This window comes from Hyperolius riggenbachi, chromosome 6, assembly GCF_040937935.1.
Source record: "Hyperolius riggenbachi isolate aHypRig1 chromosome 6, aHypRig1.pri, whole genome shotgun sequence".
Taxonomy (NCBI): Eukaryota; Metazoa; Chordata; class Amphibia; order Anura; family Hyperoliidae; genus Hyperolius; species Hyperolius riggenbachi.
The window spans coordinates 316,260,807-316,404,985 of record NC_090651.1 but is presented as its reverse complement, the minus strand read 5'-3'; the positions used below and the strand labels follow the sequence as shown (position 1 = coordinate 316,404,985).

The following is a 144,179-nucleotide window of genomic DNA, read 5'->3' as shown; positions in this document are numbered from 1 at the left end:
TATAATTGCCCATGTATAGGTAATATAATTGCCCCCCGTATAGGTAGTATAATTGCCCCCATATAGGTAGCTAGTATAGTTGCTCCAGTACAGGTAGTATAGTTGCCCTAGTATAGGTAGTATAATTGCCCCCGTATAGGTAATATAATTGCCCCCCGTATAGGTAGTATAATTGACCCCGTATAGGTAGCTAGTATAGTTGCTCCAGTACAGGTAGTATAGTTGCCCTGTATAGGTAGTATAATTGCACCCGTATAGGTAGTATAATTGCCCCCCAGATAGGTAGTGTAATTACCCCAGTATAGGTAACCGGGAGGGGGGAGCAGCCAGGAAGGGGCATCATCAAGTTGGGGGGGGGTCAGACCCCCTTCCTTACCTCTTTGGTATCGGGTCCCATAACATCAGCCAGTCGCAGCCAGTCTGCACAAGTGCACCCTCTACGTTTCTCTCCAGCGGCTGCTAGAGAGATACGCAAAGAGCGCACTTGTCTTACGTCAGACTGGCCGCGACTGGCTGAAGTTACCGGACCTGATACCCGGGATACAGAAGGCTGAGAACGGCGGCGTGGGAGCGATCCGTGCGCATTGGGCTGGAGGAAGCCCCATGTATATATGAAACTTTTAATTTCATTCAGCTCTGGTACACTTTAAGTTACCTAAAATAATTCACATTGTACGTATTTGTGAAGCTATTTAACAGCAGCCATTGCCAGTCGGTATTACTAGGTGAATTTGACATTCCTCCCCTTTAATCTCTCCAGAGCCTTAATACGGATGCAGCCCTCAGACTCTGCTTCCAGGTTCTGTTGTCTCTCTTGGCAGACGTGCAGAAGCTGACTCTGGAATTTACCCACACTTCTGCTCTTCCAAGATCAATTTCATTCTGACTTGCAAGCATTTAATACTGGGAAGCTGTCAAAATGAAAGCTTTCCAAATTTACCATCAATCCAGCAATGTTGTAAAAAGTCCCCAGCAGCACATATATTGGAAGTATGTGGGTGTGCAAACTTGTGAGGATGTGCACCCCTGCACCCCCCCCCCCCTTTCCTCCCCATTTGGCGCACAGCACTCAACAATTTGCAACTCTCATAAGAGCCGTGCTGAAAAAAAAAAACGCCCTCAGTATAGGTAGGTAGATAGGCAGGTATGGGTGCCCCCAGTATAGGTAGTCAGATATAGGTTTCCCCAGTATAGGTAGACAGGTACTTGTGCCCCCAGTATAGGTTAACCAGGTACAGGTGCCCACAGTATAGAAAGTCAGGTATAGGTGCTCCCAGTGTAGGAAGCCATACACAGCCCCAGTACAGGAAGCCATGTACAGGTGCCCCCAGTATAGGAAGCCAGGTACAGATGTCCCCAGTATAGGTAGCCAGGTACAGGTGCCCCCAGTATAGGTAGCCAGGTACAGATGTCCCCAGTATAGGTAGACAAGCATAGGTGCCCCCAGTATCGGTAGCCAGATATAGGTGCTCCCAGTGTATTGATAGCCAGGTATATGTTTCCCCAGTATAGGTAGCCAGATATAGTTGCCCCAGTATAGCTAGCCAGATATAGGTGCCCCCAGTTTAGGTAGGCAGGTATAGGTGCCCCCAGTATAAGTACTTTTAGACGTTTTAGATGCACCCATTGCCTGTGAGAGACTGACATTTTTGTAATGTGTGTACTATTAGTGACTTTCCCATTTGCAGCTATTTATCCAGCGGTAAGTGACATTTTCGTGATAGAGGAAATGCCAAGAAAACACAGGTCTGAAAGTCCTGGCCACAATGATTACCAGGGAAAGGTCGGGGGGAGGGCGAGATAGATACTGGGCTGCAGTTCTTACTTGGCGGGGGAACAATAATTGCTGCACTTGGGGACCTGGAGGTGTTACTGGCTGCACTTAATCCTACATCGTGCACCTCCGGCCAGGAGCGCTTTGAGTATGACGTCACGATTACATCATGCGCATGTGCAGAGTGCTTCCGGACACGGTAACGTGCTGTAGGATGCACGCAGCCGCCAGCCGGGCCAGCGCCTGCGCACTGATGCCTGACTCCGGCGACCCTGAAGAGGCTTCGGGGGGCTTTAGGTAAGAAGGGAGGGGCAGAGGACAATGGGGCAGCGGTGGCCATCAGGACAGCTCCCCATACATGCCTGCTCTCCCCGTTTCTCCTAATGTTTTCAGCTCTGGTATCCTTTAAGGGACAGGAGGGGTTAATGGCTGCAATACTTTATGCAATGCGATCATTAACCCCTCCTGATCTCCAAGTGCAGCCATTAACTATGCTGGGTAGACTTACACTTGAGCCAATAAAAAATTCCCACTTAACCACTTGACGACCAGTGGCTTTTCCTATGATCTGTGCTGCGTGGGCTCTCCAGCCCGCAGCACAGATCGGGATAGAGCCAGGGCGATCAGACTTACCCCCTTTTTTCCCCACTAGGGTGATGTCCTCCTGGGGGGTCTGATCGCCGCCGGCTTGCTGTGCTTTGTGGGGGGGGCTCTTCAAAGCCGCGTTCTCAGCGCTCCGTCCCTCTCCCTCCTTCTCCCTTCCCCTCTGAGCTGCGCAGGACGGATATCCGTCCTGCGCATTGTAGGATAGGCTTCAGCCTATCATATGCCGGCGATCCCCGGCCAATCAGAGGCCGGGGATCGCCGATCTGCCTTACGGCGCTGCTGCGCAGCAGCACCGTATGATGTAAACAGCGGGGATTTCTTCCCCGTGTGTTTACATTTTGCCGGCGAGCCGCGATCGGCGGCTCTCCGGCTGTTCACGGAGACACCCTCTGTGAACTGACATGGAAAGACCGCTCGATCGAGCGGCCGTTTCCATGGTAACCCGCAGACGACCAGTTTACGCCAATCGGCGTTAGCTGGTCGTCAAGACGTTAAAGAGACACTGAAGCGAAAAAAAAATGACGATATTATGATTTGTATGTGTAGCACAGCTAAGAAATAAAACATTAAGATCAGATACATCAGTGTAATTGTTTCCAGTACAGGAAGAGTTGAGAAACTCCAGTTGTTATCTCTATGCAAACAAGCCATTAAGCTCTCCGACTAATGCTGGGAATACCCGGTTCGTTTTTGCCTTCGTTTAAACCTTCGATTCGTTCGGTAAACGAATCGAGTGTTGAAAACGTATGTGAAAATAGTCATAATCTCATTATAGTTTCGATTAATAGACCCCAAAAACGAACGACTAGTGATCGAACATGTTTGATATTATCTCTCTTTATCCATCTAATCGAGCCATTGGTAGGCTTGATGGCTGTTCAGATCGATTATATATTCGTTTATGCTAGTCTGTCCCTGTAAAAAGGGATTTTCGTTTCGTTTCTTTGCAGCCTTCGATCATTGGAAAAACGAAACCATCAGAATCGAAAAAAAAAACGAAACCGTGGGTGGTGATATTAACCGTATGACCGATTATTTCGGGATCGAAAAGGACAAAAGGCACAATCGAAACGAAGGTTTAAACGAAGGCAAAAACGAACCGTGTATTCCCAGTATTGAAATATGATAACAGAGGCGCCAAGCAGAATAAAATTAGTTAAAATTGTTAAAAAGGGGGAAGTGGGTGGACTCACCTCCCTTCTGAAAAAAATGGCCGGACAATGGACAGGTTACTTACAGTCTAAAGTAACATTTATTAGTAACTCCAAAAGTGGAACGCGTTTCACGGGTAACAGTCCCGCTTCTTCAGGCAAACGATTATTTGGAGGGTGCAAAATCAGGTCATGAACCAGGTAGAGCGAAACCGTGGGTGGTGATATTAACCGTATGACCGATTATTTCGGGATCGAAAAGGACAAAAGGCACAATCGAAACGAAGGTTTAAACGAAGGCAAAAACGAACCGTGTATTCCCAGCATTAGTTAGTGGTGGAGAGGGCTGTTATCTGACTTTTATTATCTCAACTGTTCCTGGACTGTTTACTTTTCCTCTGCTAGAGGAGAGGTCATTACTTCACAGACTGCTCTGAAAGACTCATTTTGAATGCTGAGTGTTGTGTAATCTGCACATATTATAGAATGATGCAATGTTAGAAAAAACACTATATACCTGAAAATAAAAGTATGAGAATATTTTCTTTGCTGCTAATCTTCTAGTAATTATTCATAGTACACAACCAATTCACTATATCATATTTTTTTTTTTTCGCTTCAGTGTCTCTTTAAGAGGGTCACATTTTGAGGTCGACTTATTTGCGAGGTTGACTTACAGTATATTCAGGATGGTAGGTAAATGTACAGAAACATTTCCAGTGACTGTTATTTTAACAGAGGGGTGTTGGGGCATCCAGCTTCATCACACTGCCCTGTCTATTGAACATTTATTTGTAAAACACATTTTAAAGCGAATACTTGAATGTATAAAATATTATCAGACATCGATTTCAGATGTATAAACGATACAATAAACCTATAGTTTTCCTTTGTGAGAAGTCCTAAAATTGGAAAGCATCATTTTGGGGTGGTTGCTGCTCTTCATAATAACATATACACTGGCAGACTAAAAGCTTGTCTGTATGCCGGGAACTTTTTGAGCACATTTTCGCTTTTAATTTTTCTTGGACAGATTTGTTTTTAGTGGTTAAACTACAGTATTTAAAAAGTTGGGGAAAGTTTATTGGGACTTTCATTTTCATGCTCACAGACAAAAATGAACTTGCAGTATTTTGAAAGAGATACGCCTATTGTGTAGTGAAATGAAACTCAACCTATGTTAATATAATAATATATCGCAGTGACTATCCAGACAGGTCTGCAGCATTTTTTATTATGTTCAGTTATGTTTTTAACTTCAAAGTGCAGTGTAGAACAACGAATGTGATCTGTACAGTGTCTCATTTATGGGTTTATCTTTGGGTGCGATAAAGCACAGTCAGGCCTTGAACCCACCAAAGATCGCTAATCGCAGTTGCAATTGCTCAGCACTCTTGCTAACAGTTTATTAAGCGATTTCAGCAGCGATGCCCAGAATTTTTTTGTAGCGATTTTATTTTAGTGCTAGCGATTGCAATAGTGTTTGTGATTAGCAATAGCAATGTGCAGTTTTGAAGTTCTGCTATGGATTTTGGGTAAGCTGGTGATTTCTAGTAGTACAAGAGCTGCAAAATCGCTTTGAAATGCCTGTAGATCTCGCTTACTAAGAAAGGTTAGACAAACTGGGTTTATTTAGCTTGGAAAAAAAGGTGACTGAGGGGTGACCTGATTAATATGTAGAAATATATCAGGGGGCAATACAAAAGCTTGGCAGATGAGCTTTTTGTCCCTAGGGTTGTCCAACAGACAACGGGACATGATCTGCGTATGGAGAAAAAAAACATTTTTCCATCTATTTAGAAAGGGGTCCTTCCCAGTGAGAGGGGAGTAGTAATGGCAAATCTTTATCTGCATTTAAAGAGGGCTAATGCTGGGAATACACCGGTCGATCCGGCGGCCGATTAGCCGCCGGATCGACCCCAGCCGCGTCCCCGCTTGTCCATGCGCGCGGATCGATTACCGCTCGTCCCCGCCGGCGCTTCCTTATCAGCGCTCGATTCCCTGCCATTGTCCGCCGGCGGGGATCGAGCGGGCGGGGGTCAAGTGGCTTGATCGGGCCAGCTGAATATTATCAGCTGACCGGATCAGCTGGTCGATACACGGCACAGAAACGTACCGTGTATCCCCAGCATTAGATGCTTTCCTTGCAGTATACGATCAATGCAAAATCGCTTTTCAGTTGGTAGATATAGTATATATAAGCGATTTTGCATTGATCGTATACTTCAAGGACAACTAACAAAGATAACTAAAATTCTAAATGCCCAATATATTTCCAGTAATTACTAGCAAATAGCAATGCAAAGGCTTTTTTCATCTTTTCATGTTTTATGTGAAGAAAACTACATTTACAGAGAATAGTTTTCACTGTGGTCATTACTATGGAGGACTGTGTCCAGCACATCCAGCATACAGAAACAATCTTCACTGGCTCTAATACTGTGAGTAAAAGGTGTTCAGAATGATAGAAAGCAGAAATATAGCTTCAAATATGTGTAAATAATCATCAGCTGCAGCTCTGTCTGTGTGTTCCTGTGTCTCCCTCCCTGCCACTCAGTCTACGGTAAACAGTTTACAGCCAGGTTACAGTTCAGCTCTTCCTCCCTCTCCCCCGATGCCAACACAAAATTGTTACAGCTGGTAAACAAGGCATTTTTTTCACACAGGCTGTGCTGAAAGACCTCTGAAAAGCTTCCTAGTGTTGCTGGCAAAAATCTCTATAGGTTTGTGGGGTTTACAAAAAAACAGTTTCTTTGATAGTTGTTCTTTAACATTGAATGGTGATCGCTAGCAAAAGGGTATAGGCAAAGCAATGGTGATTTGGCCAAATCCCAGTCCCACCAATAGGCTCACCTCCATTCACTTTCATTGGCATAGAGATGTTTGGAATCGCAGGCAATCTCAAAAAAGCATAACTTACTGCTGAAAACACTCCAGTGGGCTCTAGGCCTAATTTATATCAAAACACACATTAACAAAAAAAAACAAAAACAAACAAACAAAAAAAAAACAAAAAACATATATATATATATATATATATATATATATATATATATATATATATATATATAAGGAATGTGCCACATGTCTCTAAACTAAAAGTAATGGTATGTGTCGTTTTACTGATAGGTGTATATATACATATATAAATACTAGTTGACCTAAGCCTGTTTAAAAATAAGCTGTAGGACTGTCACCGCCGCCACTGCCGCATGTCAGCACGCTCACACACACACGCCCGCCACGTGCACACACACGCCCCGCCCACACGCCTGCCGCGTGCACACACACGCCCCGCCCACACACCTGCCGCGTGCACACACACTCCCACCCACCTGGCCCATCCTCATCCTGTCCCAACGGCTGTCAGTGCGACACATGCGCAGTAGCGCAAAAGCACTGACACAGGGACATGGGACGCAGAGACACAGGCAAATTATTATATAGGATATATATACTGTATACCAGAATTTGCTAACTCTGCAGCATTTGCACTCTCTGTAAATAATGGCACAATTGGCAGCCCGTTCTCCAGAGATGCCAGTGAGTGCAGGCGGACGGTGGGGGGCGAGGGGAGGTCTGCCTAGACTCTCTGGTATTTCATGTGCATGTGAGTGACTCCCCATCAGGAGATGCTGCGGGGACTCATTCCATCAATGGATTTTGTGTCTGCGGCTTTTCATATGTTGTGCTGGGGATGGCTGTTAGATAACATTCCCGCAATCACTCGGAATAGTTAAGACTCTTGACTTTAATACCCTGCGAGAACTATGCAGACAAGAGACCTGTCTGGCTCTCCTATAAACCCTTTCCCTGCCGGAGGCCTGGCACGGCCGGCATCACTGAGCGGCCCAGAATTATGCAGCATTGCCATGGTTAAACTCAAACTCCACTATTTAACACCTGAATATAAATTAATAAATACAATTTTTTTCTGCTAAGCAGTGTATTTCATTTAGATGCTTATCTCCTCCACACTGGGGAATGCTGGAGTCAGAACTCCTTTCCCCTGCAACAATCTGCTGTACGCACTCAGGAACTGTCCTACGAACCAAATTTACTTAAGTTTGGAACTCCTGGATAACTCATTCTCAAACGTAATTCAATAACCTCACAAGACAATATAGAGCTGATTCGCTGATTTGCTCTGAACTTGTTAACTTGTTATATTTTTAAACACTCTTTTGTGTCTTGGTATTTGCTACACGTTATTCATGTTAATTTTGTCACTGTAATTCTTTTTCTACCAACTCTGTATTTCTTAGATTGGTGTATACCATTGTCTGGATTATTTTGTACCTGATGTGTGGTTCTTACTCTATAAATTAATAATAATAATAATAATAATGATATATATACTTTATTCTATTTTTGTCAGTGATCGTCAATGTATTTTGTTACACTTATCTATTATACAAATGCAGATAAACTGTAATGCCAAATCCTTTAATAAACACTTTTGGTTAAAAAAAAAAAAATGTTGCTCAAGCATACATATGTTTCATTTGGATCAATTCCATGACTTTATATTTCTTAAAGAGGAGCTGTTAGGTATAAGGTCTCAGAGAAAATAAACACATATATCAGTAGCTAAAGATTGGCTGTACTTACATTACATATGCATTTCACTGTCCACGTTTGGATTTCACAGAATTTGTATATAGTATATGCAGAGATAGATGCTCCTGACAGCTCATGGCAGGCTCCATGTTTTTCTGTCAAATGTGTCGTCATGTCCTGCCTGCTTCCTGGTCACAGATAAGCTCGTACTTGAACAACACAGTGTGCATTCAATATTAATGAGCCATGTGGCTAGGAACAATAGCTGACTCCTGCAGTGTACTCTGCCCGGAGATTTATCAGTGCCATGCGCTGGACTGATTACAAGCTGCTGTAATGTCTCATTAGCAGCCGAGGGGAGGGCCCCAGAATGCTTTGCAGTATAGTATGCGGCTTGCGTCCTTATGGGTCTGTAACAGCCTTGCTGATAAGCACACATCAAAGGTAACTGAGATTTTTATCTTCACTAATGGCTTTATGGCTTCCTTCTAAACTGTTTAACACAGGAGAATAGAGGTTTAAATTAGCTTCTGCAGCCTGACAGTTACTCTTTAAAGGAAATGTCAGGCAATTTAAAGCGGAATATAACCCTGCATTTCAACTTCGCTCTAAAACATTATTTACAGCATATTATATGCAACCAGCATTTTTTTTTTTTACTAGACCAGCATTGGAAGGGTTACACACAGAGCTTTAAAGTTCCGTGGAGAGAAATGCTGCCTCAGCCGAAGTTTAGATAGATACATTTAAGTAAACACAATGTAACAAGTGCGGAATGTGACTCACTCTCTGACTGTGCAGGAGCTCCCGGACACAGAGAGAGAGTGAGTCACATTCCACACTTGTTACATTGTGTTTACTTAAATGTATCTATCTAAACTTCGGCTGCGGGGAGCAGTTCTCTCCACGGAACTTTAATGCTCTGTGTGTAACCCTTCCAATGCTGGTCTAGTAAAAAAAAAAAATGCTGGTTGCATATAATATGCTGTAAATAATATTTTAGAGCAAAGTTGAAATGCAGGGTTATATTCCGCTTTAAGCTAGGCAAGCTCTACTTACCCAGGGGTTCCTCCAGCCCCTTGCAGCTGATATGTTCCTTCGTCACAGCTCCGCTCCCAGCTGCTCGCCCGGGGTTTCCACACGGTGCAGATGCCGACCTCATGAGGTCCCCTGTGAAGCTGAACAGCCTTCTCTCTCAAGTCCTCTGACAGTTATTGTGCTTTCCTTATAGCTGAAGTGTGCAGGTGAATGTCAATGTCAAGAGCCCGGAATATCACAGACTTTTTTTATAGACTACTGTAATTACAAGCACACATGACGCAGACATACAAGGTATATTGCCCACTGGAGATCGGGATCCAATCCTTCATGCGACACCACAGGGGAGAGGCCATACAGAAGCATTGCTAATCCTCAGACTAGCGATGTGTGCAGTTGCGATGGAAGCGGACAGAAAACTGTCAGAACAGCTTGGGATTGATACAACGTAGCAGGCGAGGTGAGTTGGGAAACAATTCTCTTGGCCAGCGCTCACCCGAATTAACCCGCCAGGCTGATTGCTGGTTGAGGCGTTGGGGAGCACGGGAGATGCTGTACATACGCTAGTTCTCAGCAGAGGTGGTTGTTAACATGCCCCTTAGCTGAGTTTCAACTGGTGTGTATACAAGGCTTAACCTTTAATATTCGATTAACATGTGTGTCAATGTGGGTGCTTCTTATCAGGCCAATACTTCAAGGGCATGTAAACCTTACAGCATGTTCAAGTCCATTCAACAGAGAAAAAAAGTGGTCGCGCATCTAACCAAGATGCACCTGACATTACATAGGGCTACCTAGCATCTTAAAGGCACAACTGTGCTCATAGCAGTAGAACAGGTGCATTAGAACTAATGCATCTCACAATACAAATAATGGAAGCAAATCCATGCGTTACACATTATTAACTTATTAGGGGACCTTACCCTTGTCTTATTGAGAGAGACATCAGTTCAGTAGCAGGGACGGCTCGTGCAGCCTTCTCTCGGGGTCCCCGCCCTAACCTACATTTAAAATCACCCAGCAATATGGGAACATGCTTGCAGCATTGCCTTGAGAGCAGCAGGCCATATGAAGGGGAAGGGGCGTGGCGTGGGCGGCGCCCCAGGTTCTCTCAGTGCCTGGGGACACCGCCCACAACCACACCCCAACCCTAAGAAGAAAGAGTTACAATAATATTCAACAGAGAAAAAAAGTGGTCGCGCATCTAACCAAGATGCACCTGACATTACATAGGGCTACCTAGCCTCTTAAAGAGAAACTCCAACCTAGAATTGAACTTTATCCCAATCAGTAGCTGATACCCCCTTTTACATGAGAAATATAATGCTTTTCACAAACAGACCATCAGGGGGCGCTGTATGACTGATTTTGTGCTGAAATCCCTCCCACAAGAAGATCTGAGTACCGCGGTACTCTGGGCAAACTGCCACAATGTAACAATGTTCACAGACAGGAATTAGCTGTTTACAGCTGTCTCTAACAGCCCAAAAAGCTAGGAGCAGCTACATAACCTGCCCACAGTAAAAATGTCACCATGTAATAAATGTCAGAATGTAAATCGGGGAGAGGAAAGATTTTACAATGATCAAACACTGACTAAATCAATCATTTATACATAATTATGGTAAAAAATGAAGCACTTTTTTATTACATTATTTTCACTGGAGTTCCTCTTTAAAGGCACAACTGTTCTCATAGCAGTAAAACAGGTGCATTAGAACTAATGCATCTCACAATACAAATAATGGAAGCAAATCCATGCGTTACACATTATTAACTTATTAGGGGACCTTACCCTTGTCTTATTGAGAGAGACTCAGTTCAGTAGCAGGGACGGCTCGTGCAGCCTTCTCTCGGGGTCCCCGCCCTAACCTACGTTTAAAATCACCCAGCAATATGGGAACATGCTTCCAGCATTGCCTTGGGAGCAGCAGGCCATATAAAGGGGAAGGGGCGTGGCGTGGGCGGCGCCCCAGGTTCTCTCACTGCCTGGGGACACCGCCCACAACCACACCCCAACCCTAAGAAGAAAGAGTTACAATAATATTCAACAGAGAAAAAAAGCTCTGCACGAGCCGTCCCTGCTACTGAACTGATGTCTCTCTCAATAAGACAAGGGTAAGGTCCCCTAATAAGTTAATAATGTGTAACGCATGGATTTGCTTCCATTATTTGTATTGTGAAATGCATTAGTTCTAATGCACCTGTTTTACCGCTATGAGCACAGTTGTGCCTTTAAGAGGCTAGGTAGCCCTATGTAATGTCAGGTGCATCTTGGTTAGATGCGCGACCACTTTTTTTCTCTGTTGAATAGAATGTTCAAGTCCATTTGAGTGCTTCCACAGTATGATGATGTAGCAAAAAAAAAAAAAAAAAAAAGCAAACAATTGTGTGTTAATAAATGGCGTCACCCAACCACTAACTAATGAACGAATGAGAACAATTTGGGAATGAGCAATCAATATTTTCTATAAAAAAAAGAAAAAAAAAAAGAAAAATTCTCTCCAGGTCATGTAAACTTATGATTACAACTAGTGTTGGGCGAACACCTAGATGTTCGGGCCGAACATGGCCGCGATGTTCGGGTGTTCGACCCGAACTCCGAACATAATGGAAGTCAATGGGGACCCGAACTTTTGTGCTTTGTAAAGCCTCCTTACATGCTACATACCCCAAATTTACAGGGTATATGCACCTTGGGAGTGGGTACAAGAGGAAAAAAAAATTAGCAAAAAGAGCTTATAGTTTTTGAGAAAATCGATTTTAAAGTTTCAAAGGGAAAACTGTCTTTTAAATGCGGGAAATGTCTGTTTTCTTTGCACAGGTAACATGCTTTTTGTCGGCATGCAGTCATAAATGTAATACATATAAGAGGTTCCAGGAAAAGGGACCGGTAACGCTAACCCAGCAGCAGCACACGTGATGGAACAGGAGGAGGGTGGCGCAGGAGGAGAAGGCCACGCTTTGAGACACAACAACCCAGGCCTTGCATGAGGACAAGAAGCGTGCGGATAGCAATTTGCGTTTTGTCGCCATGCAGTCATAAATTTAATACAGATGAGAGGTTCAATAAACAGGGACCGGAAACGCTAACCCATCACAGATGTTCATTGTTCATGTTACTTGGTTGGGGTCCGGGAGTGTTGCGTAGTCGTTTCCAATCCAGGATTGATTCATTTTAATTTGAGTCAGACGGTCTGCATTTTCTGTGGAGAGGCGGATACGCCGATCTGTGACGATGCCTCCGGCAGCACTAAAACAGCGTTCCGACATAACGCTGGCTGCCGGGCAAGCCAGCACCTCTATTGCGTACATTGCTAGTTTGTGCCAGGTGTCTACCTTCGATATCCAATAGTTGAAGGGTGCAGATGGATTGTTCAACACAGCTATGCCATCTGACATGTAGTCCTTGACCATCTTCTCCAGGCGATCGGTGTTGGAGGTGGATCTGCACGCTTGCTGTTCTGTGTGCTGCTGCATGGGTGTCAGAAAATTTTCCCACTCCAAGGACACTGCCGATACCATTCCCTTTTGGGCACTAGCTGCGGCTTGTGTTGTTTGCTGCCCTCCTGGTCGTCCTGGGTTTGCGGAAGTCAGTCTGTCGGCGTACAACTGGCTAGAGGAGGGGGAGGATGTCAATCTCCTCTTTAAAGTCTCCACAAGGGCGTGCTGGTATTCTTCCATTTTGACCTGTCGGACTCTTTCTTCAAGCAGTTTTGGAACATTGTGTTTGTACCGTGGATCCAGAAGGGTATAAACCCAGTAATTGGTGTTGTCCAGAATGCGCACAATGCCTGGGTCGCGTTCAATGCAGTCCTAGGCCGAAGAGGTCATAGCCTAGTGTCACAAAAACCTGTTTATTTGGGCTATTTCAATGGTAGTGATGGTGACGTACATAAATCTCAGCCATGGCCGTTAGCAACGTCTGAATTTCACGAAATGTCTCATGCAGGTAGAAGACATATTGTTAGACTTGGATTCCAAAGATGGGGTCCCTACATCTCTGCAAACCAGAGTTACAGGGGTCCAAAATTGGTAAAATCCCCCATAGGCTTTCATTGGGCCTAGTATTTACCGTTCCAAAATCTCACACCATTTCAAAGGGCAATGGCTCAGCAGTGGCAAAACTCACCAGTCATGATCCCCCTAAGGGTCCCTACAATGCTAGAAAATTTGGTACTGCTGAGCCATTGCCCTTTGAAAAGATGTGAGATTTTGGAAAGTGAAATAGGGAGGCAATGAAAGTCTATGGGGGATTTTACCAATTTTGGACCCCTGTAACTCTGGTTTGCAAAGATGTAGGGACCCCATCTTTGGAATCCAAGTCTAACAATATGTCTTCTACCTGCATGAGACATTTCGTGAAATTCAGACGTTGCTAACGGCCATAGCTGAGATTTATGTACGTCACCATCACTACAATTGAAATAGCCCAAATAAACAGGTTTTTGTGACCCTAGGCTATGACCTCTTTGGCCTAGGGGCCCGAAACTCACCAGTCATGTTCCCCCTAAGGGTCCCTACAATGCTAGAAAATTTGGTACTGCTGAGCCATTGCCCTTTGAAAAAATGTGAGATTTTGGAAAGTGAAATAGGGAGGCAATGAAAGTCTATGGGGGATTTTACCAATTTTGGACCCCTGTAACTCTGGTTTGCAGAGATGTAGGGACCCCATCTTTGGAATCCAAGTCTAACAATATGTCTTCTACCTGCATGAGACATTTCGTGAAATTCAGACGTTGCTAACGGCCATAGCTGAGATTTATGTACGTCACCATCACTACCATTGAAATAGCCCAAATAAACAGGTTTTTGTGACCCTAGGCTATGACCTCTTTGGCCTAGGGGCCCGAAACTCACCAGTCATGTTCCCCCTAAGGGTCCCTACAATGCTAGAAAATTTGGTACTGCTGAGCCATTGCCCTTTGAAAAGATGTGAGATTTTGGAAAGTGAAATAGGGAGGCAATGAAAGTCTATGGGGGATTTTACCAATTTTGGACCCCTGTAACTCTGGTTTGCAGAGATGTAGGGACCCCATCTTTGGAATCCAAGTCTAACAATATGTCTTCTACCTGCATGAGACATTTCGTGAAATTCAGACATTGCTAACGGCCATAGCTGAGATTTATGTACGTCACCATCACTACCATTGAAATAGCCCAAATAAACAGGTTTTTGTGACCCTAGGCTATGACCTCTTTGGCCTAGGGGCCCGAAACTCACCAGTCATGTTCCCCCTAAGGGTCCCTACAATGCTAGAAAATTTGGTACTGCTGAGCCATTGCCCTTTGAAAAGATGTGAGATTTTGGAAAGTGAAATAGGGAGGCAATGAAAGTCTATGGGGGATTTTACCAATTTTGGACCCCTGTAACTCTGGTTTGCAGAGATGTAGGGACCCCATCTTTGGAATCCAAGTCTAACAATATGTCTTCTACCTGCATGAGACATTTCGTGAAATTCAGACGTTGCTAACGGCCATAGCTGAGATTTATGTACGTCACCATCACTACCATTGAAATAGCCCAAATAAACAGGTTTTTGTGACCCTAGGCTATGACCTCTTTGGCCTAGGGGCCCGAAACTCACCAGTCATGTTCCCCCTAAGGGTCCCTACAATGCTAGAAAATTTGGTACTGCTGAGCCATTGCCCTTTGAAAAGATGTGAGATTTTGGAAAGTGAAATAGGGAGGCAATGAAAGTCTATGGGGGATTTTACCAATTTTGGACCCCTGTAACTCTGGTTTGCAGAGATGTAGGGACCCCATCTTTGGAATCCAAGTCTAACAATATGTCTTCTACCTGCATGAGACATTTCGTGAAATTCAGACGTTGCAAACGGCCATAGCTGAGATTTATGTACGTCACCATCACTACCATTGAAATAGCCCAAATAAACAGGTTTTTGTGACCCTAGGCTATGACCTCTTTGGCCTAGGGGCCCGAAACTCACCAGTCATGTTCCCCCTAAGGGTCCCTACAATGCTAGAAAATTTGGTACTGCTGAGCCATTGCCCTTTGAAAAGATGTGAGATTTTGGAAAGTGAAATAGGGAGGCAATTAAAGTCTATGGGGGATTTTACCAATTTTGGACCCCTGTAACTCTGGTTTGCAGAGATGTAGGGACCCCATCTTTGGAATCCAAGTCTAACAATATGTCTTCTACCTGCATGAGACATTTCGTGAAATTCAGACGTTGCTAACGGCCATAGCTGAGATTTATGTACGTCACCATCACTACCATTGAAATAGCCCAAATAAACAGGTTTTTGTGACCCTAGGCTATGACCTCTTTGGCCTAGGGGCCCGAAACTCACCAGTCATGTTCCCCCTAAGGGTCCCTACAATGCTAGAAAATTTGGTACTGCTGAGCCATTGCCCTTTGAAAAGATGTGAGATTTTGGAAAGTGAAATAGGGAGGCAATGAAAGTCTATGGGGGATTTTACCAATTTTGGACCCCTGTAACTCTGGTTTGCAGAGATGTAGGGACCCCATCTTTGGAATCCAAGTCTAACAATATGTCTTCTACCTGCATGAGACATTTCGTGAAATTCAGACGTTGCTAACGGCCATAGCTGAGATTTATGTACGTCACCATCACTACCATTGAAATAGCCCAAATAAACAGGTTTTTGTGACCCTAGGCTATGACCTCTTTGGCCTAGGGGCCCGAAACTCACCAGTCATGTTCCCCGTAAGGGTCCCTACAATGCTAGAAAATTTGGTACTGCTGAGCCATTGCCCTTTGAAAAGATGTGAGATTTTGGAAAGTGAAATAGGGAGGCAATGAAAGTCTAAGGGGGATTTTACCAATTTTGGACCCCTGTAACTCTGGTTTGCAGAGATGTAGGGACCCCATCTTTGGAATCCAAGTCTAACAATATGTCTTCTACCTGCATGAGACATTTCGTGAAATTCAGACGTTGCAAACGGCCATAGCTGAGATTTATGTACGTCACCATCACTACCATTGAAATAGCCCAAATAAACAGGTTTTTGTGACCCTAGGCTATGACCTCTTTGGCCTAGGGGCCCGAAACTCACCAGTCATGTTCCCCCTAAGGGTCCCTACAATGCTAGAAAATTTGGTACTGCTGAGCCATTGCCCTTTGAAAAGATGTGAGATTTTGGAAAGTGAAATAGGGAGGCAATTAAAGTCTATGGGGGATTTTACCAATTTTGGACCCCTGTAACTCTGGTTTGCAGAGATGTAGGGACCCCATCTTTGGAATCCAAGTCTAACAATATGTCTTCTACCTGCATGAGACATTTCGTGAAATTCAGACGTTGCTAATGGCCATAGCTGAGATTTATGTACGTCACCATCACTACCATTGAAATAGCCCAAATAAACAGGTTTTTGTGACCCTAGGCTATGACCTCTTTGGCCTAGGGGCCCGAAACTCACCAGTCATGTTCCCCCTAAGGGTCCCTACAATGCTAGAAAATTTGGTACTGCTGAGCCATTGCCCTTTGAAAAGATGTGAGATTTTGGAAAGTGAAATAGGGAGGCAATGAAAGTCTATGGGGGATTTTACCAATTTTGGACCCCTGTAACTCTGGTTTGCAGAGATGTAGGGACCCCATCTTTGGAATCCAAGTCTAACAATATGTCTTCTACCTGCATGAGACATTTCGTGAAATTCAGACGTTGCTAACGGCCATAGCTGAGATTTATGTACGTCACCATCACTACCATTGAAATAGCCCAAATAAACAGGTTTTTGTGACCCTAGGCTATGACCTCTTTGGCCTAGGGGCCCGAAACTCACCAGTCATGTTCCCCCTAAGGGTCCCTACAATGCTAGAAAATTTGGTACTGCTGAGCCATTGCCCTTTGAAAAGATGTGAGATTTTGGAAAGTGAAATAGGGAGGCAATGAAAGTCTATGGGGGATTTTACCAATTTTGGACCCCTGTAACTCTGGTTTGCAGAGATGTAGGGACCCCATCTTTGGAATCCAAGTCTAAAAATATGTCTTCTACCTGCATGAGACATTTCGTGAAAGTCAGACGTTGCTAATGGCCATGGCTGAGATTTATGTACGTCACCATCACTACCATTGAAATAACCCAAATAAACAGGTTTTTGTGACCCTAGGCTATGACCTCTTTGGCCTAGGGGCCCGAAACTCACCAGTCATGTTCCCCCTTAAGGGTCCCTACAATGCTAGAAAATTTGCCACTGCTGATCAATTGCCCTTTGAAAAGATGTGAGATTTTGGAACTGTAAATAGGAGGCCCAATGAAAGCCTATGGGGGATTTTACCAATTTTGGACCCCTGTAACTCTGGTTTGCAGAGATGTAGGGACCCCATCTTTGGAATCCAAGTCTAACAATATGTCTTCTACCTGCATGAGACATTTCGTGAAATTCAGACGTTGCAAACGGCCATAGCTGAGATTTATGTACGTCACCATCACTACCATTGAAATAGCCCAAATAAACAGGTTTTTGTGACCCTAGGCTATGACCTCTTTGGCCTAGGGGCCCGAAACTCACCAGTCATGTTCCCCCTAAGGGTCCCTACAATGCTAGAAAATTTGGTACTGCTGAGCCATTGCCCTTTGAAAAGATGTGAGATTTTGGAAAGTGAAATAGGGAGGCAATGAAAGTCTATGGGGGATTTTACCAATTTTGGACCCCTGTAACTCTGGTTTGCAGAGATGTAGGGACCCCATCTTTGGAATCCAAGTCTAACAATATGTCTTCTACCTGCATGAGACATTTCGTGAAATTCAGACGTTGCTAACGGCCATAGCTGAGATTTATGTACGTCACCATCACTACCATTGAAATAGCCCAAATAAACAGGTTTTTGTGACCCTAGGCTATGACCTCTTTGGCCTAGGGGCCCGAAACTCACCAGTCATGTTCCCCCTAAGGGTCCCTACAATGCTAGAAAATTTGGTACTGCTGAGCCATTGCCCTTTGAAAAGATGTGAGATTTTGGAAAGTGAAATAGGGAGGCAATGAAAGTCTAAGGGGGATTTTACCAATTTTGGACCCCTGTAACTCTGGTTTGCAGAGAAGTAGGGACCCCATCTTTGGAATCCAAGTCTAACAATATGTCTTCTACCTGCATGAGACATTTCGTGAAATTCAGACGTTGCTAACGGCCATAGCTGAGATTTATGTACGTCACCATCACTACCATTGAAATAGCCCAAATAAACAGGTTTTTGTGACCCTAGGCTATGACCTCTTTGGCCTAGGGGCCCGAAACTCACCAGTCATGTTCCCCCTAAGGGTCCCTACAATGCTAGAAAATTTGGTACTGCTGAGCCATTGCCCTTTGAAAAGATGTGAGATTTTGGAAAGTGAAATAGGGAGGCAATGAAAGTCTATGGGGGATTTTACCAATTTTGGACCCCTGTAACTCTGGTTTGCAGAGATGTAGGGACCCCATCTTTGGAATCCAAGTCTAACAATATGTCTTCTACCTGCATGAGACATTTCGTGAAATTCAGACGTTGCTAACGGCCATAGCTGAGATTTATGTACGTCACCATCACTACCATTGAAATAGCCCAAATAAACAGGTTTTTGTGACCCTAGGCTATGACCTCTTTGGCCTAGGGGCCCGAAACTCACCAGTCATGTTCCCCCTAAGGGTCCCTACAATGCTAGAAAATTTGGTACTGCTGAGCCATTGCCCTTTGAAAAGATGTGAGATTTTGGAAAGTGAAATAGGGAGGCAATGAAAGTCTATGGGGGATTTTACCAATTTTGGACCCCTGTAACTCTGGTTTGCAGAGATGTAGGGACCCCATCTTTGAAATCCAAGTCTAACAATATGTCTTCTACCTGCATGAGACATTTCGTGAAAGTCAGACGTTGCTAATGGCCATGGCTGAGATTTATGTACGTCACCATCACTACCATTGAAATAACCCAAATAAACAGGTTTTTGTGACCCTAGGCTATGACCTCTTTGGCCTAGGGGCCCGAAACTCACCAGTCATGTTCCCCCTTAAGGGTCCCTACAATGCTAGAAAATTTGCCACTGCTGATCAATTGCTCTTTGAAAAGATGTGAGATTTTGGAACTGTAAATAGGAGGCCCAATGAAAGCCTATGGGGGATTTTACCAATTTTGGACCCCTGTAACTCTGGTTTGCAGAGATGTAGGGACCCCATCTTTGGAATCCAAGTCTAACAATATGTCTTCTACCTGCATGAGACATTTCGTGAAATTCAGACGTTGCTAACGGCCATGGCTGAGATTTATGTCACCATCACTACCATTGAAATAGCCCAAATAAACAGGTTTTTGTGACCCTAGGCTATGACCTCTTCGGCCTAGGACTGCATTGAACGCGACCCACGCATTGTGCGCATTCTGGACAACACCAATTACTGGGTTTATACCCTTCTGGATCCACGGTACAAACACAATGTTCCAAAACTGCTTGAAGAAAGAGTCCGACAGGTCAAAATGGAAGAATACCAGCAGGCCCTTGTGGAGACTTTAAAGAGGAGATTGACATCCTCCCCCTCCTCTAGCCAGTTGTTCGCCGACAGACAGACTTCCGCAAACCCAGGACGACCAGGAGGGCAGCAAACAACACAAGCCGCAACTAGTGCCCAAAAGGGAATGGTATCGGCAGTGTCCTTGGAGTGGGAAAATTTTCTGACACCCATGCAGCAGCACACAGAACAGCAAGCGTGCAGATCCACCTCCAACACCGATCGCCTGGAGAAGATGGTCAAGGACTACATGTCAGATGGCATAGCTGTGTTGAACAATCCATCTGCACCCTTCAACTATTGGGTATCGAAGCTAAACACCTGGCACAAACTGGCAATGTACGCAATAGAGGTGCTGGCTTGCCCGGCAGCCAGCGTTATGTCGGAACGCTGTTTCAGTGCTGCCGGAGGCATTGTCACAGATCGGCGTATCCGCCTCTCCACAGAAAATGCAGACCGTCTGACTCAAATTTAAAATGAATCAATCCTGGATTGGAAACGACTACGCAACACTCCCGGACCCCAACCAAGTAACATGAACAATGAACATCTGTGATGGGTTAGCGTTTCCGGTCCCTGTTTATTGAACCTCTCATCTGTATTACATTTATGACTGCATGGCGACAAAACGCGAATTGCTATCCGCACGCTTCTTATCCTCATGCAAGGCCTGGGTTGTTGTGTCTCAAAGCGTGGCCTTCTCCTCCTGCGCCACCCTCCTCCTGTTCCATCACGTGTGCTGCTGCTGGGTTAGCGTTACCGGTCCCTTTTCCTGAAACCTCTTATATGTATTACATTTATGACTGCATGCCGACAAAAAGCATGTTACCTGTGCAAAGAAAACAGACATTTCCCGCATTTAAAAGACAGTTTTCCCTTTGAAACTTTAAAATCGATTTTCTCAAAAACTATAAGCTCTTTTTGCTAATTTTTTTTCCTCTTGTACCCACTCCCAAGGTGCATATACCCTGTAAATTTGGGGTATGTAGCATATAAGGAGGCTTTACAAAGCACGAAAGTTCGGGTCCCCATTGACTTCCATTATGTTCGGAGTTCGGCTCGAACACCCGAACATCGCGGCCATGTTCGGCCCGAACCCGAACATCTAGATGTTTGCCCAACACTACATGTGACCCGTTCGGCCAATCACAGTGCTAGCCGAACGTTCGGGTAACGTTCGGCCATGCGCTCTTAGTTCGGCCATATGGCCGAACAGTTTGGCCGAACACCATCAGGTGTTCGGCCGAACCCGAACATCACCCGAACAGGGTGATGTTCTGCAGAACCCGAACAGTGGCGAACACTGTTCGCCCAACACTAATTACAACCAGGGCTGGATTTAACATAATACACTGTAGGCACGCGCCTGCAGGCACCTCTGGAAGGAAAGGCAGCTCCCTCCACTCCCCTATTTCCTCCCTGCTTCCATATGCAGAGTCCTAAACAGAGCATAAATGAGAGGTTACTCACCGAGCCATCAGTATTCCACTGTCAAGATCTCCCTTCAGTCTGGGGCACCACACTTAATACTGAGGGTACCATCAGCTACTTAAAGCTAAGGGACACCTGTAGCTACCTTTGACAGGCAAGGGAAGTAAGGGAGAAGTGACAGCTGGCATAGCCAGCACATTTATGGTGCAGTTTGGTCGGGGTTTGTAGGTTCATGGCGGGTGAAGCCTAGGGTGCCAGGACATCTGTGCCTATAGGATCCTGTGATGTAAATCCGGGCCTGATCACAACTGTTTATTATAAATTACACAGAAAATATGTCACAACAAATAGATACTATATGTAAAAGTTTATTTCACTAGTAATGATAATGGCATCTGGCCCATCACAACAGGTTAGTTATTTTGTAGTTTCCACCTAAATTTATGGAAAGAGTTCCACTCACCCCTCCACTCTCGAGTGAATAGGAAGTTTTGGCTTTTATACCCCTATGATTTTTGATACAGCAAATTAAATCAAGGACTGTAGGTGTATACTTGTGTATTTCTGCATTCTGTTTTAATACATATTACTAGAGATGTAGCGAACGGTTCGCCAGCAAACGGTTCCAGGTGAACTTTGGGGGTTCGCGTTCGCCTGGACCAAGCGAACTTTTGCGGAAGTTCGATTCGCCCCATAATGCACTATGAGGGTCAACTTTGACCCTCTGCATCACAGTCAGCAGGCACATTGTAGCCATTCAGGCTACACTAAGCCCTGGAGCCCCCCTTATATAAGGCAGGTTTGCCGGCCATTACACCCACTCGTGTGCCTGCTAGAGACAGACTAGGGACAGCTGAAGCAGACTTGTTCTCCTAGGGAAAGATTAGTTAGGCTCTTGGCTTGCTCCTGGCTGATTGTTATTGCTAAAATAGCACCCCTCAACAGCTCTTTTGAGAGCTCTAATGTTTTCCTGATGTGTGTTTTTTTTGTGTGTGTTGCTCACTGAATTATACAGCCCTATCTGTTGCAGCTGGACCTTGGTAATTGTTATTACTGTGCCAGCCAGGCCCTGCCTAACTATCTATACTGGGACACCTACCTATGCCTACCTAACTACTGGGGCACTAACTTACCTATACGGGGACACCTACCTACCTACCTATACTAGGGGACCTACCTATGCCTACCTTCCTATACTAGGTCTCCTACCTATGCCTAGCTAACTACTGGGTCTCCTACCTATGTCTAGCTAACTACTGAGGCACCTACCTATGCCTACCTACCTATACTGGGACTTCTACCTATGCCTACCTACCTATACTGGGTCTCCTACCTATGCCTAGCTAACTACTGGGACACCTACCTATGCCTACCAACCTATACTGGATCTCCTACCTATGCCTAGCTAACTACTGGGACACCTACCTATGCCTACCTACATACAAGAAGATAATAAGGTCGTTGCTTCATTGTGGACAGACCAAATTTGATCAGCTGGACAGTCACTGTTGTTCTATCATTGAGCTACCACAGCCCGGCGACCATATGGGCTTGAAAACCGCCATGGCCTGCACTCTCGCCATGGTGCGCACCAGTCCAGCATGGCTGTCACTACACAAACAGCTGTTTTCAGTGCGTTACACAGTGAGTTTGGTGCGTCAGTGTGAAGCAGAACTCTAATTACACTCCCTGATTGATGTATATGTTACGGCCAGAACCCGCAGTGTGGCCACTTCTAGTTCTGGCCGGCCACTTCGGGTTCTGGCCAGCCAATATGCGAAGTGGCCGCAGCGCAGCGGGCAATGTGAGAAATGTTTTGTTTACGCCGTCTCGCTGCGGCCAAATTGATGGCAACTTGCTTAATTTAATGAAATATAGCCGGCGGCAATGTAATAGATGAAGCCGCCGGCTTTCGCACTGCCTCTCCCCGATCCCACCTCCCTCCTCTCCCCGCCTCCCATACGATACGTAGCAGCCGGCGGGGACATGCAGCCGGAGAGTCGTTCGGCGCGGCAGGGGAATCCTGCCGTTCCTGCAGAGCGGGTGCTGGCAGAAGCGATGTCTGCAGCCTCCCCGCTCTGCTGCCCCTGCTGCAACGAACGACTCTCCGGCTGCATGTTCCCGCTGGCTGCTACGTATTGTATGGGAGGCGGGGAGAGGAGGGAGGGGGGATCGGGGAGAGGCAGTGCTAAAGCCGGTGGCTTCATCTATTACATTGCCGCCGGCTATATTTAATTAAATTAAGCAAGTTGTCATCAATTTGGCCGCAGCGAGATCGGCGTAAAAATTACATTTCTCACATTGGCCGCTGCGCTGCGGCCACTTCGCATATTGGCCGGCCAGAACCCGAAGTGGCCGGCCAGAACTAGAAGTGGCCACACTTCGGGTTCTGGCCGTAACATATACACATGCAAGATGTTTTTAAGCACTTTAGGCCTGCAATTTAGCATTCAATGTCATTTCTGCCCTTAAAACGCTGCTTTGCGTCACATCCAGATTTTTCCCCGGGACATTGGGCATGTATCCCACTCCGCCATGCCCCCCTCCAGGTGTTAGACCCCTTGAAACATCTTTTCCATCACTTTTGTGGCCAGCATAATTTTTTCTATTTTTCAAAGTTCGCAAAGTTCGAAGTCTATTGCGGTTCGCGAACTTTTCGGCGAACCGAACCTTCCGCGAAGATCGGAGGTTTGCGACATCTCTACACATTACATCATGTGCAGCAGATAAAAATGTTATAAAAAATAGAACGCAGACTCAATGAAAAATCCCTGAAATCAGAAAATATGAAAGGTATTAGGCATCAAATATATTCATAACAACAGTTTGGATGAAACATCAGGGTTTTTTTTTTTTTTTTTTGCGCCTATTGTAAAGAGACCATGATTCAGGGACTTCTTTTTTCTCTGATGAAGCAGGTTTTACCTGTGAGATGCATTGCACAGTGGAGTGTATACTTGAATCAGACAATTTACTCTTCTTGGCACCTCTGTTTCTCAAATATCTGCGTTTTTTCTTGTTTATTTTATTTTTTTTTACTTTTTAGTGTTTTATGTTTTTACTACAAGTTATGGTAATAAAGAACAATATACTCAGGACGGTGGGAAACTCAGACCAGCCTGATGGATCACCATTAATGTTAACATGAGTCAGTTTGCTATTCTTGCACAAACATGAAACATAAACGGTAAATAAATACAATGAGGATGAATGATGATGTAGCCGGCAATTTTGTACGTGACAGAATGCACCTTTCCATTTTTTACTCTTCTGTGAGGCTGACAACCCTTGGATGCCACATGCACCTCTGCTTTACTATGTTATACATCTTTGTAGAAAAATGTAGCCCACCACACTCACAACTTCTGCTACTCAAAGGGGAGGGGCGCCTCGCCCAGATAGTGTTAACATTTTCATTAACCACTTGCCGACCAGGGGTGATTTGCCTGATCTGTGCTGCGTGGGCTCTCCAGCCCGCAGCACAGATCAGTATTATGCCAGGGCGATCAGACTTCCCCCCTTTTTTCCCCACTAGGGGGATGTCCTGCCGGGGGGGTCTGATCGCCGCCGGCCATCTGCGTTTTGCGGGGGGGGCTCCTCAAAGCCCACCTCCGCAGCCATTTCCGCCCTCTGCCTCCTTACCTCCCTCCCTCCCTCTCTCCGTAATGCTCAGGACGGAGTTCCGTCCTGCGCATTGAAGGATAGGCTTCCACCTATCAGATGCCGGCGATCCCCGGCCAATCAGAGGCCGGGGATCGCCGATCTGCCCTATGGCGCTGCTGCGCAGCAGCGCCGTGTGATGTAAACAGCGGGGATTTCTTCGGCGGCTCTCCGGCTGTTCACGGAGACACCCTCCGTGAACTGACATGGAAAGGCCGCTCGATCGAGCGGCCGTTTCCATGGTAACCCGCAGACGACCAGTTTACGCCAATCGGCGTTAGCTGGTCGTCAAGAGGTTAAAAACAAAATAATAAAATGAAAAAGAGTTGAGGTGGCTTACCTCAAATGAAGACAAATTCATATAATCAATTAATTTTATTATGAATTAGGAATGCGTTACACTGGTCTAAGCCCACTTCCTCGGGACAAACATAAGGCGCCTCTCTAGAGATCTAGAGAGCACTTTACAGAGTATGGAGCCAAGTCACTAACTGTCCTCAGAGGAGATCACAATCTAATCCTACCATAGTCTCAAGTCACTGTAGCAGAATTTTGCCAATTTTGGGGAGGGCCAATTAAAGTACAGAAATGTTTTGCCCATGGCATTCCATACACAAAATAGAGAAATAGTCGTTTTCTGGATTGAGCATTTGAATTTAAACAGTTTCCCTTAGATTATGCAATTGGATATGTTTTGTTATACAAAAACTCTTAAAGCATTTGGAAATGTTTACCAAAGACGAGGAAGTCTGTGCACTAGACAGCGTACAGACAACAAGGTACACAGTCAAGAGTGCAGGTCAGGTATCGGCCAAGGCTGCTGGCTGAACAGATTACGACAACACACTTCAAAAGCATTATCCAAAAATCACAGATGGTGTCAGGTAAGGGTCACTGGGAAGAATGGGCAAGGCTCCAATAGTCAGTATCTGAATGGAGGACCAGATGCAAAGTCAAAGGAAAAGCAAGTAAATCAAGATACAAATCTCATAGAAATACTAGATTTCACAGCTTAACATGCAGAAGAGAAATTATTCATGGTTCATGATGGGCCCATATTATTTGTAGCTCAACCAAGAGACAGATGTGACTCTCAAACATGGAACTCCTAATCTCTACACTGACTTCTGTGATTTATGCAATGATGGTGATTTTATAAACATTACAAGCTCTGTTTAAAAACAAATACACCAGTCTGTTGTGCTAAGTGAATTTTGTCATTACTCATTAATTACTCTTTTAACATGAGTCTGTTTCTTTGCACTATCGTGCATAACAACACTTGCATTATTGCTTTCTAAGTGGTGCTATTTGACCTATTGCCTTGCACCCTCATACCTACATATCATATGGAGTGGGAAAGGGTTTTCTAAAGCTAAATACTAACCCGACGATGGATCAAAGTACTCCACAGCGAAGCCTCCAGACAAACGAGGTTCCCAGATCTTCCTGACCGCAGGAACATGCAATGCCACACGACGGGCATGACCAAGAGTTCAAACGATTGCAGCACTTTGCACGGGAGACCTCAGGGATCCAATTCGCTGTGATGGTCGCTATCGCCAAACGTCCCAAAGCCTCAATCGTCTAAGCGCGCACTTGCACCCAGCTCTCAAGATCACAGAAACGATTGCTCACCACTCAAAAATACATTGGAAGAATCAGGCAAAGAATCACAAGGTGGGTACAAGCCTTAAGGCTGTGCATGAAATCTGCTTATTATTATTATTAGAACTGACTTTTGTATCGAAACTGTGCAATTTTGTTTTGAGTCAGTTTGATTTGAGTCGGAAATTACAGAATTACGGCACGTAAAATACGAACCTTTCCTGAAATTATGTTGGTGTAATGCACAAACATAAGAAGCAAAAAAATGTCTACTGAACCTGCTCAAGGAACATGGATGCAAAAGTTATGTGCAAGAAAGTAAGAATTGTAAGTGAACAGAATGAAAAAAAGCAAAATTCTAACCAATTGAGGGCATATGCTCATAAATTTGCACTAACCATAGTCGCTATAAATCATAATTTCACAATGCAAACTCAGAATCTGCAAAATTTGTAACTAGTGTGGAGCTAGTAATTCCATGCAACTTACAGAATTTCATTAGATTCGGAATTCGCCAATTTCTATGGCACGAATTTCGCATAATCATAATTTTGCATCATGATTCACAATTATGATGCAAAATTGTAATGTGAAATTTTGGAAATTATCATGTAAAATCATTTATTTTCACTGCAGAGAGCAGTAGAAGCTTGCTTCTCTCTGGTCATCGTCAAACGCAAGAATCTCCCTGTGCCTGTGTCTTCACTCTACCCCCTCTTTACTAAATAGACACATCGGCCTGTCAACAGCTGAGTCACTTTAGGTGAAAGGGGAGGGGGGAGGAGGAAGGAAGACACCGGTACATGGAGATTCTTACCTTTACCAGTCACCCAGAGATAAGCTTTTACTGCTTTTTGCAGTGAAAAAACGAAAACAAAACAATTTTATACACAGGGAATGCTTGGGAATGCATTCAGATGTTATTTTATGTGTTTATTAACTAAGAGTAGTTACTGAAATTTTAGTATTGGGGGTATAATATTACTTTAAGAACATTACTCCATTTGTACACTCCTATGAGTCAGCCTCTATGCTATAGTGAATTATTTATTTGAAAGCTGTGATTTCAATGAGTCTGATGCATTCTTTCTGTCCTCAGAGTTTCAGACAACACATATGATTCTACTTATTAAAGCAGACCTTAGGATTTACTGTATCTCTGTGTCTCCAATCAATAAGGCAAATAACAGTAACTCAAAGTATTCAGTTATAAATCATACATTCTGTAGAGTTCTATATGTTATAGAGAGCTTAAAGTGACACTGAAGCGAAGGAAAACCTATGATATAATGAATTGTATGTGTAGTAGGGAAAATTCATAGAATATTAGTAGAGACTCATTTTTATTTTCAGTGATATAGTTGTTGTTTTTTATAAAATTGCATCATTCTGTCATATTTGACGTTTACAAACTACACTGCATTTTAAACTATGAAACAGAGCAGAGCTAATGGCCCTTTGACCTTTCCGGCAGGAAAAAATCTTAAACAAACAAGAAACTGGTTGAGATAAGTGCTTCAAAAAACAGAACTGTAGTTGGAGAGCTCTTTTGCATAGTTAACAACTGAAGTGTCTTAACTCTCCTGTACAGGAAACAATATGAGACTTATCTCTATGCTACTAATGTTCTATTTCTTAGCTGTACTACACATACAATTTATTATATCATTAGTTTATTTTCACTTCAGATTCCCTTTATGCAAGTAGTTGTATTGGACACCAGTGGCAGCTTGTTAGATAATTCTATAGAAATTTCCCCCAAATACCTTTAGGAGGTGAGACTGTAGTGATGGGATTGCCAAGTCACATAGAGTGCAAGGGTAGGTCTGTAACCTCTACCTCACTGTCTGTTTAGGATTAATGTGATATCCTCCTGTCTGTGCCTTAAGGAGATTCCCAATCTATTTCATTGAAGGAATTACTGGCATTGTGACCTGTTTTGTGCCCCAGCATTCAGTACATTGCGAGCGCAGGCCCTGCCTGGTGCTCTGTGCCATTAGCTGCAGACATATAAACTGTCAATCATCATAAGGGACTACCCTGCTTTACCCGGCTGGCGTCCGATAACCCCCGGGCCGTTTAGACTGTCCCAGCTTAATGTGCAGCTTGGCATGCAGAGTGCATTTTCAATGGGCACGAGATTTCCGTCTGATGATATTTAATATATGAAAATATATTGAAGACGATTGAAGTGCTTAGAAAAATATTGTGTTTGTATTCACTGAAAAGATTTATGTCTCTATTCATTCAAAATACTACAAACATGTATAAAGCATTACATATACACTGCTCCAAAAAAATAGAAACACATTGAGAACACATCAGATTTTAATGTGAAAAATAATTATGCTGGAGAGGAGCATAACTAGGGAGGAGCAGCCCCAGCAACTGGAGGCTGAAAATGGGGGGCAAAGCATGAAAAGAAACTGATGCCCAGGGGAGCTGTTCCTGATAGAAAGGAGCTGCTGTACATGGATGATACACATGGAAGAAGGGGCTGCACATGGAGTGGGAGGGGCTGCAGTACATGGATGATACACATGGAAGAGGAGGCTGCACATGGAATGGGAGGGGCTGCAGTACATGGATGATACACATGGAAGAGGGGGCTGCACATGGAGTGAGAGGGGCTCTGCTGCACATGAAAGGGGAGTCACAACATGCTTTGTCTATAGGCAAAAACAGTTTAAATCAGGCCGTGCTAATATGAATCAGAACAAATGCCTCTATAGACTCCTATTATTAAAACCACGAATTGCGGCATGGGAGGTGAAATTTGGGTGCATGGCGACTGCTGTTATCCAGCGCCGAAATGTACTTGTTTCACCGTACATTATCATTATTTTACGGCACGGTTTTACCCACTAACATTGTGGTATATGCCTATCTCATACCGCTCTGACCAAATTTACTGGCTTTGATTAAAAAAGGACTCAGATGCCTCCGGGCACCAAAATTTACATTTTTTGCCGCAAATCACAGCTTTTATAATGCAACAAAGAAGATACATTTGGTCGCCCGGGGGCACGCGATTACCGGTAAGCAGGGTATATTTCGTTGCAAACCCCCAGCGCCTTTAGATGCCGTAATTTAGTGTGCTTGCCAGCAATGACGGGGCCACTGGGCGCCCAAATCAACCTTCTTTGCCGCATATAGAGGTTTTGCAGTGGGGGGGGGGGGAGGAGGGTGTTAAGCTTCAAGAGGGCAGTAGGGTTATGCACCCCCAGGGGGGGGGGGGGTTATGGTTAGGTGGGGGGTCTTAGAGTTAGGCACCACTGGGGGCTCTTAGGTTTATGTACCACCAAGGGGGGTCTTAGGGTTAGGCATCGGTAGAGGGAGCGCTCTGTGTGAGAGTAGGGTTAGGTTTAGCCGTAGTAAAATATTGGTAACCATTACATTACCGATATTTTACTATTGGAATCCAGCAGTAGAATATCACACATTTTAGCAATATTTTACTAATGGCAATTCCTTGCGCCCTTTTTTCCAGGTGCCTTTTTTTCATGTACGCTTGCTAGTATGCTTAGAGAGGAGAACAGAGCAGCTTCTGAATCACAAAAGTTACTGATACAGCGCTGCCATGGCTTATGTGTCCTCTCCATGACTTTTGAAAAGAAGAGCATGAAAGTCTCCCTCCCCGGTGATCTCTGCGGAGAGAGCATCAGAGTTACATCAGCTGTGGTTAGCCCAATTCTAACTATCATTACTGTTCATTAGCCAAGATGATTCTGAGCGCTTGTGAATCTTGTATACGATGAGTCACTAATTGCTGTGGTTTCTGCAGTTTATTGCTGACTGCAGTCTGAGTCTGTCAGATTTGTTCCACAAGGTACCTGAGACATAACAACAGAATAGCAGGGACAGTCACTGCTAGGGGCCCAGAAGCATTGGGGTGTGCAGTGGGGACAGTTTGCTTCTGCATGAAGTTGCAATAGCAACCTTTATGTAAATCTCTCTATTTTACAGTTGTACATGTTCATGCCTCCCAACTTTATGCTATAAGAAAGAGGGACACTTTAAGACAAACCCCTGCCACACCTCTAATCATGTCCCTGCCACACCTCTAGTCACTGATAGAGATGGCCCGAACAGTTTGCCAGCGGACAGTTCCCGGCAAATTTCCATGGTTCGCATTCTCGACGAACGGCGAACATTTGGCGTTTTCGACCCACCCCCTATACATCTTCACGGAGCCAAACTTTGACCCCTTACCTCACAGTCAGCAGACACATGGCAGCCAATCACCTAGCACCCCTTCTGGACCACCCACCCCCCTATTTAAAAACAGTTGCGTTGGCCATATTGGATTCATTCTCTGCTGGCTGCTGACTGTTAGTGAGAGCAGGGTCAGACTTGCTGCAGATGGGTAAGGAAAGCATTAGTTAGGCCTGTGTTTTTGTTCCTCACTTGCTGTGAAAGCACCCCAAACAGCCCTTTTGAGGGCTAGTACATCAGCCTTCTGTGTGTTGTGTGTGTGTGTGTGTGTGTGTGTGTGTGTATGTGTGTGTGTGTGTGTGTGTGTGTGTGTGTGTGTGTGTGTGTGTGTGTGTGTATGTGTGTGTGTGTGTGTGTGTGTGTGTGTGTGTGTGTGTGTGTGTGTGTGTGTGTGTGTGTGTGTGTGTGTGTGAGACACTCCACAGTCCACACTGACACCCAGAGCTGTGTGCACACTATTGCTGTTGCTACATTAAGTTGCAGGCACAGAACCACTCTAGTGCATTATTATTTCAACGTAAAAGTATATATAAAAGAGCTGTGGAGTCGCTTGGGGGGGGGGGGGGGGTGTAGAACCGGGACACTGACCGGGACCTATTGCTGTGGTGCCCCAAATCTCAACTCCCCAAAGTGCCCGATCACCGGCAGCGCTATAGTGTATTTACCACCGCCATTTTTGTGAAACTTTTTCTCCTATTTTTAGTCTCTGCTGCTGTCACATGACTCCTGCCTGTGAGTGAGCTCCCGCCCACTGCCTCCATTCCAGCTCACCACCAGGGGTGCAGCTAAAGTTTTTGTGGCCCCAAGCGGACTGTAGGAAGTGGCCCTAGGCGAAAAATGGGTGTGACTATCCCGCATAAGTGGGTGTGGCCATGACATGTGGGTGGAGCTGGAGGGCGGATTGGGGCGGGCTGTTTGCGGGGAAAAATGGATGTGGGGGTGATTGAGGCGCGCGCAGCAGGATTTGGCCATGACATTGTATGGGCAGAGCTTAACCGTAGCGCAGCAAATATAGCCAACTATGACCATTAAATAATAAATGCAGCAACAGTTACCCCAGACACCAGAAAATAAAAACGCAATTTGTGCAACATTTCAGCAGAAAACAAACGCAATTTGTGCAACATTTCAACAGAAAACAAACAGAATTTGGGCCACATTTCAGTAGAAATCAAACGCAATTTGGGCCACATTTCAGCAGAAATCAAACGCAATTTGGGCCACATTTCAGCAGAAATCAAACGCAATTTGGGCACATTGTCAGCAGAAATCAAACGCAATTATGGCACATTTTCAGCAGAAATCAAACGCAATTAGGGCCACATTTCAGCAGAAATCAAACGCAATTAGGGCACATTTATAGCAGAAATCAAACGCAATTAGGGCACATTTATAGCAGAAATCAAACGCAATTAGGGCACATTTTCAGCAGAAATCAAACGGAATTTGGGCACATTTTCAGCAGAAATCAAACGCAATTAGGGCACATTTTCAGCAGAAATCAAACGCAATTTGGGCCACATTTCAGCAGAAATCAAACGCAATTTGGGCACAGTTCAGCAGAAATCAAACGCAATTTGGGCCACATTTCAGCAGAAATCAAACGCAATTTGGGCACATTTTCAGCAGAAATCAAACGCAATTTGGGCCACATTCCAGCAGAAATCAAACGCAATTTGGGCACATTTTCAGCAGAAATCAAACGCAATTAGGGCACATTTTCAGCAGAAATCAAACGCAATTTGGGCCACATTTCAGCAGAAATCAAACGCAATTTGGGCACATTTTCAGCAGAAATCAAACGCAATTTGGGCCACATTTCAGCAGAAATCAAACGCAATTTGGGCACATTTTCAGCAGAAATCAAACGCAATTAGGGCACATTTTCAGCAGAAATCAAACGCAATTAGGGCACATTTTCAGCAGAAATCAAACGCAATTAGTGCACATTTTCAGCAGAAATCAAACGCAATTAGGGCACATTTTCTGCAGAAATCAAATGCAATTAGGGCACCGTTCAGCAGAAATCAAACGCAATTAGGGCACAGTTCAGCATAAATCAAACGCAATTTGGGCCACATTTCAGCAGAAATCAAACGCAATTTGGGCACATTTTCAGCAGAAATCAAACGCAGTTAGGGCACATTTTCAGCAAAAATCAAACGCAATTTGGGCCACATTTCAGCAGAAATCAAACGCAATTTGGGCACATTTTCAGCAGAAATCAAACGCAATTTGGGCCACATTTCAGCAGAAATCAAACGCAATTTGGGCACATTTTCAGCAGAAATCAAACGCAATTAGGGCACATTTTCAGCAGAAATCAAACGCAATTAGGGCACATTTTCAGCAGAAATCAAACGCAATTAGGGCACATTTTCTGCAGAAATCAAATGCAATTAGGGCACAGTTCAGCAGAAATCAAACGCAATTAGGGCACAGTTCAGCAGAAATCAAACGCAATTAGGGCACAGTTCAGCAGAAATCAAACGTAATTAGGGCACATTTTCAGCAGAAATCAAACGCAATTTGGGCACATTTTCAGCAGAAATCAAACGCAATTAGGGCACAGTTCAGCAGAAATCAAACGCAATTAGGGCACATTTTGAGCAGATATCAAACGCAATTAGGGCACATTTTCAGCAGATATCAAACGCAATTAGGGCACATTTTCAGCAGATATCAAACACAATTAGGGCACATTTTCAGCAGATAAACGCAATTAGGGCTGCAAAAAGAAAAGAATTTACTCACCCTGCAGGCTGGCACTGGCAGAAGTCTTCTCTCCCCGTCTCCTCTCCTGGCCGGCTCCTCAGGTGCACAGTTCCCACGGAGCTCCCTCCCTCCTCCAATCTCCCGCGCTGATTGAATGCAGGGCTACGGGAAGATGGCCACCTGAAGCCCTGTACTGGAGGCATAAATAGTCTCTAGAGCAGGGCTTCGGCGGCGGCCATCTTCCCGTAGCCCTGCTCTGCTCTGCCAGCCCCGCGAGGCTGCGGGAAAACAGTGACATCACGCCGACGTCACGGAGCCGCCGAGGCCCCTAAGACCTTGAGGCCCCAAGCGGCCGCGTGGTCTGCTTGGTGCCTCGCGGCGCCCCTGCTCACCACCACTGCTGCTGCTGCTACTGGACCTCTCAGCCTCCCACAGAGAACTAGCAAATACAAATGTAAGGGGATCTTTACATTTATTTAATTATTCCTCATTGTTGTTACTTCTAATCATCTCTCCGCAGCAATGGCCGGGAGCTGTGTTCTTTCTGACAGGCGGGCACACATTCAGAGCTGCAGTCTGACATCACTGCACTTTCCCAATCATGCTTGAATTACTGATTGTGAAAGTGCAGTGATGTCGGAATGCAGCTCTGAATGTGAGCCTGCCTGTCAGAAAGTTCACAGCTGCTGTCCAGGTCATTGCTGCAGAGGGACGATTAGCATATGAATGAGGTCCCAGCACAGCATGACTCCATATAGGCATTCCAATGCTGACAGTCTAGTGTTTACCTTTGTGTGAAGTTGCAGAGAGTGTTGGGCAACTTGTGGTGATTCTCTGCAACTTCAAACAAAGGTAGACACTGGACCCAGGCCCAGATTTACATCACAGGAGCCTATAAGCACATATGTCCTGGCACCCTGCACTTTACCCTCCATGAACCTACAAATCCCAGCCGAACCGCACGGCACCGCAAGTGTGCTGGCTGTCCCAGCTGTCACTTCTCCCTTACTTCCTTTGCCTGTCATGGCTACAGGTGCCCTATAGTATTAGGTAGCCAGAGATATCCTCAGTATTAAGTAGCTAGTGGTGCCCCCGACTCATCAGTGGAATGCCAAGAGCTGGGTGAGTAACCTCTCATTTACACTCTCATCAGGACTCTGCATAGGGAAGAAGAGAGGGAGGAAGGCATTTGGGGAGGGGAGGAAGCTGCCTTTCCATCATCAGGCGCTTGTAGGCACATGCCTACAGTGCCTTATGGTAAATCCAGCCCTGACTAGACCACTGTCTTGCACTCTCTCTCTGTCCACTCTCTCTCTGTGTATCTCTCTTCCTCCCCTCTCTCTCTCTCTCTCTCTGCCCCCTCTTTCTCTCTGTCTGCTCTCTCTCCCTCCCCTCTCTCTCTGTCACCTCTCTCTCTGTCACCTCTCTCTCTGTCCTTCTTAACTCCTTCTCTGCCCCTTCTCTCCCCCCCTCGCTCTCTCTCCCCCTCTCTCTGTCTTCCTCTCTCTCCCCCCTGTTTCTCTGCCCCCCTCTCCCCCCCCCCCCTGTTTCTCTGCCCCCTCTCTCCCTGTCACCTCTCTCTCTCTCTCTCTGTCTGTAACGAACGGTGAAGCACAGAGAGGATCTGATTACCGGTGATCTGCAGTATCACTGGGAATACAGATGTATACCAGATTATAAGTGATCTGCAGTATCACCGATAATCCGATATACCAGCTAACCTCTGTTCGCCTGAGTAGAGTGTAGTGTTTGGTGTAACAGTAACACTTAGAGGACTAGGCCTCAGTGCAGTGAGGAGTACTGCACAGATTCCTTCCGAAGACCTGAACTCTCCAATGCGGGAGGAGTCAGGCCGACAGTAGGAAGGATAATCTGAAAGTGACACTCAGGAGGAAGTGTCACTAACAGGACGGGGAACCGCCTCCAATAGTAAGGTCGGTTCTCGAGGTCGGACAAGCCAGGTCATAACCACACGGACAGATAAAGTACAGATTCAGAAGGCAGAGGCGGAGCCTAGGTACAGGCAGGGTTCGGCAACAGGGTATCAGAAATATCGAGGTACAAAATCAGGAGGCGGAAACAGAGTCTAAGGACGAGCCGGGGTACGGCAACAGAGTATCAGAAAGGCAAGGTACAAGATCAGAGTTCAGGAGGATAGTCAGGCAGGCAGGGTCATAACAGATAATCACAATCAAACTAGTACTTTAAGCTATCAACAGAATCTAGCTAAGTGTAGGATTACAGCTCCAGCTGGTCCCGGCACACTTAAGGATCTGACTACAGGTCTGAGTGCTCCCACGTATGTGTTCGCAACGCCAGACACCCAGCAACTGCACGGCTAGCAGTATATATACACAGGGATCTCTCCAGCACCTCCCTAAGTGCTGGACCAATGAGAGGAGGCAGGGATGTCAGCTGACCAGCCTGGTCAGCTGACCTGATTCTGGCTGCCATATAGGTCCTGCCTCTCCGCGCGCACACGCGTCCTTCTAAACCTAAACGGACTACGAGTCCCAGCCACAGCAGCCCCGCTCTGCGGTTTCTCCACAGCAGGGACATGCGCGCTAACCGCCGCGTTGGAAGCCCCGGTTTCACCGCGCTGCGCCATGCCGTTATGGGAAGCAGCCGCCTCACGCTGAGTCTAGGCGGCTGCTTTCCCGCGATGCCTCACAGTACCCCCCTCCCCCTGAGGAGTGGACTCCGGACAACTCCTACCAGGTTTCTCGGGATGTAAGGCGTGAAATTCCTTCCTTAATTCGTCCGCATGCCTGCGACTCCCCGTTACCCATTGTCTCTCTTCAATGCCGTACCCTTTCCAATGTACCAGATATTGTACCGAGTTTTGTACAATGCGCGAGTCTAATATTTTCTCCACTTCATACTCGGGTTGGGCATCTACCATCACAGGAGGAGGAGGAGTGGGACCCACCTGGACTGCTGGTTTGAGCAGGGATACGTGAAAGGACCTTACCCCACGCATGCTGGCGGGAAGATCAACGGTATAAGTAACATTGTTGATCTTCCTGGCTACCGGGAATGGACCCACAAACCTGGGACCAAGCTTGTCAGAGGGTTGTCTCAGGGTCAAGTGACGTGTGGACACCCAGACCAGGTCTCCTGGTTGGAACCTCCACTCCAATGACCGTCTCTTGTCAGCTTGACCCTTCTGACTCTGAAAGGCGTTTTCCAAGTTACTTCTCACTGTCCCCCAAAGGTCCTTAAATGACCTTTGCCAGGCCTCCAGGGCTGGGAACGGAGTGGAGGCTACTGGCAATGGGGAAAATTTGGGTGATCTCCCCGTCACCACCTGAAAAGGAGAAAATCCGGAGGAAGAATTTTTCAAATTATTTTGAGCAAATTCTGCGAAGGGCAGGAATCTGACCCAGTCATCTTGCGCCTCCGCAACATAACATCTCAAGAATTGTTCTAAGGACTGATTTATCCTCTCAGTCTGGCCATTTGTCTGTGGGTGGTAGCCCGACGAGAATGACAGCTTCATGCCCATTAGATGGCAAAAAGCCTTCCAAAATCTGGAAATAAATTGGACTCCCCTGTCTGAGACTATGTTTTCTGGAATGCCGTGTAATCGGAAAATGTGAATGATGAATAACTCGGCCAATTCCTGAGCCGAGGGGAGTCCTTTCAAGGGCACAAAATGAGCCATTTTGCTAAAGCGGTCGACAACCACCCAAATGATCGACAAGCCTTCAGATCTGGGGAGCTCACCCACAAAATCCATGGACAGGTGGGTCCACGGCTCACTCGGGGTGGGCAAAGGCTGCAAGGTACCGACAGGTGCCAGCCGGGAGGGTTTGCTTTTCGCACATATCGCACACTCCCTAACATATTCTTTGCAATCCGCTGCCAAGGAAGGCCACCAGGCACATCTGGCCACCAGATCTTGTGTTCTAGATGCCCCAGGATGCCCGGCATTTTTGTGCGCATGGAACATCTCTAGAACCTGGAGACGAAAAGGTAGAGGAATGAACATAACCCCTGCGGGCTTCCCTTCCGGGATGTCTTGTTGAAAGGGAACCAAAGTCTCCTTTCAATCTTCCCAAGTTCCAGTTGCTGCTAGTACCAACTTCTGGGGAACAATGGTCTCTGGAACGGAGGGCTGTGCTGTCTCTGACTCGAAGTACCTGGATAAAGCATCCGCTTTAACATTTTTGCTACCCGGAGTGTATGTAATAACGAAACTGAACCTAGAGAAAAATAACGACCATCGAGCCTGACGGGGGCTCAACCTCTTAGCCCCCTCGATGTATTCTAAGTTTTTGTGATCAGTGTAAACCGTGATCGTATGCTCTGCTCCCTCTAACCAATGTCGCCATTCCTCGAAAGCCAATTTAATGGCCAGGAGCTCCCTGTTGCCTATATCGTAGTTCCTCTCTGCTGGGGAGAACCTACGAGAGAAGTAAGCACACGGGTGCATTCTACCCTGCAAGCCTGACCGCTGAGACAGCACAGCCCCCACTCCGACCTCTGAAGCATCTACCTCAACAATAAATGGGAAAGAAGTATCCACATGTCTGAGGATGGGTGCCGAACAGAATAGCTCCTTCAGGGTGGAAAAAGCATGTAAAGCCTCAGGAGACCAGTGAGTGGTATCTGCCCCTTTTTTAGTGAGACTAGTAAGGGGAGAAATGACTGTGGAGTACCCCTTTATGAACCTTCTATAGTAGTTAGCAAAGCCGAGAAACCGCTGAAGAGACTTCAACCCAACCGGCTGAGGCCATTCCAAAACAGTGGAGACTTTGGCAGGGTCCATAGACAGGCCCGTAGTGGAAATTATGTACCCCAGGAAGGCGACAGACGTTACTTCAAAAATACACTTTTCAATTTTAGCGTACAAAGAGTTTTGCCTTAGTTTATTCAAAACAAATTTCACATGGGTCCTATGTTCAGAGAGGTTGTTGGAGAAAATAAGTATATCATCTAGGTAGACTAGAACAAATCTCCCCAACACCTCCCTGAAGACCTCGTTGATGAGTTCCTGGAAAATGGCCGGAGCATTACACAGCCCGAAGGGCATCACCAAGTACTCGTAATGCCCGTCCGGTGTATTAAAGGCCGTTTTCCACTCATCACCCTTTCTTATGCGTATCAGGTTATACGCGTCCCGCAAATCCAGCTTTGAAAAGATCTTAGCGTCGGTGATCTGTGTGAATAAATCGTCTATCAGAGGCAGCGGATAGCGATTCTTCACCGTAATCTTATTAAGGCCCCGGTAATCAATGCAGGGCCGCAGGCCTCCGTCTTTTTTGTTTAACAAAAAAGAAACCTGCCCCAGCAGGCGACCGGGACGGGCGAATAAAACCCTTGGCCAAATTTTCACGGATGTAATCTTGCATGGCCAATTTTTCGGGCCCCGACAAATTGTACAAATGGCCCCGGGGGGGGGGGGGGGGGGGGCACACAACCTGAACGGAGATCGATGGGACAGTCGAAAGGGCGATGTGGGGGTAACTTATCAGCTGCTTTGGGACAAAATACGTCAGAATATTCCAAATACTGCTCAGGAACCCCCTCCGCCTGAACCCTGGTTTGGCCCAAAGTCACCCTCCCCAAACATTGCTGAAAATAACGATCTGACCAGGAAATTAGTTGACCAGTGGCCCAATCAATGTGTGGGGAGTGCAGGTGTAGCCATGGCATGCCAAGTATAATTGTGGAGGTGGTCATATGTAACACAAAAAACTGTAACGTCTCCCAATGTAATACACCTATGGTAACTCCTACCTCTGGTGTCAGAGACAGGGAATGATTCCTCTGCAGAGGGGAATCATCCACTGCCGTAACCTGCAGGGGCGGATCCACCGGCGTGAGCGGAACCTCCAATTTCTTAGCGAACTCAAAATCCATGAAATTTGCCGCGGAGCCTGAATCAATAAAGGCTTCCGTGACCTCGGTTTTATCTTCCCATGAAACTGTACAGGGAAGAAGCAACCGTCTTTCTTTTAGGGGCGTGAGTTGGGCGCCTAGGGTGTCACCCCTTACAACTCCTAGGCGGTAGCGTTTCCCGGCTTATCTTTATTCGGCTTAACGGGACAGTCTCGTACCCTATGCCCCACTTCACCACAGTACAAACATAACTGTTCAGACATTCTCCGTCTTCTCTCCACTTGGGTTAACTTAGACCGACCGATATGCATCGGCTCAGGTGGAGGTACGGCCGGAGACAATGAGACAGGGGGAGATGGAGTTACTAGGGGTGCAGCAGGAGGCGCTGCGTAAGAAGTCAACCTGACACGATGACTGCCCCTAGTCTGTCTCTGATGGCGTAGCCTACGGTCGATTCGAATGGCCGATGAGATGGCCTCATCGACTGTTTTGGGCTCGGGTAGACTTAACATTAGGTCGGAGACCTCATCCGACAACCCAGACAGAAAGTAATCTAGCAGGGCATAGGTGTCAAACCTGGCTGTAACCGACCACCTACGAAATTCGGCCACGTACTCTTCGACTGGACCCTTGCCTTGCCATAAAAACTTGAGCTTCCGCTCAGAGGTCGCAGCAAGGTCTGGGTCGTCGTATATTACTGCCATGGCTTTAAAGAATTCCTCTACCGAGGTCAGAGCTGTGTCTCTAGGGGGCAGGTTATATGCCCAGGTCTGAGAGTCACCGGCCAGTAAAGTTTTGATGAACGTGACTCTCTGGGCCTCAGTACCAGAGGATCGGGGTCTTAATTCAAAATATGATAACACTCTACTCCTAAAATTGCGGAAGTCAGATCTGTGGCCAGAGAACCATTCAGGAACGGGCATGTGTATGTCTGCGCTAGGAGGGGTCGCACTTCATCCACTGATGTCTGGAGGGTTTGAACGGACCCTGTCAAAGCCTCAATCAATGCTTTGTGTTCACCCAGCACTCGATTGACATTATCCACCGAAGTGGCAAGTTCACCCAGAGGACCAGTGCGTGCGTCCATTTTGTATTTGGTCTGGCGTTCTGTAACGAACGGTGAAGCACAGAGAGGATCTGATTACCGGTGATCTGCAGTATCACTGGGAATACAGATGTATACCAGATTATAAGTGATCTGCAGTTTCACCGATAATCCGATATACCAGCTAACCTCTGTTCACCTGAGTAGAGTGTAGTGTTTGGTGTAACAGTAACACTTAGAGGACTAGGCCTCAGTGCAGTGAGGAGTACTGCACAGATTCCTTCCGAAGACCTGAACTCTCCAATGCGGGAGGAGTCAGGCCGACAGTAGGAAGGATAGTCTGAAAGTGACACTCAGGAGGAAGTGTCACTAACAGGACGGGGAACAGCCTCCAATAGTAAGGTCGGTTCTCGAGGTCGGACAAGCCAGGTCGTAACCACATGGACAGATAAAGTACAGATTCAGAAGGCAGAGGCGGAGTCTAGGTACAGGCAGGGTTCGGCAACAGGGTATCAGAAATATCGAGGTACAAAATCAGGAGGCGGAAACAGAGTCTAAGGATGAGCCGGGGTACGGCAACAGAGTATCAGAAAGGCAAGGTACAAGATCAGAGTTCAGGAGGATAGTCAGGCAGGCAGGGTCATAACAGATAATCACAATCAAACTAGTACTTTAAGCTATCAACAGAATCTAGCTAAGTGTAGGATTACAGCTCCAGCTGGTCCCGGCACACTTAAGGATCTGACTACAGGTCTGAGTGCTCCCACGTATGTGTTCGCAACGCCAGACACCGAGCAACTGCACGGCCAGCAGTATATATACACAGGGATCTCTCCAGCACCTCCCTAAGTGCTGGACCAATGAGAGGAGGCAGGGATGTCAGCTGACCAGCCTGGTCAGCTGACCTGATTCTGGCTGCCATATAGGTCCTGCCTCTCCGCGCGCACGCGCGTCCTTCTAAACCTAAACGGACTACGAGTCCCAGCCACAGCAGCCCCTCTCTGCGGTGTCTCCGCAGCGGGGACATGCGCGCTAACCGCCGCGTCTGAAGCGGCGGTTTCACCGCGCTCCGCCATGCCGTTATGGGAAGCAGCCGCCTCACGCTGAGTGGAGGCGGCTGCTTTCCCGCGATGCCTCACACTGTCCTTCCTCTCTCCTTCTCTCTCTCTCTCCCTCTGTCCCCCTCTCTCTGTACCCTCTCTCTCTTTCTCCCCCCCTCTCTCTCTCTGTCCTCTCTGCCTCCCTCTCTCTCTGTCCCCTCTCTCTCTCTCTCTCTCTCTCTACCTGTCTCCTCTCTCAGTGCCCCACTCTGTGTGTGTGTGTGTGTGTGTGTGTGTGTGTGTGTGTGTGTGTGTGTGTGTGTGTGTGTGTGTGTGTGTGTTTGTGCATCTCTCTCTGTCACCTCTCTCTCTGTCCTTCCTCTTTCCTTCTCTGCCCCTCTCTCTCCCCCTGTTGCTCTGCCGTCTCTCTCTCTTTCTTTCTCCATCCTCTCTCTCTCTGTCCTCTCTCCCCTCTCTCTCTCTCTGCCTCCTCTCTCTCTCTCTGCCTCCTCTCTCTCTCTCTCTCTGCCTCCTCTCTCTCTCCCTCTGCCCCCTCTCTCTGTTCCCTCTCTCTCTGCCCCCCTCTCTCTCTTTTCCCCACCCTCTCTATCCTCTCTGCCCCTCTCTCTCTGTCCCCTCTCTCTCTCCATTTCTCCTCTCTCATTGCCTCACTCTGTGCCCCATTGTTTGTGTGTGCATCTCTATGTGTCCCACTCTGTGCCCCATATTTTTTGTTTCTTTGCCTCTCTCTGACCCATTACAGTTAGATTACTCCACTGTTAATTTTATGTAATTTGGTCCCACCCACTACCACTCCCACTACATGCCTGGCCACGCGTATAGCACGTGGCGCATGTGTAATGTCACATGCGCCTGGTGGTGGAGAAGCAGCGAAGGAGACCGGAAGCAGATGGACAGGAGCAGTTGCTGGAGAAGGTGAGATGTGAATCCTTGTGGGGGGGGGGGACGATGACACATTTGCAAAATAGGTGTATGCAGTGGCATAACTACAATTCATGGGGCCCCAAGAGAAATTTTGATGGGGTCCCACCATGTTCAAACCCCTTCCCTTGCCTCAACTTGATGCCCTCCATGGCCTTGTGGCCCAACTCACAAGGGTCATAAAGCAAGGGTGGCCATCATGATCTTCACACCCATAACAAGTGTAGCCACAAAAACACCTGATCTGAAGTATAATCCCCTATATCGGAGGAAGGGAAGGTTAGTCGTTGTGGCCCCCACAGCACTGGCCCCCCCTGCGATTGCAGGAGCTGCTCCCCTCTAGTTACGCCCCTGGATATATGGCCACCTTTACACTCTCCTAGTAATTCTGGGCCACTATGAGCAATCTGGGTATCCTGTTATCTATAGTCCAGGTCTCTAGGCAACCTAGATAAATGACTTTGTAAATAATCATGGGGATTACTGGCTTGCGCTAGGGGCAATTAGCAGTTTATGTGTGTTTTACTTTGTGTGGTGATAAATGAGAGTCCATATGGCCTCTTAGATCTTTTCCGATTTCTGATGGGTTTATGAGTGGCTTTCACTGTGGATCTACATTTCTGAGAAGTGTTTATCTTCCTATAAGCCCTTTAAATGAGCCGTTAATGGTCTGACAGCTGACTGGTTTAATTAGTTTGCTCTTTACTTTGTTCATTTGCACATTATATATGGACACACCACAGATGTGTATATTTTATATGAATGGTTATCTATAGCCAAGAATAACACAACAAATCCTTATATCTGGCGATCAGGCAAGATAATATTGGATAAGCTATCTATTAGATAATGTTCAGTACGTATACTGAAAAATAATAATAAATTCGCGCTGCCTCACAGTCCATTAAGGAAAGGAAAAAAACAGTTCTAGGCCACGTAGCCACCAGGTAAGATTCTGTTCGTCTTCACATCCAGTGAACCTCAAAACAGAAAAGACAGGAAAACATCAACGAATGGACCATCAGTCCACCCTTGGTCTTCCACCAACTAGGACCCGTGTGATATTTAGAGGGTAACACCTTCTTCCTGTGCTCCACCAACCACAGGGATTACTCTCACCTTTAGCTTTAGCTGCCCAGACCTTACAGACAGCTATCAGCACATATAGGTAATCACTGAATCCAGGTTCCACCTTGCTTCAGACCATTCACGTTACTCACGACGATTCCAGATTCAAATAAAAAAAAAAATATATATATCATTGCGTAGGCTGCTAAAAAACAGTCTCGGAGAGAGACCACTACCACACTGATTATCACCGTGCTTATGGGTCTATAGGGGCCACCACTCCACTCACAAGTGTTAGGCTATTTTAGGGGTGGAGCTCGCTAAGTTATCAATTTTCTAAATGTTCAGTACATGATGTATTGATTCTGATCAATCCATGGCTGAAGCTGGAATATTAGGCCTTCTAAAGAAGATGTTAAATTGTAAAGTAGGTCTAGTATAAAATGGCATCGCTGGGTAGAGACACTATCCAGAAAGTTGCTGGTGAACATCATGCCTGTTGCAATTACTGCTTCCTGCTCATAGAGCTCTCTCTGGTGAGCTAGCTCCATAACCGTTCCCTGAGCTCAGGGCCAGCCCGCCCATGAGGCGGGGTGAAACGTTTGCCTCAGGCAGCACTTCTGGGGGGGGGGGGCGGCACCCGCCCGTCCGTGGGTGTGGAGGGCCGCCCGAGCTGGAGGGGATAGCGGGCAGGAAGGGGGTATTGGGCCTATCGGCGGGGAGGGGGGGTCGGACCCCCCCTCCCTTGCCTGGGTACCCCGTCCTCCGCTCCCCTCCAGCTTGTTAGGTCGCTGGCTGGCTGCAGCTATAAGAGGCAACGGGCGGGGATCACTCACCTTCCTTGTTCCAGCGTGCGCTCCACTGACGTCACTTCCTGCGGCGTAGCAGGAAGTGACGTCAGTGGAGCGCAGACTGGAATGAGGAAGAGGTGAGTGATCCCCGCCCGTTGCCTCTTACAGCTGCAGCCAGACAGCGACCTAACAAGCTGGAGGGGAGCGGAGGATGGGGGACCCAGGCGAGGTCCCCCATCCCAATACCCCCTTCCTGCCCGCTATCCCCTCCTTGGGCCTGAGCTCCCCAATAATTAAGACGCCCATATCCTATTCCCCTTGCTGCAAGGCACTGTGTACTGACCCGAGGAAGCGGGCTAGAACCCATGAAACGTGTTGTCTATTTTGTGTTTTGAATAAATACTTTTCTAGTACTACTGGTGTTTTTGTCATCAGGAGAGGTTAGAGACTACCTCTCATTCTAATTTTAACTATTAGAAGTGTATTTATATTTTTACAGGAGCTGGAAAACGGAGCAAGGACAGATAATTTCCCGCGGGCTTATACGGTGGTTGCAGGGATCTGCAGCCCACTCTTGTTAATATAGCTGTATGTACTTTCAATTTCACAATTATTAACGATGTTACACCACTGGGCTCCTGGTCTCTCTGTTTACCTAGGAATTCTTAAAGGAGTACTGTAAGGGGGCTTTCAAAAAGAGTTGAACTTCCCTGGAGTTTCTAATGTGTCCTTTGCAGAAGTCCTGTGCCCGCGCAGCCAGTCACTGGTGCTCCGGTCTCCACCACCGATTAATTTCTGGAATTTGCAAACCACTGTGCCTGCGCGTAGAGTTGAGCTGAAATTTTCGTAATTTCGCATTACTATAATTACGCATGCGAAATTTGCGATTACGATGCGAAATTAGTGTAGCGAAATTGCCATTAAAATCGTAATTGAAAATACCGTAAGCGTAATTTTCAACGCGAAATTTCGCGTTTCGTTCATGCCGTAATTTCGCATTAAACGCTACCGTAATTTCGCGTTAAACCGTAACGCTCCGTATAATATAAAAAAGCCGCCGAATTTAAGGGTTAATAGCAAAGCCCCCTTAAATGCTAAGAGCCTCAAATTTGGAGAATATATTAAGGAGATCAGGAGGAATAAGAGGAAAAATTTTTTTTTCAAAAAGACCTTATAGTTTTTGAGAAAATCGATGTTAAAGTTTCAAAGGAAAAATGTAAACATTTAAAAACCCGCCGACTTTAACGGTTAATAGCAAAGCCTGCTTAAAGTTTAGGAACACCAAATTCCCAGGGTATATTAAGGGGATCAGTGGGAATAAGAGGAAAAAAAATTTTTCAAAAAGACCTTATAGTTTTTGAGAAAATCGATTTTTAAGTTTCAAGGGCGAAAATGTCTTTTAAATGCGGAAAATGTCAGTTTTTTTTGCACAGGTAACAATAGTGTATTATTTTCATAGATTCCCCCAAGTGGGAAGAGTTTTACTTACTTCGTTCTGAGTGTGGGAAATATAAAAAAAAAACGACGTGGGGTCCCCCCTCCCAGACCTCTTTAACCCCTTGTCCCCCATGCAGGCTGGGATAGCCAGAATGCGGAGCACCGGCCGCGTGGGGCTCCGCACCATGACTATACCAGCCCGCATGGTCCATGGATTGGGGGGTCTCGGAAGGGGAGGGGCAGCCAAGCTTTCCCCTCCCCCTCCGAGCCCTTGTCCAATCCAAGGACAAGGGGCTCTTCTCCACCTCCGATGGGCGGTGGAGGTGGAGGCCGCGATTTCCTGGGTGGGGGGTTCATGGTGGAATCTGGGAGTCCCCTTTAAAAAGGGGTCCCCCAGATGCCCACCCCCCTCCCAGGAGAAATGAGTATAGAGGTACTTGTAGTACCCCTTACCCATTTCCTTTAAGAGTTAAAAGTAAATAAACACACAAACACATAGAAAAAGTATTTTAATTGAACAAAAAACATAACCACGAAAAAAGTCCTTTAATATTCTTAATTAACCATTAATACTTACCTGTCCCTTTAAATAAATGATCCCACGCAATATCCTCGGAAATGTTCTATCAGTTACAATGTAACAAAGTTATTATGTAACAACTTTGTTACATTGTAACTACGCCGCACCCGACGCCACTCGCCGCTCAGCCGCCGCATACGCGTCCGTGCAGGACGCTAAGTCCCCGCAGCTCCCGCTGTCCACCCCACCCACATCTGTCACCCACATGTCACCCACATGTGGGTGACATGTGGGTGACATGTGGGAGAGGCGGGGAGGGCAGCGGAGCCAGCGGGGACTTAGCGTCCTGCACGGACCCGACAGAGCTCTGAGCTATATAGCTCAGAGCTCTGAGAAGCATCTTTGTATTTGGGCTCCAAGGAGCCCCATTGGTCCTTAGCAGACCAATGGGGTTCCTTCAAATCAGAAGGAACCCCATTGGTCTGCTAAGGACCAATGGGGCTCCTTGGAGCCCAAATACAAAGATGCTTTTGAGAGCTCTGAGCTATATAGCTCAGAGCTCGGGTCCTGCAGCGCAGACGCGGTGGCGGCGGCGGCGGTGAGTGACGTCGGGTGCGGCGTAGTTACAATGTAACAAAGTTGTTATATTGTAATAACTTTGTTACATTGTAACTGATAGAACATTTCCGAGGATATTGCGTGGGATCATTTATTTAAAGGGACAGGTAAGTATTAATGGTTAATTAAGAATATTAAAGGACTTTTTTCGTGGTTATGTTTTTTGTTCAATTAAAATACTTTTTCTATGTGTTTGTGTGTTTATTTACTTTTAACTCTTAAAGGAAATGGGTAAGGGGTACTACAAGTACCTCTATACTCATTTCTCCTGGGAGGGGGGTGGGCATCTGGGGGACCCCTTTTTAAAGGGGACTCCCAGATTCCACCATGAACCCCCCACCCAGGAAATCGCGGCCTCCACCTCCACCGCCCATCGGAGGTGGAGAAGAGCCCCTTGTCCTTGGATTGGACAAGGGCTCGGAGGGGGAGGGGAAAGCTTGGCTGCCCCTCCCCTTCCGAGACCCCCCAATCCATGGACCATGCGGGCTGGTATAGTCAGGGTGCGGAGCCCCACGCGGCCGGTGCTCCGCATTCTGGCTATCCCAGCCTGCATGGGGGACAAGGGGTTAAAGAGGTCTGGGAGGGGGGACCCCACGTCGTTTTTTTTTTTATATTTCCCACACTCAGAACGAAGTAAGTAAAACTCTTCCCACTTGGGGGAATCTATGAAAATAATACACTATTGTTACCTGTGCAAAAAAAACTGACATTTTCCGCATTTAAAAGACATTTTCGCCCTTGAAACTTAAAAATCGATTTTCTCAAAAACTATAAGGTCTTTTTGAAAAAAAATTTTTTCCTCTTATTCCCACTGATCCCCTTAATATACCCTGGGAATTTGGTGTTCCTAAACTTTAAGCAGGCTTTGCTATTAACCGTTAAAGTCGGCGGGTTTTTAAATGTTTACATTTTTCCTTTGAAACTTTAACATCGATTTTCTCAAAAACTATAAGGTCTTTTTGAAAAAAATTTTTTCCTCTTATTCCTCCTGATCTCCTTAATATATTCTCCAAATTTGAGGCTCTTAGCATTTAAGGGGGCTTTGCTATTAACCCTTAAAGTCGGCGGCTTTTTTATATTATACGGAGCGTTACGGTTTAACGCGAAATTACGGTAGCGTTTAATGCGAAATTACGGCATGATACGACTGTAATGCGAAAATTACGCGAAAATTACGCTTACGCGAAATTCCGCGAAATCCTTCTTCATTACGATTATGTACTTACGACCATAATCGTAATTACACTAATTACGCGAAATTTCGCAAAATCGTAATTAGGTCATTACGCTCATCTCTACCTGCGCGGCCGCGCCCTAGCTCCCACTGACATCACCGGGAGCGTACTGCACCTGCGCAGTACACTCCCGGTAAAGTCAGTTGAAGTGAAGATGCGCAGGCTCAGTGGTTTGCAACATTAAAGTCACAAATTCCAGAAGTGAACCGGTGCATCGGTGACTGGCTGCGCGGACACAGGGCGTATGCGGGGGACCATTAGAAGCTCCAGGTAAGTTCAACATTTTTTTCCCTTACCCCCCTTACAGTATTTCTTTAAGTACAAGGTTACTATAAGGATCACTGAAATCCTCCCCAATAATAAAGACTGACACATATCAAGGAGAGAGTCCAGCCTGGGGTCCGTCGATCGTCGGAATATCAAACTCCAACACTGCTGCGCTCCGAACCGATATACCCACTATACTGGATCAATTATTTAGATTTGGATGGAAACTGATTTAATTGATCGATCGGGTGGTCATGTTGTGGCATCAATCATTGCCAGATTTGATAATTATAATCGAATCAGGCGAATATCAATGTCGCAAATCGACTGATGTATAGAGCGCCTTTACACTTGTGTTTAAAGACCTGAACATGTTCAGAGAATAAGTGGCAATTCAGTATGGCTCCCTTCACTTTAACTATGAGAAAAAGTAAAATGATGTGATTTACGAAATAGATGCAGAGATGGTTTTACTACTGGTAATAGAAAATGTTTCCTGACTAAATGTAAAACAGGCGTACGAGTTGAGCAGGTCTGCTTAACAGGGACATCTTATTGGATGCTCTTTATGTGCCATAGTTCACGTCTGTCAGCTGTGATGTTAGCTCAGTGACTCATTCCTTCCCAAAACCAGACTGAACCGTTTCCTTGGGAAGTAGAGGCAGTTCTCTCTGAGCATGTGACTGCTTAATTACATCAGATCATGTGAAGAGAAATAAGCAGGAAATAATACGTTTTCTCAGTCGATGACATCACGGTAAAGTCCCAGGAGGAAATGTATTAGAGGTAATACCTTCATCACTATATTAATTTACCTGCAGAGTTATTATGTATTATCCTGCCTGTAATACCCCCCGCCATAGACAAGAATGCTGGTAAGCTGGCTTTAGACAGCTGCTGATCTGGTCCCTTTTGGATGGATCCGGTGATGATTTCATCTCATATCTCTGTTAGGATAATGTTCAGTTTTAACAGCCTGGTCTGGCTGCTGTTGTCCTCCACTGAAACAAGCAGTTCCTGGTACCCGCTCTCCACATCTGCCCACTCCTTTTTCCTAGAAGCTGTTTCCTAGGACCAAGCACTTGTGTTTGAGGCTGATAAGTGGTGGCGTCACTGCCTGCCAGCAGCTCTCATGAGGCTTTCAATGGTCAGTCAGTATGGAGCTGTGCACATAATTTAAAGTTTACCTGAAGGGAAAAGAGTACCCCAAAAGAGTACTTACCTCAGCAGAAGGAAAGCCCTGAATAATCCAGGGGCCTCCTCCGTGCCCCTCCTCCTCACCATTCCAGTGCTGGGACCCCCCGAACCTCTTCAGCAAGGGCTTTGTCCAGCGGTGCACATGGTTTGCTCCTGTCCATGAATGAGCATAGCTGCACTGCACAGGCCCAGGATGGTTCGCTCCTACACAGTAGCACAGAGCCTATCAGGTTCGGCATTTTCTGCTGAGCCCAAGCGACTCCATGTGAAGCATCCTGCACAGTGCATGACTTCTCAGAGGGTCCAGTGATGGATCGGTGGTAAATCCAGCCTTCTGGTCAAGGGCAAATTTGACACTAGGTACTGTATGCTGGAGCCTACTGGAGACATGTGCATACAGGCGGCCGGGTAGCTGTAGTCACACCTCAGCCCCCACTCCCCCTCTCCCAGCACTAACAGTTACCCTGCCTCCCCCAGCACCCACAGTGACCTCTCCCTTCCCCTGCACCTAAAGTGACCACCCCCAATACCCAGCACCTACATTACACCCAGCCAGTACCCCTCCCTATGGCAAGCGCATGCACATGGCTCCCGGTACCCACAAGACACCCATTAACACCCCCCCACACACACACACACACACCATAGTCAGCATCCATCACTCAAATGGTGCCCAGCAATCCCACCCCTATAGCTGAATGCTCAAGGCCAGGGCAGTGCATGGGGTGAAAGCGAAACAATGGTGAGGACTAGAAAGACAGGGAGGAAACTTCAGGGCTGAAAGGAGAGAGACCCAGATAAGCAAATCTCAACTTTTTCCCTCACTTTAGTTTTCCCTTAATGGAACGTAGTATAAAGAAAGGAATGGATGTGACTTGTGGGTATAGCCTGTTTCGAGGGGCAGCGTTTAGGGCACCAGAACTTCTGTGCCTACAAACCCCAGTGGTATAAAGCCGGCTCTGCTTATAGTAATTTGGTAAACATTCACCTGTAAGTGTCATTAGCAAATCATTTGGATCTCTACAAGCATTTCTGACATTTATTGTTTATGCAAATTGATCTGTGATATACTTTGTCTGAGATTCTGTGCAGTGGAGAGTATTTATATTATACAGTTAACCTATTTGGCATATTTGATTAGTGACGAGATTGAACATGAGATGAGAATCGCCTTCAGGGCAAACACAAGCTGAGGTCACTGATAGAAAAGAATTAAGGGCTAATTAAAGGATACGTAAAAATTTGTTGAGTAAACATCTCAAAGGTAAAAGGGATATCATCTCATTAGATAATTATATAGAGGAGGAGATTACCCTAAGGGGCATGAGGGAAAGGGTAATCCCAGCATACTATTTACGGAAATTTGATTTTTTTTTCTATCAAGACGGAAATCAGGACGATATTGAGTGCACTATTGAAGTTACGAAACTGATTGTAGCAGAAAAGAGACTCCAATTCAAGGAGATGGATAAGGAATTTTAAAATATAAGAAGACTTGTTTGGATTCATTTAAAGAACATAGGAATTTTGAGAAGTTAAACTGAGAACAGAAGATTGAGAGACTGTAAAGCCTCCTACATAGATAGGCTTGATTAACCACTTAAGTCTATCTGGAGGATTATAGTGTCCAGATAGAGATCCAGATAGAAACCGGTCAAGTCTAACTGGAAGCGTATACGTGTCCAATGCAATAGCGATGGGTGGGAGTGCATGCGTGCACAACTGCCACTCCTATCCCGCGGGATTTCCGTAGCGGCCATTGGGGAAGGGAACCGAGGGTTCCCCGAATCAATCACAGTGCTGGATAGTGTATTTTTTCTTTTTTTTTTTTTGCCAATAAAATGCATAGAAAATAATTACTGAAAACTATCTCCCAAAAAAAGACTAATTTGTGGACAAAAAAACAAGACATAGATCATTCACGTGTGAGTAACAGTGGTAAAGCTATGGCCAAATGTATGGAAGGAGCGATGACAGGTGAAAAATAAAGGGCTTCTGGTGCTAAGGGTACAATGGGCTGAAGTGGTTAAAGTCGGCTGAGGTGGCTAATGATAACGACCACCTCAGCCCATAATCAGGAATGTGGAGTAAGGTAAAATGGCGCCCTTGGCAAGATAGCAGCAGCCCACCGCTGATCCGCAAGTGATCCTCCCTGCAGATCAACTCACCAACAACGACATTCAACTGCATTGAAGACGCTGCTCTTCTGCCCACCGTGTGACATGCTCCGTCATCCCTCCACCCCAGCCCCTCCCCCCATCTTTCCGCATAGCAACGGAGTGTATTCTCAGCTACACAGCTGACTTCGGGTCTGTACTGTGTTGGCCCAGCGATGTTGCGCAAGGGGATCGGGTCCCGAATTGGCAACATCCGTCAAAGGTGTGTACACACCTTGAAGCCATTTGAAAGCTATCACGCGAATTACACTGAGCAAAAATATAAACTTAACACTTTTGGCTTTGCTCCCATTTTGCATGAGCTGAACTCAAAGATCTGAAACATTTCCTACATACACAAAAGACCCATTACTCAAATATTGTTCACAACTCTGTCTTAATCTGTGCTATGCTGAGAATACACGAGTTTTTTCGGCAGATGTACTGGCTGATGGTTTTTCCGCCCAGTGTACTCCTTCTGCGTTACTCCATCGGTCCTCCTCCACCCTGCATGGTAACAAACCACATCAATAGCTCAAGCTATCGAGTTACAACCCCTCTTTGGCAACATTCCTCGTACATTTGTACAAGCCTTTAGTGGCAGCAAGCACTGACGTTTTAAAGGGAACCGGAGGTGAGAGGGATATGAAGGCTGCCATATTTATTTTCTTGTAAATAGTGCCAGTTGCCTGGCAGCCCTGTTGATTTTCTGACATAAGTAGTGTGAGTCAAAACCCTGGAACAAGCATATGGCTAATCCAGTAATAGCTGAGTCAGAGTATCTGATCTGCTGCATTCTTATTCAGGGTCAATGGCTAAAAGTATTAGAGATAAAGAATCAGGAGGACTGCCAGGTAACTGGTATTGTTTAAAAGGAAATATGGCCTCCATATCCCTCTCGCCTTGGGTTCCCTTTAATAAACTGTTGGTTTAAACATATACTATTTTGATTCCACATTCTTAGAATTGTCAAATGATGATGATTTATACTGATCACTGAATACCGTTTATACCTTTATTTGGCGTTATAGTCAATCCACATCCTGTTTGATCTCTGCAAGCATTTCTGTCTGTTATGGTGGTCAGATAAGCTTGTGTGATTGCGATTGATCATCCTCTGATATCTGAGCACAGCTGCAGACTCTGGGAAGCTTCATTGCTTTGTTGGCTAATTCAGTCTGGTGTTTTCGATAAATTACCAGCAAATCCAAATTGAATTGAATAAGGCTAAACTAATAATCCTCCATTCTTCGCCCTTGCAAGCGCCATCTGACATCTCTCTGACAGTAAATAACACAGTCATATTGCCCACCCTACAGGCACAGCGTCTTGGTGTCACCTGTGACTCTGCATTCTCCTTACCTCACTGCGTTCAGAATATGCCCAGGTCCTGCCACCCCTCCAGTGCAACATTGCCAAAATATGTCCTCCTCATCTCCTGAGACCACCAATCTTTAGGTACACATTCTAATACAAGCAGCATAGTGGCGGAATGGTTACCGCTTTCGCTATGAAGCGCTGGTTCACAGGTTCATATCCCAGCCAGGACACCATCTGTACAGTTTGTATGTTATCCTTGTGTCTGTGTGAGGTTCCTCTGAACACTAAGGTTTCCTCCAACATTCCCAAAAAATACAGATAAGTTAATTGGCTTCCCCCTAAGGCCCGGTTCACATTAGCGGTTGTTTGCCAAACGGACCGGATGACCTGACCGGATCCGGACCGGATCCGGATCGGAACCGTACGGTTCTGATCCGGATCCGATCCGGATCCGGTCAGGTTGCATCAGGTGTCCATCAGGATGCGATCCGGATCCGTTTGGCAAAATAACGTTAAAAACAAAAAAAATGTTGGGGTCTGGGAGGTCAGCAGAAGGGGGACCTGTGGAATCAGGCCCTCTGCTGTTTAGCACTCACCTCCACCTCCGACATGCTGCCAACATCTCCGGATCCGGATCCAGCTGTGCTGCTCCACTCCAAAATGCTTGCCCATGTGTCCCCATCCAATATCGCCGCAACAATCCCCATAGGAAGTGGGGTAGAACATCCGGATTTCTCAGCCAGTGTGTTGTGCGCTCTCCGGTTCCCATTGGTTTGTATTGGCCGGATGGTGCAGTCCGGCTCCGCCCCGGATACGGCTGCCGGAGGAGCCGGATGAAAAAATAGCGCATGTTGGAACGGAGGCCGGAGTCCGGATCCGGCCCGGATCCGGTCCGGCTCCGGTTCGGCAGAACGGACGCATGTGAACGGACGCATAGGCTTTCATTGCTATGCCGTGCGTCCGTTCCGTCCGTTCTGCAAGCGGTGCGGCTCCGGCACGGCGATTCCGGAGGGCCACCGCAAGTGTGAACCGGGCCTAAATTGGCTCTAGATTACGATACATACATAGACATAAGACTATGGTAGGGGATTAGGTTGAGACAGTTAAGTGACAAGACAATATATTCTGTACAGCGCTGCGGAAGATGTCGGCACTATATAAATAATAATAATAATGTCAGCTACTGCAAAAGCTTATCCAAGATTTGTCTAACCAGATTCTTGCCTCTGCAATCCATCCAATTTCTACAGTGCTTCTCTCTTCGGCCCCCTTCATTGACGTTCTAATCACATCAGGAAATAATTAAAGCTACTATAATTTGCCTTTAAAGCAAAGGCTGCCATATTCATTTTCTTTAAAGAGGAACTTTAAGCTAGCAAAGAACTTTATCTCAATCAGTAGCTGATACCCCCTTTCCCACGAGAAATCTTTACCCTCTCTCTAACAGATCATTAGAGATATATGTATGGCTGATCTTGTGGTGAAACCCCTCCCACAGTGTGATGTCATAACCATTGTCCTGACAGTTCCCTGTCTATGAACCTCACTGCATTGTGGGAAATAACAGTTATTTCCAACTGTCAAGTAAGCAATGGCCACAATTCACTAAGATCATGCTGGTGGTAATAAGGCAAATTAAAACATTACCACACATTGATGGGTATTTTAATTGCTAATTCACTAAAGAAGCTTGCCGTCTTAACATGTAGTGATATGTTTTCACAGTGAGGCTCATTTGCAATTCACTTTTTCTCCTGAGTTTTCTCCTAGGTGATATTTTCATACCTTGTCAATAAAATGCTTTTTAAACCACCAGCAACCAAGAAAATACTTAAAATAATTTTGATAATACTTTTTCACCAACTTTTTTGTACTTTTTCAATTGTAAAGTGCTGAAAACTTATTTTAAAGAGAAGATTAAAAAGTATCTCCTAGGTGAAAACTCAGGAGGAAAAGTAAATTGCATATGGGCTACAGTGTTATCTTACCACTCAAGTCCTTAAGTTATTGTCTATGTAGTTATCCTTACATGCAGTAGATAGGAAGGGGAGGAGCACACCAAGGCAGGGTTTAGCTCCACCTCCCCTGCTGTGTGTGTGTGTGTGTGTGTGTGTGTGTGTGTGTGTGTGTGTGTGTGTTTGTGTGTGTGTGTGTGTGTCTGTGTGTGTGTGTCTGTGTGTCTGTGTATGTCTGTGTGTGTCTCTGTGTGTATATACACATAAGCTTGAAGTCTTTCTCTTCTCCCCCTCCCTCTGTGCCTGCTGTGTATTTCTCTCTAAACACAGTCCCCTTCTGTATAAAATGTAAAAAAAAAAAAAAAAATGAAGCAGACAGCTCAGAATCCTACACTTTACAGTGATGTCTCTAGTAAAACTCCAATTAACGACACCTCAGACCAAGTGATAATTCCTAACACACTTTACAGTTGTTATCACTTGCATTGCTCTCTGAATTAACATCCCGTCTTTAAGTTTAGGATTCAGTTGGTAATATAATGATTAAGTCGTTAATTTTAGGAATCCCTCCTTAACTTAAGGAATCCTTATTTTAAAGGATCACTTCAGCAAAAAGTAAGCAGTTTAAATCTGTCAGAACCAACAGGTTTTGGACTAGTCCATCTCCTTATGGGCGATCGACGGCTAATCTGACGGGAAGTTGTATTGAGACTACATTGGGGCAGCACGGTGGCGTAGTGGTTAGCGCTCTCGCCTTGCAGCGCTGGGTCCCTGGTTCGAATCCCAGCCAGGGCACTATCTGCAAAGAGTTTGAATGTTCTCTCCGTGTCTGCGTGGGTTTCCTCCGGGCACTCCGGTTTCCTCCCACGTTCCAAAAACATACAGATAAGTTAATTGGCTCCCTCTAAAAATTGGCCCTAGACTACAGTACTTACACTACATAATATAGACATATGGCAATGGTAGGGATTAGATTGTGAGCTCCTTTGAGGGACAGTTAGTGACAAGATATATATATATACACTGTACAGCGCTGCGTAATATGTCGGCGCTATATAAATACTAAAATAATAATAATAATAATACATTGTCAAACTGCTCCTGATCAATAACGGGATACATTTTCCCAATTACTTCCTGAAATTACTCGGGAGGAGATTGGACATGTCAGAAATAATTGCTTCGATCACATCGTCTGTGTACCCAACATTAAAGGAATGCCAGTTGCCTGCTAGTCCTGCTGATCCACTACCCCTAATACTTTTAGCCTCTGATACTCCACTGAGAAAAGCCATGTGTATTAAATCATGACATTAAGGCAGCGGTCACACTTGTCTGCTTTCGTGCGCGTTTTCTGCACAGAAAAACTGATTTCAACTGAGAACTCATGTCAATCAATAGGCTAGGTCACACTTGAATGCAGATTTTGCGCGCAGAAAAAAACCTGACATCTTGCGCAATTTGTCAGTTTTCTTTATATATTACATTAGCTGCTGTGAGGCAGGGGTCACATTTGTCTTTCAGTTTTCTGCAAAGTGTAGAAAATTGAAAGACAAGTGTGTACTAGCCCTAAAGGGTTATTTGAAAAGAAAGCCATGCTTCTGCTGTGTTACATAATCCATTAAGCATGAGGATTAAGGTGTGTGCTATTCACATTCATTGCTGCTAAGCTTTAGATAATTGAGGAGTGGACTGAGTGCGGCTCTTTCGTGAAAATTAGACTAAAGGAGAAATAGTTCTGTTACCCTTGGCAACAAGTTACGATCTAGCCTAAAATTTGAAAGCATGAATCTGATTGGTTGCGGCTGGGAATATCCTCAATCTCTTTTTGCCTATGCTGTTGTATACCAGAACTTCTCACGGGAATGCCCAGAGTAAGTCAGTGGTTATTTACATAAATGGATTATGGTGAAATGGAGTTTGCGGCAAGTACCAACTTTGGGCCCACCATTGATGGCCACTGACTTTTTTAAAAGATTTGGTGGGGGCTAGCATCAATCAGGCCCCTCGTCTCTTTCAAGGCCCTAGGCACCTGCCTAAGTTGCCTTGTGGATGATCCGGCTCTGGTTATTTATGATGCACCAGATGAGACAGTAACTCCATTTGCAGGGAAATGGAGCATATTTGGGACACGTTGATGTTTTGTAAGTAAAGAAATTCACAAATTGCTGGAAATGTTTTTCTCACATATAAATGAATACAATAGTGAAACTGCACTGTCAGCTGCACTTCAACCTTTTTAGTTCTATAAATGAAAGCAAGCAGTAAACTAATGGTAAGGTTGGATACTGTACAGCTAGGCAGGTTGCTGCCATGATTGAGGCTCCGCTGAGCTACAGTGAGTCCCTGAATTCGGCTCAACTTCCAAAATAGGAAGAATTTGAACAGAGGCGCCAACAAGGATAAAAACGTTTAAAAATCGTTTAAAGGGGTTTTATTGGATGCTCCACAATGCAATGCATTTCGCAGGTTACAATCCCGCTTCATCAGGCAAGTAATGGAGAAAACTAGTAAGAGTCTGTAGAGCAGCCAAGCGCCACTATACAGGCTCAAATACTACACTCTATTGGGCTCTCGGTCTCCTTTTTTCGTTTTCAAGTTCCAAAATAGGAAGTCCAGTCACTCCCCCTTCTGCCCAGTAGAACACTGGGCACGGTGAGCTGAGCTGTTCCTTTCTTTTATTAAATATGTAAGGGGTGTGCTAAAAGAGTAACTGACTGGTCACTCCCTGATTAAGGGAGAAACCATATAGCACAATACGCCCCCCTCATTGGATTACCCCACCTCTTCTTGGGTATGCTGGAAAAGGGAAGAGGAGGGTTTTGTTGAACCCTGTAGTGACTTTATACTCAAGAGTTCCTAGGTATACAGAGACACCAGGAGCCCAATGGTGTAGTATTGTTAATAACTGGAAAGTTGTAAATATATGCAGCTATAGTCACAAGAGTGGATTGCAGATCTCTGCAACCAACATATAAGCAAGCGGGAAATTAACCATCCCCCGCTCGGGTTTCCAAGTTTAGTCAGAAGCTGGATGGCCACTCTCCTGGGTTTGTAGTTTTTAGGGGAAAAAAACTATTACCTCCAAAGGAAGTTTATATGGATGCTCATAAGGATGGAGGAGCCCAAGTGGAAAAATATATATAAACTTCTGATAGTTAAAATACAAAACACAAAATAGACAACGCGTTTCACAGGTAATAGCTCGCTTCCTCAGGGAATAGGATCAGAGGTTCCCGTATCCTATTCCCCTTGCTGCAAGGCACTGTGTACTGACCTGAGGAAGCGGGATATTACCTGTGAAACGCATTGTCTATTTTGTATTAGAATAAATACTTTTCTAGTGCTACTGATGTTTTTGTTATCAGGAGAGGTAAGATATTACCTCTCATTCTTATTTTAACCATTAGAATTTTCTATCTATCTTTACACGCAGGCGCCCCCATCCTTACGAGTTTCCTGAAATGGGAAAAAGCCTCTTGTCCATAACAGCTAGATAAGTGTCTTTGCAAGAGGTTGGAGGATTTGTTACCCCTCAAAACTATTCTTTTGCAAAGTACAACCTGAATGTTAAAGCGGAATATAACCCTGCATTTCAACTTTGCTCTAAAACATTATTTACAGTATATTATATGCAACCAGCATTTTTTTTTACTAGACCAGCATTGGAAGGGTTACACAGAGTTTTAAAGTTCCTGGAGATTTCTGCAGACGCATCCGAAGCTGAAATAGATACATTTTGTTTACATAAATGTATCTAAGTGTTGAATGTTACACACTTTGGCTGTCCTCCAGCTCAGTCAGAGAGAGCGAGTCACATTCAACACTTAGATACATTTATGTAAACAAAATGTATCTATTTCAGCTTCGGATGCGTCTGCAGAAATTTCCAGGAACTTTAAAACTCTGTGTAACCCTTCCAATGCTGGTCTAGTAAAAAAAAAATGCTGGTTGCATATAATATGCTGTAAATAATGTTTTAGAGCAAAGTTGAAATGCAGGGTTATATTCCGCTTTAGGAGCCATGTAGGATGGTATTGGTCAGGGGGTGGCATACTGCAGCAATCCCTGATTTCTCCACACCATTATTGCTTACTGGTGATAATGGCTGCATGAGGCTGAGCAATCACTTACTGCAGTCCCTCAGCTTCACGAATCAGGGGCAGAATATAGATGGCTCCCTGGACACCCCGTATCTCCAAAGCATACACTCCACAAATTGTTATAAACTTTAGGACCCTTGAGGACCGTAGGCTTACACCCCCCTAGTGACCAGGCTATTTTTTACAAATTAGGCCACTGCAGCTTTAAGGGCTCGCTGCAGGGTTGTACAACTCAGCACACAAGTGACCCCCCCCCCCCTCCTTTTCTGCCCACCAACATAGCTTTCTGTTGGTGGGCTCTGATCGCTACCAGCATGTTTGTCTGTCGTAGATCGCAGCGCTGTACCATGTAAATAGACAGCGGTTTCGCTGTTTAACAGTCTCCTAGCGGCAATCGCTGCTGGGAGTCGGAGACTGATGATGGAGCGGAGCTCCGTCATTCAAGCAGGGATGCGTGTGCACAGCGCGCGTGATCCCATGCAATCTCCGCTCCCAGGACTTCACGCCAATTGGCGTTGAGCAGTCCTGGGGCTGCCGCCCCGTTCATGCCAATTGCCGTGGAGCGGTCGGCTACAGGTTAAAATATCAGTGTACTGTGTGGTTAACATTTTTTTGTAAATGAGGCTCTGATCAGTAATCTAATATAATAGCTTTGCCGATTTTAGCTCTGTTTTAAAATACTGACAAAATACTAGCGTTTCTTTCAACAGTTTACACAAAGAAATGACAGATGAGAAAGAAAGGAACATGATAAAAGCAGAGTATTCAGTCGGAGATCAGCACACGCTGTAATTAAGGTGCCCACAACTGGTAAAATAATTTCCTCAAATGCGATCATTTGATCAGAATTTGTGGAATGATAATTAAACGCAAGGCATTTTGTTCCCATAAACGTTTTGATTAGGGCACTTTCTTTCTTCAGATGTGATCATGAAATCCAAAATTCTGATCGACCAATTTCTGATTTCCAGTTGACCGTAGAATCATTTAATGTCGATTCTCTCCCCATACTGCGTGCTTTTCTGTGCAATTCAAATTATAAAAATCTGATCGAATGATTGCATCAGAGGAAAATATTGTACAGTGAATGGGTTCTTTTAGTTTTCTATCAGAGTAACAGTGTATGCTGTACACATTGGTGGTATAAAAGTAGTATCATAAAATAGAGCTAAAATCTATAATGCAAAGTATATTTAGATTTTGAATAAAGCTGCATTTTAAGACATTTTAAGCACACTTATGTACGAGCTTAAAGAGAAATTCCAACCAAGAATTGAACTTTATCCCAATCAGTAGCTGACACCCCCTTTTACATGAGAAATCTATTCCTTTTCACAAACAGACCATCAGGGGGCGTTGTATAGCTAATGTTGTGGTGAAATCCCTCCCACAAAGAAATTCTGAGTACGTACTCAGTAGTTTCCTGTCTGTGAACCCTGTTACATTGTGGGAAATAGCTGTTTACAGCTGTTTCCAACTGCCAAAACGGCAAGCAGCAGCTACATCACTTGCCAGCAGTAAAAATGTCACCATGTGATACATGTCAGAATATAAATCAGGGATTTAAAATATTTTACAATGGACAAACACTGACTAAATCATTTATACATAATTATTGTAAAAATGAAGCACTTTTTTTATTACATTATTTTCACTGGAGTTCCTCTTTAAAGAAAACCTGGTACGGAAAATGAAAAGTTAGAAAAAGCACACACAGGACATATTTACCTCCCGTGTAGTCTACTCCTCAATCTCTTTCTCTTCTACCGAGTTTTGTTTCTTCAATGTAATCGATGGAATTCTCCATCCATTTTAAAAATGATGATGACCCAGTAACAGCTTCCTGGTCATCACACTGTTTAACTGTAATATTGCCCACTTGAGCCATAGGGAAACATGGACATTACCTAGCTTATCAGTTGTCCTTTCAGTTATAACTGGCAGCAACTGAGATATAACTGATAACAACTGATATATTTCAGTTCTGACAAAATCTTGTCAGAAATCAAAATGATCATATTTAGAAGAAAATGGTGAGCTTCTGAGAGGAACTGGGGGTGAGGTGAGTATGTTATATTCATTTGCAGGTACATCATGTGTTTATTTTAAATAATTTTAACTCGGTTCATTCAGGTCCACTTTAAGGTGATGCAGACAAGAGTTATTACAATTTGAAATTTTTTCTTATTTTTTTGTGAATTGACCCAACGACTGCAGAAAGCTTTCATAAAACACAGGACTTTTTGATGGACAAATTAATTGCAAATATTATACTAAGCTAATACAGCCTTCTCTCATTTATACATATAAAACTGTGTGTCACATCACATTGTGGTTTTCACTGCTGTAGAGTCAAGTGGAGAGGAAAAGCCATGAGGTTTTGTCCCAGGCAAACAAGCAGTAATATTCTCCTAAAACACTGTAGAAAGTCATAGTGTTGTCCTGCATTGTTGATGGTTATCTATTGTAAATGAGCTGCTGGAAGAAGAGAATGACTGGTGTGATGACATCATCACCCTTCTGACCCCCCTCTTTCCTTTCCCTATAAAGAGGGCACCGGCACAGCTGCAATCAGGCAAATAGGAGAAAGCGTTAGTCAGTAGCATTTATTTCTTGGAGAGGATCCAGTTGCAGAGCCCAAAACTACACAGCCTTTCTTAGGACATCCACACAGCCTACAAAGGTAAGCACCATCTGCATTCCCCCTATATGCTAAACTGCCTGCAATAGATTTTATACTACTAGAATTGCTTAATTAGCTTCCATCAAATGGGATTTTATTTTTCAATCTATTAATAATACTTTAAAAAATAATATTTCAAGCCTGTGATCAGCATTACATTTCGCAATAGAAAATGGCATAAAAAGGCTAATTTACAAATATGTGAAGCAGTAAATTCAAATGTCATAAAACTTTTTGTATATTATTATTATGATTGCATTTTGGTTATATATTGTAATGTGTGTATTTGTTTTAGACTGCTGTAGACCTTCTGACCTAATTTTGAATGAAGCCTATTGTAGTTATTAGGTTATGTAAGTCTCCAGGCAGGGGAACACACACAGATATATACACACAGCCACCCACTCACAAGGCAAGTCATTTCCAAGTTCTCACAGTGGCGGGCACGGACTTGCAACTTGTGCCGGGCTGTTTGCTGATGCAACATAATATAGTGGTTGCAGGAGGCTTCTCAGTTCTACAGCCTGAGCATGTCTCAAGGCAATATAATCCCTAGAGCTCACAGTGGGGGCTACTCGGTACTTTTTTTTACAAGTGCTACGCTGTGTATTTAAATGGGAAAAAGCCAACGGTGTAACACAAATATCCCTCAATAAACCAGATCAAAGTATTTGTAAAACCACTACAGGTGACACCTGGCTGTCCGCTTAGAATCTCTAAATTCTAGCAGAAAATGAAACTTGGAATCTGATTGGCTGAAACAGATGGCGCATCACTTTAATATGTTTTATAATAGGCTCGAGTGTTTTCAGGATTGAAAAAAAGGTTTTTTGCAAATTGATTCAGATATCAATTCAGATTTGTGAAATATTTAATAGGGGTTGGCGCCATACTGTTATTGTTGTAAAATACTGTTACAATGGTCATCTTGAAGTTGTAAATTCAACACCAAGGGTACAAAAAATGGCAAGTTGTAAAATGCCTTTTAAGAGGGCTGCATGAGGTCATATTTGGCACAGCAGGGAGCCAAAAACGACATGCCGCCGTTTAGTACATAGCTTAGGCGGCAATTTTCTATTTTAAGCCATGTTTTAAAATAGCAGTGGTCTGCCTATAACTCTATTAAGTAATGGCCCACATTTATCAACCAAACCACTGACGTTTAGTAACACTAACAGGTACGCGTCTGGCCAGCGTTAGCTAGGATAGTTTCACTGAATGGTTTAAAAGGTTTAAAGGTCCGCACACACATCCAATTTTTATCTGCAGATGACTGGCCAATTTCACCATTTCCATGTAGTATGAGAGCTTGCCTACACTTTACCTTACCTTACCTAGTGTGTTCATAGTATTCAAAATCTGTCGGGCCCTCATACTACAGGGCGGTCGTAAAATTGGCCAGTAATCTGCAGATTAAAATTGGATGTGTGTATGGAGCCTTAGTCTGAGTTGTTTCAAGAGCTAAAGCCTGGTACACACACCCAATTTTGATTGGCCAATCACTGACCAATTTTACCACCTCCACATAATTTGAGAGTTTACCTACACAAAGTGTTATAGTATTCAAACTCTGTTGGTCCTCATACTACATGGAGGTGGTAAAATTGGCCAATTAATACTAAAGTTATGTACCAGGCTTAAAACCATAGCATTATATTATGAGATGCAAGAATACATCATGGAGCTACAATGCAAAACATCTTAGTAAAATGCGTATTGATGGGCAGTCACCAACCAAAACCTTGAGTAATAAGGTGCATATCTAATCACAGCCAGTGATGTGTAGTGGCCCATGGCAACCAATCAGGTTTGGAAGCCTAGCATGGGCTGAGTTAGGAAACCCCTAGCCTCTGCTAAATGTAGCTTATTTCACAGCCCTGGCTTTGCACTGCTTAAGTCTGAAGTCTTTGTTCTTTTGTGGTCTTTTAGAAAATAGTAGTTAATTTGCCTATAAGACTTTTTGCTGCTCTACAGAGGTGTACAGTACAAATGTATTTAGGTTAGCAGCAGGGCCATATCAGACATGTCACTGCCAAGGTCATTGTGTAGTTCAGAGCTCGTTTGAGTATCACCGAGCATCAGAATACTTCATCTGGCCACCTGCTGTAATTTTGCTCCAATTTTTTTGGCTATGATTTTTAATAAGTCTGTCCAGTTTTGTAGACAGCTTAATATATTTGCATGATTTCTACATGTTTTCCTTCTAACCCCGCCCCCACCCAAAAAATAAATAAATAAACACATACAGTAAACAAAATACAGGTGGCAGTTTATTGAGACCTGTGCTAAGAAACCTGGAATAGTTGCCCAGAAAACCAAAGTAGAACTGCCAAAATAGTATGAAACGAGTATGGAGGCTGGCTGGTATCTTACTATTTTGGCACGTATACTTACTACAGACTTACTAACTGGTGTTCAGGAAATGCTTTTTAAAACAAAGAATTCCATGAGAATCCCCCATGAGGAGATGGGCTAGTCCAAAACCTGTCAGATCTGTAAGGTTTTAACTGCTTACTTTTTTGCTACACTGGTCCTTTAAGAACCAAAAACCTGATTGTTTGCCCTGAGCAACAACCCTACATTTATTCCAGTTCTCTTTAACTAGTCTTGATAAATTAGTCCTTGTGACAGTTGTAGCAGGTTAGGTTGTCTATCTTCTTGGGTATGTCAGGGGTGCTAGCATGACTTAAGTACTTGTTATACATCAATGCTCATGGTACGGTTATTAAACAAGACCTTACGCACATCATCCTTAGCTTGTGATGCTTGCTGTTAGGTAGGGTGTGTCTCCACCATAACACCATATTAGTCATTAGGTTTGGCGGATTGGTTTTGTCATGTCAGTACCTGATTCTATAATGCGCAGTGCTGCTGAGTCACTGTTAATGCAGTCCATTGGTTTAGTAGTGAGGCTGTCTTTAGTTCTATTCATATCATGCAAACTCCATTTCCTATATTGGCAAATGGCCACTGCCTTTTGTTCCATTTGTCCGAAAGCCAGGTTGTTGTACAAGCCAATCAGATCTGATATTCGACTTCTTCAAAACAGTATAAATATAGAGTGGCTGAAGGAAGCTGGCCGGGTGTTGTTGGACTTGTGTAATAATGACGCTGTGTTTTTTCCTCTGCAGGACTCATGGCTCGATATGACTTTCTGATGTTGTTTTTCCTTGCGATGACAATCAGCATCTGCAGCTCCCTCTGGGTGGACCACAGAGACAGGTAAACATATAACCCCAGCGACTGCATTGATTGCTTTTACTGCTAAACCAAAGACTGTCATTGGCCGACATCCCTCACCAAATTGCCCATCTGTCATACTGATCCTTTACTGTCAATAATTATTTAGTGAATGGCCTACGTGGAACAACAAGTATAGAAATCAGCTGACCGCTCTGACTGTGAAGCTAAGAAATCAGTGTGACAGCCAGGCAAATAGCATTTTCTTAGTTCCGCATAATAATGCCCCATCTGAAAGAGCCGTGTAAATATATTTTCACTGGGCCTTATTATAGCTGTGCCTGTAATCATGTACACTAGGGGTGACAAACTGAAATACAAAGTGGGCCCAATTGAACACTAAAGCCAACCTCAATGTCTAGTGGCCACCTTCCTCCTTTATAAAGGTCCCTGGTGTCTAATGCCCTTCCTCCCCATACAGTTCCCTGATGTCTAGAGGTGCCCCTCCCTTAGTGGCCCTCCTCCCTCTCCTATACAGTTCCCTGGAGTCTAGTGGCCTTCCTCTATACAGTTCCCTGGAGTCTAATGCCTCATCCATCCCCTCTACACTTTCCTAGTATCTAGTGGTCCACCTTCCTCTATACAGTTCCCTGGTGTCTAGTGCCACCCCTTCCCCTATACAGTTTCCTGATGTCAAGTGGTCCCCCTCCCTCCCCATACTGTTCCCTGGCGTCTAGTGCCCCCCCCCCCCATACCCATACAGTTACCTGGTGTCTAATGCTTTCCCCCGCCCATATTTCCCTGGTTATCTCGGGTTTCACCTTTAGCATAGCTTCTCTAGTGGTCTAGAGTGGGCCAAACATAATACACAGATAGTAAAACCACTTGGGGACTAAATTTGATGGCTCTGTGGGCCAAATTTGGTCCTCATGACCAGAATTGACATGTATGATCCACACACATAACTGTGGCATTTATTAAGAACTGTAGTCTCTGACCTATCATGATAATAACCTGTAATGTGTATCTGTATTCCAGGCGTATGCCCCCACCTGTTGCGTCCTTCCTGGAGAAATTAAGAGACCTTTCGAACCAGAAGCACAGTAGAGACGTGAGAGATACCGACTATCATCCTCCTGCTGTAGTGGAGTCTGCAGACAATACAGTGGCAGAGAACTCCCAGGAATACATGCAGAACATCCTAAGGTAAATAAGCTGACAAGGGCAGAGTCCTACACCTATTGGATCTTGTCTTTGAAGAACGTATTCTATCCAATGAACACGTACCTGCATGATTATACTTTCCAAGAACTATGTATTTGGCTATAGTCCCCACTTTTGTCTATATTAACCTCCCTGGCGGTATGATTATTTCTGGATTTTAGGGTCTTTTCAGCATGCTTTAAGACCCTAAAACCAGGAAAAAATCAGGCTGCTAGAGAGATCTGCAGCAACCCAGCATATACTCACCTTCCTGGGATCCAAGGCTGCAATTCTCACTCCGTCCTCTGGGTGGCGCTGTAACCCTGTAGTGAAATTGCCAACAGCGATCTCACCACAGGCATCCAGAGCCTCCGAGGACAGGAAGGAGAATGGCTAGCGACGTCTGGATCCCGGGGGAGGTGAGTAAAAATGCACGCTGCACTCTGCATATTCTCTGCATAGAGCTCCCAGCGACTACTCCGAGTCAGGCTCGGGGTTACCGCCAGGGAGGATAAATTCTATACAGTGTCATAGAAGATGACAGAACTATATAAATTAATAATATAAGGAGAAATCATGCTGAAATCGATCAGGAATCGGCCTGTGAAGTGTGGGCAGCCAACAGAACAGGCACCTTAAGGGGCTAAAAGAGACCGAAAAGCTAAATGTTGAATATAATTTTTCCTTCATAAAACAGACGTTATTTGCAGTAATTCAGCTTTAAATGAGCATCTGTGGTTTCCCATGATGCATCATTCCCAAACATGTATATCATTGCTTTATGCCTCTGAAAGACAAGCCTTCATGCCCCTATGCCTTTGCCTCTGGCTTTCAGAGGCATAAAAAGGTGACTTGCATATTCGGGAGCGTTACCGTCATTAACCTCCTTGCCGGTTATCCTGAACAGAGTTCGGGGTAAACCGCCAAGGAGGATTTCTCAGGCCCTGCTAGCTGCGTGTACTTCCCGATTGCCTCCACTCCGCGCCTATTTGCCGCGCCGCCCCCCCCCCCCCCCAGACCCCTTGTGCAGCCTGGCCAATCAGTGCCAGGCAGCGCTAAGGGGTGGCTCGGGACTCCCTACGACGCCATGACGTCATCCCGATCGTCCCCATGGCGATGGGGAAGCCAAACAGGAAATCCCGTTCTGAACGGGATTTCCTGTTTGCTCAGATTGCCGGAGGCGATCAGAAGGGGTGGGGGGATGCCGCTGCGCAGCGGCTATCATGTAGCTAGCCCTAGGCTAACTACATGGTTTAAAAAAAAAAAAGGGGGTCGCTGCCCCCCTGCCGATTTTTTTGAAACAGCAGGGGGGTTAATGCTCATTACCGTAGTAACAGTCACGCTACTGAAGTACCGTGGGTCACACTAATACTGTAACTTATATGTATTGTAAGTGACAGCTAAATAGGAAGAAAAAAATTACAGTGCATTTACGCTGGTAGAATATATGTATGTGTACATGTATTTTAAATTTTAGTTTCTTTTGTACCCTTAAATGTGTTGTGTGGTATTCTATCCTCCCCTTAGCTCTTCTTTCTCTAAACAGAAAAAGTCAGATTTATGGCTAAAAAGGCACTTTCTGCTTCCTGAGTCATACGCATCCAACAAGCAGAGCATGGAAACTCTGTTGCCATGGTTACGGGGATGCATCATTTAAACCATTTGAAACATTTGAAGTGTCTACACAATCATAGCTGTTTTTATACTGAAATTACAAATTAACTTTTAATAACATTAAAAGTATATTTATTATATATGATGTACTTTTTTCCGATTTACGTATTACAATGTTTAAACCTTTATTTTTCAGCTCCCTGTTGCAGCTCAGAGAGAAGCGTTATGCCCCATCAAGCGGTTCCCGTGGTTGCCCCCTAGGCACCTGCCAGATCCAAAATCTAGCCAACAGAATCTACCAGCTGGGAAACAATGGAAGCAAAGACGGGTCCAACAGAAACACCAATGACCCTCTGGGATACGGCAGAAGGCGGCGCCGGTCCCTGTTCACTAGTAAAGACAGGACTGATTCACCTCAGACTTTACAGGCCACATAGACCATGTTCGGCCCTACAAGCTTACTCCACCATCCAAAGGAGAATTAATATGGAAATTGATATTACGTAGAGCTGAATTTGTGGACTTTCGGGTGCCCTGTGGAGTAAAAGCAAAGGCCAGGTATAGGGAAAGGCTCCTTGGGTGGCAGGCTATCACAGACCCTGAAGGTGCCACGAGGGGGTAGTGATAACAGAAAGGCCCAAGAACTGTGCACTGATCTCCACGTTAGTAAACTAGACCCTCTCTTTACCCTACACAAAGTGAAACTACTATCCCAGGAGTATGCTTTCCAACAATAATAATGTAATGTGCTTTAAAAGCTACTGTGTATCTCCGTGTGCCAAGAATAATATTATAAAGTTGTGTTTAGCGTGACGTCAATGTTATGCTTTGCCGTTCTTGTGGATGACACTTGCAGTGCCCCTACAGGATGCAGGTGAAACGATAAGGGAACAATCGCTTTGTACTTGCTTGTCCCAGTCTTCTTGGGCTTGCTGAGAAGGGAGGAGGATGTCGACGTAAGCCTTAGATCCCCATTCCAAACAAAAACACTTCCTTCTCTTCTAGGAAGGTCACAAGTGACGACTATTTTTTCCTTTGCACTAGATATTAGAAGAAAAATACTTGCACAACAGCAGGTGTTTGTCTTGTTATTCTCTAGTGTCACATCATAGGCTGGCCTGGCAGGCCAGATTATTAAAGCAAAGGCAATCATCAAAGCAGACTGCAACAAATAAATGTTTGTGCTTAACTTGAGCTAAATTATTTTTACGTCTTTAGTGCTGTCATGTGACACATCATCAACACCTGTGACCCTGGCAGGGCATTGGCTCCTTGAAGCTGGCCCCTCTACAATCAGTACAAATAAAAATTCCATCATATTTGGTTAGTGTTACACTTGTGCCCATTTGTGCTGCAATGTTGTATGCTGCAAGGAGTATCCCTTTAAATTGCAAATATGAAACACACGATCATCTGAAATCATTGGCCACGCCCGGGATATTACCTTCCTTTCCTTATAGTCTTACCGCCAAAGGAGGGAGGTTCGCCTGGAGTTGGAGTGCCTCGTAAATTTAAAGGCCTACTCTACTTACTCTACTTTAAACCGTTGGTGTTCCGTTATAGTTCATTCATGTTTTTCCATTCTCTTCTTAGACTCACAGATTATATCATTGTTTTTGTCTTAAAGTCCCTGTAAATATTTGTGGACATTTAGACATGCAGGCGTGATCTGAATGCCCTTTGTGGAATAGATCTTCAGAAGTGCACTACATAAGTTTGTAACCTCTACTTGGCAAACAAAAAGTTTATGCTTATGAATGGAGACGAGATGATGGAGCAGCAGGAAGCAGGCAACAAAGTCACCCTCAATCTGCAGAGCATCATCCAGCCGATGATCAGGCACCTGCAGTTACTGAGAGATCTCGGAGGAAACATAAACTGGATAAGTGAGGAAAGCTTGTTGCTAGAGCTGTCTACTCACTCCTTCCCCCATGGCATAAACAGATGTTCAGGCCATACTTTAGAAAGCCTTACTACTAACCAGAGCTGACTTCCAGTGATGCTTGCAAATTTCAGCCAAAGTCATTTTCGCATTGAAAATGCAATTTTCGATTTTGAGAAAATATTTCCAAAAATACATTGTATTTTCGTAATATGGTAAAAAAAGAAAAAGTAATTTTTACAGTGAAAAGTGAATTTGCTAAAAGTACAAAAATCCCATTTTACATTAAAATTTGCAAAAAAAAGTGAAAAATCACAGACTTATTGCTCAAAACTCTAATTTTACATTATTTTTGCAAAAATGAATGCAAAAAGAATATCGCTATTTTCTTAAACCAAACGATTGTGGCTTTACAAATTATGACTTCTTAGGTAATGCAAAGTGTAATTTTCAGATATGAGAACATACTTGTAGTTCAAAAGAAGCTACCAAAAAAAAGCACCCCAAAAATAAGAACTCAGCAAGTAAAAAACTGGATGTTTTCCCCCACCCTAATATCTCAGTTTATGGCAAAGGGAGAGACTGTAAAAAAAAAATATATATATAGGATGTAAATATTTATTATACACACAAACCAGATATTTATAGTTTTACAATTTATTTGTGAATACTTTAAATTAATATTTTAAGTTATATATTGTTGGGTATTGCAGATTTTTTTATATGTCATGACACGTGGGAAATATTATGTACGTTGTTCACTGATTAAAAACATGTTCATTCGTATCAGAGTGTGTTCTGGTGTGTCCGCAAACATACAGTGAATTTCTATACAGCAGGAGGAGGTGGCAGCACTTGATTAGGCAAGCTGCATCTGAATGACCAACGGCATGGATGTGCAGAGCCTAAATATAGGCAGGGTACACAACATGCATTCCAAACAGATGCAACACAATGGAGGATGTTGGCCACCTCTGTTGGTAGTCATTTCAGGAGCAGCCCGATTAGGAAAGCTGACAATTTATACCTATACATTGAATTTGTTCTTTACGCTTTGATGGCTCTTCAGAAGTACAGCAAAGTCCCCGGTATCCGGCACCGGCGGGGATCGACTGATGCCGGATACATGCTCTTGCCGGTTGCTTGAACTTTCTTGCAGCATAAAATACTTACCGAGCCTCCGGGCGACGGCTTCTAACCTTCCTGTGTCTCCTACCGGCTTTATGCTGTCCTCTGTGTATGGCTCCCAGTGTGTCACCTGACCATGCACAGATGCCGGAAAGCCGCTAGGAGCTACAGGAAGGTTAGAGGACCACAATGGAGGCTCGGTAAGTATTTTATGCCCTGCAAACCCCTTTTAAAACCCCAAGCACAGTCCCCGTTATCCCCTCAGGCATGCCAGTTAGTTGAGATTCCGGTTGCCTGAGTTCCCGATAATGGGAACTTTGCTGCAGTAAACAATGGAAGGAAAATGATCTACAGTTCAGACCAATTGGTGGAATCATTTTAGTAGATGAAATTACAAGTTGCAGAAGTAGAATGGAACCAGGGGCATAACAACAGCCCAGGCACCCCCCCGAGTAGTTGTCATAGGGCCCCCTGGGATCCAATCTCCTGCCCGCCATGCTCTATCCCCCCACACACACACTTTGCCAGGAGGACACCCATGACAAGTAACACAGGAAATGGAGTAATATTTACCTGCTTCCAGCGCTGCAGGTTTCCTCCATGCTACACAGCGACACGCTCTCTGCTGCTATTCGCTGTCACCCGATCACGTGACTCGCATCGATTATGTGATCGGTAGCTGGCAAATGGCGGCTGTGATGCATGGTAGTGATCGGCAGCGCTGGAAGCAGGTAAACATTACACCACTCCCTGCACTCATTTGCATGCGGGTTGATAGAGGGAGGAGGAGGAGTGGGCCCCCAGACCCCCCTCAACCCCTCCCCGCTATGGCTATTGTTCCACCCCTGAATGGCACTGATTTATTAACTGGAGCAATGATAAAGCATTAGCCAAGAGCAGCCAATTACAACCAGAATTCCTTCCACAGATTAAACCTGATTGGGTGTTCTGGGCATATGCCCAACGTTTGCTACAGTCTGCCGCTGTTGTGCTTTGCCATAATAAAAGTGCATCCAGTCTATACCATGTGCTGTCATGAGGCAGGAATCTGGGCTCATTGGAAGTGAGCCTTAAGATTGGGAACCCATGACTGCTCCTGCTGCTTCATCCTCTTGGAGGAAGATCCATAGCAAACCTATGCTCTTAGCTTGTGACCCATCAGCCTTTGAAGGCCAGGAGTGGCAACAGGTTCTTGCTTGCCCTTCATAGCCTACAGGGGTGTCAAACTCCATCCAGGGAAGTTTCTAGGCTAAATTGCACCCAGAGCGAGAGTGTAAAAATTGCACCCCTTGCCCCCTCCCCCGTGGACTTGTGAACCCTTACTCTTTAGGGACAGTCACACAGCCACAGGTCACAAATAGATCTGCCTACTTACTAGTGACCAGCCGCACATCCAGGAGGAAGCAGGGACCAGGAAAACACACAGGCAAAGAGAGCCCGGAAAGCCGACTCCTCCATGGGCGCCGCGCACAGCCTGCAGTACCGCTACAGGACATGAGGTGTCATCACGCAGTGGTGACGTGATGATGACTTGATGTCTGACGCGGGCAGCCTAGGAGGAGTCAAGGAAGGTGATCGCGCTGGTAAGCTTCTTTCTTCTTCCATTTGGCTGCAACGTGCGTCACCAGCTCCCTGGCGGTTAAGTCCTTCTGCCTGCACCCCCTTCTTCTACTTGTCAGTCTGCACCCAGGGCGATCACCCTGCCCGCACTGCCCAAGAGACGGCCCTGACTCCATCACATAGGGGGGCTAAATCTAAAACATAGTCTAAGTCGCGAGCCAAATTGTCTTAAATAAAGTGTCCTATTTATGGTGACGGAGAGGGAGCCGGTTTATGCTCCTTCTCCACTCCTCCCCCTTCTGCAAAGTGGTGCAGTGGAGTAGTTTAATATTCACCTGCTCCAGGGTCTTCTCTAATCTTCCTGCCAGCCACACGCTCTGTGCAGTGTGTCACCTGTTCAGAAGCTGGAGGTATGGATGTATAGAGCATGCTGCTGCTGGGAGCTACAGAAGACACGCAGCACTGGTGCAGATAAATATTACCCTGCCCCACTACTCTGGTATGTTGGGAGAAGTAACATGGGGCAGTTGGATCTAAGGAGGGGACTACATGCTAATTTTGCTCGTACTCCTATGGGTTGTTGCTGCACCCTGGCTCAAACTGCCAATGTTTTAACCAGAAATCCACATTCATCCGGCGGGCCTTGAGTTTGACACCTGTGGCCTACATGAAAGACGAAAGAGACAGGTTCACAGGTGCAAATTTAAAAGCAGTGGCACCAGCGGTTATTGTGACCTAGCTGCAGGATTTTTAAGCATTCTTTTTAACCACCTCCTCAGTCAGGGGCGTAACTAGACATCACTGGGCCCCCCTGCAAAACGTTGGATGCCCCCCCCCCGTGAAGCTTTGGATGGGGCCCCCCACCCCCCTTGCTGCACAGGAAAACTGAGGACCAATGTGTTTTCCCCATGCAGATAAAAACACTTAGACTTAAAGGAAATGTCAGGCAATCTATGCTTCCCCCAGATCTACTTACCCGGGGGTTCCTCCAGTCTCTTGCAGCCGACAAATCCCTCGTCGCAGCTCTGCTCCCAGTACGTACACACACACACACACAGCCGTATTATTTTACTACATGAGAGCACATGCTATATGGAGGAACAACAATGACATGCTGAACATAACAAATAGTATTCTCTGTAACTTTGGCAAAACATTCAGAATGTCACTGATTGATACTGTTATTATGGGATCTTGGACTCAGTGAGACAGCAAGCTCTCAATGAAGCAACAACAGTAAGACATCAATCTCCACTCTGCTGTGTTGTAAAAGTAATTAGAGGCCATAAGGTCATTAGCCTGTGTGATAATCATACGAATCTAGGATTCCTTTCAGAGTGAATAAGGGAAAGTCTATAACTTTTTTTTAAAAAATGTGACTGGTTCTTTGTTAGGTTGTACATGCAGTCATCAGATCTTTGCAGCAGTGAGACACAGATGTTTTTTACGAACCCTAGGGAGCAGGGACAGTGTACAAATTCCAGAGTGTGTATGAGTCCATATCTGTGTGGTGGACACATGCAGTCAATATAACAATGGTGAAAGCAGAATACATTTTTTTCTCTCCTGCCCGTAGCTGTCAGTCTCTCAAACTATTCTCCCCACGGCCCCCTGTGGCTTCTGGCCCCTTCTGCGGAGGCATCCCTTGCAGGGTCTATTGTTACGCCCCTGCGCTCCTCTACATCTAACAGAAAAAAAAACGTTCACAACGCTAATCTACTATGCTCATTTATGCCATTAATTTACCATTCCCCTCTGCCTCTTCCCACACTAGGCGTAGCTCCATTTACCTTACACCTTCTCATCCACCTCCCCAACCACCACCACCACCACTACCCCTGCCATCCACCTAACCTGAACCCTAACATTATTTATAATATTAGTAATTAGTTTAGACTATGCATAACAAAACCTTTTAAACGTTGTTTGCTTAACCTAACCCATAATTAGGCCACCATGTACTAGAAAAGGAATACCCAACCCTACCTTTTGACTCTAAGAACAGCATTTGTTATATTCCTCACTTTAGAAGAACAACCTTATGTGACACCTATTTCTCTAACATGTCTGCACATAATATGGCCCGCTGTTGGTGTCACTGTCAGAAACAAACGGATGAAATAATGTAACAGAAAAAATATTCACAGTAGGGCTCACATGACATTATTTCTGACAAGGGTCATGAAAGGAATAAAGTGACTAACAAACAGGGGTTTGGCTGATTTATCCCTCAAACCTGCTGTGTGGGTGTCACCCTCGATTTAGCAGCACTCTCCTTCACCCCCCACATTCAGAACATCTCCAGGTTGTGCCGCCTCTATCTCTGCAATATCGCCAAAAAAATTACCCCTACTTAGATCCTGATACTGCCAAACGTCTGGTCCATGCTCTGGTCATCTCCCGTCTGGACTACTGCAATGCTCACTTTTCTGGACTTCCTGAGACCACTCTCTGACCCCTGCAATCCAGTAAGAACAACTATGAGGTTCATTCACACCTCCCATTTGACCAGTGGCGTAGCCAAGGAGCTGTGGGCCCTGATGCAAGTTTTACAATGGGGCCCCCCAAGCACTCTATACATAACAATTGATGCAGTGCACCAAAACCTGCCAATGGCAACTACAGTGTCAGAGGTGCAAGAAGGAGATAGGGAACAGTTTGTTAATGATTACCACTATTCAAAGTATCTGTAGAAGTGATTAGGACCAATAGAGAGCTAATACTGTAGTTGAAGGAGGGCCCTTCGTGCCCCAATGCGGTCGCTACCTCTGCACCCCCCATTGTACGCCCCTGCATCTGACCATCTTCACAAGTCCTTTCACTGGTTCTCTGTTTCCCTTAGAGTTAAATTTAAACTCCCCCCTAGCCTCATGCACGATCACTACCCAACACTCAGGAGCCAATGGTGTGCGTGATGGGCGGGGCTTCCGAGTAACATCACGGAAGCCCGTACACGTCGCCATTCGCCCAAGGACACCTACACGTGAACAAGCGCCACACCAGCGCGAAACGGCTGTCGCGCAGTCCTCTCATCCCTGGTCACCCTCCCGCACCCGTCCACGGCACAGGTCAGATCGTTACAATTTATATGTACATGAGCACAAGTGGCTACTGTATCTGTGCCCATCCACCTGCTGATGTGAACTAATGGAGAAATAAATGTGGCTTAAGGAAGCGGTGCACGGACTGTCTTGTGTGTACTGTATATAAATTTAAACTGCTCTGCCTGGCCATCCACCCTCCATACGTCTCCTTCTTACATCTTGGATCTCATCTGAAGATACAGTATTCCCCAACCTGCTCTCTCCGCTCCTCCAACACACTATGGATGTTGTGCAAAGGAGAAACAAAGAGGGTGTGTGCTCATACCAGGCAGCACCTAACTTATAATGGATGCTGGAATGTCTCTCGACAAATTTAAAGACACAGCACATGCAAATTGCACCTGCAATCGAGAATATGCAGGGTCTACTCTAAACTGACTATACTGCTTTTCCCCAAGAAAGGGGAGCAGCACTGGTGCCCCAAGTACACTTTCGCTGCCTGAAGGGGGGGGGGGGGGGAGACCGTAGACAGCCATCCTTCCCCCATCCCTCTCATCACTTGTTCACTCGCGAGGCTTCAGGATTTCTTTAGAGCAGCCCCTACTCCATGGAAATCTCCCCCCCCCCCATCAGGCTCATCCTCAGGGGCGTAACAATAGACACTGCAAGGGATGCAGCCGCAGGGGGGCCCAGAAGCCACAGGGGGCCCAGTCCTGAGAGACTGACATTAAGGGCAAAGAGAAAAACCTTTCTGCTCTCTGCACAATTGTTCTAATGACTGCATCTGCTCAGCCACTGATAAAGAATATACAAAGTTTTGCAGACAAAGATTTGTAGACAGTCCCTATTCCGTGATCGGCAGGGTTTTGTGTACAGTGCTGCTCTATCGCCAGCCTTTCTACCCCTCCACAAGCTTTGTGTACTGTAATGATTCTTGAGGAGTTTGGGAGAGAAAAACCTTACTGCTCTCTGCATAACTGTTCTAATGATTGCATCTGCTCAACCATTGATAATGAATCATACAAAGCTTTGTAGACAAAAGTCGGTGGAAGGGGCCCCATCCAAAGTTTTGCAGGGGGGCCCAGTGATTTCTAGTTAAGCCCCTGCTCGTCCTCACCTTTAGTGCAATGTAGTTTATTGAAGCATTTGTTGCGCAGCACACTTGAGTTTTCTTTACTTCCTGAGGTTGGTGTGGGCCAAAAAATGAGCCACAGGCTAAGACAGGAACTCCTGGTAACATATGGGTCATTCTGTGGCACATACTGATATAAGGAAGTGAGAAATTGCTTGACAAGTGCTTCAATAACATGAATTGTACTGCATATTCCTATGTGCCCTTCTTAAGAGGCAAGTAATAATTGTCACCTCATTTTAGACTGGTTTTAAAGCACTATTGTACTGAGAGGGATATGGAGGCTGACATATTTATTTCCTTTTAAACAACATACCAGTTGCGTGGCTGTCCTGCTGATCCTCTCCCTCTATTATTTTACCCATAGACCCTGAACAACCTCTTTATCCCTCTAAGTTCAGGTGTACGTTAAAGGGAACTGAGCACCAGTGATTTTTGTTTAAACGAACCTCAACATAACGGAGGTTTATAATGGCAGGGGTTGTTTGGGGGGGAGGTGGGGGGAGCTTCACTACTTACCTACAGGGTGCTGCTCCACTGGTCCCTGGCCTATGTGGGATGCATCATCTTCTTCACCTGACTGGATGCATCTGCCGAAAGTTATAGCTCCGGCAAGGCCGGATTTATACTTTTTCCACCCCTAGATATGTTGTTGCTCCACTTCCATGTGCAGCATTGCCCATCCCATTCCACATGTATCCCCCTCTTCCATGTGTAGCATCCATGTACTGCAACTCTCCTCTTTCATGTGCAGCTCCCTTGAGCATCAGTTTAACTTTTTCATGTGTTGCTCCCCATTTGCAGCCTTTTCTTTTATATGTAGCAACCTCTAATTCACACCCAGGTGCCGCCTCTGGCTTCAGCCGCCCAAGGCCCGGGCCTTTGCGGCCTTTACAGAAATCCAGCCATGGTTCCTGGCAGCGGTACCGCAATGTATGTTGGGAGATGTTGTCTTTGGATGCAAGTACATCTTGTGGGTGTAATCTTGCATTTTCTAAACTCTTTATGTGAGCTCCACATGTATCGGTATATTTGAAGGAGAACACCATTAGAGGCTATGGGGTGTATGCAATAAGCTTCGCTAATCAGAATTACATGTTTAAAGTCTTACCCCCACAATGAGTAGAACAGAATGCAATACATTACTTTTAATTCATTACACTCTACTCACTAAAGTTTTACGTACGTAATTCTGCTTAACACAGTTTATCGCATACACCCCTTTGTCTTTCAGCTTAGGGATGGACAAGAGTTAAAAAAAAACTGCTTCCCTACCACCATGTTCCCCAGTCCCATAAATCCCACTGTGTGCTTCCCTACCACAACACTCACCTGTACAAAAGCCATGCTGTGTGCTCCCACCTTTCTTTGTGCTACTCTCCTTATGATGTGTTCCATTTACTCTAACCTCACTTACCCACCCACCCTTTCATATGGTGCTACCCAGGGTCGGTTCTAGACTTTTTGCAAACTTGTGAGGATGCCCCAGTATAGGTAGCCAAGTATAGGTGCCCCCAGTATAGGAAGCCAGGTATAGGTGTCCCCAGTGTAGGTAGCCAGGTATAGATGCCCCAAGTATTGGTAACCAGCCTAACCCCCCTCCATTCACCATCTGCCACTCATTACCTAAATATACATATCTATTCAGGAATTCCCCCATACGACGGAACAAAAACTTCTTTGCACAAATTAACTCACTAATGTGCAGTTTTATCTGGGATAATAAAACTCCTCGAATCAGCTTAAGGAAGCTACATAGGCCATGGACAGAGGGAGGACAGAGGGAGGACTCGCCTTTCCTAACTTACTTAAGTACTTCTTAGCTAGTCAACTGGTGACTGCTCACTGGTGGCTCGTTCAGGACCATTCTAACTCATCTACAGTTTTGGATGCGGCACGTCTGGGGTCGTTCGAATCTCTCTTGCACAGATCCTTTGTAGAGGAATAAAAGCTCCCTACCTTCTAACCCCAAATATGAAAACTGTAATCGAGGCCTGGAACATAGTACACTCCAGGTACAGAGCCACAGTCACTAGAGTATCTCCTAACATCCCTATCTGCAACAACCCCACACTCGAACAATTCTATTCTATTCTGGATCTTGTTTGGATAAGGAAAGGCATCTCTCAGCTGCAACATATTATTTCCAATAGTACCCTAATTACCTTTGACAATCTTAAGGAAAACTTCTCATTGCCAAATATTATTTCTTTCGCTTTCTGCAGCTGAGGCATGCGTTTCAGTCGCAATACGGCGGGGCCCGGGTTAGTTTACAAAGCTCTGAATTGGAAGATACTCTTTGTAATGAAAATCTCCAAAAAGCCCTTTCCACTGTATACCAACACATAATATTGCTTATGCGTATACAGGAAGTGACATCACTGTTTATTTCCTGTATACGCACTGTTACTGAGGGCACCGGTCTACTGTCTCTTCACTGTGGGTCACTGCTGATCTGAGGTCTGAAGTATGCTTGTTGGGCTGTGCAGCAGGACCTGAGGGGATCCAGACTCTGTGGAGGAGGGGACCACTGGAGCAGGTGAATGAGCGGCGGTCAGGGGGATGAGGGGGTGGCTGCGTCATACAAGGTCAGCCCCTAGTCCTACCCCAGCCATTCTGTGCTCCCCCAACACCCAGTAACCTGTTCTGCTTCCAAACCTAAGTCATGGCCAGCCTGCATCATTATGCCAGTGGTCAGGCAACGTGTTTGGATGATTGTTTCTTTGAAATGCATCTTTTATGCCAATGCTCTTATGTATGAAGCTCACAGCAGCTATCTCATATCCAGGATTAACAACGCAAAAGCATTTCATGATTGTTATGCCCTTGGTTTATTATATTCAGTTTCCACATCTAGCGGTTGATGGTCACACTCAGTACTCTGGTTCTTTAGAGAAGCTACTACAGGCTTCCGGTGTTAATGAGAACTGACTGGTCTGTAGTTTAGACACCCGGTCCTCTAGATAGTTCATTCTCATCTTCATGTTCAGCAGAGCCAGCTTTCCCCTACAACAGCAACACAAATATGGTTTATATAATGCAGAAAGAACAAGACAAAGCATGCTAATGAGTCATATTCTAGCCTATAAAGTGAAAGTCTAGGAAGTTTTCACACCACTTCTTATTACCTGTGTTCCCCAATCCCCATTACTTCCTATCTTGGTGAAAGGTGCTTGCTGGTACTGAGACAGAGAGTAAATGATTTCCATAATTAACACCTGTCATTGGGAAAAGACTTGTAGGTAGGTAGCCAGATTAGCCCCCCTAAAGGGTAGCAGGAAAAAAGGGTAGCGGCGGCTAGTGGACAAAAAGGGCGCCGCCATGGACTCTCATGCATTTATCGTTAATACGGCGCCCAAAGCAGAAAAAAGGGCACCCAATAAATATTGTTAACAACATTAGAACATTAACGTTTTTTAACTATGTTATCGTTTTAGAAGCTTGCAACGTTATATTTTTTGTCATATTATTTTGTTTGTATGTACAGATTTGACGTTATCAAAGATATTATCATTTCTATGTGTGTAAGGGTGTTTCTGCAGGGGGAGTGGTTAGGCTTAGGCACCACCAGAGGGGGTGATGAGGGTTAGGCAACACCCGGGTGGGTGGCTGGGTTAGGCACATCCAAGGGGTTGGTTAAAGTTAGGCACCACTGGGGGTATTTGGGCTAGGCAGCCCTGGGGTAGGGGGGTGGTTAGGGTTAGGCACCACTGGTGGGGTGGTTAGGGTTAGGCACCACCAGGAGAGTGGTTAGGGTTAGGCACCACTAGGGGAGTGGTTAGTTTTAGGCACCACCAGGGGAGTATTTTGTGTGAGAGTAGGGTTGGGTTAAGCTGAATTGTTGAATTACGTAACGATTTTTAACATTAACCACTTTACCCCCCGTGGTACGAATTTCTCCGTCCCTTTTTCCCCCCCTAAAAAAACAGGGCTAGAGAAATCTGTACCTTCCGTGCTACCGCCGCTGTCCGCGCTCCCGCCGCTCGTGCGCGTGCTCCCGCCGCTCGTGCACGCTGCCGCCCGCTCGCCCAGAGATCAATGAACGGGAAAATCCATTCCCGTTCATTGATCTAAGCCCCCGCAATGATCCGCTGCTTCTATTAGAAACAGCGTGATCATTGTGATTTATCCAGCCTCGTACTGCTTCCTGTAAGTGTCCTTCCGGATGCTTACAGGTCGCATGTAAACAAACACACTGTGGCCATCTTGTGGCCAAATAGTAAAACTACACCCTAAAGCATTTTACATATACAAACACATTAGTTTTACTCAATAAATTAACTTATTACCTCCCACACTCCCCAATTATTATTTTTTTTGTAATAAAAAAAAAAAAATACAATAAAAAAAACAAAACATAATTAGTTACCTTAGGGACTGAACTTTTTAAATATTTATGTCAAGAGGGTATAACAATGTTACTTTATAAACTACGGGCTTGTAATTAGGGATGGATGCAAAACTGAAAAAAATGCACCTTTATTTCCAAATAAAATTTTGGCGCCAAACATTGTGATAGGGACATAATTTAAACGGTTTTATAACCGGGACAAATGGGCAAATACATTTCATGGGTTTTAATTACAGTAGCATGCATTATTTAAAAACTATAATGGCCGAAAACTGAAAAATAATATTTTTTTCCCACATTTTTTCCTATTTTCCCATTAAAACACATTTAGAATAAAATAATTCTTGGCATAATGTCCCACCTAAAGAAAGCCTAATTGGTGGCGAAAAAAACAAGATATAGTTCATTTCATTGCGATAAGTAATAATAAAGTTATAGACGAATGAATGGAAGGAGCGCTGAAAGGTAAAAATTGCTCTGGTGTTCAAGGGGTAAAACCCCTCAGTGGTGAAGTGGTTAATATCTTTTCGTTATCATATCCCATCAGCTTTAAAACTGTATTTAACGTTAACAATGTTTATCGTTATTAAGATTTAGTTATCCAAAGTATAGATAGCCCTCCACCAACATAAGCAGACTAGCAAGTGGAAAACAACATATCTCTCCGTGGCTCCACCGATAATCTACCTTCCTTATGCATCCGAGTCTCTATGATATCAGTGCCCTCTCTTGTCATACAGAAGACCCAAGTAGCTTATGGTGACCTACAACGACTAGGAAAGTATAGGGGACTAATAGAGACCAAAAAGCCCTCCTACTAAAAAGAGGGTGGCAGTCTCTTACACTGAGCACTCTCTTGTCATGTAACCCATGTAAAGAAAGAAGGCGCTGTAGTCATGGAAACAAGAACGCTACCAGGAAAGTTGATCATTGGTGGAGCTAAGAGAGGTATGTTACTTCCCTTCATCGCTCTGCGCACTGACGTAACAAGAGGGGATGCAGCCCCTGCATCCGTGGGGAGCCTGCTCATTTTGGGGGGCTAGAGGGGTCGCAGCATGAGAGGAAAGCGTGGCCACACATCGGCAGGGAGGGGGGACAGTCCCTTTCTCCTCACCTCGGGCTCTCCCCTCTGCGCTCCCCTCCAGCATCAATCATCAGTGTCAGCAGGTGGCGGGCAGGAACACATCCCTCAACCACGCACCGGAGGTTCCGATCTCTAAGTGTCTGACACTACTTCCTGTTTAAACAGGAAGGAGCGTGAGGCACTTAGAGATGGACCTCCGCGGTGGCCCGTGGCCCTCCCCGCCGATGTGTGGCCACGCTTTCCCCCCGAGCTGTGACCCCTCCAGCCCCCCAAAACGGCCCTGAGGGGGGGCGTCCAAATTTTTGCAGGGGGGGCCAGTTATTTCTAGTTACGTTCCTGGCTCTGCATACTGATACCAAATTCAGGGGGCCTGCCACAGTTCTTCATGAAGTGAGGCCCACTGCAAACTGCCTTAATGCTAGCCTATAACACTGGGCCCCCCTTGGCTATGGGCCCCATAGCAAGGGCCACATAGCAGTCGCTATGGCTGCTTTGGTGATCGCTACGCAACTGGCAGCACAAGACAAAGGTGTGTATGTACCTGAACAGTGTAGAGCTGGACCAAGCAAAAGGTTTATTTCCCAACAAAAATAGGTCACTGCAGCATAGATACTTCATTCTTGTAGCCTTACCCACTGCTTAGCTTTGTCTTTGAGAGTAAGTTCTCCAGGTGTATCGCGTCATCCTGAACCATTCTCAAGTCAGAGCCGATTGCCTTTGCCTGCATGTGTTTCTCCATCATCTGTGTTTCCATGTCCTTTATGCAACAATAAAACGATTACTGTAAACAGACCCAGACTTACAACAGTATTGCTATTACCGGTATATTTGAGACTGATAAACCACAATTACAGCATAAAGTTATGCAGGGTGCATTAACAGGAATGAAAAGTATATAAACTGTTTCTGTTAAAGAGAGCACAAGGTGGGCTCAAAAAATAGAAAAAAAAATAGCAGCTTGTGGTGTGACCTTTGCAGAAGCAGAAAAGTGGGAAGAGATAAGATTGGAAATTTACTGTAATAAGTAAAGGGAACTGAAGCGAGAGAAGTGCAGAGATCTCGGTTCCCTATTTAAAAATACTAGTTGTATTGCTGTTCTGGCTAAACCTCTGACTTCAGTAGTTTCAGTATTGCAGCCAGAGGAGTCAGTACACCTGATCGGATTACCTGTTCAGTGATTTAGACAGACATGGCTGATAATTCAGTCTTGAAAATTCAGCCCTTAAATCCAAAATACGATTATCAGACTCCAGAAAAGTTCTATTTTCTACACATACAACAAATGAACTCATACGTTTCGGTTCAGATTTGCTTTACACAGTTGCTCATTTTACACTTCATGTTGCTCACACAAGAATTCTACTTCATGATGATCCTGATAGTATTTTAGTCACTTTTAGTGGATCAGTGAAAAATGGCGCATGGCCCCGACGATATTATAACGGCGCCTGATAGACTTTCATTATAAAACGATATGTATAGTTTTTAAGGTTAAAAAATGGCGCAGACCTTCTGAACGTAATTTATCATTTTAAAACCTGCTTTTTTTGTCCTGCCTGAACGATATTTATCGTTTTAAGCCCTGCTTTGCTGCCATTTGGAAAATGTCTGGCCGCCGACTTTAATGTTTAGTAGCAAAGCCCCCTTAAAAGCTAGAAACACCAAATTTGCAGTTTATGTTAAGAAGAAAATTGGGAACAAGAGGACATTTTTTTTTTTCAAAAAGACCTTATAGTTTTTGAGAAAATCGATTTTAAATTTCTCCTTCTGACCGTGGGAAAATTAAACGCCCGCCGACTTTAGCGGTTAATAGCAAAGCCCCTTTAAATGCCAGAAACACCACATTTGCAGGGAATGTTAAGAAGAACAGTGGGAACAAGAAAAAAAAATTCAAAAAGACCTTATACTTTTTGATAAAATCGATTTTAAAATTTCAAAGAAAAACGTACAGCCCACGTTTTCCCATCATTTAAGAAGGACAAAAAATCAGATCCAGGAAATTATAGACCTGTAAGCTTAACATCAGTTGTATGTAAACTATTTGAGGGGTTACTAAGAGATACTATACATGACTTCATAGTAGAAAATAATCTTATTTCTTAGCATCAGCATAGGTTTACTAAAGACAGGTCCTGTTTGACTAACATGCTCAGCTTTTATGAGGTAGTGAATGCGAATATGGATATTGGGAATGCTGTAGATGTGATATACTTCGACTTTGCTAAGGCCTTCGACACTGTTCCCCACAAAAGTCTAGTGCAAAAGTTGAGGATGCAAGGACTGGGGAAGAGTCTGTGTGCATGGATAGGGAACTGGCTAATGGACAGAAAACAAAGAGTTGTGGTCAATGGATCGTACTCAAAATGGGAGACTGTTAGCAGTGGGGTACCACAGGGGTCTGTTCTGGGTCCAGTGCTCTTCAATTTATTTATTAATGACCTAGTAGATGCAGTAGTGAGCAATGCTGCTATTTTTGCAGATGATACTAAATTGTGCAGAATCATCAACTCTCAGGAAGATAGTGTCATATTGCAACAGGATCTGGATAGGATGGCTATATGGGCACATACATGGCAGATGAAATTCAATGTTGAAAAATGTAAAGTCATGCATTTTGGATGTACTAATGGTCTAGCACCATACAAAATAAATGGGATACAGTTGGGGACATCAAACTTGGAGAAGGACTTAGGAGTACTCATCGACAACAAGTTAAATAATCATACTCAATGCCAAAGCAGCTGCAGCTAAAGCTAACAAAATTTTGGGATGCACTAAAAGGGAAATAAAAACCTGAGATGCTAGCATAATATTGCCCCTGTTTAACTCTTTAGTAAGGCCACATCTGGAATATGGATTTCAGTTCTGGGCACCACATTACCAAAAATATATTGCAGTTTTAGAGCGGGTGCAGAGACGAGCAACAAAATTGATACGTGGGATGGAAGGTCTCACTTACCAAGAAATGTTAGATAAACTGGGTTTATTTAGTCTAGAGAAAAGACGCCTTAGAGGGGATCTAATTAACATGTATAAATACATCAGTGGGCAATATAATAGCTTGGCGGATGAGCTTTTTGTCCCTAGGCCTTCTCAAAGGACTAGAGGACATGATCTGCGCATGGAGTAAAAACGTTTTAGCCATTTATTTAGGAAAGGGTTCTTTACAGTAAGAGTGATTAAGATGTGGAATGCATTGCCACAGGAAGTCGTTATGGCAAACTCCATACCTGCATTTGAAGGGGACATAGATGCTTTCCTTGCGTTAAAAGACATCCATGGCTACAATTACTAGGTAATGCCTAATAATGTTGATCCAGGGATTTTATCTGATTGCCATCTGGAGTCGGGAAGGAATTTTTCCCTTTAGGGGCTAATTGGACCATGCCTTGTAAGGGTTTTTTCGCCTTCCTCTGGATCAACAGGGATATGTGAGGGAGCAGGCTGGTGTTGTACTTTAAAAAACCGAACAAGAGAGGAAGAAACCACCAACCAGTATATGCTGCTCAAAAAAACTGCACTTTATTGACAAGATAATTTTGTTAGGAATTATACACACTTATATGCAAAAATATGTCAGAAGTTTCTGACATAAAAGTATAATTGCAATGCAATATATAGTGCTGCTGCTGTACAAAAACACAACACTGTATAAAACAAAAATTTAAATAAAAAAAATTAAAGCATTTTTTATTTTTCTTTAAATATTGTTTCCCAGTATCTTTTTAACATATCTTGCAAATTAGGTGTTGCTAGGATTTAAGGGGCCTTTGCTATTAACTGCTAAAGTCGGCTGGAATTGTTTCCCTAAGAACTGTCATTACAGGATTTTAAATGTATAGTTTTTTTCTTTGAAATTTTAAAATCGATTTTATTAAAAAGTATAAGGTCTTTTTGAAAAAAAATTGCCCTCTTGTTCCCTCTGTTCTTCTTAACATTCCTTACAAATTTGGTGTTTCTGGCATTTAAGGGGGCTTTGCTATTAACCGCTAAATTCGGCGGGCGTTTATTTTTCCCACAAAGAGTCCCTTTCCCACTACTATTTTTAGATATATTTGGCAGATTTGCCGCTGTTCTAGGAGTTGCTTTTGTTTGCAACCTCTATTTGCTAACGAGAAAATTGACATATATGGGCATGGGTGTAGATTATATAAAATGATGAATGCACAGTTTTTGCAATCTTTACCAATGGGTGAGGCATGTGTCATGCATGTTTTGATGGTGTGGCTCCGTTACCTTTCCGTGCCTCTGTTTACCTGTGGGACATCCGCCGTGCCTAACTCCATTCTGGCACTTGGTTGCCATGGAGGTGTGCGGACGTGGTGTCTCTGACGTCGGCCGGGCGGGTCTCCTTTGCTCCTTCCGCCCGACGTAGTGCTGCGGGCGGAAATGGGGCATGGGATGTGGGACCTGCTCCGGCCGACGTGAAGCGTCTGGCCATGCGCGTTCTCTGGCGCCCCGCTTGCCGCCGGATTGCGGCTGGCGGTTGTGGGGTGGTGTGGGGACGCTCCTGGCTAGCGCATGGTACGCGGCGCGGAGGGGGCGGAGCCATGAATGGAGCGTGTCTGATAGGGCACAAGTGCCGTTATAAGCGGCTGTCAGCTGTTTTAGGTGAACCACGCCTCCTGAGGAAACGAGGATACACTCGTGAAACATGTCGGGGCTGTGAAGTGGTGTCACCGTTGGCTTGCCTGGCCTCCCGACCACCTCTCCATATGGACTCTCCGATGGGCCCTCTGGCTGTCTAAGCATCACTCAGCCTCAGCCTACACCATCATTATTTCCATCGGGTGGAGAACTTGCACGGCAGTATCGGGTGACATCTTGAGCACAAGACCTGGTGAGCAGCCTTTATTATTAAAGCCAATCAGCACTGGAACCGCTTCTGCTCAGCTTTGCTATTGGAGCTGATTTATCTGCTTATGCTTATGGACAGTGACTGACGATGTTTATTGGCTTAAGCTATCCAGACACAGATCTGTGTGTGACAGCATCAACCCGCTTGCTTGTGCTTTGCTCCACGAACAGTAAATTGAGGTATTCCTCTGCCATCTTTGTTGGACATTAATGCACATGTGCTGGCGCTACTCCTCACTGCTGTTTGTTTGCTAACTGCTTTTGGCCAAACTCAACTGATTTTGTTTTCCTGGCTACAATCTTAGAGGTGATAAAGAGACTGCCTGATGTGTCTTTTCAGTAAGGACCGCAAGCAACAGCGCAGCGTAATAGCTGCTTCCCTCTCATAGTGGAAACTGTACAGGCAGACTAACGCATTTTTTCAACTTGAGCTCTGTTAATACTGCAGAAACATACTGCGGAAACATTCTACCTGCCTTGTGCTTTTGAATCATGTCACTTTGAGTATGTATGCTGAGCTTGTTGTGGATGTTGTGGAGTTAAATGGATGGGGTGGCTAGGTTATGAGGTCAGGCTGTTTTTAGATGCACTGTTTTTGATACAATAAAGTTTCATATATTTTTATTACTTTTGGTTGAATTGCTTTATTGGTATGTACCACTCACCATTTTCATTCCTTCCTACTTTGGTTTTTCTGTACTTTAGGTGAGTGGACATAACCAATTGATATACATCTTTATTGGCCTGTTGATTGTTGTCTGTCTTTTAGGAGGTATACCCGGTTTATTTGGGTTAATTCTGGATTTAGATATCCTGCAGACACAATCCTCAGGATAATCTACACAGGTTTGAGGCAGTCACTGCTTGAGTATGCTGCAGTGGGATAAGCTGGTCACACAGGTGGAGCAGGAGTGTTCCCGCACGCACGAAAGTAGGAATGCCCGACAATTGATTAATGGGGGATTTAGAAAATTGAATCGATTATATGAACAAAAATCATGGCTGTGGTGGAACATTAAATATAACCGTGAATATCTTGGCGATCATTTTGCACCTTTGTGGTTGCGTTTTCAGATCTTCCCACACAGGAAGAATCTCTCAGCAGAATTTAAGAAAAAATGGGAGACTAATTTTGAGACCTGTGCCAATGTTTGTTTGACCCTCATGAATGAACTTGATGAGGAGGAACTTAAAAATATTGAAAAAGAGATTGTCAAGGTGACAGACTCTTTATGCTTGTGCAGTGACGACCCCCTGTATGAAAAGCGGAACAGTGAACTCACCAGTCATATTAAACATTTTAATCAGGAATTGGTAATCAAGAGGGATCAGAAAATCCTTAGAGATAGATTAGCTTATAAACTCGGGAATGCATATAGATGGGGCCCCAAACCTAGGCAACCGATAAGAAAGCCCCACCAACAAAATAGACCGGGCCAACCGCCATTTTCTAGCGGGGAGGAATCAGAGGGATCGCAGGGATCTATAGCTAGCCTGAGCACGGCTAGCTCTACCTCCCTTAGTTCTGTATCTAATACAGGACAACATAAGGCCTATAATACCCGCTCACGTCCATTGGACGGTGCATCAGGGAAGGTGGAGAAAACTACTAAACGTAATAATAGAGGTAAAAAGCCCATCATAACCACACAATGTCAGGACGAGATAGATACGGGGGTGGGAGACGAGGAACGGGGGGAGGCTGGAGTTCGTGGAGCCTGTGCCTCTATGCCTTCTTCTGCTTCTGACCCTTTTTTAGAGTAACATCACGACAGTCGGGGGTGTGTGTGCCCCCTGACGACGTCCACGGGTCTGATCTACAGGTGATCAATTTGACAAGTGAAATAATTCCTAAATCAATGAATGATGTTCTTGCTCGTGGTTTGGGATTTTGTCCCACCCACAGCATCGATAAGTTTGAAATTATAAAAGACCTCCATTTGTTTGGAAGAAAAATATTGCTTCGATCCCTGTGTGCGCAGACCAGTGGTGGGCGCCGTCGGGATACACCACGACTAGCCTCGTCTGTCTTATCGATCCAGGACCAACAGGCCTTACAAGATTTACATGATCTCCTTGGTGGAGAGGATGTGGAGTTAGAACATGATGGCTCTGATATGGGGGCTTCCACGCAGCTGATCCCCTGCCTCCCTCCTTCCCCATCATCTCAGATTAGTAGTCAATTTTTTAGTAGAAGGTCCCAGCGATATCCCCCTCTGTCGTTGAACTCTAACTTACAGACTTTTGTTGCCTCGGTTGAGAGAGAATTAATGCAGATACACAACTATACAGGTCCGGCGAATCTTACAGAGGATGAGTTTGAGGCCCTAGAAGCTTTACAGAAACAGGATAATTGGATTATTAAACCCTCAGATAAGGGTGGCAATGTGGTGGTTATGACAAGGTTGGCATATAGAGATATGTGCCTACAAATCTTGTCACAGCGTGAATGTTATATCAGGGTCTCGGCGTCCTCGGCTGAGCGCTGCCGGGCGGGGCTGTATGCCATCCTTGATGAGGCACTGCACATGGAGTTAATCTCTAATGAGGTTTATGATTTTTTGAAAGTAACACACCCAGTAACACCCACTTTCTATGCCCTTCCTAAAGTGCATAAGAGGTTAGTGAACCCACCGGGACGTCCAATCGTCTCGGGCTGTGGCTCCCTTACGGAACACATTAGTGTCTATATAGACAGGCACTTGCAACCTCATGTGCAGTCCCTCCCGTCTTACATAAGGGACACTTCCCATTTTCTTAGAACTGTAGATGGTGTGCAGGTCCCGCCCGGCACGCTGCTCGTTGCTTTGGACGTCGAGGCCCTGTATTAATGCATACCACATGAGCTTGGCGTTCGGGCTGTTGGAGCCTTTCTTGCAGAGTTGGGCCTTGAATCGGCCACACATAATAGATTCCTTTTGACATTATTGAAATTTCTCCTGACCCATAACATTTTTATCTTTGACGGTGACCACTACCTCCAGGTGCAGGGGGCTGCGATGGGAACAACGTGTGCCCCGTCGTATGCTAACCTGTACCTGGGGGAGTGGGAGCGGGAGCTGTTCGCAGACGAGGCTCTCTCGATGTACCTGTGCCACATTTTGGTTTGGCACAGGTACATTGATGACATCTTCATACTGTGGACAGGTAGTCGGACGCAATTGACTCAATTCGTGGAACGCATAAATGTAAACGGTCGGAATCTTAAATTTACAATGAATTGTGATTACCACGAGATCCCATTTTTGGACCTTCGTGTTAACTGCGATGACTCGGGCCTGATCAGCACAGGTTTATTCAGAAAGGAGACATCTACGAACGCCTTATTGAAAGCCGATAGCTGTCATCCAGGTCATACAGTCAGAGGCATCCCTGTAGGTCAGTACTTAAGGGTTCGCCGGAACTGTACCAAACTTGAATCTTTTGTACAGGAGGCCGGCCAGCTGCGCAAGCGTTTTCAATCACGGGGATATAATGATAAAATTCTAAGAAGGGCTTATCAAAGAGCCTTGGACAGTGATAGAGATAAACTACTTAGCCCTAACCGAGTGGCGGGCTCTGGCCAACAGCAGACCAGACTCTGCACCCGGTTTTGTATGCAACATGGGGAAATTGTACGGATTTTAGACAAATATTGGTACATGTTGTGCAATGATCCACGGTTGGCCCCTTTTGTTCCACCGCGGCCAAATATTACATTTCAAAGAGCCCCATCCCTGAGGGATATGCTAGTCAATAGTCATTTTGAAGACAATACACGATCACACTGTCGTACCCTGGGAATTTATACATGTGGGGGCTGCAGCTTTTGCAGGTTCATGCATGTGGGGACGTCTGTGGTGCTCCCGGACGGGAAGCAGTGGAGATTGTCACACTATGTCAATTGTGCCACAAAATTTGTGGTTTACTTACTATTATGCCCCTGTGGGGCTTTTTATATAGGAAAAACAACACGTGAACTCAGAGAACGTATCTCTGAGCACGTGAAGAGTATAAAAAATGTCAACTCCACTGCCCCGGTCGGGGTGCACTTTAGGCGATACCATGACGGAGATTCTAGGGGACTTAGATTCGTTGGGATCGATCGAGTCCATGGCTCAATAAGAGGAGGCAATCTAGATAGATTGCTCTGTCAAAGAGAGTGTCGCTGGATTTTTAATCTAAGAGCCACCTCTCCCCCAGGATTAAACGAGATGGAGGGCTTTGCCCCCTTTCTCCCGCTTTAGACGGCTTTCCATGTAGATTCCGATGTCTTTGTTGGGCGTTCACATGTTGCCCAATGTGTGCGGGGCTATACCTGTTCTCCTGTGTGCCCGAGCCTCCTGCTGTGGGCTGCTTGGCAGTCTCAGCTTCAAAGAGTCCCTTTCCCACTACTATTTTTAGATATATTTGGCAGATTTGCCGCTGTTTTAGGAGTTGCTTTTGTTTGCAACCTCTATTTGCTAACGAGAAAATTGACATATATGGGCATGGGTGTAGATTATATAAAATGATGAATGCACAGTTTTTGCAATCTTTACCAATGGGTGAGGCATGTGTCATGCATGTTTTGATGGTGTGGCTCCGTTACCTTTCCGTGCCTCTGTTTACCTGTGGGACATCCGCCGTGCCTAACTCCATTCTGGCACTTGGTTGCCATGGAGGTGTGCGGACGTGGTGTCTCTGACGTCGGCCGGGCGGGTCTCCTTTGCTCCTTCCGCCCGACGTAGTGCTGCGGGCGGAAATGGGGCATGGGATGTGGGACCTGCTCCGGCCGACGTGAAGCGTCTGGCCATGCGCGTTCTCTGGCGCCCCGCTTGCCGCCGGATTGCGGCTGGCGGTTGTGGGGCGGTGTGGGGACGCTCCTGGCTAGCGCATGGTACGTGGCGCGGAGGGGGCGGAGCCATGAATGGAGCGTGTCTGATAGGGCACAAGTGCCGTTATAAGCGGCTGTCAGCTGTTTTGGGTGAACCACACCTCCTGAGGAAACGAGGATACACTCGTGAAACATGTCGGGGCTGTGAAGTGGTGTCACCGTTGGCTTGCCTGGCCTCCCGACCACCTCTCCATATGGACTCTCCGATGGGCCCTCTGGCTGTCTAAGCATCACTCAGCCTCAGCCTACACCATCATTATTTCCATCGGGTGGAGAACTTGCACGGCAGTATCGGGTGACATCTTGAGCACAAGACCTGGTGAGCAGCCTTTATTATTAAAGCCAATCAGCACTGGAACCGCTTCTGCTCAGCTTTGCTATTGGAGCTGATTTATCTGCTTATGCTTATGGACAGTGACTGACGATGTTTATTGGCTTAAGCTATCCAGACACAGATCTGTGTGTGACAGCATCAACCCGCTTGCTTGTGCTTTGCTCCACGAACAGTAAATTGAGGTATTCCTCTGCCATCTTTGTTGGACATTAATGCACATGTGCTGGCGCTACTCCTCACTGCTGTTTGTTTGCTAACTGCTTTTGGCCAAACTCAACTGATTTTGTTTTCCTGGCTACAATCGTAGAGGTGATAAAGAGACTGCCTGATGTGTCTTTTCAGTAAGGACCGCAAGCAACAGCGCAGCGTAATAGCTGCTTCCCTCTCATAGTGGAAACTGTACAGGCAGACTAACGCATTTTTTCAACTTGAGCTCTGTTAATACTGCAGAAACATACTGCGGAAACATTCTTCCTGCCTTGTGCTTTTGAATCATGTCACTTTGAGTATGTATGCTGAGCTTGTTGTGGATGTTGTGGAGTTAAATGGATGGGGTGGCTAGGTTATGAGGTCAGGCTGTTTTTAGATGCACTGTTTTTGATACAATAAAGTTTCATATATTTTTATTACTTTTGGTTGAATTGCTTTATTGGTATGTACCACTCACCATTTTCATTCCTTCCTACTTTGGTTTTTCTTTATTTTTCCCACAGTCAGAAGGAGAAATTTAAAATCGATTTTCTCAAAAACTATAAGGTCTTTTTGAAAAAAAAAATGTCCTCTTGTTCCCACTGTTTTTCCTAACATTCCCTGCAAACTTGGTGTTTTTAGCTTTTAAGGGGGCTTTGCTATTAAACGTTAAAGTCGTCGGGCTGACATTTTCCAAACGGCTGCAAAGCAGGGCTTAAAACAATAAATAACGTTCAGGCAGGACAAAAAAAAAGCAGGTTTTAAAACTATAAATTACGTTCACAAGGTCTGCGACGTTAAAACGATAAATATAATTTTAAACAAATATCGGGCAGAAGGGTGCGCCATTATTTAACCGGCGCCATTTTTCACTGGACGCACTTTTAGTTACTTACCAATAGCTTCTTTCGCAAGTTTGAGCAGGTGTCACAGAGGTCACTATGGTTGTTGCTGTCCCTCTTGCCCAGCAGAAATGGCATTATTTGGTGAAGGACACTGGAAGAACTTCCCCTGGAGATGAAACAAATGTGACTGGTTATAACGCAGTGAGCCCACCAAATATCTTGCCTCAGTCTCTCTTCCACGCTGCTTAATCTTGTTTCTATAGCCTCGACAGTCAAATATCATAAAGAGGTGCATTTTAGCACTAAAGATCACTCAGATAGTAAATACCAACTTTTTATACGAACATATGTATGCTTCACTAAACGGTTCAATACCTAGATTGGAGTCAAAATGGGATGGGATAACCAACACACAAAACAGAGGTTCTTTAAAGGGGACCTGGTATGGGAGCAGGAGAAGGCTGAGGACAGCGGCGTGGCAGTGATCTGTGTGGATGGGGCTGGAGGAAGCCCCAGGTATGTATAAAACTTTTATTAGTACTCAGCTCTGGTACACTTTAAGAATAGAGATCACATAACTCTTTAACAATAAAATGATTGCAGTATAGAATTGGATCTAGATTTTAAAAATTAGAGCTTTGAAAATACTACATGGTATTTAAAGGGCAAGATTGGGGGCTACCTAGGTAAACTAGAAATATGAGTAAGGGGATGGGAAATCTTAAAATCACTGATGAAGGGGAAAATGGGGTGAAGAATTTTACTTATATAATTTCGGATGTGTGTGCCTGATTCTGGGTTGATATTAGAATCTTATTTTTAGGATTTAGGGGCTACAGTTAACGGAGGACGATTATATGAGGGCTATGTTATAGGAACGGACAAAGATGGAAATTCTATTACACTACATCTCCGTAAATATTTCAAAACTCTTACTGTATGGCCACTTTTTGTTTGTTGTTTAATGTTAAAAAATGACTTGGCATGAAACTCTCTGTATTAGATACTTTTTACAAGTGTTATTGTATTTCTGATATGCTATATCACTAATAAAAATTATATTTAAAAGAAAAATTAGAGCTAGTGTATAAAAATAAAAAAATCAGACACTCTTAGTAGATTTAAAAATAACATCAATGGCATTTCTTCTATGTTCTTATGTTACATATGTTTTACTTGGAAGCAGTAGATTTGGGCGCATGAGACAAGTGGACAAAAAGGGCGCCCCATTCACTTCCATTATAAATATCGTTTAATGGGCGCTGAACGGGGAAAATAAGGCGCCGGAGATTTTTAAGGATTTATAACGGCGCCCGGAGATTTTTAAGGATTTATAACTGTGTTTGTGATGATTTAAGTTTACAAAATGAGCCCGTGACGAATAACGTTTATGAAGATAATAAATCACTATTTCTAAAACATTTCTAACACATTATTATCCACCCAAAAAAATAATTTACATTTTTTTTCTTTACATTTTTTATTTATTAATGTCTGTAAAACATTATTATCCATAGGGGGTTTTAGGTTTAGGCACCAACAGGGGGGTCTTAGGTTTAGGCACCAACTGGGGGGTCTTAGGTTTAGGCACCAACAGGGGGGTCTTAGGTTTAGGCACCAACTGGGGGGTCTTAGGTTTAGGCACCAACTGGGGGGTCTTAGGTTTAGGCACCAACAGGGGGGTCTTAGGTTTAGGCACCAACAGGGGGGTCTTAGGTTTAGGCACCAACAGGGGGGTCTTAGGTTTAGGCACCAACAGGGGGGTCTTAGGTTTAGGCACCAACAGGGGGGTCTTAGGTTTAGGCACCAACAGGGGGGTCTTAGGTTTAGGCACCAACAGGGGGGTCTTAGGTTTAGGCACCAACAGGGGGGTCTTAGGTTTAGGCACCAACAGGGGGTCTAGGGGTTAGGGATAGGTACAGGGAAGGTTTTTAATAAACGAAAATATAAGTTTCACTTTACAAACAGGGAAGATTAACGTTTTAAGAATTGCCGATCTCATACACATTATTTAGTGATTTATAAATTCATAAAACACTATTTATAAACGAAATTCTACACAATAATTTCTATAAACGATATTTCCATTTATCGTTTATACCACGCGCCCTTTTTTCCCGACGCCCTTTTCGTACGTACGCGTTTTACTTTGCTATTCTTAACAGCAGTCCTTTGTTAGTTTGTGGCTGCTATGGCACTTTTGTACTTGCCAACTGTTCAATGGTTTGAATTCTTTTTACAGATGCCAATACCTGTGCCTTATTTATTTATTTATTTTTAAACTGTGGTTTTTGTAAAAGAGGAGCTGTCAGCCATACTATGCCAGATAAAAAAAATGGCATATATAAGTAGATAAATACTAGCTCTACTTACATAGCATGTGTATTGCACGGTCCAAGTGTTGATTTCAGTGAACTTTATAAAATAAAAAAAGGTAAATGGAGAGAATTCTGTTCGCAGGGGCCATCTTTACTCCCTCCAGCTGAGGCCAATGGTGAGGTAATTTCCTCCCTTACTCCCCCCTCCTCCCCACACCAATAGCGAGCGTTTATTGTAAATGCAGGGAATCCCTAAGGAAATGGTAGCAGGGACGGGTGTCCCCATGGATGTGATGCCACTGCCCTCATGAATTGGCAGAGATGCCTGTCAGGCTGGAGTGTGGGGAGGGGGCAGACACGGACAGTCATGGGAGGCAGCCAATGAGAAGAAAAGGAGTGAGAGTGACACAGGCTGCAGCCAATCAGGCTGAACTAGCTGTGTCTGTGCAGAAACTCCCCCCAGCCCCAGCCTGCACTGCAACTTCTCTTTTGCGGCTAATTACTGGCTGCGTACTAAGGATCTGGGGACATGAGGATTAATCTCTGCAATAAAAAAAGTAAGATTGATTTTAAAGTTATGCATTTCCTTTTTAGCATTCCTTTTATATGATAAACAGATAGAAATAGAGAATTGATTTTGTTTTTCATTCCTAACAGTTACTCTTTAAAGAGACTCCGTAACAAAAAATTGCATCCTGTTTTTTATCATCCTACAAGTTCCAAAAGCTATTCTAATGTGTTCTGGCTTACTGCAGCACTTTGTACTATCACAGTCTCTGTAATAAATCAATGTATCTTTCCCTTGTCAGACTTGTCAGCCTGTGTCTGGAAGGCTGCCAAGTTCTTCAGTGTTGTGGTTCTGCTATGCACTCCCCCCTCAGGGGGGAAAGAAACACACAAATGATCTCTTGAGATTCAAAAGGAAGGCTGTATACAGCCTGCTTGTGTATGGATGTATTTTCTATGTGTGGACATACTGTACATCAACCTACTTCCTGTTTTGGTGGCCATTTTGTTTGTTTATAAACAGACTTTTTAAAACTGTTTTTAACCACTTTTAATGCGGCGGGGAGCGGCGAAATTGTGACAGAGGGGAATAGGAGATGTCCCCTAACGCACTGGTATGTTTACTTTTGTGCGATTTTAACAATACAGATTCTCTTTAAGTACTTCATACAGGAGTTGTATCAATGTAATTGACAAACAACCACATTAAAATGTTTTGAATAGAAAGAGAAATAATCTCTCACAACAGCCAAAAAAAAGGAGAACTTGCAAAGCTAATACAATTTTCTGTTAGATTTACCTGTGTAACAACAAACTTATCTGGTGTGGTCTCTGGAGGCTGTTCTGATAGTGTGGAGCAGCTGGAGGAAGCTTCCTCTTCCTCTTTGATCAATGGCATTCCCGGCTCCCCTGTAGACGTGAATCAGAATGTTCACATCCCCGGCTCCCCTGTAGATGTGGGCCGGCGTGTTGTTTCTGGCAGGATACGCGCAGCTCAGAGCTGCCTTTATAGGCTGAGGAGGCGTGTCTGATGGGATGTCAGCTGTGATGTCAATTCTGGGGGCTGGGCTGCCTCTTGGGTATTTAAGGCCAGAGTATTCACTTGCTCGTGGGCATTAATACTAATCAGTACGCTGGTTTTTGGTCCTTATCATTGTGAGATAGTTGTTTGAGAGCTACATTTCATAGATTGCGCATCAGCCCAATATATATGTACTCCAGTCAGTTTAGAACTGTGTAATATATATATATATTGTAATTATAGTCATTATTGTATTTCTGTGTATGATCCGGCAAGTCCACCACTCTGATTAAAGTCTCATCCCTTTGTACCTCAGTCATCTGATACCCATTATAGACCTCGGCTAGCTTAACGACTTTGTCTCTGTCTCATCCTTGTCTGTGCCTCGTATATCTGATCCTATGTGTATGACGTCTGCCTGAATATTGACCTAGCACCTGTCTCTATCCCTTGTACTGTAGTCATCTGATTACCTGTGTAACGATCTTAGCCCGTTTTTGACCTAGCTCTACATTAGTCCTTCTGTACCGCGCATTTCTGACTTTTTGTATATGGCCCGAGGTTCGACCTGACCTTTATTTATTGTATTTTCTGTGTGTACGTTAGACCCAGCATTAAAACCTGCCAGATCGATTTTTCCAACATTTCCGATCTTAATTTCGATCGATTTTCTGATTGATTTCCATAGAAGTGAATGGAAATCAATCGTAAAATAGATCAGAAAATCGATCGAAATTCAGATCGGACATGTTGGAAAAAATCGATCTGGCAGCTAAATCTAACAAGAAATTGTATTGTGTGTACCTAGCATAAGATTCCAGTTTAACTTTTTTGTCTCCCGGCAGCTCAAACAGAAGGACAATGAAACTTCTTTGTCACAGTACCTGCCGGTATCTGATGTGCTGTATGGTCCCAGTGAGCTCACACTTCTCGATATCTCATCCCAGACAGGCTTCAGCTGGCAAAATGATCCCAGGCCACTTTCTATTTGTTTATAGGTTGAGTCAATCTTCTCAACACTGAAACATAGTGACAAACATCATATTGTAGTGACAATGAACAACATTATATATCTCATGAATTTTTTTTAGTTACGGGTTCAACAGATGTACATAAACGTTTGAAGCTAATGTTGCCTACTCAAAACATTCTTTGCAATGCCACCTTATGCCCTGGTCAATTTATGGCTGCATGCAAATATATGGAGTGAGGAGTGCGTCCCAAACTGTGGTTTTAATACAGGAGGATAGCATTTGGAAAACAGCATTGCTCCGAACGACCATGTAGACAAGCCCTCTCAACCACGCCAATGTACAAACATTCTATTACTTCCAGAAGAAAAATACAAGGGTTACAAGGTATGAAAGGAGTCCATGCTGGTCTTCATCTCCTGGAGGTCCTCCATTAGAAGTTCTCGCTCCTTCTTGGCACAAGCCACCTGGGACAGCACTGACTCCATCTGGTTGTTCATGTGGAAGACCAGACTCTGCATGTTCTTCTGTACCGCTACGGTCATCTCACAGGTGTCACTAATTTGGGCTAGACTGCTCCTGTAGAAACAAAAGGAGCATTTTAGCTCAGGGGGCAAACGGTAGACATGATCCTCGTAACACGAACCACATGGCACACCTGATATCATGTTCTTTCATAATCTAAAGCCCAACGCAGATCCTGCTGGAAGCAGTGGTCTTTAAAGGACAGCTATTGCAAACTTTGTAAATGATTAAATACATACATATAAAATGGAGATTTACCTACAGTAATATGCATTATTAATTACTTTTTTCCTATGTTGCCGATCTGACAGGTTTTGGTCTAGTCTAGTCCATCTCCTCTTGAGGGATTATTAGATATTTCTTTATCTATAAAAGAGCATATTGAACTGCATTTGCTTAGTCCAACTGCCAAAAAAGTGTGCAAAAAAATACTGAGGATGGACTGCATCTTTATATAAATTCTTTCCAGGGATTTCTTTTGTAAAGAATAAAGGTAATACTGAGAATCTTGCATGAGGAGATGGACTAGTCCATACCTACAGTGAGCAACAGCAACATAGAAAAAAAAGTTATTTATATTGCATTTTACTCTAGAAGAAATGTACATTTTATAGGTATATATATATATATTAATTACATTTTACATATTTTCATGATAGTGGTCCTATAAAGCAGAGCTTCATATACCACTTTAACTATTTAAGGACCACATGCTTTACTTTACCACCCCTCCCCCCCAGTTTACAAATGAGGCCACTGCAGCTTTAAGGGCTTGCTGCAGGGCTATTCAACTCAGCACACAAGTGATCCCCCCCCCCCCTTTCTGCCCACCAACAGAGCTTTCTATTGCTGGGCTCTGATCACTGCTGGCATGTTTTTTTTTTATTTATTTATTGTTTATTAATTTTAAATAAATTTGTCCTTTTTCTAATATTTTTTTTTATACTCCCTCCCTCCCTTCTCCCGACAGCCAATCACAGCAATCGGTTGTCATAGGCATCAGCCTATGACAGCCAATCGCTTCTATGCCTCCCCAGGGGACAGCTGAGTGATACGGCTGTGCCCAGTACAGCGCTGTATATTGTAAATCACCGCTGGGAGACTGATGACGGAGCGGAGATGCGTGCAATCTCCTGCAAAACACTCCCCCAGGACTTCACGCAATTGGCATTGAGCGGTCCTGGGGCTGCCACAGCGTTCACGCCAATTGGCGTGGAGCGGTTGGCAAAAGGTTAAATAAGTTTGGCATGGGAGAAATAATATTCTTTTATATTTTACATTTGGAGATTTTTTTTAACCTATTAGCAGCCACATATACTGTAGCAATACTATATGTGCGCTGTATGGCCATTTTTATTTATTTTTTGGGCACTGGGGAAGTGTGCCTTCCCCAACCTGGCATGGTGTGCAGAGAGTGGCACAAGGAGATGTCATATTTACCTGTTCCCAACGGCTGGATGGCGTCTCCTCACCTCCACCCGCGGTGCTGCAATGCCGAGTCGACATCCTTTTCAGAGTTTTGATCACATGATATGACATGTGATTGTAACCCAGGGGATGGAGTAAGCCTTACAGCGCCGCCCGGTGGTGGAGTCTCTTCCATCACTCCTCTTCCACCGCTGACACCATCCTCTGGGTTACAATGACATCGTATCATGTGATTGGAATTCCGAAGAGGATGCAGGGAGTGCAGCTCCACCGGTGGATGAAGAGGAGATACCATCCAGCCGCCCGGAACAGGTAAATATACAGATGCTCCCTGCGCCGGTCTTTATAGCTGCATTAGGCACCTAAACCGCATATGCCATTAGAAGACACACTGGCACACATTATCTATCTATAGATAATGCAAGCAGGACTGCTAACAGGTTAAATGAAACAGGGGCGTAACTAGAAATCACTGGGCCCCCCTGCAAAACTTTGGATGGGGCCCCCTCCCCCTACACACTAAATAGGGACTGTCTACAAATCTTTGTCTACAAAACTTTGCACGATTTATTTTCAGTGGCTGAGCAGATGCAGTCATTAGAACAATTGTGCAGAGAGCAGAAGTTTTTTCTCCCTCTGCCCTTAGTTGTCAGTCTCTCAGGATAGGGCCCCCGGTGGCTTTTGGGCCCCCCTGCAGCTGCATCCCTTGCAGGGTCTATTGTTACGCCCCTGAAATTAAATAAGAACAAGGTAGGGTGCTTCATTTTGTGCTTTGTTCAGTGCAGCTCACTGGTTGCTGTTAGGGATCACTGCCTCGTATGACATGATGTTCCTGCAGGATGTGCTGCTGCAGCTGTCAGTCTTCCTTGACGGAGCAATACATCTGGAATATAATGTATTGCAGAATCATACCAGCAGGGTGCGCTGCTGCTGCTGCTGTCAGTCTTCCTTGGCAGAGCAATACATTCGGAATATAATGTATTGCAGAATCCTACCAGCAGGGTGCACTGCTGCTGCTGCTGTCAGTCTTCCTTGGCAGAGCAATACATCTGGTATATAATGTATTGCAGAATCATACCTGATATCTTGCATTGCAGAGTAGAGTGATGTCATTTCCTGCTTCTCCCAGACTCTCTCAGCTGTAGAGGTAGCATGGGTGGTATCCAGACTATGCTGCAGTTCTTTAATAGACATATGAAGGGATGCCATTATCTGCTTCATGCGCAAATCTTCCATCTCCTTGGAAATATGCTCCAGTTTTTCCTGCCGAAACACACATTTCTCTGACTAACAGACGACTCGGTCCCGTTTATTTTGGGTACTGGGAAACTAAAGTGCAAGTCTTATTTATTTGATAATCACAGTGAAACAAGCGTAAGCTATATGCACAGGCAGGTCTTTCCATTTCATCATGATTCTGTAAAATGCAGTAACTGCAGCAGCAGCTTATTACTTGTCTATTAATTATTACTTCTCTTACTTGCATTGTGTAGGGCAGAGGTTCTCAACGTGTGGTACGCGTACCCCAGGGGGTACTTCTGAAGGTTCCAGGGGGTACTCAGGCTTGATATACTTAACCAAGAATAACCAATTTAGAGTTTTAGAAAATGATAAATCTTATTTAAACAACACCAAATAAGTATTTTAGTTAATTAAAAGCAATAGTAAGTGCTTGGAAATTGTTTCAAACCAATTATCATGTACTACGATTAAATATATATTTGTCAAGGGGTACTTGAGATAATGTGTACTATGCTAGGGGGTACTTGGTGAGTACAGGGTTTTAAAAGGGGTACATGCCAATAAAATGTTGAGAAACACTGGTGTAGGGGATGCAGAGGTAGCGACCGCACCAGGGCCCCTGGACCAGAGGTGCCCAGTAGGGGCCCTCCTTTAAAGAGAATCTGTATTGTTAAAATCGCACAAAAGTAAACATACCAGTGTGTTAGGGGACATCTCCTATTACCCTCTGTCACAATTTCGCCGCTCCCCGCCGCATTAAAAGTGGTTAAAAACAGTTTTTAAAAGTGTTTATAAACAAACAAAATGGCTACCAAAACAGGAAGTAGGTTGATGTACAGTATGTCCACACATAGAAAATACATCCATACACAAGCAGGCTGTATACACCCTTCCTTTTGAATCTCAAGAGATCATTTGTGTGTTTCTTTCCCCCTGTTCTCATGCACTGAAGTTTCAGGCTGCTCTTTTCTTCCTGCAAACAGCTTTGCCCTTGTCTGTAATTCTTCAGTATGTGAAAGCCCAGCCAGCCCAGAGGACGACTTATCCAGCTTGTAAAAGATAAGAGCGAAGAGAGAAGCTGCTCTAATCTAAATAATACACAGGCAGTGTGCATAGAGGGGCTTGGAAGGGGGAGTTCATAGCAGAACCACAACACTGAAGAACTTGGCAGCCTTCCAGACACAGGCTGACAAGTCTGACAAGAGAGAGATCAGTTGATTTATTACAGAGATGGTGATAGCAGAAAGTGCTGCAATAAGCCAGAACACATTAGAATAGCTTTTGGAACTTGTAGGATGATAAAAAACAGGATGCAATTTTTGTTACGGAGTCTCTTTAAGCACTTTATTATTGGTGCTAAGTTGGTAATGACCACCTCCATATGCACTTTGATTGGTTGTAACTATTTCTGTTCTCCTCCCCTTCTTACACCTCTCTGACACTGCAGCTGTCCTTGGCAGGTTATCAGTTGTTATGTATAGACTAGAGTACTTGAGGGGGCCCAATGTAAAACATGCACTGGGGCCCAGAGCTCCTAAGCTACGTTACTGCTCACTTGCTGCTGCCAAATGTACCAGCTTTATCATACTCATGATATAATGGAAAATATGAATTGATACTGTGTTTTACAACTATTTTCTATATATTTGAATCAATCAATTAATCAATCAATCATTAAAGCAACAATATTGTAATTCATAATATTGGAGTTGTGCTGTTTACTATGGCTATTCCTCATGTCCTTTCCTTTAACCACTTCCAAACAGTGGGGATTGAAATCTATGCTCTGTTTGTGTCCTATTATGCCTGTCAGGGCATAGATTTCAATTATCGCCGTTCTGTCGGCTCGCTCTCGTCGTTCCCGCCGCTGTCCGTGTCACTGCACCTGCTTGCTCTGCTGTCAGGCTGACAGCAGAGTTTCCATATACTGGGCAGGAGCCAATCACAGCAATTACATTCCTTAAAAGGGCATAGCTGTCAGGTTCCGAGGGGGTTAAAAAGAAAACAAAAAAAACACTGCTACCTGTGGACATAACTAGTACTGCAACATAAGAACATTGTACATAATGTAGGCTTGTAGTCTAACAAAAACACTAACTGTATATTGTATATAACAAAAACACAAATTGTATATTGTATATAACAAAAACACTAACTGAATCAGTACTCTGCACAATAAAAAAACACATGCGAATGAGTTCTTTCTTACACTGCTGCATGAGCTAATATTCGCTTGGCAAGCATGAGATAAACAATCATCGGCCCATAAAACGGGTAACTGTAACTGAATTAAGCCTTTGGATTTTAATGTACATAGCTAGGTAAAAGAAAGCAGATTCGCCATCACACATACATTCAGCTCACTGCAAGACTTCCTCAACTCTTCTGTGTCCACTTGTTCCGCTTCCAGATTTTCACAAAGATCTTCACACTCAGCCTGGAAACAGAAATCACAGCAAATAAGAAATGCCAGAATCCAGCTCCATAACAATCATGCAGAATTGTAGCTTGTGGAGATGCTTGTGATGCATGCATACGTGCAAAATGGGCACCATGGAAATTTGTGCACTGATAATAGTCACTAAGGGCTCGTTCACACTAGAGGCGCTTTGTGATTTTTTTAAGCGCTGGCGGTTTTTCAAAATCGCCCTGAAAGCGCTTGTGCAATGATTCTCTATGAGAGAGGTCACGTCTGAGCGGTTTGTTTCCGATCCGCTCAGAAAAGCATTGCATGTACCATTTTTGAGCTGATTTTGCCTCAATGAAAGGTATAGGAAAAACGCAAAACGCTCACAATATTGCTTTGTGCAGCGATTGCGTTCGCATTTTTAAGAATAAATGCATTGTATTTATTATTTTCCAGGTCAAAGAGTTCACTTCCTGACTTGCGTGAGGAATTAATTAAAAATCCGCCCTGGAAAAGCGCTTGGAAAAGTGCTTATCACAAAAACGCAACGCCCACCCAAGCACAGGGAAACAAAAAAAAAATTGCGTCAAAAAAAGCTGAACGCTAACGCGAGCAGAACACAGTGTGAACAAGGCCTAATAGAATATTGGTTGAATTACCCATACTCTACTGCTGTGCAGTGCTAATGTAATGCTGGGATGGCATACTTTGACCACCCAGTGCAACAAGGCTAAGTAGCTGGATAATGGTAGAGGCTCCACAGATGGACACAGGAGTAATAAACAAGGGAGCAAGATTGCCCAGAGCAACTGCAGCTCTGGGCCGCCTGTCAGGCAAGATGCTAAGTGATACAATACACAACAGACATAGTCGGTAATAGGCTTGGGCCATACACATTAATTAAGAAGTCAGTCGTATAGGAAGGATTATGCAGATTCGTAGCCGAGAGGCAGGCAATGGTCGGTACACAATACAATATACAATATTACAAATAATACAATACTGATTGACTAGAGTACATATATATCGTGCTGTTGCACAGAATATGAAATGTAGCTCTCAAATAACTCACTAGCTAAAGCACAAGTAATGACAATTAACAAGACAGACAACACACAGACAGACGGAATGCTCAGCCAATCTAGTCGCTGTTTCAGCGACGGCAACATTCACACTGAGATAGACAAGACTAACAGGTAGGAATGAAACTAATGGCAACCGCTGCTATAGTTCGTCCTCAAGAACAAGGCAAGAACAAGGCTAGAAGGAGTACTACCAGTCACCAACGTGGTGCTGGCAGAATCCAAACTATCAGGATCAGAAGAACTTCACTGACCCCCACAGGTCAGCAAACGTCCAGCAGACATGAAAATACAGAGCAAGGCATTATACATGTTTACAATAACAACTTTCACAGCATAGACCCAAAGACAACTCAGAGAGCTGAACGCTATGTCGGGCGAGGTCTGAAATGGGAGGCAGACTTTTATGCCGGCATCAGCCAATGGATGCAGGCAGGGCCGGCCTTAGATTTCTCAGCGCCCTGAGCAAAACCAGATTTTGGTCCCCCTTATCCAATCCAATCCTTAGCTGACTTGATTACCATTTGCTATCTGAAAGACTATCATAACAAATGCATGCAGTACTATGCAACAACATGCATGCAGGAAATCCAGGGCTATCTGGCTGCAGTTCAACTGCAGCAAACCATAGGAGGAATCCTGACAGCATCCTGAACTGCTCTGAACTGCAGAGTGATTGCAAATGACAATAAGACTCACTGCGAATGCACAACCGAATGCAAGCAGACAAGTCATAACTGCCCAGTTGCAGCTCCACTGCAAGCGACAGAACATGCTACAGGAGAGATCCTGACAGCTAATTTATTGTGGTCGGATAGTGTACTGGTTAAGGGCTCGGACACAGGAGACCAGGATCAAATCTTAGCACTTCCTATCCTATTCAGTAAGCGAGGACACAATCAGTAAGGAGACCCTGGGCAAGACTCCCTAACACTGCTAGTTACTGCAGCTCTGGCGCTTTGAGTCTGCCGGGAGAAAAACATGATATAAATTTTCTGTGTCTGAGTTGTGCTGGTTTTGCTCTAAATGCCTCTACTCTATGCCAACCTCTACCTGCAAACCGACTACTTCTGTATGAAAACCTAATTTAAACATCTGTGATCTGTAATCAGCTTTGATCACTGCTCTCTGCAAATCTACCTCTGCAAGTCAGTCTGTGCTTAGGAGGTAGAAGGGGCATTTACTGGAAAAGGAAAGGATAATGCAGAGAACACTGGTCAGACCTTATCTACAGATCACAGATATGTGAGTAAAGCTTTCACACAGGGATGTAGTAATATTACATTTGGTGTGCAGTGTTTAAAGTTTATGCTCTGCCATGGAGGAGTTTTATCAACAAAAGGAAGCTGTAAGAGCTCGTCAGACCAATAATGCATATAAGCATTATTACCGTAATTAGGGAGGAATAAAGGATCTGATTCCCTATATTTATGGAATAATTTGTTTATCATTTAAATGAACTCTGAACAAAGACCTTTTGCATCCTGAGCCAAGAACTCTTCTCCTTCAGATCCATAACAGAGTCCTTGGCTTTCATTAGGACAGACGTTGGTATGGTTTCCTGTAAATGAAACAACAACAAAAATAAACAGTAAATTATTACAGGTAATAAAGGGATATTGTTATATAAGTATAGTTTTCGCATTAAATTGTATTTTTAAAGGGAACCTAAAGTGAGAGGAATACGGAGGCGGCCATCTTCCTTCCCTTATAAAGCATGCTCGGCTGTCAGGCTGAGCTTTTGGCTTGTCTGAGTCACTCACCTGCAACAAGGAGGCAGCCAATGGAGTCAGACCAGAGTCGGACCATGTGATCTGCATGCTCATTCTTGGCCATTGACTTATAGTATTAGAGGCACAGAAGTCAAGCAACTGGCACTGTTTATTAGAGAATGAAAATAGCCGCCTTCGTATTCAATATAACAGACAAAGACAGCACCCTTGCTTTGTGATTGGTATGGAAATAGTGGCAAATGATCAGTCATAATGTTTACCGAGCGTTAAAGAGAAGCTTAAAGCTAAAAAAAATGATTTCAACTTACCTGGGGCTTCTTCCAGACCCCTGTACTGTGCCCACAACGTCCTCCTGATCCCCTCCGGCCAGCAGCGGTGACCCCCGCAAAGCTGGCCGGTCAACGGCAGTCAGCTACTGTGCATGCAGGTCCCCAAGCCGCGTGCACCCTAATTGCACTGGTGGTGTCGATTTCTGCTTACTGTGCTTGCGCAGAATGCTCCCAGCCCGGCATGCACAGTAGCCGCCAACTATTTAGTCAGCTTTGCGGGGGTCACTGCTGCTGGCCGGTGATCAGGAGGATGTCTTAAAGAGGAACTGTAACGACAAAACGGCCCCTGGGGGGTACTCACCTCGGGTGGGGGAAGCCTCAGGATCCTAATGAGGCTTCCCACGCCGTCCTGCGTCCCTCGGGGGTCTCGCTGTAGCCCTCCGTACAGCGGTGACGCAATATTTACCTTCCTGGCTCCTGCGCAGGCGCTCTGATGGCTGTCGGCGCCGAAGTAGGCGGAAATACCCGATCGCCGTCGGGTCTGCTCTACTGCGCAGGCGCAAGTTTCCGGCGCCTGCGCAGTAGAGCGGACCCGACGGAGATCGGGTATTTCCGTCTATTTCCGTGCCGAAAGTCGCCACAGCGCCCCCGCTGGAGCCAGCAAAGGTAAATATTGAACTGACAGTCGGCACAGTCGCCGGCTGTTCGGAGGGCTGCGGCGAGACCCCCGTGGGACAGAGGACGGCGTGGGAAGCCTCATTAGGATCCCGAGGCTTCCCCCACCCGAGGTGAGTACCCCCCAGGGGATGTTTTTCATGTTACAGTCTCTTTAAGGCTGAGTACGAGTCCAGGGGACTGGTATAAGCCCCAGGTAAGTTAAAATCATTTTCTTTAGACTTAAACGTCCGTTTAAGGTATTGCTAGGGCAGGCATGGGCAAACTTGGCCCTCCAGCTGTTAAAGAGGATCTGTAACATGAAAAGATCCCCTGGGGGGTACTCACCTCGGGTGGGGGAAGCCTCCGGATCCTAATGAGGCTTCCCACGCCGTCCTCCATCCATCAGGGGTCTCGCTGCAGCCCTCCGTGGAGTCCGGGCAGCGGTGACGTCAATATTTACCTTCCTGGCTCCTGCGCAGGCGCTCTGACGGCTGTCGGCTCCGAAATACACGGAAATACCCGATCGCCGTCGGATCTGCTCTACTGAGCTGGCGCAAGTGTCCTGCGCCTGCGCAGTAGAGCGGACCCGAATGAGATCGGGTATTTCCGTGTAGTTCGGAACAGAAAGCCGCCACAGCGCCCCCGCTGGAGCCAGCAAAGGTAAATATTGAACTGACAGTCTGCACAGTCGCCGGCTGTTCGGAGGGCTGCGGCGAGACCCCCGTAGAACAGAGGACGGCGTGGGAAGCCTCATTAGGATCCGGAGGCTTCCCCCACCCGAGGTGAGTACCCCCCAGGGGATCTTTTTAATGTTACAGAGTCTCTTTAAGGAACTACAAATCCCACAATGCATTTGCCTTTATGAGTCATGACTGTGGCTGTCAGACTCCTGCAATGCATTGTGGGACTTGTAGTTCCTCAACAGCTGAAGAGCCAAGTTTGCCCATGCCTGTGCTAGGGAATAGTATTTCTGTAGCTGAGTCATTACAAAAAGCAAAACTTGCCCAGGAAAGCAAAATAAGCACATAAACAGGGGCGTAGCAATAGGGGTTGCAGAGATTGCGACCACATCGGGGTCCTCGGGCCACAGGGGCCCCAAAGGGCCCTCCCTCAACTACAGTATTAGCTCTCTATTGGTCCTGTGCTCATAATAATCCCTTCTATAGATACTAGGAACAGTGGTAATCATTAACAAACTGTTCCCCATCCTCTTCTTGCACCTCTGACACTGTGGTTGCCATTGGCAGGTTTTGGTGCAGGTTATGCCTGTAAAGCATATACATTTTCATTTATTAGTGCAAACGTCTGATTACAACACCTGAACATCTAGCAGCATAAAAAGGTGTCATAATTATATAGTGCTTGGTCTACAATGAAGCATGTAGTGTCAGGTAAGGACAGATAACTGGTATATTGGTACAGAAAGGTGAGAGTGGATTGTGTCCACGGAGACCAAATGTTTGGCAACTTAGCAAGGGATCACCTGTGTTCATAAATTAGATTATGAAAGGGCATTATTCTATTCACCTCCCACTCCCGGAACGTGGGAACCACTGGTTGGATCCAGTATCTCGTTTGAGGGCCCATACTAAGTGTACCACTTAGTAAGAATTTGCTCTATGTATCATCTTTAGTGTCTGGGAGTCAACTTAATAAGCATGATTTAGGCTCACAGGAAACAGGTGTTCCCATAACAACATGCAAATATTTGAGCACCTGTTCCCAGCATCCCTGGACCAGTGAGCATAATCAGAACATATGTTGCTGTTGCGCACTTAGGACTACCTGAAGGGCTAGAGTAGTCTTTCTCAACCTTTTTAGAGTCAAGGAACTCTTACAAAATTTTACAGATCTCAGGGAACCCCTACAAAAAATTACGAAAAAATATTGCGCCACTTTTCAAAGTTTTCCCTTCTACCTACAACTATAACTAATAGTATACTCCTCTTGGTTAACAATAGTATTAAAAATGCAGCAATCATCCCCACAATAAGCCATGCCCTGAAGCTTTAGAGATAAGCAGTGCTGAACAGATCAAAAGCGTTGGAAGGCCCAGAACTAGCCCAATAAGATGTCATGGTGATGCGCGGCGGAATGGATTAATCCGCCAGACACATCAACGATAGTGGGACAACTTTGAACCACTAAAAATGGGGAAGCGGGGCTATTGAGTAAGTTCCCTTCTCCTACATAAATTTTCATAGAGGCAAGAATTTGCGTGGGCCAACTCCTGCAGGAATGTCAGGAAGGTAGCCTTAGATCCTGCACAACCTGGTAAGCGATTGCAGCTTGCAACGCTTTGCCATTTTAATTAGACGAGAGTCAGTTTAAATTTGAATGAGTCATTAGACCTGAGGCAGCCAGTATATAAGTCAGGTGAAACTGGTCAGAAGCACACACCTTTCACCCTCCTTGGATTACATACATTTTCATAGGGAAGCATCATGGAACATATGGTTGAACTGATCAGGAGATAAATTTGTAAGTCTCTGACTGGTGGGTTGTGACCATGTGATCACATCTCATGTCTAAACTGAAAACCTACCTCTTCAGTCTGGCATTCATGAACATCTGACTATCTCCTCTGTAACACAACCCAGCCTGCAACCCTGTATTAATCTGAGACACAACTATGCGCTTTGAGTCCTATGGGAGAAAAGCGCTTTACAAATGTTATTGTATTGTATTATTGTATTATGTCACCTGATTAAACTGATCACATGGTGTTCCATTAAAACTTGTCAAGATGGTTCTGTAAAATAAATAGACCACCTCCAGTGTCAATGAAGCGAGAAGGGACAGACAGTGGGGATAAGGCAGCAGGCAGCACTGTTTAATTCCAGAGCAGGGCCGGGACAAGGCTCCCCAGCACCAGAGGCTGAGATTCCAAAGTGCGCCCCCCCAAACACACACACACACACACACGCACTCACACTGTACAATACACACAGACACACAGATACACATACACTAACACAAATATGTACACACACACACTTTATACACACACCCACTTTGTACACACACACACTTTGTACACACACACACACACACACACACACACACACACACACACACACACTCTGTAGACACACACACACACACTCTGAACACACACACACACACTGTACACACACACACTGTATGCACACACACACACACACTGTACACACACACACGCTCTGTACGCGCACACACACACACACACACACACACTCTGTACGCACATACACTCTGTACACACACACACACACTGTACGCACACACACACACACACACACACACACACACACACACACACACACACACACACACACACACACACACTGTACGGCACACACACACGCACATACAGTACACACACACTATACATACACTGTACACACACACATATAGTATACACACACACTATACATACACTGCACACACACACACATATAGTATACACACACATACACACTCTCTCTCTTTTTGAAAATCCCACCCCCCTCTTCCATACCTGCTTCCAGGCATCCAGCTCTGTCGCTCTTCCCTCAGACATCCAAAGGCATGACGTGACCTTTACTCACATTACTGCTCTGCTCTCTAATTGAAGACTATTAGGGGGGGAAGCCTCCCCCTCCCGTCCAGATCAGCCACAGCTCAAACATGCAGCGGGCTTCTTGTAAACAGGCAACTGTGCAGGAAGCCTTTACATCAGAAGCCGGCTTCCTGCTGTTGCCTAGCAACGCAATGCTATAGCCGTGCCTGTCATCACTCTGATGACAGCGCGGCTGTTAATGGGCAGGCACTGCGCTCTAGGTAGCTGACACAGAAACTAGGGGACAGGGAGAAGATAGAACACAGCGTCAAGCGCCAGGCAGGCGGGAGAGATCCCAGAGAAAGTCGGCAGGCGGGCGGGCAACCAGGAAGAGGGCAAAGCAATGCGGGGTAGCATGCAGCGAGGAGAGCACACAGGAATGCGCCCTCCCCCTGCTCCGCCCCGAGGCTGGAGCCTGTCCAGCCTCTGCCTCGGCCCGGCCCTGTTCCAGAGGAATAATAGTTTTATAGTCTATTCTCCTGAGGGCATTTAGCCAGAGGAGATCTGTTGTACCTATACATTGCAGGATCAGGCCATGCTCATGTTGGGTGGGATAATGGCTAAGTGGTCACCACTTTTGCCCTACAGCTTTTACAATTACGACCCAGGTTTGAAACTCCACCATGAATTGAGTTTTTTATTATTATTTAGTATTTATATAGCGCTGACATCTTCCACAACACTGTAGAATGTTAGCAAGAAGTTTTTTTAGAAGTTATTTTTATGCTATTTCTTTAAGAAGATTACCACAAGTTTTACACAGCTACTAGACACACAGATATTGATACAGATGAGACTACTTTTGATCTTATTCTACACCACACAACTGTTATATTCTTTTTTGAATGTGCTTAGAAGATTGATGACCTATATAAAGCCTTGATAAGATGGAATACTGGTAGAAGGAATCACTACTTGGAACTGTTCATATTTTGTATATATGCTGTATGATAAGTGTCAGGAACCGGCCCGCGGCACACCTGCGTATACGGTTCCCGACTGCGGGTTTGACCAGATCAAGAGGGGAAGCAGCCTTAGTCAAGCTAAAACAAGGCTGTGACCCCTCAGAACACTTCTCACTGCCACCACTAGCTGTTGCTAGACACTTCCACTCTGTTGTCGAGCGCACAATCCGCATTTTCGTATTCGGGTCAGCTTTGCGCTTTAGGGCCGAATACGGGAACGCCACGCACACACACGCACAATTGCAATCTTACACTGTAGTGAAGCAAAACCACTAACAGTCGTTCCGAACGATACTGTTAGCCACTCTGCTGTCGAGCTACTCGCACTGGCGTTTTCGTACGTTAAGTCAGCTGCGCACTTTAGGCCAACGTATGACAACCGCCCCACACACAATGCAATTACAATCTTATACGGTGGGGTTGCTCAATCATACAATCAGGCATACACAGTTATACTTCAGTCTCTTCTAGGCTATGAGTGTTAGTTTAGTACAGCAGAAGTCAAACTTATTAAATAACGATTTAATATTCTAGAAAAAAAATGGAACAATGCAGAAAATAATATATACAAGTTACAAAGAAAAAGTTACAAGGATAAAAGTTACAAAGATACACACAAGGCGATTTGCTTACCAAATAAAACAGGGATCAAGATAGAAGAACCTTGGACTTGGGTTTTGTGGACGGACACAGTTCTGGTTGGACCAGGAGCCAACTTAGCTTGGGCCGGGAGTCCAGCTTCAGCTACCGTCAGGAGTGGACTCATTTTAGGTATCTGCCCCTGCTTTTTATGCTGGAATATTTGCCTTGAGGCTGCAAGCCTGTTTGGACGGGGGGGAACTAGTTTTAATTACATCCCCAGACATAATTTGATTCCCAGAGATCTAACTCCACATGTAAAAAGTGTATTATAGCACACACACAAAAAAAGACTTCCTTACTCCCAGTTATAGGTGACAACACATGGGTGACATTATTTCCTAGCATATCAAAGGGAAGGATTTAACTGGCTATTGACTAAAGGCCCATACACACGTCGGATTTGCGCGAACGACGGGTCGTTTGAACGTTCCGTCGTTCGCACGTTTCCGCATGAAATCCGGCGTGTGTACAGACTATCGTTCGGGAGATAAGACTGGTTACCAGCGATCCGCCCGGCGGATCGTTGGTAACCAGTCTTATCTCCCGAACGATAGTCTGTACACACGCCGGATTTCATGCGGAAACGTGCGAACGACGGAACGTTCAAACGACCCGTCGTTCGCGCAAATCCGACGTGTGTATGGGCCTTTAGTAGCCATCTCCTTGCCAGGGGCTAGCAAATCCATTTAGCATTCCCTGCTCTTAAGTGTTCCCTAATTAGCAGCAGACAATGATAGAGTTAATTCACATGTATATACCGAACTCCAGGAAGCTAGCTGCCAATACCTTCAAAGCCAGACTGGCTGACATACATAATATACAGCAGATAGAAAAATGGAAATATACTCCTGCATTATCCCAACATCATAAGCATCATAACTAGCTGCTATATTCCTGACAATAAGCAAATACAATTTTTTTTATATAAAATCCTATACTGAGTGTTCTGATTCATTTCAAGGTACACCGTCAATCTATAATTACTGTTATAGAGGGTTCAGACCCCGCTATGCCGGATTTATATGATAGCAACGCTTTAAGGGCTGGTCCTTTACTGAGTTAGCAATCATGAAAAAGGCAAGAACCGCTCAGGTTTTTGACAATATAGTCTTGTCACTAACTGTCCCTCAGAGGAGCTCATAATCTATTCTCTATCCTAGTCATATGTCTATGTATGTATTGTGTACGTATCGTAGCCTAGGGCCAATTTTTTAGGGTAAAGCCAATCAATTTATCTGTATGTTTTTAGGATGTGGGAGGAAACCCACACAGACAAACTCCTTGCAGATGTTGATCTGGCTGGGAGAGCTAGTGCTCTCGATGCAAGGCGAGAGCACTAACCACTACTCCACCATGCTGCCCCTGTTTGTATTGTCTTAATGCGTTTGCTTGGATTTCCTCCATGCACTCTTTTCTGGAAAGGTCACACAGGCCCAGGCTTAGGACAGCTCTTGGAAGAGGGGAGCTGCACCTGGAATGGGATGAACCGAAAAGAATAAATCCAGACTTGGGCTCTCTGGTTTCCTCCCACATCTAAATATCATTTTGGGATGTTAGTGGCTGGATAGTGTACTGGTTAAAGGGGAACTCCAGTGAACATTTTACTGTTGGCAGGTGATGTAGCTGCTGCATGGTTTTTGGCAGTTGAAAACAGCTATTTCCCACAAAAGTTCGAACTTTTCTTGTGGGAGGGGTTCACCACAATATCAGTCATACAGCGCCCTCTGATGGTCCGTTTGTGAAAAGGAATAGATTTCTCATGTAAAAGGGGGTATCAGCTACTGATTGGGATAAAGTTCAATTTTTGGTCTGAGTTTCTCTTTAAGGGCGCTGCCTTTGACATGGGCATCCAGGGTTTGAATTCTGGCTAGGGTCAGTACCTATTCAGTAATGAGTTCAAGGCAAGACTCCCTAAAACTGCAGGGTGGCCTCTTGAGCGCACCCTTAGTGACTGCAGCTCTTGAGCGCTTTGAGTCCGACAGGAGAAAAGCGCTATACAAATGTTTGAATTATTATTATTAATTGACTTAATCATTAAAGAGGAATTCCAGTGAAAATAATGTAATAAAAAAGTGCTTCATTTTTACAATAATTATGTATAAATGATTTAGTCAGTGTTTGTCCATTATTAAATATTTAAAATCCCTGATTTACATTCTGACATTTATTACATGGTGACATTTTTACTGTTGGCAGATGATGTAGCTGCTGCATGCTTTTTTGTCAGTTGGAAACAGCTGTAAACAGCTATTTCCCACAATGCAACAAGGTTCACAGACAGGAAACTGCTAGGAGTACCACGGTCCTCAGAGTTTCTTGTGGGAGGAGTTTCACCACAATATCAGTCATACAGCGCCCCCTGATGGTCTGTTTGTGAAAAAGAATAGATTTCTCATATAAAAGGGGGTATCAGCTACTGATTGGGATAAAGTTCAATTCCTGGTCGGAGTTTCTCTTTAAAGGAAACCCTAGGTTAAAATGAACTCATAAGATAAACTATTGTATATATCCTCCTATGGTAATCCTGAAAATTACTTTTGTTTTTCTAATTTATTTTCTGTTCATAAACTAAAAAAGTAGGTTTCATGTTGTATTTCATGTTGGAGCTACGTCGGACGCCACTGGCCTGGGAAGAAAGAGGACAGAGACTCAGGGATTTCAAGCGGCAGACATGCAGGCGGTCACCTGGGACCCAACTGTATTCTAATGTGCTTTCCTAAAGTCTCCTTTTGTGAGTGGATCTTTTGAACCTTTTAAATTTACTTATTAAATGGTTTTACGCTATGCGGTGCATTTTTAGTTTGTAGAGTGGCTGATATTCGTTTGATCCACTGTGAAACCATCCCCAAAGCTATCAATCTTGCCTCCGGAGAGTGTTGGAGGATTGCTGGGTGAGTGCGGACATTGATGGGGAATGTTAGGGTGCTCACCTGAGGTGTAATGGCAATTTAACTTCACAGTCTACTGACTATAGCATATATGGAGGTGGTGGAAACTGTAATAACAGAATTACACTATTGGTCTCTTTATACTTTTTTACCAGTGATGTGTCGGCCCTACAAGGATAAGTGACAAGGAGCCAGGACAAGTATACCATTGGTGAAAGTGGACTAAAACTGTTCTGGTGGCCTGTATTAGGCTATCCCTGCACCCTCCTTTAAGAGGCTCTGAGTGCTGCTCATTTGGTATTGTGTATTTGGACTAATCTACTGTCATCAGGTTTTTTTTTAGCACGCACCACATATTGAATTGTTAATACTTTTATCCAGGAGCACTAACCTTTAGGCTGCTTTCACAGTGGGACGTTACAGGCGCACGTTAGAGCAGCCTGTAACACACCCCACTGCACAGTAATGAAAAATCAATGGGCTGTTCACAGTGCCCACGTGGTGTTACATTGTAACGCTGCACCATAAGATAATGTACTGCATGCAGTACTTTATACGTGGCTAAGCCGCGTTAGACTGCTTGCACATGCTCAGTAATGTTGGGGAGGAGGGAAGAGCAGCCAGGCACATGGCTAATTAATATTCACTGCACGGTGTGACATGCAGTGTTTACTTCCTGGAGCGGCCGCTTTGTGCGGCGATTGGCTGGCGGCACCACGTGATGCCGCATGTGTCCAAGAGTCTCCTCTGAGGTACAGCTAGAGACATAAATTGTTTGATGTACTCTGTAAAGTCTTGTGGAAAATGTAAGCACAATATACAGTAAATACATTATAATAATGCCATGTCTTCCCTCCCAGTAACATACCCCCAAAGCCTCCAGCTAGTTATGGCTTACCTCAGCTGCTTCATCATCACCATCTTGCTGGGTAAGAGGATGTTCCGAGATTTCAGATGACAGATCTGACTCATCACCTTCTTCATCGAACCCTTGACTGCCTACCGCCAGCAAGTTGAGCACAGAGACGTTGGTAGAAGCTGAGGAACGCTTTACCTGAAGACACCATGGTTTTCTGTTACTATCTTTGGAGTCTTCCACGCTAGAAATACAACAACAGCGTGTAAGTCGTATATTCACTTCCGAAATGAAGTCCATAAGAGTCCTCACACAGCAACAATCAGCATTAAATAGTCATTTTCCAGCTGATGTTTTTTAATCAATTGCTTCCAGCAGGACCAACCAGGATCCACAGTGCAGCTCTGCTCATCTTCAGAAGTACTCAGGGATGCAAGTATTTTCTGAAGCAGTCCCGAAGTCATATTCCGACTATCAGGAACTTACCTTAAAGAGACTCCGTAACAAAAATTGCATCCTGTTTTTTATCATCCTACAAGTTCCAAAAGCTATTCTAATGTGTTCTGGCTTACTGCAGCACTTTCTACTATGACAGTCTCTGTAATAAATCAATGTATCTTTCCCCTGTCAGACTTGTCGGCCTGTGTCTGGAAGGCTGCCAAGTTCTTCAGTGTTGTGGTTCTGCTATGAACTCCCCCTTCCAGGCCCCTCTCTGCACACTGCCTGTGTGTTATTAAGGATTAGAGCAGCTTCTCTCTTCTCTCTTATCTTTTACAAGCTGGATAAATCGTCCTCTGAGCTGGCTGGGCTTTCACATACTGAAGAATTACAGACAAGGGCAAAGCTGTTTGCAGGAAGAAACAAGCAGCCTGAAACTTCAGTGCATGAGAACAGGGGGAAAGAAACACACAAATGATCTCTTGAGATTCAAAAGGAAGGCTGTATATAGCCTGCTTGTGTATGGATGTATTTTCTATGTGTGGACATGCTGTACATCAACCTACTTCCTGTTTTGGTGGCCATTTTGTTTGTTTATAAACAAACTTTTTAAAACTGTTTTTAACCACTTTTAATGCGGCGAGAAGCGGCGAAATTGTGTCAGAGGGTAATAGGAGATGTCCCCTAACGCACTGGTATGTTTACTTTTGTGCGATTTTAACAATACAGATTCTCTTTAACCTCCTTGCTGGTTATCCCGAGCTCAGCTCGGGGTAACCTGCGTAGGAGGATTTCTCAGGCCTCGCTGGGCCGATTTTCAAAAAAAATGTTTCCTGCACGCAGCTAGCACTTTGCTAGCTGCGTGCAGTTTCCGATCGCCGCCGCCGATTCGCCACTACCCGCCGCACCGCCCCCCCCCCTCCAGACCCCTTGCGCAGCCTGGCCAATTAGTGCCAGGCAGCGCTGAGGGGTGGATCGGGATTCCCTCTGACGTCCCGACGTCCATGACGCCATGGCGACCGGGGAAGCCCAGCAGGAAATCCCGTTCTGATAGGGGCCCTGGGCTCGCTACATGATTTAAAAAAAAAAAAGTGTTGCGCTGCCCCCTTGCCGCCAGAATTGTAACGGCAAGGGGGTTAAAGAGGAACTCCAGTGAAAATAATGTAATAAAAAGGTGCTTCATTTTTACAATAATTCTGTATAAATGATTTAGTCAGTGTTTGCTCATTGTAAAATCTTTCCTCTCCCCGATTTACATTCTGACATTTATTACATGGTGACATTTTTACTGTGGGCAGGTTATGTAGCTGCTGCTAGCTGTTTTGGCTGTTAGAGACAGCTGTAAACAGCTAATTCCTGTCTGTGAACCTTGTTACATTGTAACAAACTGCCAAAAGTACCGCGGTCCCAGAGCTTCTTGTGGGAGGGGTTTCAGCACAAAATCAGTCATACAGCGCCCCCTGATGGTCTGTTTGTGAAAAGCACTATATTTCTCATGTAAAAGGGGGTATCAGCTACTGATTGGGATAAATTCTTGGTTGGAGTTTCTCTTTAAGGATCCCACGATGCGGCCCTCTCTGCTGGGAGTCGGACAGTTCCGTCCACTTTCTGGTCTGCGCTGTCTTCAATCCAGGGCTGATAGGGGATGGACACACAAAAATAGATGTCTGTACTATTCGCAGAGATGGTAGAAAAGGTCAGCTGACTCTTAGGCAGAGAGAGAATCAGAGATGCTCACTGATTGGGTGATGCATGAGTGGCTGGCCACTGATTGGCGAATGGATGTTTAAAAGCCTGTCTATGCTCTGTGCTCATTACCCGAGAATAGTGCTAGCTTGTCTAATTGCTGGGTGCTGCTGTTAGTGCTGTTTGCTGTTTGATTACCTGGATTTTGACCCTTCGCCTTTTAAAATTTAAAATATATGTAAACATATACAATTAAGAAGTAAGTTTCCGCCAGAGTAAAATGAGCCATAAATCACTTTTCTCCTATGTTGCTGTCACTTACAGTAGGTAGTAGAAATCTGACAGAACCGACAGGTTTTGGACTAGTCCATCTCCTCATGGGGGGTTCAAAGGTATTTTCTTATTTTCAAAATGCACTTAGTGAATCGCATTTGCTCCGTCCAACTGACAAAAAAGTGTACAGTGAGCAGGGAGGCTGGTCAGCATCTTCGTATAAATCTTTTTCAGGGAGTGTCTTTATAAAGAATAAAGGCTATGCTGAGAATCCCCTATGGGGAGATGGACTAGCCCAAAATCTGTCGGTAATGTCAGATTTCTACTATTCACTGTAAATGCCAGCAACATAGGAGAGAAGTACATAGGAGATCAATTCACATTAGAAGGGCAATCCAATTCGTAGTCAAAGGTACAGGCAAAAGGTCAGTCCAGGCAGCAAACACGAAAGTCGAATCCAGGCAAGGGTCAAACTAGGCAGCAAACTTAAAGAGGAACAGTCATGAAAATCTTAAAATTTAACCATTTCAGCCCGCGGGGATTTTTCACCTTATGCATCAGAGCAATTTTCACCTCCCGTTCATTCGCTAATAACTTTATCACTACTTATCGCAATTTATTGATCTATATCTTGTTTTTTCCGCCACTAATTAGGCTTTCTTGGGTAGTACATTTTGCTAAGAATTATTTATTTATAAATGCATTTTAACAGGAGTAATAAGAAAAAAATGGAAAAAATTCATTATTTCTCAGTTTTCGGCCATTATAGCTTTAAAATAATCCACGCTACCATAATTAAAACCTATGTATTTTATTTGCCCGTATGTCTCAGTTATTATACCATTTACATTTTGTCCCTATCACAATGTATGGCGCCAATATTTTATTTGGAAATAAAGGTGCATTGTTTCCGTTTTGCGTACATCACTATTTACAAGCTTATAATTTAAAAAATGTTTGTAGTATACCCCCTTCAAATGCATATTTAAAAAGTTCAGACCCTTAGGTAACTAATTATGTCTTTTTTTTTTTTTTTTTTTTTTTTTTCTTATTGTAATTTTTTTTTTCTATTAAAACATTTATTTGGGTAATATTTTGGTGTGGGACATAAACAGTTCATTTTTAATGTAGTTAAATGTGTAAATTGTAATGTAAAAAATGTGTAGATGTAGTTTTACTATTTGGCCACAAGATGGCCACCTTCATTTTTATTTTCCCAACTTGTATTTCTTACTAAGCGGAAGTACAAGGGGGATGCGGAAATTTTTCCGGGCAGAAGAACTGAAGCCTCATGTGTGAGCGCTTCGGTTTTTCTGCGGGGGACAGGGATCAGTGATCGGGAACCATGTTCCCATTCACTGATCCCAGGGCTACCGGGGGACACCACGGGGACACGGGGGCACGCCCGCGATCGCGCGCGGGAGCATGCCGAAGCGCGGGAGCGCAGCAGAGCAGCCCCCGGACGTGAGCTTCATGTCCGGGCGGCGGAAATGGTTAAAACACATACAAATAAGAAGTACGTTTCTTGCTGAGTAAAATGAGCCAGTATGTTGGGTTCTGTGGTGCCTCTTTGGGGGCATGTTGGGTGCTGTGGTGCCATGCTGGGTGCTGTGGTGCCTTTATGGGGGCATGCAGAGATCTGTGGTTATTCTATGAGGGCTTGCTGGGATTTGTGGTGTCGCAATGAGAGGCCCATGGGAGCATGGGAGGAGGCCCGCTAGAAGGTCAGAGAATGCTATGGGGGGACAGACTACCTGGCAGCATGCCGCCCTTCCCAGCAGCAAGCCAGACCAGCCAGCACAGAAGCCAGGTAACTCTGCCTAGTTATGTTTAAGTGATATTTCCTATTTATGTGATATGCTGCAATTATTTATGAATTTTTTGTATTAACAGAGAGGGGGCTTCATCCAACATTTTGCTGGGCAGGCCTCTTAGACCGCTGTTAATTTCATGTAAATTTGGCTCCACCCATGACCACACCCACATTCTGAGCCCAAAAGTGCCCCGGATCTCTTAGGATCCTAGCAACACCCCTGATTCTCGCCATTTAAATAAATATATATTTCTGATTTTCAGATGTTGAAATGAAGGAAAACTGATGATAGAAAGGACTAGTGTGGTTTGACTGATAAAACTTCATCTTTTGCCTCCGAATTCTTTTTGATATGCATGGCGAGGGGTGTAGTAGGGGCGTGGTTAGAGGTGTGGCAGGGGCCTGTCTTAAAGTGTCCCTCTTTCATAGCTCAAAATGTTGGGAGCTGTGTGTTGTGTTGTAAACACACAGCCACCTGCATACCTCCCAACTTTTTGAGATAAGAAAGAGGGACACTTAAGCCGCACCCCTAACCACAACACCAGCACACCCCTAGTCATGCATATCAAAAAGATGTCATAAGAAAAATATGTTGTTTTGTCATTCAAACCACACTGGTCCTCTATCCTGGTTAATTTTCCTTCATATTAACATTTGAAAATAAGAAATATATTACTTTAAACAATAGGAATCAAGTTTAGAGCCAATTAAACATATTTCAGTACAAAAATACATATATTTACATAGATCTGTACATGAGTCCTGAAAGAAGGACAAATGAGGGAGAAAATAGGGATGGAGAGAGTGGGCTCCCAAAGAGGGACTGTCCTCCAAAAAAGGGGTAGTTGGAAGCTATGGAAGGACAGTTGGGAGCAGCATTGGATTTACAACTCAGTAGCCTGTGCGCACAGGCGTCCTGCCCCTCAACTCAGGCCACACCCCAATATTAGGTAGACTCCCCTGACTAGGTAGCCAGATTATCCCCAGTATTTGGTAACCCCATTGATCTATATAGTAGATATGCCACCCCCCCCCCCCCAAATTTAGGGAGCTAGATGTGCGCCCATCCCAATATTGAGTAGCCCCACTCCCCCTATAGGTAGGGGGACATTTGGGGAGAAGAGCCGCCTCTCCTACATAAGGCGCTTGTAGGCACGAGCCTACAGTGCCTTATGGCAAATCCGGCCCTGGTTGGGAGTAGTGATGGTCAATTAGATGCAAATAACTTCGAGTTGATGCAAATTGATGCAGCTTAAAATTGAACCAATCGAATTTTACCTCAGCAGGATTTGATTGGTTCATTTTCAAGCTGCATACATTTGCATAAAAAATGTCATACATTTGCATCAAGTATTTGCATCTGCTTGACCATCACTAGTTGGGAGCTATGGAGGGACAGTTGGGAGCTATGCACCTGTGTTGCACAGTGCCATGAAGGCCTAAGGGCTCTTTCACATTAGCCAACGCGTGCAGGAGCCGTTTTCCTGCACGCGTTGACTAGCCTGCGGCTGTCGTTGGGAATCTGCGGTGCGACGCTGAGTAGCGGCAGTAGTATTAATTAACCCGACGGGAAAACGCAGATTCCCGACGAGAAAAAGCTTCCGGGTGCGTCGTACCGCAAAGCATCGAAACGCAGCGTCGGGTGTGAAAGGTAAAATGAAAGTCTATGGACTTTCATTTTACCTTGGTTAACGCAAAGTATAGACTTTGCGTTAAAACGCTGAAAAGGGGCTCTGGTGTGAAAGAGCCCTAAGTAATGTTTGCTTCTGCATCTCTCCAACCCAAGACTATTTTAGAGTAGAGTATGCGCTTCCTGTACCCGTGAAAGGAGACAGCCTTAATCCTACTGCTCGTCTGTGGTGTTTCCTTATTGAAACCTTGTTGCTTGTCTCTGAAGAAAGTCTGTACTGGAGCTGAGGCAACAATGCCAAGCATTACTTTGTCTCTTCTTTTTAATTCCTCGGACTGGTAAATGCTTCTTAATTCCAGCGTCATTGTAGATCAGGTGGAGATGTTAAATGATCTGTTTTATGCCCCCTCTGCTGCTTGATGGTTCTGGGCCTCCTCACAGGTGTTGCCTGGGAGATATGCTTTAGTGGATGATGTCGCTACGGTGAGCTGGAGGAAACACTGTGAAGCAGCAACCAATCAGGATCATTCACTTTTTTTAAAAATACAAACTGTAAAACCCATGGCTGAAAGAGAAATGGTTGCCATGGGCGACAAAACCAAATCTTCATACATTAAGCCAGGCACATGATTAAATCTGCTAGAGACAGATTCTCCATGGCAACCAGCATTAAGCCTTGTCCACATGCTCGATTAATGTTATCCTTAAAAGTCGTGGATCAATTATTAGCGCAACATTTCAGAGAATAATTGCTGTACAGACAGGCTGTTTAAGGCCTGGAACCCACTAAAAATCGCAATCACTAGCGTTTCTAATTAGCTTTTTGTAAGCGATTTCATGAGCGTTTTCCGACGATTTTGGTAGCGATTTTAAAAAGTGTAAGCTTTTTGCCAGCGATTGTAACAGCGATTTGCAATTAGCGATTTTAATTCTGATTGGTCCTTACAATTTATTATAATTTTTTTACAGTTTGCATTCATTTAAAATCACACACAAATCGATACGTGTAGTAATTCATGAGCGATTTGCCAGTGAATCAATACTTTACATTGAAGCCCAAATGCTGCCAAAATGCTGCATGTCCTGCGATCGCGATTTTGCTAATCGCAATTGCTTCTGTGGAATTTGTAACATTTATTTACATTGGCAGAGCCTTTAGGAAAATCGCTAGCGATTTAAAGCGCTCCCTAAACAATCAAAAAAGCACTCTAATGGGTTCCAGCCCATTACTATAGGTAAGCAGCGTGTACTGTTCAATTGAATTCACAAAAGCAACATCAGGTATCATCCTGCATTGCAGAACCAAAATTACCCAGTTCACCACTGGTTAATTTGCCTTATGGGTTTTTCCCCTTATGGACCAGAGCAATTTTTGCCTTTCAACACTCCTTCTATTCATTTGCCAATAACTTTACCACTGCTTATCACAACAAAATGATCTATAGCTTGTTTTGTTTTGCCACCAATTAGACTTTCTTTGGGTGGTACTTTTTGCTAAGAATTATTTGATTCTAAATGCATTTTAAGGGGAATAATAAGGAAAAAATGGGGGGAAAAAAAATCAGTATTTCTCAGTTTTCTGCCATTATAGCGTTAAAATAAAACATGCTACTGTAGATAAAATCCACACATTTTATTTGTCCCAGTTATTACAAGGTAATACTGTAACTATTTATGTATTTTTTTAAATGTCATTTTTTGTGTTTTATTTTGGTAACTATGGGAGAATTGGGGAGGTAAGGGGTTAACTTTAATGGACATCCGAGGTGAATAAAAAATTATGAGATAAACAATTGCATCTATCCTCCTTCTCCTAAAAATGACCTTTTTTTAGCTATCCTACAGTTTTATTTTATATTTAAATCTAATGTTTAAGTTTTTACTGTTTCGTGGCCTTCTCTCAATGACACATTCATTTAAGTATGCCAGAGCTAAAATCTATGAACTATTGCCCCTTTTTATCTCTTTTCTGCTCTCAGAAGCCATTTTCTACCAGGAAAGTGTCTTATGGCTGTAATTCCTTATCAGTGAGGGTAACACTATAGTCCGACCCGGTCCCGACCCAGCAAGAAACTGTCACTTACATACCTGATTTTTTACACTTACCTGGGGCTTCCACCGGCCCCCTGCAGCTATCAAGTCCCATGTCGTCACTGAAGCGCCCCCCATTTCTCGCTGTGGGTCACCTGCCAATTATTCGTCTAACTAGACGAATAGCACTGCAGCTGCGCAGCTATAGTCACGCGGGTCCTCCTACGCGTCATCCGGGGGTTAATGCGCAGGCACAGTAAAAGAAAACTTCGTACTGCGCCTGTGCGGTAACCTCCCAATGACGTGCAGCCGCAGTGCTATTCATCTAATCTACTTAGATGAATAATTGGCAGGTGACCCATGGCGAGAAACGGAGGGAGCTTCAGTGACGGCGTGGGACTTGATAGCTGCAGGGGGCCCGTAGAAGCCCCAGGTAAGTGACACTTTTTGTTTTTCATAAAAGGTCACAGAACCCCTAATGGGGGATTTATGTATTTTTATTTAAATGAATGTACTAGGGTGTAATTTACTATTTCGCCAATAGATGTCCCCCACTTTATACTCCAGGTGCTGTGAACAGTACACAGGAAACAGTATATGTTTTTAGTTTCATTTTCTCTATGACCACCGGCATCTCATTGATGCTGGTGATCATTGATCACAGGCACTTTGATCAGTGAATACTGTAGGTACGCGTGTTCCCATTCACCGATCAGTCTACTAACGGGCGGTGACGTGAACGAAAACAGCAGTGTGTGGGAGCGTAGGCAGCAGGGATCATGGGGCGGTGTGTATATCTACGTCCCTGGAGCTAAGATGAAGTCTCCGGGGGCGTAGATATTCTGTATGAAACACATTGGGCCATATGCAGTTCAGTTTTTCTCCTGAGTTATCTCCTTGGAGATAATTTTCATCTTCTTTTTAAAATAACTTTTCAGCATTTTACAATTAAACAATACCCAAAAGTTGGTGAAAAAGTGCTATTAAATTTATTTTGAGTGTTTTCTAGTTTGCTGGTAATTTAAAAAGCATTTTATGGCAAGGTGTGAAAATATCACCTAGGAGAAAACTCAGGTAAAAAAGTTAATTGCATATGGGCCAAATAAATGGTTAAAAGTGGTTAAAATACAGCCGAATGGATGGGTATGTAACACCACGCGTGTCAGCGTTTGATACGCGGTGGCATTTCCCGGTGACAGAGAACTGTGACATGCCGAACTGGACAGTGTAGGCCTCCACTATTTTGAACATTATCAACCTGCATGGGTGTCGCATGGAGGAATTTGCAGGATAGAGGCTGCAATCTTTCCTCTCTCTTGCAAAGCCCTTATCGATGTCTAGGACAAGGGGATTAACTCCAGTGACCAGGAGGAGATGGGATAACTATCCAGTGCACGGATCACATGCTTCTCCATGAGTTCTCTTAACCACTTAAGGACCAGGGGTGATTTCGCTGATCTGTGCAGCGTAGGCTCTACAGCCCACAGCACAGATCAGCAAGGAGGCTAGGCGATCAGACTTACCCCCTTTTTTCCCCATTAGGGGGATGTCCTGCTGGGGGGGTCTGATCTCCGCCGGCTCTGTTCGTTCGGCGGGGGGGGGGGGCTCCTCAAAGCCCCCCTCCGCAGCGAATTTCCTCCTCCGTCCCCTTCCGTCCCTCCCCTTCCTCCTATGGGCAGCGCAGGACGGAGATCCGTCCTGCGCCGCCTAGAGTGAATGCCGGCGAATCAGAATGCGGCGATCCCCGGCCAATCAGAGGCCGGGGATCGCCGATCTACGTCACAGCGCTGCTGCGCAGCAGCGCCGTGTGATGTAAACAGCGGGGAATTCTTCCCCGCATGTTTACATTATGCGTGCGAGCCGCGATCGGCGGCTCGCACACTGTTCACGGAGGCAGTCTCCGTGAACTAGCATGGAAAGTGCTATACCACTAACGACCCGCCGACGCCTATGGGCGTTAGGCGGTCGTTAAGTGGTTAAACCAGGAGTATTAGCCATACTATGCCAGGGGAAAAAAACATATATTTATAAGTAGATAAATACTTGGGGCTTGATGCACAAAGCCGTGCTAACTGTTTAGCACGGGTGTGTTAAACAGTTAGCATGTGAAGTGCCGTTCGCAGCAATTTGCGCGCGCAAAAGTCCGCGATCGCGTGAATCGTGGCACTTCGCGCGCGCAAAAGCCCGCAATCATGGACTTTTGGGCACGCAAATAGCCACGATTCGCGTGAATCACAGGAAGCAAAAGTCCGCGATCGGGAGAATCACGGCACTTTGAGCGCGCAAAAGTATGCGAATGGCACTTCACGTGCTAACTGTTTAACACACCCGTGCTAAACAGTTAGCACGGCTTTGTGAATCAAGCCCTTGATCTACTTACACAACACATGTATTGTTCTTTCCACTTTTTGATTTCAGTTAACTTTTTTTTCTTTCTCCTCCAATCTCTGAGTCACCTTAGCCTTGCTTGTAAACACAAGTGAGCAGAGGATAGTGTTTCAGCTAGGCAGCTAGGCAGGGAAATAAATTGAAGAGGAGGAATATATTATAGATAAAAAGAACCCCCAGCATGCAACTGTTTGGCACTGACTATTAAAGGGCCAGTTCTCCTAACATATGTGATAACTCCAAACCATAACAGCAGAAAATGTTTTGAAAGTTTTGAATGCAGGATTGGCATCTTTATCTTTTGATAAACTCAGACCAGTTGCTGTTGAAATTTGATTTTTATGGTGACAATCCCACTTTAAAGGGACTTCTCGTACACTGGCGCATACACAGTATAGAGCCGCCCGTCTTAGGGAGCACTTGGGCTCCCGAGGACTTCGGAAGCCTCCTGCAGCAGGAGATTTGAACCGGGGATCAAGCGCTAGAACGTGGGGACCGTGAGGAGAATGGGAAGGCTCATTAGGACCCATAGCCTTTCCTCTCCTTAGGTGAATATCTGCTGTTTGCTTTAAATTCTGCTTCAGATTTACAGTCCTTACAAGGGAACCTGAACTAAGTAAAATTCTTTAAAATAAGCACATCACGTAGCTGCAAATGAATATTACATACTTACCTCACCGTCAGTTCCTCTCAGAAGCTCACCATTTGCTTCTTACAGTAATCCCTTCCAGTCCTGACAATATTTTGTCAGAACTGAAATATACCAGTTGCTGTCAGTCATATATCAGTAGCTGTCAGTTACAACTAAATGTGCAAGGTAATGTCCATGTTTCCCTATGGCTCAAGTGGGTGATATTACAGTTTAACAGTGTGCTGACCAGGAAGCTGTTATGGGGTAATGGCCATTTTTAAAATGGAGGACGAAGAATTACATTGATCACAGTGGACAAATGGGATGCAGGAGAGGAGAAAGAGATTAAGGAGTAGTCTACACAGTAGGTAAGTATGACCTGTGAATGGTTATTTTGACTTTTTATTTTCAGTTCAGGTTCAGGTTCTCTTTAAGCATTGCCATCCCTACTGTTCACTAAAAAAACTGATAGCTGTCACTGTGTAGAAGCTATGGGAGATGTCACAGGCTGAGCACCTGTCTGTACAGTCACAAGGGGGCGCAATGAGATAAGTAGATAAAGCAGCAGCCAAGCTGATGGTGATGAGTTATGGCCCATACTCACGGGCTACAATTGTCGCCGCAACCACGTGGCGCGCGTGTTGCGGCGACAGGTCGCCCGTGAGTATGAGGCGCGCACCCCGAACCGTCGCTCGTCGCTGCTGTAGCCAGGCGATTGGCGGCGGTCAATCGCATGGCGACAGTTGCCGCAGCAACCTCGCCGCAACTGTCGCTAGTCCGCGTGTGTATGCAGACTAGCGACAGCAACCTAATAGCCGGAGCATTGAGTTTCCGGCAGGGGGGGAAGAACGTCGACGACAGCTTCCATCGCATCCCTAGTCCCACTTCCGCGTGTGTATGCGGAGGGACCTGGCGACGAGGTGTCGTCGAACTGTCGCGCACACGCATCTGTGTGCTAGCGACAGGCAGCAAAAGTAGCCCGTGAGTATGGGCCATAAGAACTGTGGTGGGTGGAAGGTCTGATAGAGTCTGTACTGTCAAATACAGAACACAGCCCAAGTGTCTGCAAATGAGGTCTGAACAAGGTCAATTATATAACATGGGAAGCAGACATGATAATTTGTATATTTATATTTCAGTTTGCAAAACTTGATGTTCCAAGTCTGTATCTAAACTTCCTTGGGCTATCTTATATATACAGTACACCGTGTTTATAAATGGTGCTTCCTGAAGCAAATATTGTGCTAGGTAGTGGTTATGGTACACATATAATATTTCCTAAGTGGCTGGTTTCTGAACAGTGTTTGCTGTCATACTTTGCAATCTAAAATTTATAATGACCAGTAAATTTCCAAGATTGAGATGAGAATTGAAGGCCTTTTACAGGCTGCGAAAAAAGAAAAATGCCTGCAAAGCAGCCTTAAAGCAAACCTGAAGTGAAAATAAACTGAGGAGATAAACAATTGTATCTATCCAATAGTTTTATATTTAAAGGTTAATCTCTACCGTCTGAACTTTTGACTGTCTTAGCAAACAAACAAACACAGAACATTTATATTGTGCTTTTCTCCTGGCGGACTCAAAGCGCCAGAGCTGCAGCCACAAGGACGCGCTCCATAGGCAGTGGCAGTGTTAGGAAGATTTGCCCAAGGTCTCCTACTGAATAGGTGCTGGCTTACTGAACAGGCAGAGCCAAGATTCGAACCCTGGTCTCCTGCGTCAGAGGTCGTAGGACCATGATGGCAGTTTTTTATGTTATTTAGTTTCTATACTTGAACTACTGACCTGGTTATCTGTTCCCTGCACTCAGATGTGTGTTTCTCAGTCACATACACTTTTATAACCTTATTTCATTATCCCATATATTATACATCCCATAATTAGCCCATATATCAGAAGACGAATGGGCAGATCGACCACGAGACAGACCTCCCTCTCTGATAGAATCTGATCTGTTGTGCGCCATAAACCGCAGGCCGATTCAATTTCAGTATGACATTTGCCGGGAATCGCCTGGTGACACCGCCTCATCGCCCTGGCTCTGTCCCTCCTAGCGTAAAACGTGTCCGCCCCCCCCACCACCACCCCCCGTGCATACTTTACCTGTCGTTGTCCTCTGCTGGCTCAGTGCTCCGTCCTCCATCTACATACACGGCCCCACGTGACTGCTGATGTATACATGGGCATATGTGTGATGTCATACACATATATGCCGGTAACCACATGGGGCACATGTATGCAGGGCCGGGCCGAGGCATAGGCTGGAGAGGCTCCAGCCTCAGGGCGCAGTGTAGGAGGGGGCGCACAATTCATTCAGCTGTCATTCCTAATTGTGTATAAAGCAGAAAGAAATAAGAAAAGGGGATACATAGCAGTGACTGCAAGCCAGATAACTAGATATTAAGGTGTTGGGGAGGTTGTGGGCCCTGTGGCCCTCTTAGTCTAATAGCAATCAGTGTGTGACGGCTGGGGTGGGAGGGATGGAGGGGCGCACTTTGGTGTCTCAGCCTTGGGTGCTGGAGGACCTTGTCCCTGCTCTGCATGTATGTGGATGGAGCACGGAGCCAGTAGCGAACACCGACAGGTACAGTATGCATGCACCAGCGGGGGGCATATTTTACACTAGGGGGACAATGCTGGGGCCGAGTTCCATTGCATTTGTCGCTCATCACGATATCGCACGCTGTTACCTCTAGGCACCACTTACTTAGGGTAATTCAATAATTCCTATGATATTGCATTACAGTTTATGTGTCTGCTTAAAGGAGGTAAGTCCACCACTGCTTCCTCAGCATTTTTTAAACTTTTTTAGATACTTTTACTCTTTTTGCGGTTCTGTTTTTTCTCCAATACCTTGCCAGAGTCCACCCTCGGTGGAGGGATGTTATCCCCCTTTTTTTGATCTACGGAGAGCGACTTCTTTCCTGAGTGGGGACAGGTCTAATCTCTTTACCTGCATCTACAGTGGTTGCCTAATGGTAACCCTGGTTTGTGAGTTTTGACTACTTACTATTCATATTTCATCCCTGTACCAACACTTACTACACTTAGAGGGCTCTCGGTGTCCCCTTCTTTTGTACCTCCAGGCAGCAGATCAAGCATATCAGCTCGACATCTTGCAGCATGTCAGATCAATGTATGCGATCAATTTCGATCAGAAATTGGTAGCATCGTCAATCTGGCATCCTCTTGGCAGCACTTATTTTCATCCGATTCGTACGGGAGTGCGGCCGCAAAGTTCCAGGGGTTTCGGGCATCCAGGAGTGGTCTCGAGAAGGACGCGGGATCCTCCAGCGGCCTCCCTCTACCGAGGTGAGTATCAAACTTTTTCCTTTAAAAAAGTTACGTGTTTAATTTAAGGTGGAGCTGGTGCGTTATTTGCTATGTTATCTTATGGAAAGCTTTTCATTTGTCCTATCCAGCTTCACAAGAGAGACACTTTTGTATTTGGATTGATTTGCATTTGCATCTAATAAAATAATAAGTGGATAAAGATGAACTAAAAAAATAATATTTTGTGAACTGGTACAGCTGTGTTTCCTTGCTGCTTTCTACTGTAATTGAACTGATGAAACGTTTCTTTAAATTTCAAATGTTTTACGAAAGTGCCATCTACTGGTCAGATATGACTCCATTGCAATACTGCTTTTATTATCCAGGTACTCTGCTGCCATCTAATGTAGAACATTAGAATGGCAGTTATTCAATGGGTGCTCACATCAGATATAATATTCACTATCATAGCTGTATTAGTAAACATGGCTATATATTGCTTGGGACAACAAAACATGTATGGACAACATACACAGCATTCTAATGTTATTTGTAGTTAAAGAACCTGAAGTGAGGGGGAGAAAAAAAAGCTATATTCTTAACAATGTAGAGCAAGGGTATCCAACTCACATACAAAGTGGGCTGAATTTGAATACTGGGAGCAAGTTGCGGGCCAACCTCAATGTCTACTGGCCACCTTATAAAGTTCCCTGGTGTCTAATTGCCCCCCTCCAGCTCTTAAACAATTCCCTGGTGTCTAGTAGTCCTCCTCCCTCCCCTCTACAGTTCCTTGGTGTCTAGTGGACCTCCTCCCTCCCCTATACAGTTCCCTGGTGTTTAGTGGTATTCCCTTCCCTATACAGTTCCCTGGTGTCTTGTGGTCCTCCTCCCTCCCTATTACAGTTTCCTGGTGTCTAGTGGTCCTCCTCCCTCCCCTATACAGTTCCCTGGTGTTTAGTGGTCCTCCCTCCCCTATACAGTTCACTGGTGTCTAGTGGTCCCCACCCTCCCCTATACAGTTCCCTAGTGTTTAATGCTTCCCCCCTACCTCCCCTATATATCTTCCCTGGTGTTCTCGGGCTTCACCTCTAATATAGCTTTCCCTGCTGGTCTAGAGTGGACCAAACATAATGCAAAGTGGAGAAACCCTTTGAGGGCCAAATTTAATGTCTGGCCCGCAGGCTGGAGCTTGACAGGTATGATGTAGAGGGAAGGCTCTGGGTCACATAGAGCAGGGCAAACTTTTTAGGCTAAGGGACATATGGCTGTTTTGAGAGTGCTAGAGGGCCGATCTATCAAAATGAAACACAATTTTTGCTAATTGCCGCCAGGTACACTATGCCTGTGACATTCTGTCAAATAAAATATTTCCACGGAAAAAAACCCATATATACCGTGTGCAGCTAGCACAGTGGTGGCTGCTAATTATTGGCTGTTACTGCTGCTGGCATAGTGGCGGCTGCTAATCAGTGGTTGTTAGTGCAGCTGGCATAGTGGCGGCTGCTGATCAGTGGCTGTTAGTGCTGCTGGCACAGTGGTGGCTGCTAATCAGTGGTTGTTACTCCTGCTTGCACAGTGGCAGCTGCTAATCAGTGGCTGTTACTGCTGCTGGCACAGTGGTAGCTGCTAATCAGTGGCTGTAACTGCTGCTTGCATAGTGGCGGCTGCTCATCAGTGGCTGTTAATGCTGCTGGCATAGTGGCAGCTGCTAATCAGAGGCTGTTAGTGCTGCTTGCATAGTGGCAGCTGCTAATCAGTGCTGTTAGTGCTGCTGGCATAGTGGTGGCTGCTAATCAGTGGCTGTTACTGCTGCTGGCACAGTGGCGGCTGCTAATCAGTGGCTGTTACTGCTGCTGGCACAATTGCAGCTTCTAATCAGTGGCTGTTACTGCTGCTAGCACAGTGGTGGCTGCTAATCAGTGGCTGTTACTGCTGCTGGCACAGTGGCAGCTGCTAATCAGTGGCTGCTATTGCTGCTAGCACAGTGGCCGCTGCTAATCAGTGGCTGTTACCGCTGCTGGTACAGTGGCGGCTGCTAATCAGTGGCTGTTACTGCTGCTGGCACAATTGCAGCTTCTAATCAATGGCTGTTACTGCTGCTAGCACAGTGGTGGCTGCTAATCAGTGGCTGTTACTGCTGCTGGCACAGTGGCAGCTGCTAATCAGTGGCTGTTACGGCTGCTGGCACAGTGGCAGCTGCTAATCAGTGGCTGTTACTGCTGCTAGCACAGTGGCAGCTGCAAATCAGTGGCTGTTACTGCTGATTGCATAGTGGTGGCTGCTAATCAGTGGCGGTTCTTTTCCGTTAGCCGGGTGCAACCACTAGGTGGCGATAAAACTCCAGAAAACTCCAAAAATCGCTGGCAGCAGAGTTACATCTTTCCCTACTATCCATGGCGGCCTGCAGGGGGAATAGTAATTAACGCCACCTAGTGGTTGCGCCCGGCTAACGGAATAGTACCTCAGTGGCTGTTACTGCTGCTGGCACAGTGGCAGCTGCTAATCAGTGTCTGCTACTGCTGCTGGCACAGTGGCGGCTGCTAATCAGAGGCTGTTACTGTTGCTGGCGTGGTAAAAAAAGACATTTCTGAGCTCAGTACAATTTTAAAAAAAAATGGTATCTGCTATAGCAGGATCAGCTTGTAAACTTGAAAATAAAATCCTTGGTGAGCTGCACTGGATCCCATACCTCCAGGTTGTGCCAAAGTTGGCCATGCGCCCTTCTACTAAACATGCACTGGTGCAGAGTTTGGACTATGATATCAGAGTGGGCCCTTTGCTGCATTTTGAGGAACCCCAGGGCCAACACCGGACTTTAAAGAAAGATGGTACCAGTCAGTAAATAAGACTATTGATAAGGCACTCTAATTGTTTTACATTGCATGCCAAAATCAGAGAACCTAAGTATCTCAGCAAAATGGGAGGGGTTGGTAGCTGCACTTCTTATATGACCCTGGTGGATGGGCACCAGGCCACGAGTCTTCAACCACAGGTCTAACTACAATTAGCACAAATAAAAATGCCACTGTGTTCGGTTAGTGCTGCGTTTGTGCCCATTTCTGCTTAAAAAATATTAATATATGTGCTGCTTTCATTTTGAAGATAATAGTGATTATTTTGTTCCAGAGTCTGCAGACAATGACATCACCCAGCCCCCCCAACAACATCTTACAGACAGGAAACTGATATGGTTGGGTAGTGTTTCATCTGTCCCAGTTTGTGCTGCAAAAATCTTTGTTCTATCTTTTATTATATTTTTAAGTTTTTATAAAGGTCAACAGTTTACCCAGACCATACACTGTTGTAGGAGGGCCGGGTGAACTAAATAAAAACTATGAAATATAGAACAATGATTTCTGCATGACTTGTAGTTGTGCCCTTTTTGACTGTTTACAATTATTGGAAAAAGTTTTACTACAAAGGTGACCATGGTACTGCAACCGCACAGCTCTAAACAGCTGGTGCATGGAAGCTCCTGAAAAATGTAAAAAGTAACTGAAAACAGTTTCAGAAGAAATATATTGTTGACTTACTTCTCTTGAAGGTATATGCCAATTGCTTTTTGGGAAAATCTCTATTCCTTGGATAATAAATGCAATGTTGGGGTATGGAAACATGAGCGCCTCTATCTAATCTTCCTGTCTCTTAAAAGACAACTGAAGCGAGAGGGATATTGAGGCAGCCATATTTATTTCCTTTTAGGCTGGTTTCACAGTGGGACGTTAAAGTCCCACGTTACAGCAGCCAGTAACGCAGCCTAACTCACAGCACTGTAAAATCAATGTGCTGTTCACAGTGCACACGTTGCGTTACATAGTAACGCAGCACGTTTAAACAAAGTGCTGCATGCTGTACGTTATACTCGGCTAAGCCACGTTAGACTGTTTGCATATGCTCAGTAATGTTGGAGGAGGAGGTCTCCCCTCCTCCTCCACCGCCAGCCACATGGCTAATTAATATTCACTGCACTGTGGTGACCTCAAACATGACATCATGACGTGATGAAACATGACGTGTGTGACATCAAACATGCACCGATGTTAACTACGTTGGGCGATTTTACGTGCGGAATAGTTCGGAAACGGAGACAGCAGCAGACATCGACCTGACTCTTAAAGTATACTATACAGCACAGGGCACCTGGGGGGAGTTTTGCACGCTGTTAGCGCTGCGCGGTGCCCGCATTACGTTGCCCGGGTTCGCCTAGTGCAACGTTTTCATCGCACCCGGTGCAGCGTATGACGCTCACCGCAAAACTTTGCGCCGAATCAATAATATGTATGGGCAGATTGACCAGGAGACAGATCTCTGTCTGATTGGGGAGAGATCTGTTGCCTGCTTAGACATCGACCCGACTCTTAAAGTATACTATACAGCACAGGGCACCTGGGGGTACATTTTACACTAGGCGGGACAGTGCCAGGGGTTCCATCGTGTTCCTCGTCCCGATATCATACGCCGTTACCGCCATGCACCCAATCGAGCATGTCGGCCCTACATTTTGAAGCAGGACCCATTGATACAGGCAACCAATTTCGGCCAGAAATGTCCTCCACAGCCCTTACAAGGCTATGGAGTGGGTACAAAAATCATCCAACTCCGAGTCTCCGACTTCTCAGTTTATGAAACCTCCAACTCCAACTAACCAAAAATTACTCCGACTCCTGGACTTCGACTCCAAAGCCCTGCAATTGACTGATATTTTCCATCATGCTCAAACAAATAAATTGGTCAATTGGACCAGATATCGTCCAATTTCCATCGAGCGAGTACAAAGGAACATAATCGATTCTCCACTGAATTGATTATAAAATGATTGATTCAAATGGTCACTTGTACAAGAAAATCAAGTAATGTATGGGCACCTATCGATACTTCAGCAGAAATCTTGTCTAAATGTGCCCATACTCATCCAATTTCCCTGCTGATTCGATCAGTGATCGAATCGGATGGAAATCAATTCCTTTAAATGTCTAATCGATTAGATTTTGACCAAAAATCAATCGAAAGTATTGATTGAACAGGTCGGAAAATCTACATCAATTGGTGGTGGGTAGAGATGAGCCGAAATTTTCGAAATTTCGAACTGCTTTTATTACGAATGCGAAATTTAACATTACGACCCAAATTCGTAATTTCGTAATTAATTTTCAAATCGTAATTTACAATTTCGTAATCGAAATTTCACTCCCGTAATGACGAATTTCGTGTCTCCAACCGAAATTTTACTGTTTCAGGTTTGTAAGGGTTTCTATCCCTCTAGATGCCTAAAATGAATAGCACAGCCAGTCCTCCTCCTCCTCCTCCTCCTCCTCCTCCTCCTCCTCCTCCTCCTCCTCCTCCTCCTTCTCTCTCTCTCTCTCTCTCTCTCTTTCTCTTTCTCTCTCTCTCTCTCTCCCCAGAGATCTGTAGTATTTCAAAACCATACTCACATTCATGACATGTCCAGGGATCAAACCCAGGCCAACCACATGGAAGACAGCTATGCTCACCACCATACCACCAAACACACACTAAATAGACTGCTAACCTAAATCTTACTTGTAGACAGTCATATGAGACACATGCTGGGTGCAGGGCTTTGTGATTGGACCATGGACCATGCGATAGAGTGAGGTGCAAAAATGAAATCATGCCTAGCAGAGGATGGTTTCACAATGCTAAATGCTAGGCTGGCTGTGGTGCAATTGGTTAGTGCGTCTGGCTGGTAACAGCAAGGTTACAGGTTCGATTCCATCCAGGCATGTCTTTTCCTTTTGCGTTCAACAGTTGTCCAAACAGAGCCAACAGAGCCCCAGATAGCCATGTAGAGTTAGGTCACAGCTAGCCTGGCTGTGGTGCAATTGGTTAGTGTGTCTGGCTGGTAACAGTAAGGTTACAGGTTCGATTCCATCCAGGCATGTCTTTTCCTTTTGCGTTCAACAGTTGTCCAAACAGAGCCAACAGAGCCCCAGATAGCCATGTAGAGTTAGGTCACAGCTAGCCTGGCTGTGGTGCAATTGGTTAGTGTGTCTGGCTGGTAACAGTAAGGTTACAGGTTTGATTCCATCCAGGCATGTCTTTTCCTTTTGAGTTCAACAGTTGTCCAAACACCGAGCACAAAGTTTTGCATGCGTAAAGTTTTACGCACGCAAAATACCCCATGGGGTTCAATGGCGCAGCGCGCGCACGCAAAAGGAAAAGATATGCCTGGATGGAATCAAACCTTGCTGTTACCAGCCAGACACACTAACCAATTGCACCACAGCCAGGCTAGCTGTGACCTAACTCTACATGGCTATCTGGGGCTCTGTTGGCTCTGTTTGGACAACTGTTGAACGCAAAAGGAAAAGACATGCCTGGATGGAATCGAACCTGTAACCTTGCTGTTACCAGCCAGACGCACTAACCAATTGCACCACAGCCAGGCTAGCTGTGACCTAACTCTACATGGCTATCTGGGGCTCTGTTGGCTCTGTTTGGACAACTGTTGAACGCAAAAGGAAAAGACATGCCTGGATGGAATCGAACCTGTAACCTTGCTGTTACCAGCCAGACGCACTAACCAATTGCACCACAGCCAGGCTAGCAGTGACCTAACTCTACATGGCTATCTGGGGCTCTGTTGACTCTGTTTGGACAACTGTTGAACGCAAAAGGAAAAGACATGCCTGGATGGAATCGAACCTGTAACCTTGCTGTTACTAGCCAGACGCACTAACCAATTGCACCACAGCCAGGCTAGCTGTGACCTAACTCTACATGGCTATCTGGGGCTCTGTTGGCTCTGTTTGGACAACTGTTGAACGCAAAAGGAAAAGACATGCCTGGATGGAATTGAACCTGTAACCTTGCTGTTACCAGCCAGACACACTAACCAATTGCACCACAGCCAGCCTAGCATTTAGCACTGTGAAACCATCCTCTGCTAGGCATGATTTCATTTTTGCACCTCACTCTATCGCATGGTCCAATCACAAAGCCCTGCACCCAGCATGTGTCTCATATGACTGTCTACAAGTAAGATTTAGGTTAGCAGTCTATTTAGTGTGTGTTTGGTGGTATGGTGGTGAGCATAGCTGTCTTCCATGTGGTTGGCCTGGGTTTGATCCCTGGACATGTCATGAATGTGAGTATGGTTTTGAAGTACTACAGATCTCTGGAGAGAGAGAGAGAGAGAGAGAGAGAGAGAGAGAGAGAGAGAGAGAGAGAGAGAGAGAGAGAGAGAGAGAGAGAGAGAGAGAGAGAGAGAGAGAGAGAGAGAGAGAGGGAGGAGAGGGAGGAGGAGGAGGAGGAGGAGGAGGAGGAGGAGGAGGAGGAGGAGGAGGAGGAGGAGGGCTGGCTGGGCTATTCATTTTAGGCATCTAGAGGGATAGAAACCCTTACAAACCTGAAACAGTAAAATTTCGGTTGGAGACACGAAATTCGTCATTACGGGAGTGAAATTTCGATTACGAAGGCATCTAGAGGGATAGAAACCTTTGCAAACTTTAAAATACTAAATTTCGTAATCGTAATTACGAAAATTTGCGTAATTTGCGAAAATTACGAAATTTCGATTACTGCTAAAATCGTAATTGTAGTAATTTCGCGAAATTTCGGAAATTCGTAATTAGGTCATTACGCTCATCCCTAGTGGTGGGCAGAAGTGGCAAACCGTTGATAGCCTATAGCGAATTTCCTTCACAAACCTACACCCAGGCTTTTGCTTCTTTAGTCGGTTTTCTTCAGGCTGAATGTTTCGTTCCATTCCATGTCCACCAGGACTTTTAGGCATAGGAACAGCTTCTTCCCCTCGGCTGTCAACTGTCTGAACTCTGAAAAATTATTGACCACACCTTGATCAGAAATCAGCCATATATTAGTGATCTATTTGGCACCTTGCACCACTTGATCTCATATCTGAGCAGAAAACAGATTTGGAATTGATGGAAACACAGCTAATGCGCCACTCAAAGCTGTACAAAGCTATGCGACCATTGTCTCCATGCCCCTCTCTCCCCGTTCGCTTAATCAAAATGTAATGCCATGTCTGATTACACTTCTGATTGATAATTTGCGTGAAGTTGATCGGAAGTTTATCGATCGAGCTCACAAGGGTTAACAGATCACTGGCAGGGTCAAGTGGAGTGCCAGAAAATCGATCAAGCGCACGGCCACATTAGCGGTCCCTCGGCGGGGCGCGCTACTGCGACATCAGCACTGTTCTGTGTGCCGGGTTTTTATTTAAGCAGACAATTAATGTGTTCACATAAAATAAATTCCCCAGTGCATTAAAGGCTCTTTCCAGGCAGAAATGTTACTAGTCAGCTCCTTCCTCCTCCTGCTGGTCCTGCAAGATGTAAACTACACATCAGGAAGATGTGTATAATGAGTACATGAGCTAAGCTCGGAAACACCCTAAAGAGGAACTCCAGTGAAAATAATGTAATAAAAAAGTGCTCCATTTTTACAATAATTATGTATAAATGATCTAGCCAGTGTTTGCCCATTGTAAAATCTTTCTTCTCCCCGATTTACATTCTGACATTTACCACATGGTGACATCTTTACTGCTGGAAGGTGATGTCAGTGGAAGGAGATGCTGCTTGCTTTTTTTTTTTACCAGTTGGAAACAGCTGTAAACAGCAATTTTTTTTGCCCACAATGCATTTCGCTGACATCACACTGTGGGAGGGGTTTCACCACAATATCAGCCAATATCAGCCATACAGAGCCCCCCGATGAATGATCCGTTTGTGAAAAGGCATAGATTTCTTATGGGAAAGGGGGTATCAGCTACTGATTGGGATGAAGCTCAATTCTTGGTTATGGTTTCTCTATAAGGGAACCTGAACACAACAAAGAAATGCCATATTGAACTTACCTGGGTCTTTCTCTAGCCCCCTGTAGCCTGTGAGGTCCCTCGGGGCCCTCTGGGCTCCCACCGTTCTCCCTCTGGTGGCTCTATTAGCTGCGGCCCGTCCGGCCATCAGTTGACCTGAGAGTTCTGCAAATGTGTGGTTCATTTTTTCAAGAACCGAGCATGTTCATGGCAACGGGCGTGTGGATGGGCCGCGCATACGCAGTTGCGCACAACTCCCGGCAAAGTCGTGCAGCTAACGGAGCCTTCAGCAGGATAACGGAGCGAGCCCAGAGGACTCTAAGCGATCTCTCGGACTAAGGGGGACTGGAGGAAGACCTAGGCAAGTTCAGTATGGCATTTTTTTTCGTTGTTTGGGGTTCCTTTAAAGGGTACCTGTAACCTTAAAAAAATACCTCAGTAGGAGGAAGCCTCTGGGTGGTCCAGTGGCTACCCCAGTCTCCCTACACCCCTTCTGCTCTGCGCTGTGACCCTCTAAACAACCCTCAACATTTAAAATTGCTCATGCGCTCCCATCCGTGTACAAGCATGGTCGCATTGTGCATGTGCAAAATACAGCCTGCACAGTAGCACAGAGCTGCTCATGCACAGTTTTTTTCTTTGTGCTACTGCGCATGTGCAAACTTATTGGCACCTGCTATTTCTTAAGGCTCATACACACATCAGACCATAGTCTTTGGAAAATGAAAGATCACAGACCAATTTTACCCCCTTCCATGTAGTATGATTGCCATACCTACACAGTCTATTCTATGGAGCTAAACTCCCCATCAGACAGAAATCTTTGCAAGATGCTGCACAGTGCACACAAAGATGCTGTAGACATTCAAAAGATCAGTATCTGCAAAAGATCTGTTCCTGCAAAAGATCCGTTCCTGCAAAATGCATTCATAGTCTATGATATCTGCAGATCATCATACACACCTTGTTTAACAGACATTCATCTGCAGATCAGATCCACCAGGATGGATTTTAGATCTGTAGATGATTGTCTGATCTGCATATGAATGTCAGTTAAACAAGGTGTGTATGAGGATCTGCAGATCTCATAGACTATGAATGCAATTTGCAGGAACGGATCTTTGGCAGGAACAGATCTTTTGTAGATACTGATCTTTTGTGTCTGTACAGCATCTTTGTGTGCAGCATCTTGCAAAGATTTCTATGTGATGGGGAGTTCAGCTTTATAGAAAAGACCGTGTAGGCAGAGCCGGAACAAGGTCCTCCAGCACCCAAGGCTGAGACACCAAAGTGCGCCCCTCTATCCCTCCCACCCCAGCCGTCACACACTGATTGCTATTACACTAAGAGGCGCCACAGGGCCCACAACCTCCCCAACACCTTAATCTCTAGTTATCTGGCTTGCAGTCACTGCCATGTATCCCCTTTTCTTATTTCTTTCTGCTTCAAACACAATTAGGAATGACAGCTAAATGAATTCTGCGCCCCCTCCTACACTGCGCCCTGAGGCTGGAGCCTCTCCAGCCTATGCCTCGGCCCGGCCCTGCGTGTAGGTATGGCTCTCATACTACATGAAGGGTGGCAAGATTGGTCTGTGATCTTTCATTTTCCAAAGACTATAGTCTGATGTGTGTATGAGCCTTTAGGCCCAATTGACTATTATTGGTACAATTTTTCAACAGATGCACTTTTTCAACACACTTTTAATTATCAAAATGTACAGAAAACTGGTTGATTGGACCAGAAAATGTAATCGATCTGAAAGTTGGATTTTATGATCGCATCTGAAGAGAGAAAATACCTTTATTTAACAATCAACAATTAACTTCCGATTACTTGTGGTCATAAAAATGCATCAAAAGATTGCATCTGATAAAAAAATGGTTCTGTTAATGGGCACGCACTAGGCGTTGCGTGAAAGGTTGCGTTTTGCTGCATGTGTGTTTCTGCATTTTTTTGTCATAATGAAGTGCATTTTGAGTGCATTTGCGGTTCGCAGCTGCGTTTCACACTTGTATTTTGCTTGCGTTTTACTGCGTTTGTGTTTCCCACATATGAGTCACAAGTGCATATTTGTGCATTTTGTTTGCGTTTTCGATAAGCATTTTATGCAATTTTTTGGGAATGTGGCCAGTATAAAAACACCTTTTCAATGTCCTCTCTGGCTCATCACTAGGAAGTCAACAGGAAGCAGAAATACATCAGCAAACTTGGTTTAGAAAAAAACATACATTAAAAAGGCAATAAAAATGCAATAAAACGCTATACCTCTGCGTCACAATTGAGGTTATGTGTGTTTTAGATGCATTTTGGAAAAATATGTAGAAAGTTCTGCGTTTCAAAAAGGCACATTGTAAAACACAAAAAAATGTGTTTTTCATGCGGCCCATTGACTTACATTATACACGTTAACGCTAGAGTTTTACGCAATGCTAGCGTTTCTTCCTAGTGTGTTCCTACCCAGAGAGAAGCATAACGGGAGGCGGCGGCCTCATCAGAATAGAGGCGGCAACCTAAGTGATTTAACCCTTGTTTACACTCCATGATGAGGTTCTTTTTGACCGCTACATTGGTTTCAATTCACTAAAGCCCAGTACACACTTTTAATTATGATTGGCCAATCGCTGACTAATTTTACCAAAAAAACTCTAAACCAGTCTCCATACTCACCTGTACGCTATTTTGGCAGTTAGACTTAGCAACTGCCATTAAAGGGAAGGTTCAGGGACAGTTGGAAAAAAATAAAAATCTGAATCCACTTACCTGGGGCTTCCTCCAGCCCTTGGCAGGCAGGAGGTGCCCTCGGCGCCGCTCCGCAGGCTCCCGGTGGTCTCCGGTGGCCGACCCGACCTGGCCAGGCCGGCGGCCAGGTCTGGCCTCTTCTGCGCTCCATTGTGCTTCCACGCCGGCGCGCTGACGTCATCGGACGTCCTCCGGGCTGTACTGCGCAGGCTCATCAGGGATAGCCCCTGATGAGTCCATGTGACGAAATGCGTTGGGCGGAGCTTGGGACGGCACACGGAGGTAGAGAGGATTGTTTCCAGGACGCTGGAATTCATTGTACAATGCTGTTTTAAAACTACGGAAACTTTTTAAGGAGGACGCCCATACGGGGGAGAGGATTCAGGAGTTGACTGACATTTGATATAACCACATGCGAGAGTGCTGTTTGTAATTGAGCAGCCAGAAAGTTTGGTGAGTGCGAATTGCATTGGCACCTGGGTGGCCCAAACTAGTGGAACTATTCACGGTGTGGTGAAGCGACTTATAAAGGGAAAGACACTGCTATTGAGGGGTGTCCATGGTGGAGGCTGAAAAATAATTGGAAGATCTGCACCATTATTGTGTGTTTTATTTCCTGAGGTAACATCCACCAACAAACTGATGAGGGCAAATGGAGCAGAGGAAGATATGTGGATTATGATATAAGTGCAGTGAGCTGTTTGTAACCAGGCAGCATCTCCATCTGGTGAGCGGCTGGCATTACTATTACTGGGTGTTTAATATTAATCTCTATGAGATAAAGGTGGAGGTGCAATTGAATTAAGGCATATTACACTATTGTGGCCTTTATCTGCTTATGTCTCCCTGAGGTATTCACAAAGCCACAACGGAGATACATATTACAGAGTGGATTGGAACTGTCACTATTTGGCAACATTGATTGGATTGGAACTGTCTAACTGGGAACGACCTTGTGGAACCGTATTGAGCGCACACACTATACTGGATTATATATGTGACGATTGAATGTGTATGCGAACCGGTAGAGGATTAAGTCTTAGATATTTTAGTTAATTGATTGTGGAGGAGCGCAACATCTATTTGTTTCAAATAAGCTGTCTTTATCACAGTATTGAAGCCAGACTCCCCAAACTTGACACGGCCGGTCATTGGGGTTAAAATTCAGGAAAGTGGGTGGAGCCTAAAACAGTTTACCAAATTTTAGCCATTCATTTTAAATAGGACATTTTAATCTGAAGCCATTCTTAGACTGCTAATGGTAGGGTCCTCATACAACACAATTGGACAAAATCAGATTGGACCAATCAAATTGCCCAATTGGTCTAATGGTGGCCACTAATGATCCAATCTTTTTCATCCAATCTGACCATTTCTATGTGATATAAGGGACTGCCTGATGTATCCATTCAATATATTCACACTCAGTTTACCCTTCTACTACATAAATTTGGTAAGATTGGACAAAAAAGATTAGATCATTAGTGGCCACCATCAGGGTGACTCGTCCAGTCTGATTGGTCCAATTGTGCAATGTGATTGGCCTAATCTGATTGGACTAATTGTGCAATCTGATTGGTCCAACAGTGCAATTTGATTGGTTCAATCTGATTGGTGCAATCATGCAATGTGGTTGGTTTAAATTGATTAGTCTAACCTTGCAATGTGATTGGTCCAATCTGACTGGCCATATCATGCAGTCCGATTGGTCCAATCCGATTAGCACAATCATGCAGTGTGATTAGTATAATCTTAAGGTCTCTATTTTATCAACAAATGCGCTTTTTCAACACACTTTTTATGATCACAATGTACAGAAAACTGCACAGTGTGTGGCGAAAATTGATGTGAAACCATTCTTTGGTTGATTGGACAAGAAAATGTAATCAATCTGAAAGTTGGATTTTATCATCACATCTGAAGAGAGAAAAAACCCTTACTGAACAATCGATAATTAACTTCCAATTACTTGTGGTCATAAAATGCATTAAAAGATCGCATCTGATGAAAAAAGTTCTGTTAATGGGCACCTTTAGACCAATATGGTTGGTTCAATCAGATTGATTTAATCATGCTACGTGATTGGTCCAATCTGATTGGTTCAATCTAGTTCACAAAAAATGAAATCACCCCAGAGTTAGCAGTGGCAAACTCCGGCTGTAAAGGCGAAAGTGTCAGAAGATGCAGGCTGGGAACGCACTAGGCGTTGCGTGAAAGGTTGCGTTTTGCTGCATATGTGTTTCTGCATTTTTTGTCATAATGAAGTGCATTTTGAGTTCATTTGCGTTTCGCAGATGCGTTTCACACTTGTATTTTGCTTGCGTTTTACTGCATGTGTGTTTCCCACATATGAGTCACAAGTGCATTTTTGTGCATTTTGTTTGCGTTTTGATATGCATTTTATGCAATTTTTTGTAATGTGGCCAGTATGGAAAGTGCCGGAAGGTCCCATCTGCTTCCACCAGGCCCCTCTTGTGATGTCAGGAAAGTGATGTCATAATAGCAGCCTGTATACCTCTGGTGATATCAGGGAAGCTCAGCGCCTGCTTACATGCACAGGCTGCTATTATGACATCACCAGAGGGGCGTGGGCTGCTATTATGACATCACCAGAGGGGCGTGGGCTGCTATTAGGACATCACCAGAGGGGCGTGGGCTGCTATTATGACATCAC

General features: G+C 44.8%; 2 protein-coding genes across 2 annotated transcripts; one reads left to right on the top strand and one right to left on the bottom strand.

The window, feature by feature from the left end:
• The first annotated feature begins 61,352 nt into the window (after window positions 1-61,352).
• Window positions 61,353-68,258, top strand: LOC137522861 (pro-adrenomedullin-like). The gene is made up of 4 exons (XM_068243002.1): window positions 61,353-61,448; window positions 64,580-64,670; window positions 65,667-65,834; window positions 67,642-68,258. Exons 2-4 carry the CDS (start codon window positions 64,585-64,587, stop codon window positions 67,880-67,882), a joined length of 495 nt encoding a protein of 164 aa, XP_068099103.1. The 5' UTR covers window positions 61,353-61,448; window positions 64,580-64,584; the 3' UTR covers window positions 67,883-68,258.
• Window positions 68,259-78,998: 10,740 nt separating this feature from the next.
• On the bottom strand, window positions 78,999-122,139 carry TSKS (testis specific serine kinase substrate). Its single transcript, XM_068243001.1, has 10 exons — window positions 121,827-122,139; window positions 115,840-116,041; window positions 105,682-105,768; window positions 103,072-103,155; window positions 100,555-100,739; window positions 97,908-98,102; window positions 97,437-97,571; window positions 92,758-92,872; window positions 82,259-82,383; window positions 78,999-79,197 (listed from the first exon to the last, which is right to left on the bottom strand). The coding sequence occupies exons 1-10, from the start codon at window positions 122,000-122,002 to the stop codon at window positions 79,065-79,067; spliced, it is 1,437 nt and encodes a 478-aa protein (XP_068099102.1). The 5' UTR covers window positions 122,003-122,139; the 3' UTR covers window positions 78,999-79,064.
• Between the last annotated feature and the right edge of the window lie 22,040 nt (window positions 122,140-144,179).

Bases quoted from the DNA above. Each gene is read 5' to 3' on its own strand.
- LOC137522861 (XM_068243002.1), top strand. From the start codon at position 64,585: ATGGCTCGATATGACTTTCTGATGTTGTTTTTCCTTGCGATGACAATC. The intron at 64,671-65,666 runs GTAAACATATAA...TCTGTATTCCAG, and splicing joins TGGGTGGACCACAGAGACAG to GCGTATGCCCCCACCTGTTG. The intron at 65,835-67,641 runs GTAAATAAGCTG...TTTATTTTTCAG, and splicing joins TACATGCAGAACATCCTAAG to CTCCCTGTTGCAGCTCAGAG.
- TSKS (XM_068243001.1), bottom strand. From the start codon at position 122,002: ATGACGCTGGAATTAAGAAGCATTTACCAGTCCGAGGAATTAAAAAGA. The intron at 116,042-121,826 runs GTACAGGAAGCG...TTGTATTTCTAG, and splicing joins AAGGCTGTCTCCTTTCACGG to CGTGGAAGACTCCAAAGATA. The intron at 92,873-97,436 runs GTACTGTGACAA...TTTCATCTCCAG, and splicing joins AGCACATCAGATACCGGCAG to GGGAAGTTCTTCCAGTGTCC.